The sequence below is a fragment of the Ambystoma mexicanum genome, chromosome 5p, assembly GCF_040938575.1.
Source record: "Ambystoma mexicanum isolate Mex_15411 chromosome 5p, UKY_AmexF1_1, whole genome shotgun sequence".
NCBI lineage: Eukaryota > Metazoa > Chordata > Amphibia > Caudata > Ambystomatidae > Ambystoma > Ambystoma mexicanum.
Genome location: NC_090930.1, coordinates 481,261,771 through 481,405,949, shown reverse-complemented (window position 1 = coordinate 481,405,949; position 144,179 = coordinate 481,261,771).

Here is a 144,179-nt window from a genome sequence, read left to right as displayed (position 1 = left end):
AGTCCCAACGTTGTGAGTCCTGGGACAAACCAGGTGAGGCATGCGGCCTCATGGAGCTCTGACCCAGCCACTGCAAGTTCAATGTCCTGCTGACCAATTTGCTTATCTGATTCTGGATTTATGGATCCAGCATCCAAATGATCCCTTTTTACAAATAAAAGCACTATATCACCCTACTGGGCATATCGCCACCCACCCTGGGCTGGAAGAAGTTCCCACAAGGCAGCTCTACGTCCTCTTCTTGCCTTTTCTCACTGCATGTTGTATGTAGATTGTATTAATATGTAATCAAGTGAAGTAATTGGCCACACACATTAAAAGACTGCGCCAAACTTGATTGGTGAAGAATTATCCTTTTTAGTGTTTAGGGTCATATTCAAGAGAAAATAATGAGTGAAAACTAACAGTGCCCTATCAGATTACACGTGTTTCAACACATCAGTGTCTTTTTCAATTCAGGGCAAATTAAAGCTACATTTCATAAATGAGTTCAAATCCGAAGAGCAAGGCATTTACGGGATAAATCCCTCCTTCAAAAAGTATGTTCTGTCTCCACGGCCAATCAAGTGTGGAACAGTCTTTTTGTGTGTGGCCAATTACTTCACTCTGTTATGTTAAGAGGTTGGGGTCTTTGCCTCTTTCTGATTAACGCATCTGCAACACCATTTTGATAAATTAAGTAAAAATCAGGCGCACGGGTGCACCTGAGTTGGCAACAAAAACCCCACATTTTTTTTTCTAATATGTACTCAACGCTATCATTATTTATCAATAGTTTAGCAAGTACAGTACATAACATTAAGTTTGGTCACACCGTTTGTGTATTTTTCAACTTATGTCTGATAAAGTGTTCATCATGGTGTGGTTTTTTCTCAAAATGTTGACATTTAGATATTAGCTAGATTATTTAGATCAGTATGTTTACATATTTCCATTAAACTTTTTATTTTTGATCTCTTATTTTTTCATTTGTTCCCACCTATTTGTTAATAATTTCACTTAACTTTTTAATTGCTGTAATATTGGTACATAGCATTCGGCAAGCTGGTTTGACAGCATTTTTCACCTTAACTCAGTCAAGTCATGCACAGGGTTGTGCTGATATCACCATGCTGATGACGGAAATGCCCTTCTTTTTGGCTGCAGATGCCATTTTGCTCTTATACACAGTGTGTACGTGTTTGCGATGAAATTTGCCAACTAGGTGTCTGTATTGGGAATTTTCCTGGATATATACAAACTCTAGGTGAGCATTTTGGGAATGAGATATGCATTTTTATGCATCTTAATTTTTTTTATACATGCATTCAAATTGGCATAATTTCAGACCTTGGTGTAAATTACCTCCAGGGAAGTTACGATCGATTTTGGGAATTACAGCACTTATTTCCCTTAGTAATATTGGGGCACATAAAAACAGAAGTTTGATTTATGACTTGTTTGCACAGTGACCCTAGCGGTGGCAGTGAGGTGTCGGCAGCAAGTGTAGTCACACCTTAGTGCTGGTAAATTGCTGTCAAGTCAAGGTCTATGGAGCAAGGTCTGTGAACAAGGAGAATAAAGAAGCAGTTTCATTACGAGGAAAGGCAGTCCCTTTAAGGGGACGGAGGTTCACTTCTTCGAACATGCTGGGTGGTGTGAAGCACCAGCGTGAAGTGTCTGCGGCAAGTGTAGTTACACTGTAGTGCTTTTGAATTGCAGTGAAGTCAAGTTGTAAGTAGCACGTTCTGTGAAGAAGGAGAATGAGGAAGCAGTTTTGTTATGACGAAATGTGGCCTCATTAAGGAGATGGAAGTGCATGCCTTCAAAGTCCAGCGGAAGTCCAGCAGTGTGCAAGTGCATATTTAACTGTTGGAACCCCTCCTTATCTCGCTGGGTGAGCCTTAATAAGAAACAATGATAAATTTAGACTGACAAAGATGTGTGTAGGTGTGACACAGGTCTCAGAGTCTTCACCTAACTCTGCGTTCCAGAGTATCAACTCAAGCTTGGGAGCGGAAAGGCTTCAGCAGCCTAGTACTCCCAAGGTTGCTCTTATGTTGTCACCATCTCCCATCATGGTTCCGACCAACACGCCTATCCATTTGTGGAAAATGGGTTTGTCGGTAACACCTAAAGTAAAAGTTGCTACATTTTTTGCAAAATCAACATCAACTCATTGGGCCTCATTATGACCTTGGCGGTAGAGAGTTAACGGGGCCAGTAGAGCTGCCGGCCCCGTTTACCCTCTACCGCCTCATTACGAGGGCTGCTGGCTGGACCCGCTAAGGACGCCTGGTAAAACCAGGAATCCTTAGCGCGTCTCGCTAGCAGACCAGGATGCAAACAACGGGCCCGTCAGTAACAGGCCTGTTTGCATCCTCACCATTCCGATTGAGCCCTATAGGGGCTCAAATGGGAATGGGGATGTACTGGGTCCGGGTTCCTTGAATGGGGAATACCGGGCCCTTCAAGTTCAGAATGGCACGGTATTTCCCCATTCAAGGAACCCAGACTGGAACCCGGTATGGGGGTAGCCGTGCCGCAAATAGCGGCATGGCTACTTCCATAATTGTAATGAGGCCCATATTAATCCTACTCTTTTGATGGAGGATCCTTCATATTGCATCTATGCAAAAACAGCTACAACAAATGATATACTGGATTATGAGCTTTTGTCATGTGCAGAAGTTCAAGCAGGCACAACTATCAATTCTAACATAAATATAGTCACAATGAATGTTCTAACAGACATTGGGCCTCATTACACGGATTGCGCTAAGGGATTACCGGAACCGGTAAGGGCACTGGTGCCGGTAAGCCCCTAGCGCCATACTACGAGGTCCCTCAGCGGGTCCCGTCCTTAACGTGTGGCCAGAGCACACGTTAAGGAAGGGACCCGCTGAGGAACTTCAGGGCAAATAACTGTACCGCTAATAGCGGTACCCTTATTTGCTCCTTCCCCATTCCCATTGAGCCCCATGGGGGCAAAAATGGGAATGGGGAAGGGCCTTGGTGAATGAGGAATTACCGCCCGCCAACCTTGGAATGGGGCGGTAATTCCCCCATTCTCCAAGGAGGAATTGGTAAAATGCCGGTGGCAACCATGGCGCTAACAGCCCCATGGTTACCGCCGTCCATGTAATGAGGCCCATTGAGTTGATATCATGTGAGCAATAGCAAACAGGTATAGCAACACCACATTCCCCTATGCTAATGAGATGGGAACTTCTACTAATGATGTAACTCAAAGTGTTGCCTCTGTTGAATCCTTTGGCATCTTAGGTGAAGACATATCTGAGAGAGACAACGGAGCATCAAAATTTCAAGAACAGCTGCCAGCATCATTAACTTACTCTCTATCACTTTATAATTCACCATCAGGCAACTTGGACTGTACCTCTTGTTCATCCATCCCCTTTTTGCATTCTCTGCCTCCGATGTAATGAATACGCTGTGTCCTCTTCTTGGTGCAATGACATTGTCAACTCTAAGCTTTGTGCTAAATTTGCTTTTTGGCTTGTATGAGAACATTAACTTGAGTTTGAAAGACCAGGCCTAAGCATTAAACATGCTGTCATCAAAAATGGCAATTTTAGAGGGCTGTATTGCAGTGAAAAGAACTAATATTAATTATTTATCCCATGATCTATTACTAGGAAATACCCAACCTGAAAATCTAACACACACATCATATTTGGCACCATCTCCTTTAAATCTAATGGTCTCAAATCCACCCACAAGGAATGAGGAATCTTCAGGAATACTAGTACAGAGTACAGACACTCAAAAACTGGAAAAATTGATCAAGAAGTTGTGATCGTGGATTCACAGGGAGATTTTATACATATACCTCCTCTGGTAGAGGAAGATTTGGAGTTGGAACCTTTAAATTACTCCATCTTTTATCAAAGGCAGAGGAAAAAGCAAACAGGGAAGAAGGGACTCAACAATAATAAGGCATCTAAGAACTTGAAAGCAAATGGTGCTTCAAACAACTGTAGATCGTTTACATTTTTATGCTCACTAGCTTTGCCTTAAAGAAATCTTGATAACAGTTTGGTGGGAACTTCACGGGGAGGAAACGGAAAAAGACAGTAAAAGATTTAAAATGGTGCCAGAAGGAAGCTTCTAAATTAGTGGTGTAGATCATTGTGAAATTCTGGAAGTGAATGACGACGGAAATATAAGTGAAAGCAATTGTGATGTCTTATTCGGTATCTCATCCTATTTGGTAGATGATACCTCATTAATTGACCTAGAACGTACACAATCAAAAAAGTCACCAACCACAGAAGACAATAGTTTGATACCATATACTGCTGCTGTTCAATTACCTACAATATCTGCCCCCCTATCCTACATTGGTTGATTGATTGATATTTTATTTCTATCGCGCTCGTACACAAGTGTTTCAGAGCACGACAAGGCAAGGGAGGGGAACAGGGGAGAACAAAACAGCGATCTTACTAGGCCCAGTGACATTGAGAACGCGCAAGTGCATGGGAGAGGGGGGAGTGGAAAAGTGCATGGAAGGGGGGAGAAGTGGAAAGTGTGAAGCAGAGGAGAAACAGATAAATAACAATAAATAAATAATACAGGCAACAAACAGTGGTAATGCATCCAGCAATTTGCAAGTGCTAGGTTTAAGGCAGCAGACAGGGTAGGTCTGATAAGTGCAGGAAGAAAAAGGGGGGGCTGCATGGGTACAGATACAGACCCCAGTGCAGGGAGTGGCCCGGAGCCAGTGCGGGAGGGTGGCAGGGTGAGCAGGTACCTGGGCCGAAGGACAGAGGGTGGCCAGGTGCACGGTGCCAAGAGTGAACATATCAGCAGGGGAGAGGAGGAGCGAAGGCAGAAGAAAAGAGGAAGGTCTTGAGGTGCTTTACGGAACCAGTGTACATGGTCTCTGCAAAATCCTCTGTGATGAAAGATTACCTGAATATTCAATTCCTTACATTAGAACAGCAGAGGAACGTGTATGTAATAATGCATCTAACATATGTTTTTTGCCAGATGCAGGGTCACAAATATCAAAATCAGAACCTCCAGCAATTAGATGCTTATTGTCGTTGCATAATTTAAGAACTTCTGAACAAACTAGTCGAATAGATCTAATGTTTTAGCTCTATTCCACTCTATAACTAGTTTACACCCCATTGTCTATAAAGATATTGTTTTGGTAGAGTTTGTAGTTGACTTACTCTGGACGGGATAATGTTACATATTAAGTCCAGACTAGTCTTGCAAGTTCTTTTAGACATAGCCTCGCAATTGCTCCCCTATGGGTATGATTTAACAGAAGTGAATTATTATGATTTACAAAATAAGCAGATGGGTTGATGAGGAGATAACAATAAGGAAGAACTTAATTCAAGTAATCTTCCTCCCCTTTCAATAATTAGCTATAGATGATAATTAAAGAAAGGTTATTTTGAGTACGACAAATATTGTACCTTTTGACACCAAGGAAAACTGGGCTTGGTTGGCGGAAGCTCTTCAGTTTAATAAGCAATAACAAGCAGAAAAATGTGGATTTAGATATATAGTAGTTGGTTCTTGGAACATGTGTGGGTTTACTTACCTTTTTAATGCTGGATCTATGCACTTTAATGTTGATGAATGCTATATATTTATATTCCAAGAAACCTGGCTTTTATCACCTCCCTTACTAGATGGATACCAATTATTTTTAAATCCAGCAGTCAAAGGGCTTAAAGGAAGACCATCAGCAGGGGTCCTTGGAGGTGTGAGTAATTTAGGAATTGAAACCTTCAGGTGGAGACAACCAAACCCCTATATACAAGCTGTCAAATTATTTTGGGAACCAAAGTGTTTTCCTGGTTTAGGTTTGATTTTAGTAATGAATGTCTATTGGAACCCTATGAGTGTGTCCAAGCAAGTTTTCTTGGGTTCCATATAGAATTTAATGGACGACTGGCTGTCTGGAAAACATTCAAGTGCAATTTTGATATATGGGATTTAAACTCCTCATGTTCTGATGAAAATAACAATTTGATAACAAGTAGTGAGTACAAATTACCATCTATGAAGCGAGGAAAAGCCTGGTTAACTTTAATGCACAATTGGGGGATGTGTATTTTAAATGAGAAAATCTGTGGAGATATTCTTGCTCAAGACTCCTCGAGACAAGGCACACAAACTCCACTCATTGATTATATGTTTGTTTCGGAATCTATCTTTAAGAGTTCTGTTTCTTTGCAAATTATTTATTTCCGTTTAGTTTATTTTATTTCGCATTTATTAGGCGCCTATACAATCAAATGGTGTTTCCAAGCGCCACAAGACAAAATGGGGAGGGAGCAAGGGGAGTAGATAACAGGGAAGTACAAAAACACTGCAAGACGAGTGGGTAGGGAGCAATTGGGAAAAATACTGGTAGCTAAAACAGTAAACATACAATCGTGGTCCTACTAGGCCATGTAACATTAGGATGTGCAAGTGCTGTGAAAAGAAGTGCAGGAGATACAGAAGGAAGGGTGGGTGGGGGGGTGCAAGGTATGGACAAGTGCTGGTGGGAGCCCATGAGGGAAGTGCAGAGGAGCCAGGGTGGAGGCCGATGGTAAGTGCTAGGGTGAAAGAGACCCACGGGTGGGATGCACAACTGCCAGGCAGGGGGCCTGCAGGGGCAGTGCTGAGAGGGGGAGGTTTGTGGTGTTGACTGGGTGGAGGGCCTGGTAACCTGTGAGATTCACTGCTGGTCACAGCAGCAGTGGGGTAATTAGCAGGGAAAGGAAAGAGGGAATGAGGTAGAGAAAAGCAGGGCTTGAAGACATTTCCAGAACTTAAGGAGGTCTGGCTCAAGTCCAAAGAGAGGCACCAGCTGAGGAGAGAGACCTGCCCCCTACTCTCTGCTTGGAGAAGCGTTTTCCAAGCAGAGAGTTGGAGTTAGAGGAGCGGAGTGCTCTAGCAGGGAAGTATAGCTAATTATAGCTAATGTACTAAGTGATCATCAAATATAGCAAGTTTAAATGGGAAATGTGTTTCTAATTTGACCATTTATTTATTTAATTTATTTGTATAGCATGAAACAAAAATCCCTGAGGCATAGAGGCACTTGGACAACATAACAAAATACAACAACAGATCTAATGCATCAACGGAAGAAGGTAAAACAGAGAACTGAAAAGTAATACATACAAGTCTAATGAGCAAACAAAGTCACATAAACTCCCCCTAACTTCTTAAAATATATTCCAGGCAGGGACATACATTCACAACTTGCCATAATTAGTCCAATACAATCCTTAAAATTGTCACCAAGGATGTAAAGTTCCAATTTTTACAAAGAATAAAAAACAGGGACTATTGTTCTGGCCGCAGCCAATAATGATGCAGTCTCTGTTAATCCCATGACCCCAGTCCTTAATTCAAACACATGGGAAGAACCTCAGATCTTGAGCTCGAACACAACCTGGGCTCACTCTGCTCCTGAGCCAGAACAAGACCATATTTCTCAATGCTTCTCTGATATAATACCTCTCTGGTCTGTCGATTTCTATGAATACTAACAAACTTCATAAGGTCAGGATCACCAATCTCAGGCATTTTAGATTTTTTGATACAGAAGTCTTTTTCAAGAAAAGTCGGCCATTCCCTCTTCGTCTGCCTTAAAGTGAGCAGAAATATGCTGTGGTGGAGAACCCACTGGCACTATAACTCCAGGAGAAGTCAGAATAACAGTTGCAGCTGGACCACCCAATACAGGTTGCCTTTCAGTGTCTCCAGAACCAACACTCGGCCCCCTTCTTGAACTTAGCATTTTTGTCAAGTGGCCATAAAACAATAAAAATACTTTTGTCATGCAATCTCCATAGTCTGCACCTCTGTCTGACATGCTGCGTCAGCCCTATCAGGCTAAGATATAATATTGTCAAAGTAATCTACCCACAGTTTAAAATCAGTCATGTTCTTGCATTGAATGAGTTCAGAGATAGTTTTCTCTTTGATAAGCTGGCAGAGATTGGGGTCCATTTGATCGATATCAGCTTAAATAGACACCTCATTAAACCCTTTCTCTGTTCACTTCATAGCCTGGGCTCCATTAATGGGCATTTAGAAGGTGCTAGACCCTAGAACACCGAGGGATAAAAAAAGAGTATTCCTGCTAAGTTTAAGCGTACACAAAGATTACCAGAATCCAAAGGCATACGCCTCAAAAAAAGACCCAAGTAACCAGGATGTTCATCAACAAACTAGATTCCCCACCGTACTGCCTGCCCACAAGGGCTAGACACCCCTGACACAGCACTGGCTCAGGAAACAGCCTCGTCCATGCAGGGAAACGTAGGGAAAACGGTACCAGAACACGGCACCAACAAAGCCCCAATAGCCTGGCGCCGCTGGGTCACGACACCGAGCACCACAGCTCACCAGCTCTAGCTGAGCAGCACCACAATGCCTCTCACCGGTGCTTCTGTGTACCAGGGCTCCTGTCCCCTGCTCAAGTTCCTGACAAAGCTCCCCAGGAACAGGCAGCCGATTCCAAAAGCACCCTGCACACCAGGTTTTAATGGGAAATGTGTTTTTAATTTGACCATCAACTCAAGGAAGAATAGATAAGTATGGAATGTCAGTAATGTGACTAGGTTTAATACTTTCTTAAAGATTTCCATTTGGAATAATAATGAATGAAATAACACATTTTCTTACATTTAATATGTAGCCGTTTTAGCGAATACATATTCAGTTGATCAAACCTCAGGAAAACTTTGATATTACAGAAAGATAGCAAAGCCATGTTATTATCTTTATCTTCTAAACATCTGGCAGACTTTTGGAAGCTTATTAAAAGCTATTCATATCCACAACTGGCAATGCAACTAAATACAATCATTCTGACTGGGTAACATATTTTACTCAAAAACTATTGGAAATGGCCGCTTACATTTTAAAAAGTTTATATTGTTCTGATTATTTTCAAAAGTAAACATTCCTGAGCATCGGGCCCGGATGGGTTGTCTAAAATAACTCTCAACAGTTCACCGGAACTATGTGAAGGAATTTGGAATTTAACTTTTAAACTGGCGTTGATAGATAAGCAAGTCGCATCATCTTGGAAATTATCTACAATTGTACCCATCTTCAAAAAAGAAGATAGACTTAAACAAAGAAACTATGGACCTATTGCCTCCTAGATATTCCAGGCAAGATTTTTGCTTCCTTTGTTCGTTCACAATTAAGTAAATGGGCAATATCTATTAATCAAACTGACCCCTTTAAGGCACGTTTTGTTAGGGGCTCTGACACTTCAATGAATGCATTAATAATAAACCTAATTAAATATAGATCCTTCATTAATGAATCAAAAATATACTTAACGTTTAATTGATTTCTCACTAGCATTTGATAGTGTAGATGGAAGGCTATTGTGGACTAAATAACAGAAGTTGTCATGTCCTGCCTATTTATTGGAGATCATTAAAGACCTTCATACAGGTGCTTTTATCTGCCTAAGATTAAATTAGGGGCGCCAACTTTCAAAGCTGATACAAACTCATATAGGTTTAAAAAATTGAAAAATTCTGGCCCCTCTACTATTCAATATTTTCAATTCAGATATAGGAGAGTCATTGAGCAGGGCTTGGTGCTTCCCTCCATATATTGATGTTCAAGCTATTAGTTGGCTTCTTTACGCTGATGATTTACTCTTAATAGGTCAAACAGCAATACGACTTCAAAGGACTTCAAAGACAACTATCAGAACTATCTATGTACGCAGAAGGTAATGCATTATCTATAAATGTAACACAGATTTTGGTTGTGAACCCTCTCACAAAATCAAAGGGCGGAAATGTAAATGGTATTTAAATTTAGATATTTTCGAGAGGGTGAATTTTATTTAGGATTTTGTATAACAGGGAATTCTAATATAAATGTTATGACTGACAATATGAGGCAGAAACCAAAATGCTTGGCTACTCAAGCTTGTGCATTAAATAAGAAATGTGGTCGTTACTCTTTACTTCCTGTAATAAGGTTTTATAAAAAATAATGTAATCCCATCTCTAATATATGGAGCTGAAACTTTGTTTATGACTCTACTGGATTCATGCGGTCAATTGGAGGGAAGACTTTGCTTCCTCCAAAAAGGGGTTCCAATTCAAGCCATTAGATGTGAGTTGGGCTTGGTATCTATGAAAGTCATGGTGAGGTGAAAAATGGTCTCCTTGTTTCGTAAATGTTAACTCGCAACAGAAGAAACATTCTATTTAGATTATATGAGACTATGCTGCAGGAACAAGATAGGTATTTTAGGAAATGGTTGAATATGTGTATGAGTACTATAAATCAGTCTGAAACAACTGTAGATATGTTAGTTATTAATCCACTTCAAGTAAAGTGATTGGATGGAGACAAATAAGGACTGCAATCAATATGTAATTTTAACATTTTCATAAAGAGGAAATTCTTTTAATGTGATACCAAAATATTGTTTCGATTTCCAGATTGCAAAATAGAGGGGGATATTTCTAAGATTTCACCTTAATTTGTACTCTACATATGAAGGCGTTGGCGCTTGTTTAGGAATGGACAGTAAGTTTCATTTTTGTAAACAGGTAAATACTTTTGAAACCCTGGAGCATTTGTTGGTAAATTGCCTGGGACTAATGCATTTAAAACGGCTCCATTTTGGCAGCTTTTTAGCACAGTATGACAGTATTACTCCTGAAGCCTGGTGGTCTACATTGTTAAATATTATGCAATTATCCTTAGTATTAGCTACGCTTACATTTTTAAATATAATTTTTACTGTATGATTATAAAAGACTATTGAATATGATTATGGAAACTCTTATTTCAAAGAAGTTATCTGATTTCTCTTACTATTTATTTACTGAATGTGTTATAGTTTTACAATTACAACTTTACAAATATACAATAAATATTACACAAATCAACAATTTAAACAGTTCATTACAATATCTCATTAAATACACTTATCCAGCTAAAAACATTATACATTCGGTCAGCAATTGATCATAATCCATATCAATATCAACATTCAATTAAAGTTATTTACTCATGGCAAAAAGGTAAAACAGGAATATATACACCAATAATATTAAGAACACATGTTTTAAAACACACAGGCTACACCATTATCACGAGGAACAAAAAAAACAGAAAACATGAAATGCACTAGAATCCAATCAGGTCGAGTCAGACAAATAAAGGTAAATTCAATCAATTGATACGCCAATAAGCAATAGACCAGGCAAGTAAAGGCTAGTAAAGGCAAATATAGCATCCAGATCCTTACACAATATATTAAATTTACCAAAACAATATGTGTTCACCTTCAGTGTCTCTTTACTCCTCCGCATTTAATTATCATTTAGTCACTTAATCAAGGCACACGGCACCAATGCTTTGGCATGTGCTTCTATTCCCTTCTTCTTGTGCCGTAACTAAATATGTTTATACGACCTTCCGTATCCTAAAGAGAGCAATGTGCAAGCTCTTATTTCTAGTGTTTTAACATATCCTCCAGGATGTCAAGTCCTTTATAGCATCTAAATGATGTATACATTTACTCAGATGTTTCACATAAATGGGACCCAATCTTACACATTCTGTGAGTACACGTTTAGCGGACTCAGTCTGCGTTTTAACCATACACATACAACAGTAATGTTCCTGTACAAGCAGGGCCATTGAGGGGCCCAAAACATTCAATACCGGTAATCTATTCATACAGAACAAGAGAATAAATCTCCTCAATGCTAAAGATGGGCATAAGGCTAGGCATGGTTGCATCTTTTTAAAGGTGTATAAAATGTCAAGCACAAAGATATAACTTTTTAAAGAACTCAGATGTTTAAAGTTTTAATTCCAATCCCACAGATATTTGCGTTTTTCAAGTCCTTGCCGGAGATAGAAAAATTCATCACCCCAATTGGGGCTCCAGACAAAATCTTTGTTTAAGGAGATCATACTCTTGCTAAAACTAGATTTCATTTCAAGTTTCCGCTCTGGATTGCTCAGGCTTTTTAAGAGAGGGTTGGAAGGACCATTCATCATTTTTATGTAGATTTATTTATTTATTTTATTTATTTGCATTTGTATAGCACACTTGCAGCCCAAGGGCATCGAGGCGCTGTTACAGGAAGATGTTGGACTTAGGATTCAGAGGATATACAGAAAGTATACAGTTGACCAAAAGGTCTCTTGGTTACAAAGATGCAGGCAAGGATACACACGATGCATGACATGAGTTATACAGATCCATACTGACGTATGGTGCATTTCATACAAACAGCTTAATCTTGATGGCTTTACGTAAGGCTTGGTGGGACTCAATCATTCTTACGTGTGGTGGGAGTGCGTTCCAGTGCGTAGCTGCCTGGGTGGGAAAGCTGGAGTCACCGGCGTGCACCTTGCACGTTTTAGGTGTGATAATCGTGTTGGAGTAGCACATTCTTAAAGGCCTTGTGGCAGTGTGCTTGGCGATTCTTTGGGTCAGCTAGGGAGGAGCAAGAAGACAATTCTTTCTTTGACAGGGAGCCAGTGTGCCTGTCTTCTGATTTCGGATATGTGTTCTCTCCTTGTGGTGCCTGTAGCTGCCCTCAGTGCATTATTTTGGACTAGCTGGAGTTTGGCAATGTTTTAACTGGAGGTCCCAGCGAGGAGGGGATTGCAGTAGTCTAGCCTAGATCCGATTATTGCCCTGGCGATGGTGAGGCAGTTCTGGCACGACAGGAAGGGCCTAGCTGCGTTGAGGACTTTAGAGTACTATGCTGAGGATGTGACGATGGCATTGAACTGTCTATCCATGGACAGATCGGAGTCAAGGTAGATTCCGAATGTCTTCACGTGGTTGGAGACTTTGATGGGAATGTTGTCAATAGTGAAAAAAGCGTACTGATCCCCGAGGTTACCCAAGGTGCAGGGTGACCCTATAAAGAGGAGTTCGGTTTTTTCACTATTGAGACAGAGCCAGTTCTCTGCCATCCACGATTGGATAGTGGAATAGATGGTGGTGAGGGTTTTAGTGTCCAAGGAATCAAGGATGCTGAACAGAGGCCTTGTGAAGAGGTTGTAGAGTGTGGGCGCAATACATGATCCTTGTGGAACACCGCAGGTGATGTGGCTGGGAGTGGCACAAGCTGACTCTGAAAAGACTTTCATGGCCCTTTCTTGGAGAAAGAAGGTGATCCATTTGCAGGCTTTGGGGAGAAGTTGGCTCGGGTGGCTAAGTGGTGGCACAGGGTGTTGTGGTCCACCAAATCAAAGGCAGTGGATAGATCCAGGAGCAATAGGAGCGTAATAGACCTCTTCTTCAAGACCACTGATTTAAGAGAATGAATACCCAATTCAAGTCTCAAGATGGCCATGGGTACACATCTAGGAAATCCCAGTATTTTCCTCCAAAATCTACCCTCTATTAGCTGAAACCACTCTAAATCAGTGTCAATCAAGCTCTCAAGGCCATAGATAACAGCTGCTACTAGACACTGTAGATATAACTGCCTTATGCCAAGCAGTGAATAACCTGCCCATCTTCATGCAAACTGTCCTATTAGTGCTGTCAACTGAGCGGCCTTCCTAATGCGTGCTTCAAGGCATACTTTAAAGCCCTTACCAGACTCAAACTCGACCCCCAAGTATTTATGCTGCAGAGTATAGGCAATCTCCGTCTTCTGGATCAACAATCTAGGTCTAGCAATACGCTTTGAAGTAAATAGTGTAATCTGTGTTTTCTCCTTATTGATAACTAGGCCATTTTCATCCGCATAGGCCCAGAGTGCACTGGCTGTGCGCTGGATGCCACTGAAAGTATGATCCAGTAGCACCAGATCATCTACATATGCCAGGACCATACAATGTGAATCATCAATTTTTGGGGGACAGCCTCTTATCTGTGACAGATATAAAGGTAAATCAGAAACATAAAGATTGTATAAGAGAGGTGCCATAACACAGCCCTGCTTGACTCCACAATTTTGTATAACAGGTACTGTCATTGTCCCAACATTATCCAGCCTAAAAAGCACAGTATTGTTGTTATGTAGTAATTTTAAATAGTAGAGTATTCTTGCTGGGCAGCCTAATAGATCTAATTTGCGCCACAGCAGGTCTCTCCTAACTGTATCGAAGGCTTCTTTAAAATCTATAAAGATGGCATCTAAAGGAGGATTGTTTGGACCTTGTGCCTGCTCAACCAAGAAATCAAGAAGGCGCAAGTTATGTACCGTTGAGTAATTCGGGCAAAATCCACACTGATATCTATCTAAGATATTCTGGACCTTTTTGTAGTTCTTTCAGTAGAAATGATGCAAATAGCTTTCCAGTAGAGACTAACATAGACAATAGTTGATAATTGCCAGGATCCAGAAGGAAGCCTTTCTTAAGGATCGGGACCAAGGTAGCGGTTTGCCAAGAGCTAGGAATTTTACCTTCAATGAGAACCTTATCAAACTGTATTTTAAGTAAGGAGGATCAAAAGTGGGAATTGTGGCACAAAACCACATTGGTCAAGCCATTGGGACCAGGAGCTAGGGAAGATTTCAAACTCTTAAGTTTTTATAAATATCCTCCTCCCTCGAGCTGATATTGGTTCCTGAGAAGAAAAATTGCGCTGAGCAAGAAATTTGATGTTCATTTATGGGTTTAATCATAGCATGTTTAGAACATCCCTTCGCTTTACCTAGGATAGCCCAGATGCTATGTGAATCACCATTACACAGGTTAATCCCCATCTGTTGCCAAGCCGCATCATTATTAGACCAATGCCATCTTTTTAATCAATTGCAGTAGGCATTTTTTAGGATTCTTTTCTTATGCAAATATGCTCTCTGTGTCAGTGAAGCTACTTTCGCCCCGCACAAGTCTCTCCTACATTTGCATTTGGCATCCCGGATTACTTTATCATATACCCTATGGGACTTTTGATCTTTAGTGATAATAGGCACATTCACTGAATAATGTCGTCCCGAAAAAGCCGAAATCCAGCTCTCAATATCATCCATAGACATTTCCTGAAATGCACATGCATCGCTCTGTTTCATAGCAAATGTCGCTGGCTTGGGCTTCACAGTGTTATTATTTGACCACTTAATACTACTAGCTGCATGATTGGTTACCCATTCACCTCTATAACTTACTTTTGCTTGCGCCGGATCAACCCTAATATTAAGAACAATGGCCTCATGATCACTCCAAAAATTAGGAATGACACTTAGATCTTCTGTCCTCAGGGCTAATACACTGTTTACAAAAACATAATCAAATGTGTAACTGCCCGGAGTATCACTTTTGGTACACCTGTTAATCATTTCAAGCTCCCAGCTATGGAGGAACCTCAACCAACACTTGTCTACATGTCTCTGTGTCATCTCACTTCTAGCTGAAAGCTTCCCCTCCACCAATGTGCCTATGGCATCGGCACAGTGACAATTCAAATCTCCTGCTATATCAAAATGCAAGCAGGATCATGGCACCACTCCCAATTCACAAAGATTTCATGAATCTCTTCATGGAGCTGTTAGAAAGAGCTTAGTGTGACTATCCCCAAGCGATATAATAATTTCTACTGCTAGTATGTTTTCAGAAGTGGATATTAGATATGAATTTAAACCATGTCCCACACCAGTAAAGCGACCACCAAAGGGTCTGCCCTTCTTGGCATAAGACTGATGGATGGTATAACCGTCTATCACAATAGTTGTTGTCAACCAAGTCTCTTGTAGTAAAAGGAATGTGTGCTGTGCAATATAAGGAAGCGACCACTTTGGTGATAAAACATGGGTGAAGCCCCAGGGTTCCAGGACATTAATGTCCAGGCTCATTGTTTCTGAATGGCCACCGGTAGTGATTCCGCTAGCCATTTCAGCATGGTCTGTATGTCCTGCAATTGCACCTTATCCTTCTTTGGAAGATGAGCAACAGGGCCCAAATTTCCTAAATTTTCTTTGGCAATAACTGGTAATAAAGAATCTTCCAAATTTGCATCAACAAACAACTCAACCCTCCAGTCAAAAGTTGTTTGTGAAATTTCAAAGGAGTTGTGCCATGGATCTATGTTTACAATGAATAGCTGTAACATTTCGATTAGCTCCCTTGTGGGATTCAAAGAACTCAAAATCGTCCAACACCAAGACACGTAGTTGTGGGATTGAATGTAAACGTCCAAGAAATGCTGTTCTTGACAGCCACTTGTCTCTGCTTTTCTGGTTTAGGTTCTTGATGATACAAACCTTGCTTTCAGAGTTGCTGTCTGTGTCAAATTGCTTGTTAGGTTGCTTTTCCTTCGGTTGAAGCTCAGTCATACGAGGTCTTCTATGGGAAGCATTAGGAGTGGAAGAGTTATCAATAGCTTTAGGGGAAGGCTGCACACTTATAGAGGCGGCACAAATTTCATGGACGCATTGATTGTATCCCCGTCTTGTCAGCTATAACCCAGCTTGTTAGGCTACCCATGCCCTTCTCTTGTCGTTTTCTGCTGCAAACCACGTTCTTACAAGCTTTTTTAGACTTTCTTGCTGGAATATTTGTAGGAGGTAGGGAAGCAGCCACCTCACAAGGAATCTTACAGGCTGCAGCTCTTCTTGCTAGGCGATGTTACTTCCTTGAAAAAAATATGGCAGTGGTGTCCAGCAATTCATCATTATATATCACAGGGAGGAGTATATCTTCATCAATGTGTGCCACTGCATTATCAGCATTAGATGGTACAACTACCTCAATTTTCGATGGCAAATTTATTGTGTTGGGAGCCTGCCGGAGGTTTTCATGTATACTCCCACACAATGTTGAAAGAATTTTCATAGCGAACTGTATTTATGTCAGGAAAGACTGCAGCCCCGCAAAGACAGTTTGGGCATTTTTTTTTTTGAGTATTTAATAAAAAATTAGATTTTTACAACATCGTTATTTTTCTCTTTCTTTTACTCGAGTATAGTCATCATTTGACTCTTTGGTTTGGGATTTGTGTTCGTATTTCTGGTCACTTTAAGAAGAGAGTCTTAGTTTTCATTTCGTTTCACAGTGAGTTTTTCTGTTAAGGCGTGAAGGATTTTAAATTTCGCTAGTTGCCACGATGTGCGATCACCACTTATCATCCTTTTCCACCATGTTTCTTCATCAGTTACCGCAAAATGTTGGCAGATATATTTCATATAGGGGTGACGGATGTCTGTCAAACTTGGGCAAGACAGTATAAGGTTTTGAATGGTCTCTTTCTCGTTGCCACAAAATCTGCAGATGTTAGTCAGCGATTGGTTCCTTATGTGGCGGATTTCATTGGTGTCCACAAGATTCAGTCTTGCTCTCATTATGAGATTACGTGCCGCTCGGCTGGGAAATTTTTTGATGTAGTTCTGTAGATCATCTTGTTTTTTCCATAGCGAGGGTAAGTGAGAGACAAGCTTGTATTCTGAGGCTGCATCTAAAGTGCGGATCCAGTCCATATCTTTTGTTTTTTTTGTTATTCTTGTAGGGTTGTTAATTAGATCCTCCTCTGTGCATTCGATGGTTTTTAGTAGAGCTTGGTTTTCATTTTTCCATTGGATTAGCGTAGTGCAGCTTCCCCCTAAGATTTATTTGGACACCAGGTCGTGGAAGAAGGAGCAATTTGGAAGAATACATTTCCTATATAGCATCAGAGTGTTGCAATCTACAGTGCCTTGGAGGGAAAGCAGACTGAGTTCTCGACGAATCAGTGTAATTGGAGTTGAATCCGGTAGAGCGAGGGTCGTCCTCCAGAAGTAGGCTTCCAGTTTAGGCCAGAGAGTCTTTGGTAAGCACGGCATAGCTTCTGATCCATATGTTACAATGAGAACCACCTTTTGTTTGTAAAAGTTCAGTAGTGGAATGGTGGAGAATTTACCAAATGTTCTATCTATTGCTTTGCCTTTTGTTGCCAGGCTTCGAATTTTGTCGAGTAGGGATTCTTGCATAGATGTTTCTTTTGCTGAATTGTCCAGAATTACGCCAATGTATTTGAAGCTCTTTACTCTTTCAATTTTTGTTTTTTCTAGGAACCAGTTAGATTTGTCCCGTGTTCTGGTTTTGCGCTCCATCACCATGATTTTGGTTTTATCAATGTTGATTTCCAGATTGTTCTCGTTACAGAATAACTGTAGATTGGTGGGTTGGTGTTGGAGGCCTATGGGCGTTAAATCCAGCAAGATGAGGTTGTCCGCGTATAGCAGTCTACTGATGCACGTTTGTGCTATTTTTGGTGGGAAGGATCTGATTAAAGTTGCGGAGTGTTGTTAATCTCCCATGTAAGCAATAAAGAGGGCAGGGCCAAAGGGCAGCCCTGTTTGACTCCCCTTTGTGTGTCGATTCGGATGGATACATTGCTTTGATGGTTTAATCTCACTTTAATGTTGGTATTCGTGTGAAGTGCCTTAATCGGATTTAGGATGTCATTTGGGCAGCCCCAGAGAGATAGTTTCTGCCAGAGTCTGGTGCGAGCGACTCTATCAAAGGCTTTGGAGAAGTCTATGAAGGCTGTGTACACTTTTGGATGGCCGTCTTTTATTTTGCTTTTCAAGATGGTTAGGAGAAAGATGTTGATCGTGGTTCCCAGTGTTTTTTTGAATCTGGCTTGGAAGTTGTCATTGCACGGGGCACATGAGGCCCAAGATTGGAATTTTTTTAGGAGAAGAGACCCGAAAACTTTCCCTATAGGGTCCAGTAGTGCGATAGGATGGTAGTTTGTGGGGTCTTGCTTATCACCTTTCTTATAAATCGGGACAGCCATGTTGGAGGTATTGATTGAGTAGCCACGCATCGTGTGAACACAGTTCTTATAAATTTAGCCCATTCGATAGGATGTGATTTTAGATCGAAATTGGTGATTCCGTCAGGTCCAGGGGCTCGAGATTTATTCAATTTTTTGATGATATCGTAGATGTCGTCTAAGTCATCCAACTTTGTCTAGGTGTTAGTTTGGCTCAGGGGGTTCCTATCAGTCAACAATGGTTTTGGAGGCTCATATTTAGATAGGGTGTTTGGCAGCTCGAAGAGTGATCTAAAATGGGCGGCCCAAGTAGCTTCGTCAATTGAGTTCGTAATTTCTGGGCTGGCAAGTAAAGATGTTTTGTTAAGTTGTGACCAGAATTCTTTCGAGTTGTTGGTGCAGATGGCTTTTAGCATGGTTTCGGCATCTTGTTGGTGTAATGTCCATCTGTGTCTTCCCACCCAGGATTTGTATTCTCCAGTTAGTTCTTTAATTGTTGTTTCTCTTTTGTTCAAGGGGAATACTGCTGCAGATCTTTTTGCTTTCCTGAAGGCACGGCGTCTAAGAACCAGGAGTTTGTCGTACGTATGGATAGGTATTTGAGAGATTTTGTTTGGATTGACTCGCTGTGTCTTGTATGAAATAAGCAGAGGGGCGTAGTCCGTAGTTTCATGTTCTGGTGTATCACTGGATTTTGAGTATCGGTTTGTGAGATCTCTTATGCTTTGGGCTTAGAGGCGCAGTCTATTTCTTTGGTTATTTTGCTCAAGTCCACTCTCCATTTTATCCCGGTTGATGTGTGATGATTTCCATGTAGTTACCAGGATGTTGTGATCACTAGATGTAGTTAGCTAGACATCAAAGGAGGTTGCTAAAGGTAGCATGGGTTCAGATACAAAGGTGTAGTCAATAGTTGATGCAGAATTGTTGTTTGCCCATGTTGGAGGACGGGTGTTGCTTTTGTATACTGTGTCGAAGTTGTGAAGGTGTCTCGAGTTCATCAATTTGGTCCATGCTTCGCCTCGTCGTTCACTCTGCGTATTGGCTTTAGTAGGGTTTTGTTTGCAATGGGTGTTTAGGTCGCCACATATTATAATGTGGTAGGTGTTGTAGGTGGTACGTACTTCGTCCACAGTGGATTCGATTAAGGCCAAAAAGTTCTTTTCATCAATTGCAGCGGGGTTCCAATAGACGTTTAGTATTGCCACCGGAATCGTCTGATGGAGTGCCACATTGTTAGAAGGGAGTTCCCATGTTAGTAGTAGTACCAGAAGTAGTACCAGAAGTGAATAGGTTGAGACAATAATGTCTGTCATTGCCAAGCCACTGTTGATACAGCATACGATTAGGAGGCCTGAGGATGGTCGACCAACTGATCATTTTGACGCTGGTGCTAAACGGAGGTCAAAGTCGTTGAGTGATGGAGTTTTGGTCAGCCAGTTTTCCTGGAAGCACCATAGATCGGCTGATCCTAAATTGACATTGCTGGGTGAGGTGAGGTGCTTGAATCCTCTGGTGTTCCATGATTGTAGTTTCAGATCACAAGGTGGTCTCTTTTGGGTGTTTGTCGAATCTTGTAAGTTGGTCCTGTCCATGAGTTGCTATTTCTATCGATGTGTTGCCAGTGCCTTTGGGAGCCAAGCCCAGAAACTAGATGAGGTCGGATTTTTGGTTTTGGGCGTTGAAGGTAGATTTTGTGGTAAGTGGATGGTTTTGGTAAGATTCTTATGCTGGTCATGTCGTTCCTTTCGGAAGGTTATTTTCGCTTTTTGGTTGTCTTTAATAGCAGCATCTGGTTTGGTTGGAGTTCGAGCGGTTTGAGATGGAACTTGGGGCTGACTTGATGGTAGCATATTTGAGTTTTGTTGAGCGGTCGTTGAGGTATTTCGATATGAAGGTCTACGTTCATATGAGCTACCATTTGTGTTGTATTTGGGTCTTGAAAAATGGGCATTTTCACTGTTGTTTCGCGATTTCTTTAGTGTGAGTACTGTGTTTTTAGAGCTTGAGTTCTCGTAGTTGATTATCTGTTGTGAGAGATGATATCCCAGGTTGTGAAAGTCTCTTTCTCGGTCTAACAGTTTGTTTTTGATTTTTCTCGAGGTGACGTGGAGGTGACACATTGCTCTTCCATGGTAGTGGCTTGGTTCAACAATTCTTAGATTGTCTGATATTATTTGGGTCAGTTTTGGAACAGGATGTATCAGTGTCATGACTCCTCTTCTGTTTAGTGTGACTTCATCTCTGTTGTCTTTCGTTTGTTCTAATTTCAGAATCCATTTCTCCGTCTGACTTTCGGATTTAGTGGAATTATATTGTGTGTTTATTTTGGGGTATTGTTGTTGAGTAGAGTAGACAATATTTTGTCTTTGACTATTTCTTCGTTTACGATTACTTTGCGATGATTTAGGCGAGTATTTTGGAGTAGTCAATCGGTCTGATTCGTTTGGACATATTGGTTGGATGTTGTTGTCTTTTTCAGCACTTGATTTTTGGTTTTTTTTGATCGCCCTTCATGCTAATCTTCTGTCGACGTTCTTCCAGGGTTAAGAAAGTCGGAGGGCTTTCTTGTTCTTCGAGGTTAGTGTTAGTCCTGGGAGTCTTGCTTTTCAAATCTGATTTAGAAGGACTGGTATTTTCTTCTTGTAGGTGAGATATATTTCCCGTATCGGGTATTGGGTCTAAGTGCTCTGAAAGATTCATTAGGTCTGAATTTTGTAGGAAGTCCTCCGATGTTGTCGGTGAGCCCCTGGTGGCTTGGGTAGTAAGTGAAGGTTGATGGCTCGATGAGATGTTTGTCTGTTGGGGTACGTTATTTTGAGAAGTCTGCTGTCTCATGGGTAATCTATCGGGATTAGTTCTTTTGGTGGTAATTTTGTTTGATGGAAGAGGCGTTTTATTGGTAGCGTTTAAGACTGTGGGATTGTTTGAGTTTTTGGGTCTAGTTGAATCAAAGATTGAGTAGGGTTGCTCCATTTGGGCTTTAGCCGCTTTGCTTCTGTTTTCTTCGTCATCGATTACTAGAACGATGTTGGTAATTGATCCATTTGTGGGAGGAGGTAGATGCTGTTGGTTTTTTTTGGAGATCGAGTTCACTTGTTTAGCTGCAATGTTTTTGTGTAAGTTTTCAGCTGTGAGATCAATAGGTGGAGCAGATGTATTGGATTGGATAGTTGGTGAATTTGTTGTTGATCGTTTTTCTAAGAGATTCAGAGTTGATTCTATTGTCTGTAGGCGTGCGTTGATCTCCGCCAAGTTTGTCCAGGGGATATTCTTTATGTCTTTTTGAGCTGTGACATGACCTTCAAGGAAAGTAAGTTTCGTATGGATCATGGCTTGAAGTACTGTATGATCTTTTAGTGTTTAATTTAGCGATTCGTATAGTTTGGTAAAGGGAATCAGGGCAATTGATAGTGCCGACATATATGATAGTAAGTCCGGTTTCTTTGAAGGTGTTTCATTTGCAGCTACAGACGATTTTCTACTTGGCCCATGTGTAGGAGTGGACGGAACGTAGAAACTTGATCTGTCCAGGCGTGGGTCGTAATCACGATGTGATTTGCTTTTGTCTCTGGATTCCTGGGGTGGTCGATTTGTGTGACCAGTTTTGTTATGTTCATTGTGTTGTTCTGGTTCTTGGTGTGTTACATCTTGTTGTTCAATTGGTGGAGTGGATGAGGGAATAGTTGTATCCTGTGAGACTGGGAAGAGTAGTGTTGACATTGGTGGAGAGGGTGGAATAGCTGTTTGTTTCTTGTTTTGAACAGCAATTGGGGCGATCTTAGAATCTATAGCACGTTGTGGTTCACTTGCTAATGGGCTTGGGGGGATAATCACAGGAGAAGATGAACTGGCTGGAATTTGTGGTGAAGGTGGGGCTTGGCCAAAGATAAAATCATCAGGAATCACTATGCTGATCGTTTTGTCTGGTGTGGAAACGCTTTCTAGGTTAGCAAGTTGAGTAGCTTTTTGTTCTGTATAGAGGGGCTTGGCCTTTGAAGAGGTTGGTGTGTCCTTTTCATTTCCTTCAATTTTTCTGTGTTTGCTGAGTGGTTGTAGATCGTATACTGCATCCAGTAGTTCAGCATCTCTAAGCTCATATCGTGCGTCTATGTGGTTTCCCCCTTTTTTTTTTTTTTGAAAGAACTTTGTCAGTGTTGACAATGGCGAAAGCTTTGGTCTTATATTTAAGATTTTGTTTTCGGCTTTGCATGTTTTCATGTTTATGCTGTTTTTTTGTGCTGTTGCATTGTTTTCAGAAGTAGTATTGACTTTGAGTTGTCTTTTTCTTTTTCTTTTCGTCATCATTTGCGCTTGGCGCGGATGTTTTTTTGAGTTGGTTGGGCTTCCATTCTGTCTCTCCGTAGGTTGAGTATCTGGGAGGTGTGGCCCAGGATCTTCAAAGATCTCACAGAGCTCCTGCTCTGATGACGTTGCGGGCAGGGCGTGGAACTGGCGATTTGCGATCGCAGCAAGCTTGGGTCCAACCGCCTCCGTATTTTCACCGCAGCAGTCTCGCGGCTCCAGGCTCCCTCTCTCCGCGTGGACGAGGGCGAGGACCGAATGCAGAGCCGCGGGAGCATCGCCGGCCACAGAGTCTGCAGTGGCCAGGCAGGCATCAGTGTTTCCGACCACATTTCTCACCGGGCCCGATGACGCTTCCACGCCAGGGAAGGTGGAGGAGCCCAGTGAGGCCGGATGGGTCTCCAGACTCTCCACCACTGCCCGCGCGGACCAACACATGAATCCGGACCCACCAGAGGTCTGCTCCTCGACTGCAGACACAGCACCCCCTCCAGGGCGAACCGGTAAGCGAGCAAGGAGAGACGTGGCGGGAGGGGTCATGTTTGGTGATCTTGGAGTGGTGTTTGAATTTGTTTGTTGACAATGAATAGTAGATGTCTCGAGCTCCTCAGGTGGTTTCAAGAGAGGATCAGTTGAGAGCTGAGGGTCATTCGGCACAGGCCACAGGCTTTTACTTAAAGTCCGTGTGGGTAGTTTGAATACTTTCTTTCCCACTTTATTTCCAGCAATTTTGGCGGATTTGATGGTGGGTGCTGAGGTATTTGGTGAATTTTGAGGTTCTTCTAGAGGGAGTTTTTCAAAGTGTGGACGGGGTTGCAGACTTTTTAGGTGCCCATTTTCTTCCTCTAGAGCAGTATGTGGGGGGGCAGTCAGTCCAGTCATGCCAGCCATGACTGCAGGACTGCCACTCTCCGCCACTCCGCGTCCGCTCCACGGTAGCTCTGGGTCTTTATGGTGGGTAGGTTTGACTCCTCCTTCAGGTAAGGGTGGCCAGGGAAAACACACCAACAGAAAGTAGACTACAGGACTGCCACTCTCCGCCACTCCGCTTGGGCATTTAACAATGAGTCCTGTGTAATAGAGTCCTCAACTTGTACTGCCCCTTCAGAATCCATAATTGAATTTGGTGACGCAGAAAGATGAGGAGAGGTCATTACTTGCAACGGGCTTCCTGCGATCTAATGACCTGAGCCCTCATACTCCTTGCCTCTGTCCCCGCTACTGGCAGATTTTCAGTAACAGCAATCATGCTTTGTTGAATGGAAAGTCATAGATCCAATAGTGAATTATTGGAAGAGTCTTGTGGGAGGTGCTCCTGGTTTGGACAATCTGTGCTTTCTTGAGCCACAATAGATCTATTGGCAGGTTGCTCCCCCTGAAAGAAGGGCAGAATGGTTCCTCTGTTTGAAATACTGGGAGCTTTATTGGGAATCGTACAAAAATGTCGACCTGGGAACTGCGACGGCCGAAATGCCGACTTTTTTTCTTCTTTTTAACCCCTCCCTTACACCATATATATATATGTGGGGGGTTTAGAGTATGATATTAATATGGGGGGGGTGTGGGGGTCGGGGGTGTGTGGGGGTCTCCCCCCGCATATATATGTGGTGTAAAGGGTTAAAAAAAGAGAAAGTCGGCATTTTCGGCCGTTGCAGTCATCACATAGATCCCTTTATTGCCATTCTTTCCTTTCCCCACCATGTTATTTGTTAACTGTGAGGGAACATCCAATCTTTTCTCACCTCCCTTCCTTAAAGTGTACCAGAGGTTATGTGGCTAACATGAAGTGGCATATTCACTCAGTTAAACGGATTCACGTGACCAGGTATCCTGATACAACAAAAATGAGTGCAAAGCAGGCTATGGAAGTCACACCAACTGTCACAATCCCGCTGCACCAAAATCTCTTCTCAGACAGCGAGGGGCTATGGAAACCACACTCCCATCACTACCAGACTGTTATTACGTTTAAGAACAAATGGTGTAATTCCTGATCAATTACACAATTGCAAAAAAATCAATGTTCAGATGATCTGTGCCATGGTAATCAGAGAGACGCTTGTTAATCAGAGCGCTGGCTCGTAAGTAGCTGTAGGCTCTTCACCTGACACCGTGGGCACAGCGGGAACATGAGAACACAGGGTACACACCTCACTCTCCGCCTGTCTGGGGCTTTTTAAGCTCTGCTGTGAAGTTGAATGAAAAACGAAATAGCAAGCAGACCCTCCACACTGCTTGAAGCTTCAGTAACAAAGCATAGTCCCAGTAAACAGTATCACATGAACACATGGCGTACACCACACGCTCCGCCTGTCTGGGGCTTTTTAAGCCCTGCCTCTGAAGTTGAAAAACAAAATAGAAAGCAGACTCTCCACACTGCTTGAAGCTTCAGTGACAAAGCATAGTCCCAGTAAACAGTATCACGAGAACACATGGTGCACACCCGTGTGTTCTAACTCTATCTATTGATGGATATTGATGAATAGGTATGTAGCATTTTGCATTTTAAATGTATATTTTAAATTGTTGATGGAATTTTTGATTGAATATTTAATTGTTAAATGTGAAAGATTTGACAGTCAAATCAACCACAATAAATAAAAAATAAAAATAAAAGTGTCCATTCAATTAGACAGAAAACACCATTGTCTTAGTTCAGAAGATATGGGCTTCTTAAAAATAGTTCATCTTGCGTTCTCAAATTGTTTCAAATGGCACTTTTCGTTTTTATCTTGAATGCACGGTATTAACATTCCATGACATTTTTGATAAAACTGCAATTTTAATTAGTACAATTCAAATTAAATTATCTCTTTCGCCTTGATTCTCTTTGATCATGTTTATCTAAATGTGAAATAAAAAGCTGCTAGCAATTCATCTATACATTTCCGTAATTCCCACCTGTTATGTTTTTAGTGCCTGCTATATCTTGCTTCAGCAAATATCTAAGGTCTGTGAGCGTGTTATAGCATGTTCCTCTACTTGATATTTAAAAGCATAGTTGCTAACGATAGTTTTTTTTAATGGGCTCACACAATAGATGAATTTCTGTGTATAAGGCGACTGCTACCACTGAGGTTTGTACGTTTCTCTTTAAGTCTTGACCTATATGTGTGATATATAAAGCTGAATGTATGTATATGTGTATGTTTGTCCGGCATAGAAATCCACAACGTTGAACCCACGTATACCAAATTTTGCATGGATTCCTCTTTGGTCTGGGGCAAGATCGCAGTCTACATTTATATGCAAAAAAATGTTGGATGTGTGTGTTTATGTTTGGCCGGCTATACAAATCCACATCTTTGATCCCACTGCTAACACATTTTCCATGGGTCCCTCATTTGTCTAGGGCAAGATTGATTTTCGCTTTGCATCAGTTGCAGCTTTTCCAAGTGATGTTCGTTTTTTGTGCAGCAGGTTTCAGTCACTCAGTGGCTTCAGCACATTTGAGAAAATGTCCAAGAAATATTGATTGTGCTCTATTCGCGTGAATGAACTTAAGTAAACTGTATTCTTGCCATTTCTCATATTTGGAGTGGCGTGATTAAAAAAAATCATTTTATTCCCTTTAAAAATGCTTTAATAAAATGTTTGGATTCCCTCATTTACTGATGCTCACCTTGATTCACTACAGAAGGTACTAGAAGGAGGCAACATTTGGAAAAGTATCTGAAGCAAAATGTTCAATGTGTTGGTTATCCCTTTGAAATGTATTACTACTGTATACAGTTCAAAAGTGTGGACATTTTCTAAAATTTGCTGAAGCCATTGAGTGACTGAAACATGCTGCACAAAAAACGAACATCACTTGAAAAAGCTGCAACTGATGCAAAGTGAAAATCAATATCAAGAGTTTCTGAAACACAACAACAAACAGCAGCACGACTTGCCGACAGAGGACAACAGCAACTTTCTCCAGGGCACATGGGGCATCATAGAAAACTGAAGCAAGACTTGCCGACAGGAGGACAAGAGAGACATTCTCAGGGCACATGAGACACCACTCGATCAGGACATGGGCAACACCGGTTACCCCAGCTAGCTGAATATATAAATGCACTCTGCAATCATGCCGAGTCTCCACATTGCTGGTGCATGGCCAAGAGCACTGCCTCTGGCACTCCAGATCCACCCAGTGGGCTACTGGGTATGGTATGTGGTCCCTTTGACAGGCAGGAAATAAAGCCCCATCCCAGTCATACACAAGCCACTCAACCAAGACCATTTCCTATCCACCAAAGTTACCTGAACTGGCAAGTGGCCAAGAGCTGTGGCCATGACGCATGGTTACTTTGCCTGGGGCATAGATTGTGACTAGGCACTCACCCTGAAGTGGCCAGTTAGCCTACCTGTGACCAATCTGCTCCCTTGGCACATGTGCTGGGCTCTCGCCATGACTTGCGCCAACAGCCATTTTCTACTTTACCAGGGACCTGGCTTTGGCACTTCCCTGGGTCTGAACAGGCTACTTTGAAGTGGAGAATGGGCCTTGTCTACAGCCACGACCAGAAACTAGCCATGCAATACACCCAAAGGTAATGGCCCAAGGCCATGCCATTGGCTTCTTTGACCAGGACAGGACCTTTGGCCGTCTTCAAAAGACCCCAAGCCATTCAATGGACCAACTACATATGGCCTGGGTACATGCCCAGTGTACAGTTTGCTCCAGACAGGGAACCCAAGCCATCCATAATGGGCACTTTGGCTGTTGCATGGCTTCTCCCATACATCAGACCCTTCCAAGGAACCCACCCTGGCCACTGACTATGATGAGTTTCCTCTTAACCCCCCAAAAGTGGGCATTGGCCGCAACATGCAGCCATGGCCAGTCACGACTTTCCGATCTCCCCAGAGTGAGCAACAGTAGACATGTGTACTCTTATTTATTTATTTATTGTTTGCTTGTTTCAAAGCGCCCACAGGGCAGCAGTAAGGCGACAAGGGGATGTAAAATTAAACAATTAATACAATTTAATACATAAAAAATATTAAATACATCGGGTATGGGGGAAAGAGGGCAAAACTATTATGCCTTGTGAGTGTTCAGAATGTGCAAGTGCAGAAGGGAGAAGGCGTGGGATAGGTGCTGTGTTGCTCATGGGTGAGCAACAGGTGAAATGCAATGTAGGGTAAGTGCGAGCCACCATGGAGGAGGGTTTTCTGTGCCAAGTGCTGAGGAAGACAGGAGCTGAGGGCAATTAGGTGAGGGAGGTCAGGGCTAAGGGAATGCATGAGGGACCTACACACCAAATAAGCAACTGTGTGATTAGCAGATGAGAATGAGGGGGAAGAAAGAAGTAAAGAGGAGAGTATCGAGGAGCTTCCGGAATTTAAGAACATCCTGCTCAAGATGAAGAGGGAGGGGGAGGCTGTTTCAAAGAAGGGAGTCAGCAGAGGAAAGCAATCAACCACCTGCTCTCTGTTTAGCAAAAAGCTTTACACACAAAGAATTGGCACCAGTGGAGCGCAGGGTTCTGGAGGGGGACTATTTAGTAAGAGAAAGTGGCACATAGTGCAGTGCCCGCCCCCAAACAATCTTGTGGATGATACAGAGGGATTTTAATTTAATCCATGAAGCAACTGAGAGCCAGTGAAGACTTTTTAGGGCAGGAGAGATGCGGTCCCTGGGCTTGAGGCCAAGGATAAGTCTTTTTTCCCTATGCTGGATTTGATATAGAGGTCACACAGTTGAAGAGGGGAGATGCAGGAGGAGGCTGTTGCAGTAGTCAAGCCTAGAGAGAATCAGGAGGTAACATTGAGCTTCCGGGGGAAAGTGAAAAAAGGTAGAATTCTTTTTAGAAGAAAGAGCTGAAAGTGGGACTTCTTGGCAATGTCCTGAGTATAGTGGAGATAGGAGAGAGAGGAGTCGAAGATGACTCCAAGGTTTCTGGCTTCCAAAGAGGGAGCAGGGTTAGAGTGCTTGGAGGAAGGCCTGAGTGAAGGGAAGAAGTCAGGAGCAGGGATCCCAATGCAAAGGATCTCCATTTTGCTGGCATTTAGGCAGAGATCATTGGAGGTGGCACAGGACCATGGCCCATACCAATGGCCAATGGCCTCTAAGGCCAGGGCATTGCCCCAAACCTCTCAAGTTGGAAAATGGCCACTGCATACCCTCAAAGGACCACTGACCATGGCCCCAGATAGTGGTCCCAAGGGGTCTGCATGTGTCTCTACAATCCCACGCGCTACAGAGGACTGAGACCCAGATGTATCCCATGAACCCACAACTGTGGCCTACAGACCGCTTGAGCCATACTGATTTTTGGGGGGCTTTTTTTGCATCCTACCGGGCCCCCTCTTCCTTTCCTATGTTCGATTGTTGACAATCGGTTGTTGGCTATGATGTGCCCCTTTTAAAACTTGGATGTCACATGACAACCAAACAGATTTCACTACCCAACGTGGTTGACCCTTTCCAATGTCTAAGACCACACAGAAGAAGGCGTGTAGTCCCGACCCAGGTGCTGCAGACAAAAGGGTTGCTCAAAAAGGATATGTGGTCTGTGAATGGTACAAAACAAACTGTGATATAGCTACATTGTTTTTTGCTATTTTTTGGCACCTTTTAAAAAATTCATGGATCTATTTGCACCACATTTGTTGAAGGAAGCTTTTGCGTCCAGGCTCCTGCTCCTCACAAAATCCATTCAGCAGCTTACCCTGTGGATGAGAACAAACCTTTGCCTTTGGGAAATTAATTTCGAACATTACAATCCCTTGATGAATGCTGCATGCACCTTTTAAAAGATCTTCTCTGAACCCATGACCAATCGGCCTGGAGGTGGAATCGCCCTGATCTTTCCTGAGGAGGTCCCTGTCTCTATCATTCCCAACCAGATTTATTATTCCTTTGAATGCCTGATCTGAAGGCCCTCTATCTCTCCTGGCCTCTCTCTGACTTTGGCCACCATCTACAGGCCACCTGGCCAGGTCGCCCTCTTCCTCTCTGAATGGGCTGATTGATCTTTCATCTTCTCTCTTTGCCTCTACCTCCAAGCTTCTCTTCCTCAGGGATTTCAACATCCCCTTGGATACCTCTGACCACTCTGGGTCTTTCTGCAACCTTTACAACTCTCTCTCCCTCACTAGTCATCCCTCTGGTCTGACACACTCAGCTGGACGCAACTTGGATGCTCTCATCTCCTCAGACATCCCCCTCTCTAACCCTTTCACTACTCCACTCTCTTGGACTGACCACTTTCTGCTTTCCTCTCACCTGAAGCTATCTATCCCCCTGGCAAAACCTACCCCAGCACTGCCACCTTCCTTCATGGCCATTCGACCTATGAAGTGGGTGTCAGTTACTCCTTTTACCTCTTCGTTCTCTCCTCTTACCCATGTACTTGACTCCCACTCTGATGCAGCCCCCTCCAACCTTCATCTCTCTATCGCCAATGCTCTCGATGTCCTTGCCCCTGTCATGAAGATCTGTCTGAAGTCTGCCTCCAAGTGCAATTCTTGGTATCACTCTAACCTTGCCACTCTGAAATGCAAGTGTAGAGCTGCTGAGCCGAAGTGGAGGGCCTCAGGCACAACCTCTGACAAACTGGAGTGCCGCCTGCTCCAAAGGCAATACAGACTCTCCATATTGTCCATTCAAGCCTGCATCTCCGCAGCCTCTAACAGCATGGCCAAACTTATTAAAATCTGCAAGGAGCTGGCCAATCTGACTGCAGTCTCTACCTCTCATGTTACTTCCCAGGTTCTCTGTACAACCCGACCTTCTCACACCACCACTAAAACCCAGGACATCATGTTCACGCTATCCTCCGCTCCTCAGCTCTCTCCCTCTACCTCTCTAAATTCCCCTCCACCCACCTTTTCCTCTTCTCTCCTTCTTTCCTCTATCCCTCATATAACACCTGATGATGTTTCTAGACAGGTTTGGTCTATGAAAGAACCATTAAGGACTACATTGTTTCCCTTGTCAGTCTTGGCCGATTTATGCAATCATTATTTTGCCTCTGGATCTTTCCCCTCTCTTCCAAGCATTCCCTTGTGCACCCCCTCCTGAAAAAGCCTTCTTTTGATCCTTCCTGCCCTGCCAACTATCTCCCGATCTCTATCACTCCTTTCCTAAAATAACTTGTGGATAAACTGGTCATCTCTCAGCAAAATGTCCACGCTGAATCTGCTAGTTCTCTCAATGACCATCAGTCTCAGTCTGGCTTCACATCTGCCTGATACACAGAAACTGATATCCTGAACTCATGCAAATATCTGGTCTCTTACCTTTTCTCTAGCTCTCACTCTGTCCTCATCATCCTTGATCTCTCCTGTGCCTTTAACGTGGTCAATCACGCCACCCTGATCAATTGTCTCAGTGTGAACCATGGCATCACTGGTCAGGGTCTGGCATGACTGACCTCCTTCCACTTGGACCGGCCCTCCCAAGTCCAACTTGGGTCATTTCTCTTCAGGGCCTCTCTTTCCACATGTGGTGTCGCCCAGGGTTCCATCCTCTCACCCTGGCTCTTCAATGTCTATCTGGCCCTCCTGGCCCACCTGATCTCTACTTTCTCTTCTAACCTTCAGTGTTATGCGGATGACATACAGCTCTCTTTCAAGCTACCCTCAGCCTCCTCTCTCTCCTTTCTCATTCCTGACTGTCTATCTGCTATTCAGGGATGATGCACCTCTAGCGACCTTTGCCTTAATGCCAATAAGACAGAGATCCTTCTCATTGAGACCTCTGCTCCCGCCTTTCCTCTCTCCCTCTGGACACCTGCCTTGGGCCCCGTCCCCTCACTCTCCTGTGAGGCAAGAACCCTTGGTGTAATTTTCGATTCCGCTCTCTCCTTCGCTCCACACATCACGGACCTTGCCAAGAAGGGCCACTTCCAGCTGCACCTCCTCAGAGGTATCCTACCTTTTCTCAACCTCCCCCCAGAAGCTCACCATCTCCAGAGCTCTGGTACCCTCCAGGTTGGACTAAAGCAACAGCCTCTTTCTCAATCTTCCTACCTCTACTCTTTGCCCTCTTCAACTAATCCAGAACAGGATTGCAAGACTTATTCTTGGCCTCAAGCCCAGGGACCGCATATCGCCAGCTCTGAAATCTCTTCAATGGCTCCCTGCGGCCGTGAGGATCAAGTTCAAGACCCCCTGCATCATCACAAGGCTTTCTGGGGCTGTGGTCCTCTCTATATCCAACACCCTCTTCCTGAACACCTTCATTCGAGAGCCCTCTGCTCAGCTACCTCAAACTCTCTGCGCGTCAGACGTTTCTCCAAACAACAGAGAGTGGGAGTAGATCTCTCTCCTCTGCAGATGCCTCCCTCTGGAATGGCCTCCCTGCAGGGATGTCATTTCACCAAAATGCCTGGGGTAGTGGAAGTGACATCACATGACCCTTGACCTCTGATGACATCACAGCAGGTGATGTCATTTGACCCCATCCCAAAGTGACATCACGGGAAACGATGGAACATGACCTTTCACCCCTTGACAATACAGGAAGTGGCGTCACATAGCATTGTTCCTAACTACATCATGAAAAATATGGTTACAATATCACTATAATGTGATATGCATTTGATACAAGAATAGATCACCATATGTATCGTTAATATCAGTGTGTGTATGTCCATATGACAAAATTGCTGTCAATACAAGCTGACGTCAAAAGCTAAATGATAACGATGTGTTATTATATAGCACATACGCTTAAGCGCTTTATACAGAACAAATATACCTACAATATCATCCAACCTGTGTTGGTACGCATTTATCAACCTCAGATGGATAAAAGGCTGAGTTGAGGTGTTTAAGAACAGACTAAGTGTGCTTGAAATAAACCTTTAGTGAGTCTAGTAATAATTGTATAGAATTCCAGAAAGAAAAAGTGTTTGCTATTCCTATTCTTTCTCATTTAGGGTCACTGCTGAAAGTGTTACACTTGTGGAACCCCCTGATTTTTTAAGAAGCTGGAACAAGAAAGCCAGCCTCGCCAGAAACTAGCCACCGCTATTAAAAAAAAATATATTTTAAAAAACACTTTTTTATTTACTTTTTTAGGGGTAGCAAGGGAGATCATAGGCGTAGCAAATGCATCTCCCGATGACCCACAAATGACGTCCCTGCCACCCTGCCCCTCTCAGACTTGAGCCGGATCACCCGACATTCCAGAAGATGCTCAAGACCTTCCTCTTTTCTTCTTCCTTCTCTCTCCCTCTCCTCTGCTAATCTACCCATCTGCTCGTCCTGACTGGTGACGTGGCTGCCCTCAGATTCACACAGGGTGCCACCCCTCCTCCTTGATGAGTCAAAACTGCCTGCCTTCTGCCCTACCCTGCATTTCCAGTCTGGGACTGCACCTGTGTAGTCCTCTGTCGTCCTTGCACTTACTCAGAGCCATGCTACCCCTTCCCTGCAATTCTCCCCTCACCCTCTCCCCTGTACTTTCTCCTTGCACTTGCAGGATCTAAATGTCAAAAGGCCTAGTAAAATTGTTTGTCTTGTCATCCCTCTGTCTCCTCTCCGTTGTCTTGTGGAACCTAGAAACACTTTTGTAAGGGCGTGTTATAAATACCAAGTCATATCATATTTATTAGGAGATTTTCATGAAGATAACACCAGTTATTGCAGTGCTTACAACCAGGAAATTTCCAGCATGAAGCAAATTCATATCCCATGAACCAGTCAGACTGAATTGCTTCTGGCTGCACAATGGTGAATCATAATATATTACAAGGGGCAAAATTAGGAAAAAATGTGAGTCCTTAAAGACTTCCAAAAGGAGAGTAAGGAATCATTGCTGCGAAGATGTGGAGGAAGGGCATTTGATTGAGGAGCCCAATCACAGAGAAGTTTCAGTCCCCTCTGAACTTCCTCCCGACTAGTGGACATTATGCTGTGGCATGTCCTTTTCCCATGCCCCTGGCCTCATTAAGTCACATAAAAAGACATTCCCAGGCACAGTAGCCACTTCAAAGCCGTTTCAGGTTTGTGTGCTACTTGCCATGGCATGTAGCGACTGCCAGTAGTTATTCCTTCTGGAACGGACTACAGCCATGCCTCAATTCAAGCCACTCGAAGAAGCCAGAGGGCCAGGCAGCCTCTGTGACAGGGGCGTAGCCCTTGACCATACCCAGTCTTTACAGCCAAACCACCCTAAGTAGCCATTGGGCCTTAGGCAATGACCACTGTGCCTGGCCTTTGGCCAGTCCTCAGGCCCAGCCAAGACACCCAAAGTATTAATTGGACCTGGCCTGCAGACAGGCACATTGGTCAGTTACCCCAATTTTAAGTCAATTGGCCACTGGGCATGGCCCACAAACCAAACTCGGGGACACAGGCTTGGGTCAGAATCCACGAATCCTGCAGTAAATATTGCTTTATTTGAGCATTTTGGGTGAACATTTCACCAATCTGTGTCTCAGCCTTTCATTGATTATGTAGATTGATCATGGGCCTATATTATTTAGATAAGGTTTTTATCGACTACCCAATCCGCTAAAGTTCCACAAATGTGACCATTTGGGAATAGGTCTGTGAACCAAAAACAAACATAGTTAGTTCATGTTGACCTCATTTTGGTCACTATACTTTTTTTTAAATGCTATATGGATTTACACCGAATTTGTTAAAACAGAATATCAAGACCAGATGGCCGTGCCTCGCAGAAGTTTGATGCTAATCCGTCCAGGGGTTCAGGCTGTAGGCATGATAAACATTTTGTTTATGGAGAGTGACTGAAAACGTGCATTTTGGGAACCCCTCTAAAACTTTGAGCAACCCACATGGAAACTGTAACCAACTTCAGACTAATGTCTACAGTGCTCCAGATAAGATTTTGGAGTTGGGAGTATTTTACTCTCTATTTTTAAACTTTGAGAATAAATGTAATTTTAAGAGAGTAAAAATTACTTTTCTCCTTTGCAAGACAGTAAAATGTATGCGATATCCAGCCGACGTGTGCAAAAACTGTATGGAAATCATTACTATGCGGCAGCTTTCTGCATTGTGTCATAATACACCTTTCATTATTTATGGCCATTTGATCTCTCCTGTATATATTTAAATGTTGCAATCAATGGTATGCTAGTGTTATGATACAACAGTGCAGAGAGGCAAGAACTCCATGCTAAATTCTATATCTAATCTAGTGGTCAAAGGTTATTTATGTAGCTCTTTTGGCAGAGCGCTGTGCATACAGCATATTTATCACAATTACCACCAAACCAAAGTCGGTACTCCTTTATCGACCTCGAAAGGATGAAGGGCTGAGTTGGACTTTCTGGGATTTGAACCCACAAACTACAGATCACGCACAGATTGCAGCAAAAAGTGCTCAACGGGCTGAGCTATCTTATTGGCTAACATCTTTCAGTGGTTGGTTAACTGAATATCGACTGAGGTATAAACATCGCAGTACCTAGATGTATGACGAGCCATTCATGAAGCGCTACATAAAGTTAAATACATATCTGGATTGTCACAGGGACAGGTTTTGCTGAGTTTCTATTTCAATTATCAATGTAACTTTCATTTGTTTGTTTTTGAACAGCGCTTGCACTTCCTTGAGAGTCAGGTTTTGGATGTTTTAATTGTAGTCCTGAAGATTTGAGAGGCTAGAACACCTGTGATCAGTGTAATGACAATCACTCACCCTTGAGCAAAGACTCTGCTGCCACTGACCATTTATAGTAATGTACCCATTGACTGCAAGGTTGAATGATGTAAACTAGACTGTGCATAGTCATCATTTCACACACTGTTTGTATAATTAACAGTGTAAATTAAATTATAAGTGTAAAAACCATCTGCCTCTGCATGATTATGCACACAGCACCGGAACTTTGAAAAATTAAATTGTGCAAAACTGCTTTGCTTTCACTAGAAAAAAAGCATACCTTGTTGAAAAATATGAATTCTTAATTGCAACTTAGTTTTCCATCTTATTAGTTTTACAATCCTAAAATTCTAGGAAAACATGCACAGTGCTTCTGAATCTGAATGGAAAGAAACCATGCCTTTTATCACAGTGCAGTTTATTTTTTTGAAAGGCTTCATAGAAATACATTATGTTTCAGAGATGGCTTGCAATTACATCCATGTAGATAAACATCAAAAGAAGCCTTCTGGTTTTTGTCAAGTAACCTGACCTTTGCACTGCCCTCTGCTCTAAACCTATGTGTAAATGTACCCAGGAAAATAATAAAGCGGTCGTATTTACAATATTTTCATGTGTAAAAAGACAATGTACCCACCTTATCTGGAGGCCTGAATGTCTATATTTCTTTCTGGAAATGTTTGTGTGGATTTCTTAAATGGTGCAAAATGTATCATCTGCCCAAAAAGTGCTAATCCAATGGGAATTTAACGGTTCCCTGTAATAATTTCCATGCAAATATGTCTTCTGACAAAAAAGTCACAGTTTTTTGCGAATACATTATAACATTGAACATGTGGGGCAGCCCCTACAGCCTCTGATTTTTTACATTTTTTAAAAGGGGTGCAGGGGACATCCCCGCAACCCATCCCCATACATAATGTCACCATATATAATGTTACCAATGGCTTTTCATGACAATGGGCCTCATTACGACCCTTGCGGAAATGGAAAAATGATGGCGGAAATGCAATACCGCCATCGAACACCGCTCGTTGCGATCATGACCCGTCACCGTAAAGTACGATGCCATTAGCGACACCGCAGTGAACGGCAACGCTAACTGCACCAAGTACGCGCACGCGCGCCTTGCAAAACCGGAATCACCGCCATGGCGCAACGGTACGCGAATTCTGACCCTAGCGGACATGTACTGAACGCCATCAAGCACGTCGTAAAGTACCATTCCGCCATGGCGAGAAATACGGCAACGCGAACCAACCGTAAATGGCCCACTGAGTGCCTGTACTCCACTCCCTGGCCTCATTGCACAACTCCTGGCAGGCGCAATGTACTCACACTATGCAACCAGTGAAATCCACAATTCACCCATGCATGCCAACGTAGAAAAGCATGCAGTGGCTCAAAGCGCCCCGTGAGTGGGCATCCATGTACGGCATGTCACCATAGCCGTACTGACGCAGCACAGGCATGTGAAGGTACAACACATCAAAATGAAAATCAAGAACACATGACACAAAACAACAGTAGTCCCCCATCGCTTGCCACCAGCGCAAGGCAACATCCACAACAGCATCCTGAGGGGGATTGCACCAGCCCTGTACTCATGCCAGTAAACAAACCAACCATCAGCAGAAGCATGTACCACACAAGTCGGCAGAGTGACTGAGCAGCCAGGCTCATCCCAAGAGGGGCCGATGGGAGCTGCAGGGCACAGATGGCATCAATACAGAAGCTATTCCAATGGACATGACCCCAGTCCCCCTCCAACAAACGCACGCAAACACAGCCACCTGTGACCAGCCACATTCTGAACAACCCATCATTCCACCAATCGACCTGGCTGACAGGCACCAGTCGGCCAAAAGCCAATCCCCCGCCCCTGAACAGCACATCATGTAAACAGTCACAATGGCAGCCTCTATCCGTGACCATACTGTGCTACGTAGGCAAACGCGGCCAGTACTGTACCACACAACTCAACTCAGAAGGCGGAACACAAAGCAGATCATCACGCAATACATACCGCCACAAAGCGAAAATCGCCACATCACCTGCAAAGAACAACGCAACACGACAAATATCGGAATACAATTTAAATGCACATCCAAATGACAAAGGCCCCACAGCAATTTGCAAAATACCACCAAAACAACCATCATCACCGAGGGCTGCATCTGCAATAATTGACCGGCTTCCACTTGTGTGACGCCCTGTACCATCATGGCACACAGGGCTTACATCAACGTTCCAAAAGGCAACATGGAAGCGGCAAGAACCGCAGGTCCGTCCCATGAGGCAGGCACTAGTCGAGCTGAAAGGCCGAAATGTTGCACCTAGCCACCAGTACAGCGTAAGGGCATGTGGCCCATTGGCGATCGTCCCATATGATCGAAATGGTGCTCCACTGATTCACCCGAAGCTGCAGGAGTCGAGAGTAAAAACCATCTGGAGGAGTGGCGTAGAGATGGCATCTGCAATAGGGCAGGAGATACCTGTCACCCAAAAGAAACACAAATCAACCGATTGCATTACGGGACTCATGATGCATTACAATCTTCATTCAACACACCAAATCCACACCCATATGCATGCTAGCCCACTCCAAAGGAATATACACACCCCTAATTCAGTATCGAATCACAACGAAACCAATCGAGCTAAATACACCATTGGCAACGTCGGTTACTGTGCATGCGTCCGTCAAGATAGAACCCATGACATGGGATTAGTAACGTGCCTAGACACAAGTGTATGAAGGCGCGTCGAGACAGGGAGGATCCGACAAGGGCAGATAGACGTATGTCCCACTATGGCAGCCTTGCATCACATAACGCAGGGGAAGGGGAGTGAACCAAAAAACCCATGTACATGGCAGACCCTAAACGGATTCATCAGTCCATGCATCCACACATCATTCCCTCATCCCGCAATGAAAACGCATGAATATTCACTCACATAATATGTGAAACTTCCATCGCGTCTGTGCGTAATGCAGTCCGCAAAAACCACTGTGCCCCTGGCCGGATCTGTAGTGTTGTGAAGCAAGATGGATTTGGGAACGTCCTGCCTCATCGTCCACTACGCTATTGCGCATCCCATTCAATTCATATCATTCATTGCCTGCTCGTTATGGGCCATGTCCCAAGGACATTCTACAATAGAACGTTACATTTCCAGCCAGACCTGTGGGCGTATCCTCGCCGCTACTTCAAAACCCAGAATGCTGGCCTTCGAATTCCTCACTTGCAACATTACGTCGAAAAGGCTTCTGTGAACGCTTGCATTCACAATTACATCAATGTAGTGCGGCTGTGTGTCATGATGCTAACTGGCTGCAATCACAAATGGTACGCCACGCCCGTCGGTGAACTACGTTACTGTGCTGCATGAGGGTCGCCCATCGATCGAGCCCTACATACCACTGACTCTTCACAGGTATGTAAGCGGCTGCAATCATAGCATGTGTAACAATGGGAGCATAGCATGAAGATCAGTCAAAGTACATCACACTGCCATCGGGATTAGATACATGATTCAAATCCCAAGATGCCATGCGGCCAAATGCAGCCTTACGTGCGGGCCGTGCTCGACCAGAAGGGATTGCATCTGCCACAGATTCATTCAATCAGCACAGGTGGAGGCCATACAGGCCGACAGCACATATATTGCAGACCCAAACCCCTCCCACAACCACTCCCACTCCAAAATGCTACCGGCAGGACTAGCGATGTTGGGCCTGGGGTACCAGATAGCACTGCAAGTGCTACAACTACAAGAAGACGACGAACAACAACAGGTACAACAACCGGGCGCACAGGGGGGACGGAGGAGAAGGAGGAGGAGGAGGGCAAGGCAGGGTCAGCAAGGCCCACAAGCACTGCCACTACCACCACGCAGGCGGCCCGCAATCCCACGCCTCCGAGCCGATCCGTTCAACCTCACTGCTGAGCAGATCCACACCCTCTACCGTTTGGACCGGGACACCATAATCGCCATTGTGGACATGACACATGCTGACCTCGTGAGCATGATAGATAGCCCAACCGCCATCCCACCCCTACTGAAGGTGGTGTCTGCACTCCACTTCCTGGCCACAGGCACCTACCAGCACACAGTGGGACAGTTGCATGGCATTTCACAGCCACTGTTCTCACGGACACTCTTCCAAGTGCACGATGCCCTCCTGAAGCACGCCGACGACCACATCACACTACCACGCACGTACCAGGAGATTACCAACGCTAAAGTGGGATTCCATGCACTTGGCGGCATCCCGGGTTGCATTGGTGCCATCGACTGCACCCATGTTGAATTGGTTGTCCCACATGCCATGGAGGTCCAGTACCGCAACCGGAAACAATTTCATTCAATCAATGTGCAAATGGTGTGTGACTCCAACAAGATATTTACGCATTGTTGTGCCAGATTTCCAGGATCTACCCATGATTCTATGGTCCTGAGGAACACAAGAATACCACGCTACATGGAGCGACACGCAGGGCACAGATCCTGGCTACTCGGTGAGTCTCATTCCATGCATGACATCGTGGCCCATTTGATGCGTCAATGACCTTGCAGGGGGGGGGGGGCTACTTAGCACTATCATTCCACTGACACCCTTTATTCGTCTCATACAGGTGATGCCGGGTATCCACTGAAGAGATGGCTCCTTACACCAATCCGGAACCCACAGAACGAGCATGAGGAGGACTACAACCATGCCCACTCACGTACCCGTGTGGTCATTGAACAGGCATTCGGCCTACTGAAGGCTCGTTTCCGCAGCCTCAGCAGGTCTGGCGGGGCACTCATATACAGCCATGAGAAGGTTTCTAAGATGGTCATGGCATGTGTCATGCTGCACAACATGTGCATACGTAGGAATGTGCCCATGCCCCCTGACGCTGTACTGCATGCACCTGAAGATGATGATGATGATGAGGGTGGGGATGTGGAGGCACCTCAAGGAGTCCATGAGGCACAGGATGCACGTGCAATCCGACAGAGCATCATAGATGCATGCTTCTAGCAACCACGCATGGTGCCTATTACACGGAAAGGGGACCTGTGGCACTGTGTGTGTGTAGTACAGGCACATTGTGGACTGTACGCCTATGAAGGCCTCGTACGCAAATATCAATGTCCACACATGTCATTGGATGATAATGAGGTGCTGTATTGTTAATGTGATTTGATTTATACACCCTATGGACCCGCCACCCAGTGAAGCCCAACACACCCCCTCCACCCTACTACCTCCCCCCCCAACACCAGTGTCCAAATATGCATGCTGTCCGTGGGTAGACGCTATTGCAGGCCCCCTCTACGGGTATCAGGGGCACCCCTGCCCGTGGAGCGCAGGTTCCTGCCAGATCTGCGTTGGGGGCTGCCCTGGACGGAACTTGCCACGGATGAGGTCTCTGCCTGCTCGCGTCCATGCATGTCTCTGAGGGTTTGTGAGAGCTCCGAGAGCACACGGCGCACAGCAGCAAGTTCAGCACAAACGTCTTTGGACGTCGCATGCAGTTCCCCCCTCAGGCTCTCGGTGCTTTTCTCCATTTGTGCTCTCAGGCTCTCGGTGCTTCTCTCCATTTCTCCCCTGAGGCTCTCACTACTTTTCTCTATTTGTGCCCTGAGTGTCTCGGTGGATGTTTCCATGGCTGCCCTGGAACCCCCGCATTCATTTGCATGGTCCTTGAGTAGCGTGGACGCTTCCTGCTGTTGCTCGATCAGCAGGTCGAGGGACTGTTGCCTCTGCTGGGCCATGGACATTTGCGGTGGTGTGACAGGGGGGCTGCTCAACACATGTTGCCTTGGCACAGGACTTGTGGGGGTTGGCCAGTCGTCGTCTTCAGGGTGCCCCTGCGTGGTTTCGTCATGGTGTAGGGGATGGAACATGCAGGGGGATTGGGAAAGGTCATGGATGGTACCTACGTCGCCAGCACTGTTTTCCGTGTCGGAGCATGCTGGCATGACAGCTGTGTCACCTATGGTGCTGCTACCACCAGAGGCAGTGCCATCAGATACGTTCTTTGGGGGGACCTGTGGTGCTGGGGTTGTGGACTTGCTGGCTGCTGGGGTGCCTGTTGCAGTCCCCTCCAGTGTGCTGCCACTTGATTCCTGCTGCTGCCGTGTCTTGATCCTTGCACCTGAGGTGGAGGCTCTTGGGACGTTGGTCCTGGCCCTCTTTGCAGGCGTGCTGGTAGGGGTGTCCTGCAGCTCGTCGTTGGTATCGGACCCTGTGGTGGAGTAAAGAGGGGCGAGCGTTAGTTATGGGTCTGTCGGATTTGGAATGGCAACGTATCAAATGCATTGGGGTGGTACATGAGGCTGATTTGGGACTGGGCCTTGGAGGTGGTCTCATTTTCGTGTGGATTGAGGATGCATTCATTTGGCTGCCTGCAGTTAGGGGGTGCATGCTGCACATGTAGGGGTTGTTTATGGCTTCTTGATTGATTTGTTTGTTCATTCTGACTTTTAGAGGGCGCTGTCAGGGCTAAGTATGTATTGCACTATGGGGTCACATGGTACTGCACATGTTCGTGGGTTGTGGATTTCGCATTGTTTCTCTTGGCCAACCTACCTGATTCTCCGGATGTCGGCACTCCTTTCTCCATCCCTCCGACTCCCTCTATGCTCTCCATTCCTATGGTGGAGGCGCAGATTTCCTCCCAGGGGGTCAACTTGATGGGCGACTCTGAACCCCCACCGGTAGCTGTGGCGATGTTCCTGTTCGCAGAAAGTATGCTGCGTACGCGGATCCGCAGGTCGTCCCACCGCTTGCGACATTGCTGTGGCGTGCGGGGTGTTGTCCCCACCGCACTTACGCGCTGTGCCACCAGGGCCCATATGGCCTTCTTGTTGGCAAGGGCCGTCCTGGTCATTTGACTGGAGAAGACGACGGCGGAATTTTCCTGTAGGGTCTCGGTGAGCACGGTCAGTTCCTCTCGGGAGAAGTGTACCTGCCGCTTGCGGTCACACGCTTTCTTGGCTACCTTTCCCATATTTATTTTTTTAACTGGGGTTGCTAACGGGTTGGGATGTGTGTCAGGGTCGGATTTTTTATGGTTGTGTTGGGATTCGGATTTTATAGTTGTGCGGCGTGCTGTTTCCCGTTCCGGCCACATGCTTTTACTTCCGTTTCCGTATATTTACGGTGGCCGTAATTTGCGGTGCACGCTCGTTACGGTGACCGCTCATTACGGTGACCGCTAAGATGGGTGGCGGTATTGCACCTGGTGCAGCGTACGGCGGCGGTAAGGGCCGTTTTGGGGTCATTTCCGCCATCGCAGCCTTTCGGATTCCGCCATGGCGTAATGCTCGTGCCCGATGGGTCGTGATTGGCCGCACTTTGCTCCTTCGTGCAATGGCGGAAACGCTATTTACGCTGTTGCGGTCCGGTCAGTCACTTTCCGCCAGGGTCGTAATGAGGGCCAATGTTATGTATGGGGATATTAACTATGGGGACATTATTACCTGATACCAATTTAACCACACCAAGCCATGTGACTTTCCTACTGTTATTTTAGTTCAAATATAGGCTACACCACAGCAGTGGGGGCTAAATTGATACTGACAGCATGGGATGATCCTAGCATCTTGGTGATATCCATATAGTTCAACCATCTTCTGACCCAAACGTTCCAGCAAACTGTCACCTATTTTCTCTCCTTCCCCAATATTCAAAGTTCTTTGAGCTGGTGGTCTTCAACCGGATCACTAAGTACATAGAGGGTAATGTCCTTGGACATCCACTTCAATCTGACTTCTGTAGTAAACACTCCACTGAGACTGTACTCATGCATGTCTCTAACTTTCTCCCTAATACTCACCACTCCAAACTCTCTTCCATATTCATTCTTTTTGACCTTTCTGACGCTTTGGAATTGTTAACCACTCCTCTCTCTTTCTTACTCTCCTGCACCTTGGGGATCACAAATCTGCTGGATCAATTCCTACCTGGAAGGGCGATCCTTTAAAATCTCTTTGAAGTCGCAAACCTATGACCCCACTCCCCTCCCTGAAGGTTTTCCCAAGGATGTGTCCTTGGACCTCTGTACTTCATATTCTATACCTCTGCCCTAGGAAGTCTTATGTCACACTTTGGTTTTCGCTATCATCTTTTTGCTGATGACACTGAAATATAGTTCCCACTTTCCTCCTTCACCCCACCATCTCAGAATTAATTACGAACTGTCTCACTGGAATTCAACACTGGATGTCTCTTTGCTGCCTGATGCTGAACTCGCCTGTCTCCTTCCCCCTGAACTTCTTCCTCCCTCACCCAAGACTCAGAATCTTGGGGTCATCTTTGATAGCGAACAACAATTCCACCACCATGGCCCCTGCTACTCATATTATTCTCCTCAACATTTGGAAAATGATTCCTTTTCTTTCTCAGATCTCTACAAAATATACATTCTCGTGCTCAGCAAACTTAACTACTGCTCAAGCCTACTCCTTGGTCTTCCTATCTACTCTTTTCTCCCTTTATACAAAGTCCTCAACTTTGTTACCCACACTCTACCTGCACGCTCCACAACCTACTAAGATCCTCCCCCACTATACCTAGCAACAACATGCTGGTTGGATATCCATGCACAACAGCTCTCTTTTCAAGTTTCTTCTATAGTCTACAAAGCTAGCAATGGACTCGCTCCTCAGTCCCTGTCTAATTGTTTCTCAGTTTACTCACCATGTTGTTCCCTCCATTTCTCCTGTGTACTCAACCGCACTGTCTCATACCCTCCCTGTGCCTCTTCTCGCTTCTGCTCTTTCTTCCTACTTACCCCACTCATATGGAACCCACCACCCATAACAATCAAAGCCAGCCCAACAGTGGATCTCTTCAAAGCTTGCCTTAAACTTCACATACTCTGTAAAGCGGTAGCTCCCCCTGACATCTCCCCCATCCTCCCTACCTGACCCCCCCCACCAGCCACCACTGTTGCTTAATAATGTGTATATTTAAATAGCACTCCTCTCTAGTTTGAAGCACTTGCTCCCTCCCTTAGGTTAATGTTACATTTGTAACTCACCTGTTTTTTTTTATATATTTCTTTCTGGTTGTTTTGTTTTGTCACGGGTATATGCCTCACTTTTTTACAACCTCAAGAACTGGCTCACCACTTGTTCTCTTCTTTCTGCTGTTGTAGAGACACCCTTTGTGGCAATGCCTCCGCCATGTGTTCAAAATTGACATCACTGCTTTTCAAATAAATACAAATACAAATACAAAAATGCACATTCAAAATTGCATATATTTGCCTAATAGAGAGAGCATATGCACTGGCCTGAAAACTGCTAAAAGTACCCTATTTTGAGATGGTGGGGAGCATAATTTATGTCTGTTGCTCCGACCTTATGGATTTTTTATTCTGTATCTCTTTCTCTCCATTGTGCTCTGTCTTTATGCACCAAGGGATTCGGATAATTGTTTGGGTCTTTTGGAGATTTGGGCCCTCATCCTTGGAATTATTTGCATGTAAAATGGGGATTTGCGTACCATTCTGCCCACAAATCCCTGTTTGATGAATGGGGATTTGTGGTCAGAAAGGCATGCAAATCTCAGTTTTACACCGAAACATTCCATGAATCAGGGCCTTGCAACTTTACAAATGTCTGAGTTCCCTCAAAGATCTCATCTCGTACATGATTCTGACATACAGGAGCAACTTGCATGCTGGTGTCACATTCTGTCTGATGTAAATGTTTAGACTAAGGGAGGGAAGCTAGCACTGAATCAAACGCTCACTCGCACTCAGGTCTTGATCTCCTGGGTGAGTGTGCACAGAAGTTGATTTTATTTCCTTTAATCTTATTATTGTGGCTAAGCCCTGCAAGTTTGTTTTTCCATGGTAGTCTTTGCTGTAGGTTGCAGTTTAGTCTTCAAGTGATCACTGAGACGAGAGACATGGATAGCACTGGAGTCTGTAATTCTCTCTCTTATGACCCTTACAGGTTTTAGGTTTATGACATGGCTGCGTGGTAACGCCAGGTGGAGTCTGCATCCATCAGCCTGCACGATGGGAGATGTATGTGAGTTTGGGGTCTTGCAGCTTCCTTTGTTAGAAAAGGGAGGAGATAGGCCACAGTATATACCTTGGCCACAGATGGCTAAAGATAATTTAAGGTGTAAACTCCTGAGTTTAACTTCTGGTACTGGGAAATGGATACATGAGTTAGAGAAAATGACAGGTGGAAACACATTAGCTATAGGGGACATTAAAGGTCTCCTGATCGCCATCCTTGGGGAAAGGGCTGATGACGTTTGGTCAAGAGCAGAGTATTCTAGTGTTACCACGGTAAACACTGCTCATGATGGGGCACTGTTCAATAACTTTAGAGCAGCGGTCTGGAAAGCGCTTAGAGTACACGTCCGATATGGGAGCTATAATGGCAAAGACGATGCATGAAGGGGATGATCCTCTTGTTTATATTCAGAATTTCTAAGAGCAGTGGGCTTTGGAGACACACGAGGCTTTGGGGAAATCCATACCTGTATTTGATCAAATATTGTGCCAAGGGCTGCCAGAAGCCATACAAAAGCAGCTCAAGAAATTAGTGGGCATGGAAGCAAAGCCATGGTCAGAGATTCAGCTGATCATCGCGCATTATTGCAGGCTGTTGCAAGAGAAGAAACGAAAGAAAGATGATGCTAGAGGAAAGGTAAAGAGGCAAAGTTAGTGCAGAGAAAATTGTCTAAGTACGCCATTGAAGGGGTGATGTTGACTAGTGGAGACAGATGGGGTTCACAGCAAGCAGCAAGCAGCAAGCATCCCACAGGTGAATAACCAAAGGCAGTTTGATCAAGGTAATAATGGATTTGCACCAAGGGGAAGGGGAGGCTTTCGAGGATTCCAGACCCAGTAATGCGGGCTCATTTTCCGTGTGAACAGTCTTTGGCAGCCGCCGCATTCACTATTGACAAGGCTGCTAGCATAGTGATCGGGTGTTCCATGACATTATTTGTTGAACATGAATTGTTTTCTATTTTGTAAAAACCTAAAGGCACGTTGACTTCTTGAAGAGCTTCTACCTACGAGGTAGCCATATAGAATCTGGTGATTAAAATAGTCTGATGCAAAATAGTGAATCCTGACATGTTTGTTGCAGAACAACTGGTAGAGGATGAGCATGCACATGATTGCTCAAACTATGAGGAATTCTATGATGAACTCGAAAGGGAGAAGGAAAATGCGATGGCAGATGGGGAGATTCTCTTTATTTATGGTTCTCCTAGGAAAAATCTAAATGATGGACAAAGATATACAGGTGCCGCTTTAGTGAAGCACATGGCCAATGGAGAGTTTGAAGTATTGATAAGCACACGACTACCATCTCATTTTTTGGCACAGGCTGCAGAATTAGTGGTGCTGATTGTCACGCCCGAGAGACACGCAGACCAGGAAGTAACAGTGTACAGTGACTCTGCCTATGTGACGTCAACAGTGCATGCAGGATTAGCACATTGGAAAAGGAGCGGCTACCTCCGAGCGGATGGCACTCCAGTACAGCACACAACCTTATTGGACAGACTTATTAAGCACTACAACTCCCAGTAGCCATTGCAGTAGTTAAATGCGCAGGACACACTAAAAGAGCAGACTTTATCTCACATGGAAATCAAAAAGCAGACGAGGAAGCAAAACGAGTTGCATGTTCAGATATTATTATGTTGTTTGATATGCCTGATGTGAATGAAAGCATGGTGGTGATGATGAGTGTGTCTGAGTGTTATAATAACTTGTCTAGGACTCAGTTGGTAGAGATTCAAGGGGAAGTGCGTCAAGATGAGAAAGACTTGTGGACGCAGAGAGGGTGTTCTTTAAACCCCTCTGAAGCATTGTGGCGACAAGACAGCACTGTTAAACTGGTGATGCCTGCAGCCTTGTTAACGGTGGCATTGGAGCAGCTACACTACCCTGTGCACATTACTAGAAAGAGCCTCACCGCAACTATTGCGGAGGATTGGTTGGCTCAAAATATAGTAGAACACGTTGCATTTTATGTAGTAAATTGTATTGTATGTCATTCCAAGACCTAATGGTCCTTTTCATCATTTGCATATTGACTATGTCGACATGCTGCAAGTATGTAATGGATACAGATATATGATTGTAGTGGTATATCCCTTTTCGAGGTGGATTGAGGCTGGTCCATGTACGCACCCAGGCTCCACCTGTGCAGCAAAATCTTTAGTACAAGAAGTATTTCCTAGATGGGGAATATGTGAAGTATTGAGATCAGATAATGGCCCTCATTTTGTTAATGAAGTCTTTGAACAAATAAGCGTGTTGCTTAGCATAAAGCACAAGTTTTCGTCGGCGTATCACCCGCAAGTGAATGGAAACTGTGAGAGACTCAACGGCTTGCTTAAAGAGGGAATAGCCACATTGAAGATTACCTTAAAGAAAGGATGGTTGCATTGTCTACCACTGGCATTGTATACGTTGAGAAATCAACAAGGTTCAGACCACCATCTTACACCCCAGGAAATAGTGACAGGGAGGCAAATGAGGACACATCTCACACCTCCATCTAGAACTAGAAGTGATGCCCATACAACAACAGAATTGTTAGGAAAGGAGTTACGTGATTACTTAACATACATAACCTCAAGTATCTCTGTCATTTCAGATCAGCTCAAGCGGGAGGGGTGTGGGGCAGCTCAGAACACAGAAGGATATGCTACAACAACCGTAGTTGAAAAATTATGTCTTCCCGAACTTTTCCCCACTGATTTGATCCTAATTTGTAATTTCACAAGGAAGTGGCACAAGCCGTGTTTTTAATGGCCCCTTCATAGTGGAAGACGTGACACCATCTGCAGTCAAGGTCCAAGGCAGACATGCTTTCTCGGAGACATGAAAATCTATGCTTGGGAACCCCCTTCACCACGACCCCTGTCGGAAGCAAGCATCAGGGAAGAACCACAGCAGGTGCAGACTAGGTCTCTGACGAGGAAGAAGGACGCAGAAGCTTTTTAATAAACAAAGAATATATTGGACTGTGGCTTATTGTCGGGACACTCTTTTCAGTCACTAAAAAAGAAGTTAAGGGAAGCTATTTGTTCTTGAGCCACAGGAGTTTGTTGACATTAGACTGACACAAGTCTTGATCATAAAGGAGAGCATGCCAGATTTGAAGTTCCTTTTTAATGCAGGAAGAGGGAACAGTTCCCCGATTCCTTTCTCACTGAATTTCTTTTTGGAGGTGCCCATGGTGGTGCCCAATGATAACGTTTCACGGATCGTTCTTGTAGTTTTCTTGTTTATTCTGTGCGCATACCCTGCACTTGTGGGGACAACTACTAGCGTTCATCTGTTCCTGCAAGATCCTAAGAATGGTCCAATTGTGAGGAGATTGCTTGCAGCTATTTTTGAGCAAATTCTTCAGCTTCCTGAGTACAGTGGGGAAAACACAAATGCCCCTATCAGCGGATAATGCACATCAACTAGTCAGCTTGGTGTTCTATTATCTGATTGAGGAATGCCTGCATCTAGTTGGGAGACAAACTGATGTCCGAACGTTCCGAGGATTAATACAGCACTTAATGGAATACTAAGAGACATAATTACGCAGGTGAACCTTTACTCTGAGAGAACACTGAGAATTGAATGAGACGTTCGAAAGAGAAGATCCAAAAACCTACTGGTCAAAGTAGTTTGTTTCATGCTGAAGGAGAATCTTCATGTCTTCTGTTAAAAGGCCAATTTGTGGTCTTCACTTGGAACTTTTGTTCATCATCGTATAGTTAGCCATCTGAAGTTGATCGAGGGAACTTGTGGAGCTGACTCAGCAGCTTCCAGTGTATTACATAATGTTGCCTGATTGAAGTTTATTTTTTCCTTCCTTAAAAAAGAGTAAAAATGGGTAGCATAAATAGTAATATCATAATGGCAGATCATGAGAGAAGTCCACAATGTGTAAGAAGCTATTGTTGTAAATGGTCTTACTTATGTGTAATTTACACATGCATTTTGTTCATAGTGATACTGCTCTCACTTTGTAACGCTCACCTGACTCCCACGGAGATGCTGACCTGGTCTGGACTGCTGCGGCCTCTTCTAAGATAATGCGCAGGACTCTGAAGACCGACTGGACTGGACCCCCAAATCTTGCCTGTTTGGCTCGCAGAAGAATCCTTCTATAGATAGAGAAAGGGGATTAACTGCCTGCGGAATTACGCGTTGGCCTCCCACCTTCCCCTTGCACTCTCCTCTGACCACCTTTGGAATTCCCCGTTAAGTCTCACCTTAGGGTCTGAAGGGACGAGCTCTCCATCCTGCTTCTGGTGCAGTGGTGTGTGTTTATCCAGTTGCTTCACTGGTTTTCGGATTGGAGAGAACCAAACTTGCTTGACTTCCAGGTAAGTTGCCGTAGGCTTTCTGTTGTAAAAGTTCAAGAAGTGGCCTCTATTCAAATTGTCTTTATTTACAATAGTCCGTTTTCCTTTTACAGCTACTGAGAGAAGATGTCACGTAGAAGAATGAATTTGCCGCAGGAAAATTCAGGTGAGTTTATAATGGGTGGTCCCTCTGGTGTTCATAATCACCCATTAATGCGTGTGTCTTTTTTCCCCATAGGGGCCGGGGTTCGGTGATGCCGAAGAAGCGGCGCCGACCCGAAGTGAGGAAGATTATGCCAGCAATAAACAGGTAAGTCTTATGGTAGAAATCTGGCTTTCCTCTGTTCGTTCCTTTTGCTCTTCTTCTGTTCTTCTCTTCCTCCCTAGGCGCAGGTATGCGGCGGAAAATGCTGATGGTTGCCACGGAGCATGAAGATGCCACGTGGAGACGGGAGTGGAACGCGGCGCTGCAGCGAGCAACGCGATGTGTCTTCAAAGTAAAAAAATAAATGTCTTCCTTTTTAGGATCGCTGGCGTGATGATTCCGGATTCCAGAGTAAAGCAGGTAATGTTCTTCTAAACTCCTTTTCCCTTCTCTTCTTCCCTTTCAGGTGTTCCAGGATGAAGGCGGGCGTGGCAGGAGCCAGGATGCAGGAACTGACACGGTGAGCGTCCAGCTGCCAGGGGCAGAACAGTGTGGCTGTCCGGGTGTGGTTTAAATAGCCTTGGAAGAAGTTCCAGGTAAGTATTCTTCCACGGTCCCCACCCAAGTAAAATAGTCCCATTAATAAAATAGTCCCTCCTAAGCCTCATTTGGCTTGAGGCTTCATGCAGCATGGTCTGCATCAGGTGAGTATGCAGCATGGTCTGCGGCAGGTAAGTGCACCAAACACCTTCCCTTATGAGCCTGGCTCCTAGGGCGCCAGGACTGATGTCCAACATGAGCCTGGCGCCAGGACAAAGTCCAAAGAGCCCCTATAAGGGGTCGCTGGGTTTTTACCTGAGGGCATGATGCCTGCTTCCGGGGGTGCTGGGCCTGTCCTGGTGCTCCGGGGGCAGACATCATCACACACTTACAGTATGCACTGCTTACTATTTAGATCCAAATGGAGTAATGATTCCTGTGTATCCTTCTATACAGAAAGAGGGTGCAGATGTGGCAACTGCTAAGCAACCAAGACCCTATGTAATCATCCCTATTCCAGTGGACGGTGTAAAATTGCCTGGGTATATGACGAATGTCACCAGACATCTTTCTTTAGAAAGAAGTGTTGTGGAGTTTGTTCTTGAGCACCAGAAACAGGCTCAAAAAGAGAGTCAAAGGAAGAGATTGTCTAGGAGTGAACCTACACAGGTAGCACATGTAAAAACCCCCAGGCACTGAGAAATGTTCCTATGATTGGTCCAGTAAGGAAGAGTTATGCTGACATGTTTCATGAGATAATTATAGAGGTTCATAAGAAAAGAATAAGACCTAAGAGAAAAACTAATAGATGATCATGAGCTAAATGATTACCTAGACAGTACAGCACACTTCGAAAATAACATATGGTATCAGCATATGAAAGAAGTGGGAAAAAGGACCTCAAAGGAGGAATGCTTTTTGTGTGCACTCCTACCTTATAGCATGGGGAAGTGTGAGATCTTCATAGCTACTGAAATAGATGTCCTGACGGCACATTGCATATCACACCTGGCGTTCTGTCGTGCAAGAGGCCAGATCATGGGTCATGCAGCCTATCTCAAATGGGCAACTGAATAGACAGATCCAAATGAAGCTGACTATGTCCAGGATACAAAGACAAGGTTAAGAGATCATACTAAGAATCGTGTGAGCAGATACGAAAAGCCTGGAGTGAAAGGAGCTGGAATCAGAAGGGAAGTAAATAAAAAACTTGAGAGTCCAAGAAAATTGGCAGAAGACATTTGTAAATGGCAAAACAGAGGCCAGATGCGGATTTGGGGAACAGTGTTAGCACCAGATGGTTGGGAAGAAGGTGCAGTGATCTGCAGAGACTGGATAATAATGGGTCACTACCAGCCAACTATTGATAATGCACACATGCTGTGTAAGCCTTTATTGTTGAAACTTGCTAAACTACTGACCTGGGTCAAAGACAGGAAAGGACCTTTGCAGATAGTGCCTTAGGAGAGTGCAAAACTGTGCTTCAGAAATAATGGCACAAGAAAAGTTGGAGAGAATCAGAACTGTGATCAAATCTTTGAGCCACAAGGAATGAACATTGGGACAGCAGTGATCATGGTTCACGATTGGGCTTGTGGATCTACAGCATATATGAAGTTACCCAAGGATTGGGGATTAGCATGGTCACTAGTGAATGTTTATGTTCCAGCGTTGGCGATTCCTAAAAGTGATTTGAACCATGACAGTTTCCCGAAAGCAGATGCTAACCTGAGAAAGAGGAGATCTGTGGAGCTGATTAATCAAGTGAAGAGGGAGAACTATTTCTTTGCCAAGCCAATTGAAGCTTTTGACTCCATTCCATATGAGCACAAACTGTTTAGCCAGACTTTGTTGGTATAAACATTGATGTTCATGCCAAGAATCCAGGTTGGAGCAAATACCAAATGGCTGCAGATTACCAGCTAGAAATTGCTGCAGACAATCAACAATGCCATAAAGGGATTATATGCTATCATAGAAGAGATGAGAACCATATGATTGATGACTCTTCAGAACAGATATATTCTGGACATGAATACAGCTATAGATGGAGGTGCTTGTGCAAACATTGGAGAATCATGTTGCACGTTCATACCTTCTCATGATGACGAGAATGGCACCTTGACAGGGGCCATAGAAATTCTGACGAAATGACACGTCCAGATGATAGACGAAGTAGAAGACATTGCTGATGACAGCTGGTTTGGATCACTCTTTTCTTGGGTTCCACAATGGATGGCAGACATGTTCATGTTCCTTGAAGCCTTGATCATGTTGGTATTTTGCTTGGATTTTGTGTGATCAAGATAATAATCACACAATGCAAGAAGACAGCAAAGGAAGCCAGAGGGATGGAAATCATGATTGATGTTGAATCAGGATGGAAGGCAAGAGATTTGACAGATTAAGAAATCAGAGACTTTGTGAAGGCCAGCATCCATGCACCTGAGGAAACGAAGTTCCTGTATCCAAGGGACCATAAGAAGTATGTGGGAAAGTGGATCTATTGCAGCCCAAGTGGACAGTGCCTGCCTATGAGTTGGAACAAGGATGAGCATGTGAAATCAGCTGGATGCCTGAAGGGAGTCATAAAGTTATGGATCCCAAAGAAGCATTTCTTCAGACAAGGATGTCTAGATATGAAGGATGATGGGAGAGTGATCGATGAATCCCCCAGAGGGGGCAGTGTAGAGAAGGAGCCAGGTACCCCCACCTCAACCACTTTGCCCATATTGCTATATGTTGCGAACCAGAGTGTGAGACACGACGGTACCAGTGAAAATACCGATACCAAGGAGAATCCTGGAAGCAAGGTTCCCATTGAGAAAGATATACCTGCATACACGACAGCATGATGGCCATTTGAATGAAATCCCAGAAAGAGCAGGACCAATGAATGAAAGGTAAGAATGGTGTCGTCACATATGAAGCCAGACTGACATACAGTCTGACATACAGGCACGCCTCTCTCCTGGAGTGATCACTGTCTCCTATCCTCCCACCTCCCTCTCCCTCCCCCTCAGGCTAAGCCACCTCCATCCCTGCCACCTACCTTCTCGGTCATCCGACCCATGAAGCGCATGTCAGCTGAGGCTTTCGCCAGCACCTTCTCACTCCCCTGCCCCTTTGGCTGACTCCCATCCTGACACAGCCCTCTCCATGCTCCACTCTGCCATCTCTGATACTCTTGATATCCTTGCCCCTGTCATGAGAATCCACCTGAAGCCCAAAGCCAAGTGCAACTCCTGGCACGACTCCGACCTTGTCACCCTAAAACGTAACTGTAGGGTGGCAGAGAGGAAATGGTGTGCTTCATGTACATCCTCTGACAAACTGGCCTGCCGCCTGCTGCAAAGGCAATACCGGCTCTCTGTCCAAACCAAGAAAAGAGCACATATCCAAGCCCGCATCTCTGTGGCATCTAATGACTCGGCTGAACTCTTTAAAATCTGCAAGGAACTGGCCAATCCTGCTGCAGTTTCTACCTCCCCTGTCCATTCCCAGGCCCTCTGCACAGCACTGGCCTCTCATTTCATCTATAAAACGCAGGACATCTTGTCCACACTCTCCACCTATTCCCTCCTTTCCCCTACTTCCTGCTCTTCCTCTGGCCCTCCTGCAGCCAGCCCTCCTCCCTCCTTCTCTTCCTTTCCCCTTTTCTCCCCAGACGAGGTGTCTAGACAAGTCCAATCTATGAAAGTCTCATCAAAACAGGTTCACCCCTGTTCCTCCAAAACTATCAAGGACCACATCGACTCCCTGGCTCTTGCCCTGGCTGATTTCAGCAACAACTCGCCCAATTTCCATAACTCCCTTCCTGGGTAAGCTCCTGGAGAAACTGGTCATCTCCCAGCTTAATCTCCACACTGAAGCTGTTGGTTGTCTTCATGACCATCAGGCTGGCTTCAGAGCTTCCAGAAGCATGGAAACTGCTCTCATGCACATCCTTGAAGATCTGCTCTCCAATCTTGACTCTAACTCCCCTTGTGTCCTCATCTTGCTTGATCTCTCTTCTTCCTTTGACACTGCCAACCATGCCATCCTGCTCAACTGTCTGTGTGATAACCTGGTAATCACTGGTCAGGCTCTGGCGTGGCATACTTCTTTCCTCTCTGACCTACCCTCCCAGGTCCAACTTGGGTCCTTCCTCTCTGATACCTTTTTCTCTACCTGGGGTGTCCCCCAGGGATCTAAACTCTTTCCCTGGCTGTTAGACCAATACCTGGCAGTCCATGCCCACCGCATCATCGCTCTCTGCCCACATTTCCAGTGCTAAGCGGATGATACCCAGCTCATTTTCAGGCTTCCTTCAGCCTCCTCCTCTCCTTCCCTCATCTCTGACTGTCTTTCTGCTATCCAGGAATGGTGTGCTGCCAATGACCTCTACCTTAATGCCAGTAAGACTGAGATTCTACTCATCGGCACACCCACTCCCTCCTTCCCTTCAGCTCTCTGGCCGGCCTCTCTTGGCCCTCTTCCTGCTCCCACCCGCAAGGCTAAAAACCTCGGGGTCATATTTGATTCCACTCTCTCCTTCTCTCCTAACATCTCTGACGTCTTTAAGAAGTCACACTACCAGTTGCACCTCCTCAGAGGTATTCTTCCTTTCCTCTCATTCCCCCAGAAGCTCACTGTCTCCAGAGCCCTTGTTCTCTCTAGGCTGGACTATTGTAACAGTCTCTATCTTAATCTGCCTGCCTCTACTCTCCGCCCTCTTCAACTTATCCAGAACAGTACTGCGAGACTTATCCTTGGCCTCAAGCCCAGGGATCGTATCTCTCCAGGACTGGAATCCCTGCACTGGCTCCCTGTAGCTCAGAGGATTAAGTTCAAAACCCTTTGCATTGTCCACAAGGCCTTCTGGGGCCTGGGACCGCATTACCTTCAACTCTCTCTTCCCAAATATCTTCCTTCTCGAGCTCTTCGCTCATCGGCCTCCAACTCCCTCAGGGTCAGTCGCTTCCAAGCAACGAGCTGGTGGTAGATCTCTCTCTTCAGCAGGGGCCTCCCTCTGGAACAGCCTTCCTGCCTCTCTGAAACTTGAGGAGAACCATCTCCGGTTCCGGAAGCACCTCAAAACCCTCCTCTTTGCCTCCGCTTTCTCTCCCTCTCTGCCCTGCTGAATTCCTGGCTGAAACTGCACTGGTTACCTGCCCCCCCCTTCTGATCTTGGGCCCAGGCCCTGCCAGCTGCACACCTGCAGTGCCTCTGTGGCAACCCCATGGACTGTTTTTCCACACCCCTACAGTCCCCCTACCAGCACTTATGTCTGCACTTACCCCACACTGCCACCAGCTGGCCGTTTTATTATCTTATTTATTCTGCTATCCTTGTACTGCACTTTCCCTCTCCCCCTTCCCTGCACTTGCACAAATTGAATGACACTTGGCCTAGTACGATCGTTGTCTGTCCTCCCGTGTTCCCCCTCCCTTGCCTTGTCGTGCCTTGAAACACTTGTGTATAGGCGCGTTATAAATGCCATATCATATCATATCATATCATATCAAGATGAAGAAACTTATGCTACAGAAACGATGAAGATATCTAGTTATTTTACACATGTACAGATGCAAAGAAACACAAGCAGACAAAGTATTCTTGAGGCTTACTTTATAGTGAATAGATTGTGGCATGCACCAACATATACATATACTGAAGTGAGTGAAGAATGGATGTTTCCACTACATATTATAGCAGAGCTGGAATTAAAAAGGAAGGCCCATTTTCCAGCGTGTTGCAGTTGAAAAAGCAATTGAATTGCAGAAGCAGATCTCAGAAAGGCAAGGCTGGACGAGCCCCAAGAAGCCAAGGGCTTATCAGGCTGGGGTGAGCAGACATTGGATACAAATTGTGTGAAAGAACGAAACTCCTGTTTAGAAGACATGGACAAAAACAAGGAAGATTTCAGAGGTCTATTAGAAAATAGTATCTAAAATGCACTGAAGCTCGATTTTGTGGTCTTCAGTCACGTGGAGGGATGAAGTTGGATGAACATTACGACCACACCTACACATGAGGGCAGAGCGTGCCTTCAATCGCCTGAATTCTCCAGAGAAAAAGAACACTCCCAAGGACGAGTTCAAAGCCTTAATTGACAGCAGACCACTGAGGTGATGCTAGATGAATATGCTTATTGGTGGGAAGCTATGGTTAAGACTAGCTCACCAGCACCTGGAAGACCAGCCTCCATGCTGCCAACAAAGTACTGATGGAGGTTAGAGTGCCAACCAATTTTAGGGGGCTGTGTGATTAAGGGTCCTATAGTTTGTGTAACCACTGGGAGGTTGTGTATTTAGTGATGTTCATAGTGACCTGTTTAAGGGCAGGGCTTAGTTGCCCCATCTGATGTTAAGAAACCAATCACTTTCTCTCACTCTCTTAGACTAGTATGGATCGTATGCTTAGATGGTTATCAGGTAATATTATCCCCACCAAAATATCGCTGTATATATGGTTGTTTGGATCGGCCATAGGCGATATGTTTTGGGGGATAATTTTGTTTTTTTTGGGAGCGGTGGTTGCGGGAGTGTCCCCGGCTCCTTTCAAAATAATGCAGGGGTTGTGGGGGTGTCCCCGCATGATCCATGCCTTAATATCGCCACAAAAATATAGTGATATTTTTGTATGGCCATTTTTTTTGGGGATATTAACACATGGAACCCTTAGATGTTTCTTAAGAAGCTATCACAATAGCCACTAGGTTTTTGTAGTTTGCCACGTTGGATGATGATAGTAAATATGTAAGTTTACATCATCAATGATGATTTTTTGCTGTAATAGAATGCTTTTTTTATGATGCATTGAGAAATCATACACTGAGACGTCGGTTGATGTCCGTTGTAATCAATGTTTTAGATAATTGATATTAAAACAGTTATCTTTTTGCCAACCTCCTAAGTAACCTCTGCATCCCCAGCCATGACATTGTTGCTTCTGGTCCATGTCTGCGCTCACCCCTTCATCTGAATGGGTGTCACTATCTATCATGGATCTATGAATTTAGGCACAACAGTAGAACAATGTTTATAGGCACTGACCTGTTCCAGATGCAACTGTCAGGCGACTGTGAGAATCACCCTGAAAATCCTGCCCATCCTTCCCAGGAGACGCGATTAGGAAGGACAAGATTCACAGGGAAACCCTCTGGGGAATAAAACCCTGATGACTGGATGACTTCTGTCTGATCAACGAGCTCTCCAACTGGATCTGGAATGGAGGCTTTCTCATGCTGTGTCCAACGAGGTGAATGTGAAAGGATGGCAGTGCTGCAGGGGTAGTGAAAAACCAGGTAAGTATAGGGTGGATGTACTGGGGTAATATACTCAGCACGAGAATGCACAATACGGAAAGTGCCTTCAGGTGGGTTCCCAGCATGCTGAGCCGTGAGGTCTGGTGAAAGGGCTCCCTGCGCTGCAGGAAAGGAGATGCTAAGTAAATATGGGTTACCAGAAAGAAAGGTTTTGACAGGGGTAGGAGTGAAGAGAATGCGCCTGAGCGGGAAGTTGCGGATTCTTGGTGAATGTATTTGCAGGTGGGTGTGACATACAGAAGTCCGGTGATTGAGAGCAGGAGTTCCCACACTGCCGGAGAGAAAAGGAATATGTAAGCAGGGATATGCGAGTGAAATTACTGAATGAGGGAGGTAAGATACTTATGCACCCATTTCTGCTGGAGTGTGATTGCGGCTGAGGAGAATATGAGGAGGGAGTTCAGGAGAACGAGAGCGGTTGACTCCTAAAGGGAGAGGGAAAAGGTAGTGTGTTTCCTAATGTGGCAAGGTCATGACAAGAAATAGGAAAGACAAACAAACTCACGAAGCATCTGCTTTGGAGAGTAGGGACACTTAGCATACCGGCTCGTAGCTGAAGATATTGACAGTCAGGGACTGCCAGGGGTGAAGACCGGAAGAGAGTACGCAAGTGCAAAACGACTGAAAAATTACATGGAACTTTAGGCTCCATCTTGGGTGAGGAGCACATAATTGCACTGACTCTTATCCATCTGCTCCATTAAGATCACCGCTGTGCATGGGATGTGACACCTGCTTTGCAAGGTTACATGTGCTACTATGCCCCCCAACCTTTTCAGCAAAATTACACCTCTGGTACCACGATCTAGCAACAAGATGGGAATCTCTACGCCTTGATTTGGGATTAAGCAGAAAGCACAATGGTCTGTAATGGCCAGATACATTTTTCATTTTGAATTCACATCTGATTTGTTTTGGGGCTCCTTTTATATGCAGCCCTTTAACCCCTGTATGAACTCAAACCTCTTTACTGCCTTGTTCTTTTAGTATGCTACCGTTCTACACTTCATCAGACTTCTTTGTGTGCCAGCTATTTACACCTGCCATCTTGATACAGAGTTCCAGCATCAGAAGCTGTTAAAAAACACCTGCTACTTCTGACACCTGTAGTCCGGTCATGCAGTCGTGGGACAAGAGGTCAGATAGAGATTGTTGAATTAATGGCAGGCATATGAACACCTTTTCGAACATAAGCATCATCAGTAGCAGAGGTAGCTTTTAGTAACCGGGATGGGGGGATTCATAATATGGAGCCAAAGGGAGGCTTGGGGGCGCACTGGGCACCAGTCACCCTCCCCCTTCCCCTGGCTCTGCTACTGCATCACATCAGGAAGGATATAAAAGTCACAGCAGCTAGCAGAAAAACAATCTCGAAAACTCATCCGAAACCACAGTAGAGAGGCCAGTAGAGGTAGCCAAAATGGCAGAAAGCGTTTCCAGTGCCACAGTGGATATTTGTGGGAAAACTGAGCAAAGAGCAGTACCGAAGGTACTGACGAACAAAAGAGGGGATGGGGGTATGGAGAAATCTTGTCATGAAAACTCCACATTTCCTTTCCTTGATATTTGAGCGAGGTCCATGAAGAATTATAACTCTTTTAGACAGCAACAGTAGGGAGGAATTAAAGTAAAAGAGAGCTACAAAAATATGAGAACCTGTCATATTTGAAGAGAGGGAGGATAGCTCAGGGGCAACGTGCTCGCTTTGGAAGCAAGACGATGTGGAGCAAAACAGGTTTGATCCCAGGGTCCGCTCTTAGAAACCTCTGGGTATTAAGCACGTTATAAATAGCCTATCATATCATAAATATTTGCACAGAGCCAACCCAGCCTCAGGGGCAAAGTGCAGCACACACTATTTTTGAAAGGGCCATAGGAAACCTTGATAAATATGTTGTGCAAATTGTGAGTGCAACCTTGACCAAAATAAGTCAAGTTTCATCTCTTTTTCATCTCTACTGTTCACGGCTCTTTTGGCCTCCCTCACTCTTCTGCCTGCAATTGCCTGCCACAAGGAATCGTTGGACCCATCACCCGATCTACTTCAGGTAATCGCGTAGGATATGGGCTAATTGTGGTGCTTTGTTCTATCTAAACATGGCAGCCACCATTTGCTTTAGTTCAGAAGCCTGCTTTGCACAAATCGGATTGGATGCCTTTTTCCTTCTAAGGCCAGTCACGGGAGCCAGCAGGCTGTGCCAGCCCCCTGCTTCAAGGCCCATGCTCTACGGCCACCCTCAAGACCTGTCTAGCCTGTCCAGCCAGGACTGGCAGGCCGCTTCGCTTCGCCTGGATACTCCAATGGATTTCAAATTCCTTCTGTTGGTTCACAAGGTAAGAGCATTGTTGTGCACTCAATTCACAGGCTCTCTCTTGGCCTGCACACATGCTCAAACCCAATGATTGGGTCTGGACTCACCCCTCCTCTTGCTGCTGCATACTCACTGCCACTGTGCTCCCACTGCATTGCCTTGAGGCACACTGTTGATCGAACATCCTCCTTCCCCCTTTACGACCCTGGGGTGCACATTCCATCTGGCCCGCAGTGTGAGTTACACATGCACTTTATCTCTCTAATCTGACTAATCTGCTACTGGTCTGGCCTTTTCTGCTATGAACCCCTGCGGGCCCCTCCTCATCATGTCCTACTGCCAGAAATTTGACTGCCTTGTTTGCTCCCCCCTCCGAGCATCCATGGCCTGACTGGATGCCTCTCTCCCTACCTACCTTCCTATGATGTCCTGTGCCTCCCTCTGCCTGCTGAGTAACGTTGTATCTGTAGTCTCTACTTAATCTGCTATTTTTACTGTTGCTGGATAACTGAATCTAGATGTAATGTTTACTCTGCCTTTTAACTACAATCTTGGCCTTGCATTCTAGTTTGCTGTGAGAAATTCGTACCTTGATATAGTTTACTCTGTTCTTCTAACTGCATCCTGTGGCATTTTAGTGTACTGTGAGAAATTCAAATCTAGTTGTATTTTACTCTGCTCTTCTAACTGCATTGTAATGTGCTATAAGAAAATCGAATCCGGATGTTATTTCTCTGTATTTCCACTGTAATTTAGGCCTTGCACTCTAGCTGGTGTGTGAAAATGTATCCAGTTGTAATTTACTCTGTTCTCTTAACTGCAATCTGTTGCACCCCTAGTGTGCTGCCCCCCATGTGTTTCTGTCTTGCCCTTCTAACTGTGGCCCTGTGTATACTGCTGGCATTTCGCATGTATGCCTAAGCCTCATTTCTGGGTATTTAAGATTTGGCTATCCTTGTACAATATCTTGTTAAAGCACCTCCTTCATCAGTGCTTGCTTGGCTGCTAGGCCACCTGGCGTGTTCCTTGTGCACTGTGCAGCTCTCCTCTAACTCCTCTCGGGCATCTTCTGCCCCCCAACCGTCTCTATTGTGTTCTCCATCTCCCCTATCCATCGTAACTGCTACTCTACTACCTATCCCCAGTCTCTTTCAAATCCTGGAAGGGAGAAGTTTAAGAAAGGTCTCCTGGTCTCAAATCCAGGTCTGCCCATCGCCCACACCTATGTCAATGTGCTGTCCAGGCAGACTATTACTGACATTCTCTTTGTCATTCCCTCTTCAGACCTACAGACTCGCCATAGGTTTTCCATCCTCTCTCCTTTCTCTTCCTCACCCATTAATGGTGGAACCAGATAGGAAATGCTCTTGGCATACTTCCCATCATCCAGGTGCATCATCAATGTCTACTTGAATGACACTATCATGACCCAGGCTCTCAGCCCAACCTTTTCCTTCTTGACAAACATCTACCATCTCTCATTAACTTCCTTCCTTCTCCTGATACCCCCTCCTTCTCCCTTCTCCCCTGCATTCCACTTGCCCGCATTGGTTGTACCTCGTCCCTGTACCCCTCCTCAGAAAACCTTTAAAGGTGGCAACCAGCTTCACTTAGCTACCCTTAATTCTCACTCCACTGTCAAGCATTCCTCTGACATCTGTCACCTCCTCAAAGACTTTGACCTCAACATCCTTGTGCTCCCTGAGACGTGGTTCAATGCCAGCCCTGTCACTGCTTTTGATACTCTTCTTCCTGAGGGCTAAAGGATCCTATCCAAGTCCAGGTCTTACAGGCCAGGAGGCAGAGTTGCCCATGTCTTCCTGAATGGATCCCTGCCTCTATCTCATCTGTCTCATCTGCAACTGTGTATCTCTCCTACCATTTCTGTCACTCTTGCTACTATCTACATGACCCCTGGGCCGGTCTACCTCTTCCTATCTGAATGGATCGACCATCTGACTTCTACCTCTAAGCTTCTTCTCCTCTGAGAGTTCAATATCCATTTTGACTCTCCTGATGTGGCTTTACCATTCCGCAACCTATGCGACTCTTTCGCCCACACCATTCTTCCCTCTGGCCCCACTCACTCAGCTGGGCACACTCTGGATGAGCTCATCCCTGCTGACCTCTCTCTCTCTAACCCTCTTAGTACACCTGTCTCCTGGTCCGATCATTCTCTCCTCTCCTCTAATCTTGAGCTCCCCGGCTAAGTCTCTGCTCGCACTGCCAGCCTCCTTCTTTGTCATCCGACCGATGAAGCGAGTGTCAGTAGCCACCTTTGCTGCCTCTTTTATTCCCCCTCCACCTCTGCTATGGATTCTTACTCAGTCCTTGCCAACCTGCACCTCTCCATCTCCAACATCTTTGACATCCTTGCCCCTGCAATGAGGATCCACATGAAGCCTGCCTCAAAGTATAACAGTTGGTACAATTCCGACCTAGCCTCAGTGAAAAGCAAGTGCAGAGTTGCAGAACAGAAATGGCTGGCTTCACGCACATCCTCTGACAAACTGGCCTGCCGCCTTCTCCGAAGGCATTATAGATTTTCCATCCGGTCCAAAAAGCAGGCCCATGTCCAAGCCCATATCTCTGGTGCTACCAACAACACGGCTGAACTTCTCAAAATCTGTAAGGAACTTGCCAATCCCACTCCCAATCTACTTCTCATCTTCCTTCCCAGGCCCTCTGCTTGGCTTTGGTCACCCACTTCTCAACAAAAACCCAGGACATCCTATCCTCACGCTCCTCCACTCACCTCCATCCTCCACCTGCACCTAGGCCTTCCTTGGCCCTTCTCTATCCATACCTCCCACTCTACTCCTTCTCTCCCAATGCACTGGATGAGGTTACCAAGATAGTCTGCTCTATGAAGGTCTCCTCCAAACGGGTGCTTCCCTGCTCCTCTCCCTCTCTAGCATAGTTCTGCAATCACTCCCTTGTGCACCCCCTCCTAAAGAAGCCATCTACCGACCCTTCCTGCCCGGTAAACTACCACCCTATCTCTACTACCCCCTTCTGGGGCAAACTGTTGAAGAAGTTGGTCATCTCCCAACTATTCCATCAGACTGAATCTGTTGGCTGTCTTCACAACCACCAATCTGGCTTCAGAGCAGCCAAAGGCATGGAAACTGCTCTCCTGAACACCCGTGAAGACCTGTTCTCAAACCTTGATTCCAACTCTCTGTCTGCTCTCATCCTCCTTCATCTGTCCTATGCCTTCGATATGGTCATTCATGCCATGCTCCTTAACTGACTCTGTGATACCCTGGCCATCAGAGACTGCGTGCATGCTTGGCTGACCTCTTTCCTTTCTAATTGACCCTGCTGGATTCAAATGGGCCCTTTTCTCTCCTCTACCTCACTCTCCAACTGTGGCGTCCCTCAGGGTTCTATCCTATTGCTGTCGCTTTTTAGCATTTACCTTTGCCCAACTGATCTCCACCTTCTCTCCTCACTTCCAGTGTTATGCGGATGATAATCAGCTCTCCTTCAAGCTTCCCTCCTCTACCTCCTCTCCTTCCTCTTTCATTCCCAATTGTCCGCTATTCAGGCTTGGTGTTCTGCTAATGCTCTTTGTCTCAATGCCAATAAGACTGAGATTCTTCTCATTGGTTCTCCTCCCTTCTTTCCCCCCTACTCTCTGGCTCCCCTCTTTGGGCACCCTCCCATGACCCGCTTGTGAGGCAAAAACCCTGGGGGTCATCTTCGACTCCTCCCTCTCCTTCTCAACTCATATTGCTGACCTTGCCAAGAAGGCTTACTTTCAGCTTTACCTCCTCAGAGGCATTCTCCCTTTCCCCACCTTTCCCCAGAAACTCAATGGGGGTCATTCCGAGGTTGGAGGTAAGGGATTACCGGTGCCTGTAAGGGCACCGATGGCGGTAATCCCTTACCTCTGTATTCCGAGTTCCCTTTGCGGGTCCCTCTTTACCTCCTGCTTTTAGCAGGAGTAAATTACGGGACCCGCAAAGTGACCTTGGAGTAAATTACGGCACCGTAATTTACGGTGCCGTAATTACCTCCTTCCCCATTCCCATTGAGCCCTATGGGGGCAGAAATGGGGATGGGGAAGGGCTATGGTGAATGGGGAATTACCGGTCCATCCAACCTTAGAATGGACCGGAAATTACTCCATTCACCATGCCGGTATTCCATGGAGTAAATAGCTCCATGGTTGCCAACCATGGAGCTATTTACTCCATGGTGTAGTCCTAACTCGGAATGTCTCTAGAGCTCTGGTCCTCTCTAGGCTGGATTACTGCAACAGCCTCTTCCTTAATATGCCTCTTTCCTCCCTTCACCCTCTTCAACTAATGCAGAATTGGACTGCAAGACTTATCCTTGGCCTCAAGCCCAGGACCGCATCTCTCCAGCCCTAAAAGGTGCTCCCGGTGAATGCAAGGATCAAAGACCCTCTGCATCATCCACAAGGCTTTTCAGGTCCTGGGAAAACCCTACATCCAACTTTCTCTCACTAAATACCATCCTTCTAGAGTCCTTCGGTCCTCCAACTCTAACCCTCTGCAGGTTAGTCGCTTCTCCAAGCAGAGAATGCGGGCAGATCTCTTTCTTTGGCAGGAGCCTCCCTCTGTAACGCCCTCCCTGCCGCGCTCCCTCCCTGCCCCTCTCAGGCTTCTGCCAGATCTCCTTAAGTTCCGGACGCTTCTCAGGACCTTCATCTTCTACTTCCCTGCTAATGTCCTCCCATCACTGTTATGACTAGCAGTCTGGTCCCTTCTGAGTCATACAGGGGCCAGGCCCCCCCGACCAGTCGGCCTCAACCCTGCACTTGCCTTTGGCCCCTCGCACTACCAGACCCTTAGCCATAGCACTTGCACTCCAGGCCTCAGCCAGCTCTTGCGCCTCTGACCCCCCTAGCACTTACCTAACCTTCCTGCACCCCTTCACTCCTGCATCCCCTTGCCCCCCCTTACCTTCCCTGTGCCCTTCCCCTCCACCCCCCCAGGCACTTTCTGATTGCTGCACTTGCACGATCTGAAGGTCACAAGGCCTACTGTGACCGTTTACCGCTGTTTTTATGCTCCTCTGTTCCCTCTCGCCTAGTCCTGTGGCACCTGGAACACTTTCTGCTGTATAGGTGCCATATAAATGTTCAATAAATGAAAAAGATTTGAAAATTCAGAGCACAGATCATTGATTGTGCAGGACTACACAAGTAACTGTTATATCTTTACACTCGCAATGCCGGACTCACGTCTCTTCAACTTGGAAAGTGTCACACACAATCCATACTTCAAGGCTACACTTTCCTGATCACTAGGCCAGTGATTATTTACATATTTGTATAGCGCATCCGCTGACCCGGAGGCTTAAGGGCGCTAGAAACAAAGACGATGACTCATAAACACAAAAACATTCCAGAACGGGGTTAAACTGTTACAAAATTCCTGATATCGGGCAGGTCATGTTATTTGAATAAAATGATCTCTTCCTAAAGGTCGTGATTGACATAAAATGTGACCTCTGAGATCCTCAAACCTTGATGGTGTCATTTGTCTCATATGGCCAGGGTGTGGCGGGTCTCTTGCTTTGATTCGTGCTCCAGTCAGGAGCCTTGGAACTCCAGCTGAATCTTGGGCTTATTCACCAGGTTCCATAAAAGGCGCAGCGCACAGTGTTATTTTCTGGGTTTTGCTAGGCCGTGATGGACACTAGACGGTGCTATGGAGGACAGGCTCTCAATTGGAGGGAGAGATTGTATGGTATATTTGTGTACCCCTTTGTCTGCTTAGTGTTTGTTCAGTGGTTTGCTAGTTACCACCTGACAGCAAAACATGTTCTATCCTTTTCTCTTTTCCCTTTTTCTCCTTTTGTTTTCCTTGTTAAAACTTAAAAAGTAAAGTAAAAAAAGTATTTCTGATCAATGCCTTGGCATACGAAATATTCAAAAGAACCAAAACGTTGTTTTCCTGTTCTTGTTAAATGAGGGAGGTTGCCGTTTTGGGAGGTGGAGCAACTCAGGAGACCAATCTCCACCAGATGCCCTGCCTCCCATATCTCCATTGGGCCTTCCACTGGCGCCCCTGCCGCCTCTTCTACTCCACCTTCTCCTGAAGTCTCCTGAGCCCTTCTGCCACCAAATACGTCAGCCTCCCCCACTAACTCAGAAGTCGAGTGATGCAGCATGGCCAGTGCCTGTAAACCAGATCCAAAAAATGATATGAGGGTCACACTTTCTTATCAATCATGGTGAATCATCCTTCAACTGCGGAGACATGCTGCTCCTACTCCTTTGCACCCAGTTCTTGCGCTTCTCAGTTCCATGAGCTCAGCATTTCCTCTTAAGAGAATCAGAACTTTCAGGAACAAGAGAACCACAGAGATAAAAAAATGACACAGAGAACTTCGCCCAATAAAAGGATACAACAACCCTACAGTACACTACAGATAGATACAAAAGGAAATACAAAAATAATGACAAGCTAGCACAGAAAACATGCATAGAGAAGGTGACACTGAGGACAGAAAAATAACTTCTTTTGAGTTCTTTTGGATAATGCTTCTTACAAGGAATTGAACAGAAAGCCTTTTTTCTTTGAAAAGTGTTTGATTTATTTTAAGTCATACAACGAAGCAGGCAATTCTATCTCATGAAGGGTAACCTGCCAACCAGGTACCCCTTTCCTAAGCTCCATGCTACATGTATAGTCTGCACCTGCTCTGCTGTATGGTACCTTCATTTGCAGTGCCTGCTCTGCAGTGGCACAGAGCAGGACAGGTTGATGGGTCAAAGTTGGCTTCTTGGCAGTTGCAGTGAAAGCCAAATGTCTGCAGCGCAGTGGCTGCCTCTAAGACCTGCACCCCTGGACCCAACATAACTATGAGAGTTACTATCCTGGTGGCAGTTGTAAACTTAAACATAAGCCATACCCGAGTTTAAGGCATGGTGGTTAGAATCTCTTATAACTTCTACGGGAATATCAATTTGATATCATACATGTATCAGCACTTTGAGCCCAGGTCATCTGTAGAAGGGCTGTGTGTATTCTGATCAGACAGCCTAGCCCTGAGAAATGACAGGTCAGGAGAATGATTGGCAATGCCTTTCATTTTGGAATTTGTGAGTTTAGGTTACACCTCTCTCCAGTGAGTCAGCCCAAATGCAGGAGCTGGCCTGGGGGGGAAAGAAATCAAAGGGTACACCCAACCCAAACGGACTAGCCTCACAACAGGGTGCAGCACACCAAAAGGGCACTTGATGCTATTGACAAAGGAAGGAAAGGAGTTAGTGTAAAAAGACAAAGGTCCATGCAGCTGGGGAAAGATTCCACCATCTTGTTTCTCTCTATATTCTCTCTTCCTTTGTGTCCCCTCCACTTCTTTCAACACAAAGCACTTTGGGTATGATGTTAGTGGGCAAAGTCCACTTGTTTCAAGAACAGGGATTGGACCCCTTAAAGAAGGCTTGCTATAGTCCAATCACCTGTGAACTTTTGCCTTTAAAGAAGGGACCTTCCAGTGCTTCTTTGATTTATCTCTGGACATCATCTCTTGAAAAAGAATTTGTTTGGACCCTGTTGTAAGAGCAGTACTTTCCAATGCCCTACAGTTGTGATACAGGTAGTTCAAGGCATAGCCAAGCTCTGTCCCCTAACCATCCCCGGGGCCCATTGGTGGTGACCTGCTGCTGAGCAAGACCTGCCTTTCTGCCAGCCACACTGGTACCCAAGACTTTACCATGCTGAAGGACCCCTGTAGGTGTGTTGCTGCCCCCCCCATCTCTGTGATCCCGAGAACAAGGACTACTCTTGCCTCTGAGACCCTGGAGTGGGACTCACACTGAAAGACCAAAGAAATATTGAGGCTCAGTACCACAATTGAAATACGGCAGTCACGGGTTAAAAAGATACAAGTATCTTTTATCACTGTACAGTCAAAGCAAAACAGATAGCTTTCTGTAACGCTCACCTGGCTCCCACAGAGGCGCGGGCGTGGCTGGGACTGCTGTGACCTCTTCTGCAGAGATGCGTAAGACCCGGAAGATGGACTGGACTGGATTCCCCAACCTGGCTTTTATGGCTCGGAGGAATATTCCACTGTGTGTGAAAAGGAAGGGTTAATAGTCTGCGGGTGATGTTCCGACCTCCCACTTCCCTTCTCTCCCTCCGTGAAACCCTTTTGGGATTCCCTGCGAAGACTCACCTTAGGGACCAAAATGACAAGCTCTCCATCCTGCTTCTGATGCAGGGGCGCGTTGTGATTCCAGTTACTTCACTGAATTGATGAGTTTAAACTAGTTTGTCCATTCCCGTTGTACCGCAAATGTTTATGGCAAGTTTGGGTTTATATTCACTCATCTGTTCTTTTCTTTCGCAGGTGCTGGAGAAGATTCCGGGCTGCAGGCGATTTGGATGAAGCCAAATTCTGGTAAGAATTCCGATGAGAGATTCCTTTGCAGTTTTAAGTATCTCCTTTAATGTCCAATGTCTTTTTCCTCTTAGGGGCCGGGGTACGGCAATGCCGGAGGTAAGGTGCCGACCCAAAAAGAGCTGCTGTGTCTCTCTTGCAAATGGGTAAGTCTTGAGTGAGTGTATTGCTAATGTTCTCACATGCTCTCACTAATACAATGTCTGTTTTTTTTCCCCTTAGGGGCCGGGGTGCTGAGATGCCGAAGGTATGGCACAAACCCGAAGGCGGAGAGGGAATTGAACCACAGGTAAGTTCTACTTAGATTCGTGTTTCCCTTCTCACCTCTCTTTCTCCTTCCTTCCAATAGGTGCTGGATGGCGGTGGAAGCTCCGGATGGAAGTCGCAGGACTCGAAAACGCCACGTGCAGTGAGTGAAATGCAGCATGCTGCGCGCGACGCGATGCGCTTTTAAAATGTTTGCCTTCTTTGCAGGATCGTCGGCGTGCAGAATCCGGAGTGCAGATGTATCAGGTAAGGTTCTTGTTTTCACCTGTTCTCTTCCCTTTTCTTCTTTAGGTGTTTCCAGGATGCTGGCAGGCGTGATGGAGGACCAAGGCAGGAGCAGGCACGGTGAGCGTCCAGCTGCTAAGTGCAGAACAACGCAAAGCGTGGTCTGCTGCTTGGGTGTGGCTTAAATAGCCTTTCAAGCAGTTCCAGGTATGTATTCTTCCCCCAGAAATATGTATTCCTCCACCGGTCACACCCTAGAGATCAAGTAGTCCCTAGAAAAATAGTTCCTTCCAGTCTTGGAAGTTGCAGCATGATCTGCACAGGTAAGTTTACACCAAGCACTACTCCCAACCTACTTCTGTATGAGCCTGGCGCCGATGGCGCCAGGACTGATTTCCCCTATGAGCCTGACGCCAACGGCGCCAGGACTGAGTCCAAAGGGCCCCCATCTGGGGCTGCTGGGACTTCCCTTGAATGCATGGTGTCTGTCTCTGAGGGTGCCGGGCCTGGTTTGGCTCCTTGGAGGCAGGCATCATGACAGTACCTCCCCCCAAGGCCCCTCCGAAGGGTGTCCAACCTGGAGGTCTCGGTTTATTTGGGAACTTCCGGTGAAAATTCAGTATTAGTCCAGGTGCATGTACATTCTCACTTGGTTCCCAAGATCTTTCCTGAGGTCCATATCCTTTCCAATCAATCAGATAAAAGAGTTTTGACTTGGACATCTTAGAATCCAATATGTCCTTAACTTCGAATTCCAATTCCCCATCTATTGGAATTGGTTCTGGTGGTTTGCATAACCTGGTTCCGGGTGGTACTGGTTTCAACAGTGATACGTGAAAAACGGGATGGATTCACATATTAGGTGGCAAATCGAGTTTGAAGGCTACCGGGTTAATGGTAGCTTTGATTGGATAAGGCCCTATATATCTTGGGTTAAAGGTTTGTGGACCTTTAAGCGGTAAATGTCTAGTTGCAAGCCACACTTGGTCTCCTACTTTGTAAGGAGGTACTTTACTTCGATGTAAATCAGCATTTTGCTTGTACCTTTCTTTGGCTTGTTGTTAATGAGTCTTTGCTTCCTTGAAGGCTTGGGTTATTGTGGCATGTAAATGATCCACGGTGGGCATTTCAAGGCTTTGAGGGGATTCAAGGTCCGAAGTCCTGGGATGATGGCCGAATAGGGTATAGAAAGGAGTCTGACCCGTTCCAGAATGCACAGAATTGTTGTACGTGTACTCGGCAATCCATAGAATGTCCTTCCAATTACCCTCAGATTGAGGTAACATACACCGCAGATTCTGTTCCAGGGTCTGGTTTGTTCTTTCGGTTTGACCATCGGTTTGAGGATGGTGGCTGGTGGATAATCGCACATCAACTTGGGCCATTTGGCAACACCTTTTCCAGAAATGAGAAATAAATTGACTTCCCCGATCAGAAACCAAATGGATGGGAAGCCATGTAAACGAACAACATTTTCAAGAAATTCCTTTGCTAAGATGGGGGCTGAAGGCAACCCCTTCAATGGGATAAAATGAGCCATCTTGGAGAAGAGGTCTACAATCACCAGGATAGTATTATACCCATGACTAGGAGGCAGGTCAGTTATAAAGTCCATCGATAAGGTGTGCCACGGTGCCGGAGGGATGTCCAGGGGCCGTAAAGGACCGGCTGGTTTTTGCTTCTGACTTTTATTTTGGGCGCACACTCCGCAGGTCATCACAAAGGATTTAATATCCTTTCGCCAGGATGGCCACCAGAAATGCCGTTTGATCTTTTCCTCTGTTTTAGCGATGCCCGGGTGTCCTTCCATTAGTGTATCATGATAATGTGCTATAACGAGTTCTTGAAATTCCTTGTGAGGCAGAAATAACCGCCCTTGGAAATAGGGTAAATCATTATTAATGGAATAGTTTGAGCCTTTCTGGCTCCATTCTTGTAAAGCTGTAGCGTCGAAAAGCAATTTAACTCTACCTTGAACATCCTCAATAGTTTGAGAAGAGATTACACCCAAAATCCTCTGTTCGGGAATAAACGGAACTGGCTCTAGACTTGAGGCAATGTCACCCATTCCAATTCAAGATAGAGCGTCTGCCTTGCCATTCTTGCAACCCGGGCGATATGTGATTATAAAGTCAAATTCTGCAAAGAACAGAGCCCAACGGAGTTGACGAGAAGATTGAGCTTTGGCCGTTTTCAAGTATTGCAAGTTCCTGTGATCTGTAATCACTGTAACGGTGTGTCTTGCGCCGAGCAGGTAGTGACGCCAAGCTTCGAAAGCTGACTTAATACCCAACAGTTCCTTGTCTGTGATTCCGTAGTTCACTTCAGGAGCCGAGAATTTCCTGGACCAAAAGGCTACGGGATGTAGTTGATTTGAAACTGGATCCCTTTGAGAAAGGACAGCCCCCATGGCTAAACTAGAAGCGTCGGTTTCCACAACGTAAGGGAGGTCCGGACGAGGATGTCTTAACACAGGTGCGGAGGTGAATTTGGTTTTTAGTTCCTGAAAGGCTTGTTCTGCCTCCTTAGACCACTCGAAGCGTCTGTTTTTTCGTAGGAGCGCCGGGATGGGTTGAACCACTCGAGAAAATTCCGGGATAAACCTCCTGTAAAAATTGGCAAAACCTAGCATACTTTGAACTCCTTTCACAGAACTAGGAGACGGCCATTTGAGGATCGCATCCACTTTCCGTGAGTCCATTTGGACTCCTTTAGGTGTTAGGACGAATCCGAGAAACTCAACTTCCGTAACATGAAAAAGGCATTTTTCAGGTTTTGCTAACAGTTTGTGCTGGCGCAGTTTCTCCAAGACAGTTCTAACATGTTTTCGGTGATCGGATTCCGAGGAGGAGTACACCAGGATGTCGTCAATATATACAATGACACAAACATCGATGAGTTCTCGAAAAACGTCATTCATAAAATATTGAAAGGCAGCAGGTGCGTTGCACAACCCGAAAGGCATTACCTGGTACTCAAAGAGTCCATATTTGGTGCGGAAGGCAGTTTTCCATTTGTTGCCTTCTCTGACGCGCACCAGGTGGTAAGCTCCCCTTAAATCTAACTTAGTATAGATACAAGCATCTTTTACCTGGTCAAGGAGCTCAGGGATCAAGGGCAGAGGATAACGATTCTTGACCGTTATCTGATTTAAGGCGTGGTAGTCAATGCAAGTTCTAAGGTCACCTTCTTTTTTCGGTACGAAGAATAGAGCTGAGGAAGCAGGTGACTTTGACGGGCGAATAAAACCATTGGCAAAGTACTGATCCAAATACTGTCGCAAATGAAGGTTCTCCGGTTCAGTAAGGGCATAGATTCTACTACAAGGCGGTTGAGCATTGGGTACCAGGTCAATCTGACAATCATATGGCCGGTGAGGAGGTAAGGTGTTGGCCTGTTCCTTTTGGAAGACGTCTTGAAAGTCTTGATACTCAAAAGGTAATAGTACTGTTGTGGAGGTTACTGAGGCTAGACCCATCTGTGGATTTCCTGGATAACACTTTTGTGCACAATCAGGGAAGGTTATGCTCTTTGCTCGCCAGTCAATTCGAGGATTATGTGTTTCTAACCAAGGGATCCCTAAGATTACCTGAAATTGTGGAGCCTTGATTACGTCAAACACTATGGTTTCCCGGTGGCCATCTTGGCCAACCAGTGTCATTTCCGTGGTAGAGTGTGTTACCGGCCCGGAGGCAATTTCGGTTCCATCAACCGTGGTAATGACATCCTTGGTGGTTTTTGGACGGAGAGGGAGACCAATCCTGGAAGCCAATTCAAGGTCAACATAATTTCCAATAGCCCCACTGTCGAGGTAGGCTTTTATTCCGTGCAACCGTTGACGCTGTTTTGGATCTGTGAGGACCATAGGCATGATGAAATGCGAGGTCAAAGAGTCTGTCTTCACGCTCGGCAAGCGGACCTCTACGCTTGTCGGGCTTGGTCGTTTCCCGAATCAGGTTCTGGAAGATTACTGTCTGTGGCTCCAACCACCTTCTTAGGTGGTTTTACCGGGCAATCCCGCAGGAAGTGTCCAGAAGCTCCACAGTAAAGACATAATTGTTTTTGTCTTCTTCTTTCTCGTTCTTTCTGAGTTAGTGGTCATTTAACACCCCCAATTTGCATTGGCTCTGAAGCGTTGGTACCCTTGGGGCTTGTGTGGGTTTTGATCAGAACTCGGGTTTCAAATCTGGACCGATCCGCTTTTCTATTCTGGAGTCTATGATCAAGTTGGACCACTAAGTCAATGTATTCTGCGCAGAGTTGAGGCGGGTTCACTATTTGAGCAAGAACGTCTTTTAGTTCTCCACGCATACCTCGGTGGAATAATGTAATTCTTTTATTCTCAGGCCACCCAGTCTCTACGACCAATCTGTTAAATGTGGCTATATAAGATAGGAGATCTTGGTTTCCTTGCCGCAAGGACAGAAGTTCGTTATCCAAGGCCTCACCCTGAGCGTGTCGAGCGAATAATCTTTCCATGCTTGCCTGGAAGCCTTGAAAGTCTTGAAGGATTGGGTCGTCTTGATTTACCAACGGAATCGACCAATCGGCAGCACTGCCGCTGAGATAAGATAGCACAAAAGCCACCTTGGTTTGGTCATTAGGGAAGGCCCCAGGTCTGCATATGAAATGTAAACGACATTGATTCATGAAAACGGCGTATTTCTTGGGATCCCCAGTAAAACGCTCAGGGGGGGCCAGAGGCATATTTCCTGGCAGGTTAATTTGCACCGGCTTGGTTGAAACCATCGGAGTGGAATTCATCCCGGAGCCGGGTAAAGGCGTTTGTCCTGCCTGACTCTGCAAAAGCTGTTTAGCCAAATCATCAGTTAGTTCTTTGGATAAGATTAGTTCCCTTCTAAGGGCGTTAGTTTCCTGGCGGGCGGCATGCACTTCTGCCCGTAATTCCCCCAATAATTGGGCCAGTTGATCTGTCTCGGAAGTCTCCATGGCGCCTGGGTGGGAAATTATGGGTAGGCTTCGCGTTCTGTAACGCTCACCTGGCTCCCACGGAGGCGCGGGCGTGGCTTTTCTGGCTCGGAGGAATATCTCACTGTGTGTGAAAAGGAAGGGTTAATAGTCTGCGGGTGATGTTCCGACGTCCCACTTCCCTTCTCTCCCTCCGTGAAACCCTTTTGGGATTCCCTGCGAAGACTCATCTTAGGGACCAAAATGACAAGCTCTCCATCCTGCTTCTGATGCAGGGGCGCGTTGTGATTCCAGTTACTTCACTGGATTGATGAGTTTAAACTAGTTTGTCCATTCCCGTCGTACCGCAAATGTTTATGGCAAGTTTGGGTTTATATTCACTCATCTGTTCTTTTCTTTCGCAGGTGCTGGAGAAGATTCCAGGCTGCAGGCGATTTGGATGAAGCCAAATTCTGGTAAGAATTCCGATGAGAGATTCCTTTGCAGTTTTAAGTATCTCCTTTAATGTCCAATGTCTTTTTCCCCATAGGGGCCGGGGTCCGGCAATGCCGGAGGTAAGGCGCCGACCCAAAAAGAGCTGCTGTGTCTCTCTTGCAAATGGGTAAGTCTTGAGTGTGCTAATGTTCTCACATGCTCTCACTAATACAATGTCTGTTTTTTTTCCCCTTAGGGGCCGGGGTGCTGAGATGCCGAAGGTATGGCACAAACCCGAAGGCGGAGAGGGAATTGAACCACAGGTAAGTTCTACTTAGATTCGTGTTTCCCTTCTCACCTCTCTTTCTCCTTCCTTCCAATAGGTGCTGGATGGCGGTGGAAGCTCCGGATGGATGTCGCAGGACTCGAAAACGCCACGTGCAGGTGAGTGAAATGCAGCGTGCTGCGCGCGACGCGATGCGCTTTTAAAATGTTTGCCTTCTTTGCAGGATCGTCGGCGTGCAGAATCCGGAGTTTAGATGTATTAGGTAAGGTTCTTGTTTTTACCTGTTCTCTTCCCTTTTCTTCTTTAGGTGTTTCCAGGATGCTGGCAGGCGTGATGGAGAACCAAGGCAGGAGCAGGCACGGTGAGCGTCCAGCTGCTAAGTGCAGAACAACGTGAAGTGTGGTCTGCTGCTTGGGTGTGGCTTAAATAGCCTTTCAAGTAGTTCCAGGTATGTATTCTTCCCCCAGAAATATGTATTCCTCCACCGGTCACACCCTAGAGATCAAGTAGTCCCTGGAAAAATAGCTCCTTCCTGTCTTGGAAGTTGCAGCATGGTCTGCACAGGTAAGTTTACACCAAGCACTACTCCCAACCTACTTCTGTATGAGCCTGGTGCCGATGGTGCCAGGACTGATGTCCCCTTTGAGCCTGATGCCAACGGCGCCAGGACTGAGTCCAAAGGGCCCCCATCTGGGGCTGCTGGGACTTCCCTTGAATGCATGGTGTCTGTCTCTGAGGGTGCCGGCCTGGTTTGGCTACTTGGAGGCAGGCATCATGACACTATCTGGCTCCCAACACCTCACAGTGTGTACCAGCAGACACAGTGAGGGGTGAGAGTGCTGGACATCTAAACACAGGCACATTTATACAGTTCTCAAAACATTGTCCAGCCCCTCTGCAAACTAATAAGTTACATGCTAGAGTTCATGCCTAGTTCACATGTCAAATATTACAATATTGTGTAAAGGATTAAACAAGTTTACATGTCCATGAAGTTACAATGATGCTGTTATTTCTCTGATCCACAGTAAGCCTTGTTTCAAGAATTTCTACAATGCAGTCCAGCAAAAGCACACGATGTGAGTTTGTTCGACATTGTCTCAATGTCTCATCGCGTGCAAGTTGAACACACAGTACAACATTTTAGAACACAAAGCAGAGTCGAAATCAAAATGGCGGATGATTCCTAAAATGATGGCGAAATTGATCGAAAAGCGAAACATTTCAGATGCGGTTTTCTGTGCAATGCAAATGGGTTTAGGCCAATATTCATAAGAAGGTGGTATTATACGAATATGGTTTAACAACACCACCTGAGAGCCAAAACAGCCAGGATTCCTGCACTTTCACCATCAAACTGCCGCAAGCCATAATTCCAGCATGGTTGTCCCCATTCAAACTAACAGGACCCTCCAGAGATGACATTGTCACTTGCTGAGCTACGAACTGCCGTAGTCCCTGTTTAGTGCCATTGGCACGGCTTGAACAACAAATCATCACTTTGCCTGCATTGCTCGAATCACCATTCAGACCACCAGACGCTTCATCTCTGATAAAGTCATTGGTCCAACTGACCCATGTGTGCTCCATGCCCTATACTCATCTTGCACATCCTGACATCAATCCACCTTCCATTTAACTTTAATTGTTGGACCGAACTGGATGATATCCCGAAACTGCATTGCTTTAGTATTGCTTCAACTCCCAATAACCTTCAATTCTGCTTGCCATCTGGACTATGGCAACTGCCACATACAAACCCAAATCAATCCATTTCCATAGCACTAATTAACCAGGTTCACTGTTGTCAAACTGACAAGAACATGCTGAACCCAGAGGAACACCGCAACCCACAGCATATGGTTGTGATGCAAATTTTCCCCAACTGACTTGTTTCAATCTGTTCTTCAAGAAAGAACCTAACCAAAAGTTTACTGTTCCTTGGATACAGAGCTCTTCCGAACTTCCAAGTAGGGTTTCATGTTCTACTACATGGTCGAAAAGTCTAGAAGATTTGGAGCTCCTGCACTTTTCTGGTCCATTCTTAGTCTTAGATCATCAAGGATTGTAGTGGTAATCATTTTTGTGTTGGGAGTAGGTCCGAACCTATGTTGAGCTGAATTCAGTATTTTAGTTTTTCCCGCAAATTATTGTAATTGTAGAACTACCACTCTCCATTTGTTTGCAGAGGAAAGGAAGTTGGGCAAGTGATCAAAAAGTGTAGGTATCTTTATGTTCCATAGTCTTTTTTTAAGAGAGGCTTGATTGTGGAATGTTTAAATTTCTCTAGGAAAATTCTATTCTTTAATAAGGAATTAAAGAGGCAAATAATTTCATCCAAGAAATGTGGAAACATTATTTTGCTGAATTTAGAAGTGTTTTATCAAGAGGGGTGCTTGTGGCTTTGGCTCTCTTTAACAGTGAGCATCATGATTTTACACAATCTAACCCTGATGTCAGATGTTAATGAATCATCCAACATATCTCAATAGGTATTAATACAAACTAAACATTTTATGAATTGCATTAAAAAGGAATCAAAATAATTTAAAAGACAATGGAGCAACAACAGAGCAGTCAATAACTAATGTGCATTCAATCTAATAAAAAGCAGTATTTGATTTTACAAAATGTCATTGTTACAGGTTCAAGACGTCTGTGATCAGTACTTTACCGTGTGCAGTCTTGCCATATTGCCCCCTTATGTATTAGTTCCTCATGAGAATACAAAGAGGACTGATTCCCAGGAACAGCAGTTTGCCAGAGTTAGTATGGGTCGATTAGTAGTGCACCAGCCTTGTCTGTCCCTCCCAGCTAAAGGTTGATGCAATCTAACCCTGATGTCTGAAGTTTATGAATCACACAAGATGTCTCAATAGGAATGAATACACATTGAACATTTGATAAATTGCATTACAAATTTAACATTTTTAAAGAATTGCAATAAAGCAGATCCAAAACGGGTACAAAATGAGTAGAGCAACAGCAGAGCAGTCAATAAGTACCATGCATTCTGTGTAATAAAGTGCAGCATCTGATTTTAAAAGTGCTCGATACCAGTTTAAGAAGTGTCCCTGGGCTCTGCGGACTGTGATCAGTACTTTACTGTGACAATAAGACCCGAGGCGGCGGGCCAATACCGCCCCAGGTAATGTCACCATGGCTGTAGTTACAGGTCCAAGCGTAGCGGGTGCCTTAACGAAGCCCCGGGGACATTACCGTGGGCGGTATTGGCCCGCGGCCGAGAGCCTTATAGCCATTAGTACCCCGGCCCGTTAGACCTAGGTTACTAATGGAATTTTTTAAAATGGCAGCCGGGAAAGGGAAACCTCAGTCCGTTTTCCTTATCCAAGTGGTCATCGGGGGCAGACGCGCTGGGAACAGAAGTGTTCCCAGCGTGTTTGCTCCCGAACAAAAGAAAAAGAAACTTAAGTGGGGTTGGGAGGGCAGGAAGGGGCTAGTTTGCAGGGGAGGGGGGAGGAGAAAAAAAAATGTACCTGAGTCCCCGGCAGGGGACGAAGGCAGCCTCCAGCGGGGATTGCCGCATTTCAAGCCTCCTCATTGGCTAAGGGGCTGTCACGCCCCCCCGCTGAGAACAAACGCTGGCATGCTCGTACGTCCACGGGAATACGGTTAGGGAGAATATTCCAGAATGGCTAATTTCCGTTGCCTACTGTGTCACTCGGCAGCTTTGCTGGATTTGTAGGATTTATTTTTTTCACCTGGTAAGAGTGTGATCCTTTTTTCCCACTCTTACATGTGTTTTGCTGTGTATTTTATATTTTTGTGTTCATAGACTTTGGAGCCTCACCTACTCCATAGGCATCATCTTTTTACTGTGTGTCACACAGCACCTTTAGTGCAGTGACACAGGGTTGTCTTTTTCAGACTTCCCACTTTAAACTCCATTTTCCGGGACTGACTACTGTCACCCAGAACACATAAAGTTGCCATTGACTTTATTAGTCTTTTTAAATTCACAGACCCAGTACAAATTATCTGCGATAGAGTACTGGAAAGGGTTAGTAGTTATCCCTTTTTGTCTGTTGTTCGCCGTCTTTTGCCGGGCTTCTGCACAGAAGCCCTCCTTAAGGTGCCTGAGCGTCTGGGTGGGCTGAATGTGAGGGAGGGGTTTTAGGCCCACCTGCACAGGGTCTCCAAGTCACACTATGATCTGATTGGCTAGGTGACTGTCCGACCAGGACAGCCACCCTGCTGTGTGATTGACAGCCAGGCTGTGTGAATGGGGGAAACACGGCATAAAAAACAGGTCTCTGGGACTTGGAAGGCAGAGTCACCACTGGATCCAAAGAACCGAAGAGAAGCTGAAGGAAGAGGACTGCTGCAACTACGGAACCTCCTGGTGAAGCCCTGCTGTGGGTCCGAATCGCCTAAACTTTGACGACAGAGAAGATCTGCAAGTAATCTTCTTCCCTTGAGCTGGTGGGACCAACTAGTTCACCAAACACCAAGCAAGGCCTCCCTCCCCTGGTTGAATTTGCTGTGCATCGCTGCAGTGAACCGGATAGGCAGGAGGACCGGACACTGTTTGGGTTTTAAGGAGCACACCTTTTATTTGTTGCTTTGCTCTGCTGCTGGTTTCTTCCCTGGGCAGTGCAGGACCCTCAAGTCTTCCTCCTTCTATTCAGTCCGACAGTCGCTTCAGGAACCGTGAGCCTGCAGGACCTACCAGGAACTTCTGCTTCAGCTACAGCATTCTTCTTCAACTAAGGTACTGTTCAAATCCAGTCGTTCATTCCGTCCGACCGCAGTGAAAGTGTTTGAAATCTGTCGCTAAATAACTTTTCTTCCGACCAACTTCGTTTTGAACTCTTGGCAAAGACTTAACCGCAAACTACTCTGAACTGTGTGATCCTCTGCAAAGACTCTGAACCATTAACATTGGCCCAGGCCTATCAATCTGAATCCTAGTTGTAGTAAGCCTTTTCTAGATTGCCCTGCCTGCTTACTTGTTGGTGCTGCTTGATTTTGAATAACCTTGTCTTCCCCTCCCTTTTTAAATTGCTGGACTGCCATTTTGCTCACACTTCATTTTGAGCTTAAATTCTCCAGAATTCATAGGGTGGCGAGTAGCGTTGTAAGATTGTGATTTTCTGCTGCTTTATATTAGTGAGCTCTTTTACAACTGATGGTGCAAATAAATGTATATTCTTTTACTCAGAAACCTTGAGTCAGTGTTTGTTTGAACCATAGCAATTGCTGTCCTTTGTGTAACTACTGATACTGCTCACTTTACTCTTGAGATAAGTCTGGCTGATCAGCCATCGCTACCACTTTACTGTGCAGTACAGGCTTGTACCAAAGGTGATTTTTTTTTTTTTTTTAAACTTTGTTATTGGCAGAAAGTTAAGACAGGCACAGTACAGGTTACACAGCAGTAATCAAACAAGATCGCATGACAACCAGTAATACATCTTAGCTGGGTGCCGCCTCATTGGAAATGTACAATTAGCGTCTTGGAGCGGCCCAGCCGGGGCGAGAGGGGAAAAACAAAACAATACAGTATCACAGCGTAGCGGGGCGTGTTTGGGGAGGGGAAGCCACCCACTCCACTTCGTCTCTATTGTTCAGGTAGCTGCAGAATTCTGACCACACATTTTTGGGTCGTGATGAGGGAGGCAAGGACCCAATTTATTCCTTTTCGCACATTTGTGTCCAGGTAAGGGCTTTGAGCGACATTGTGAAGGTGGGGGGGCTGTGACGCTTCCAGTTTTGCAATATACACCTTTTAGCAACAATGGCGCTAACATTTAAAAATTTAGACACTTTCTTTGCATTTTTCCCTTCCCAGACACCAAACAGTAGGGCAAGTGGGTCCACATCCACCGGGGACTCTATTATTTCGGAGAGCACCTCCGCCACAGCCACCCAGAAAACATTGATTCCAGGGCATGTCCAGAACATGTGAATATGGTCAGCTTCAGAAGATTTACACTTTGGGCATGCACAAGACAGGGCACCTGCGAATTTCGCCACCCTAGATGGTGTGTAGTAGAGCCTGTTGAGGAACTTAAATTGTATGCAGCGGAATCTGGTGCTTAGGGAGACCGTGCGTGTATGTGCACACATCCTACTCCACTGACCTTCGGATATTTCCATTTCGAGCTCCCTAGCCCACGCCGCACATGGTTTGAGGGACCCAAACACCTTCTTCCCCAGTTGCATTTTATACAAATTGGATAACACCCCCTTGGAGCCCGCAGAGTTTGCTATGTACCGGAGTGCGGGTGATTCTGGGGTTTCGTCTGGATATGAGGGCCACATAGCACAAACTGCAGCTTGGAGCCTGTAATACTGTAGCATCTCAAGGAGGGAGTTAGTGTGTTCTGGGCACCATGTTTGAGGGGTGATAAACTTACCCTCTGGGAAGAGGTCTGTCAGGCATCGATAGCCAAGATGTTCCCAGTGTCGTGAGAGGTTCTGGTCGTGTGTGGGGGAGAGTCCAGGAAATTGCCACAAGGGGAGCCACTTATAGTACGGGTGACACTCCTGTTCGGAATATAGAATAGCATTCCAAGCCCTTATCGTGGTGGTCACCGGGTCTGCATGGGCGTCTGTTTGGAGCAAGCGGTGCAACAGTAGGGTCATTATATTCGTCCCACCCCCGGCCATTTTCTCGAGTTTTACATGCAGAGGCGGATTCTGAAATTCATTCCAATGGGAGGCATGCTGGCTGGGCCTGCGCCGCGTACCAGTACAGTCATAGGTCTGGCGCCACAAACCCCCCTTTATCATATGGTGCTGTCATGTGTTGCCTCTTCATGCGGATTGACCCCGAGTGCCAGAGAAATTGGGCGCATTCCGAGTGGAGCCCCTTAAAATATTGCTTCCCGGGCCAGACTGGGACATTAGTAAAAACATAAAGGAGCTTGGGAACCACTATCATCTTTATCAAGGATAGTCTGGCTGCCAAGGATAGCGGCAAATGCCACCACTACCAAAGGTTAATTTCTACTTGCACTTGTAGTCTTAATTGTGTGTGGTGTTCCCAAAGGGTACTGCATATTATTCTGCCTAACACTGGTGGCAGCATTGGGATCAACCAGTTCCCCAAACACCAAGCAAGGCCTCCCTCCTCTGGTCGAATTTGCTGTGCTTCGCTGTAGTGAACCGGATAGGCAGGAGGACCGGACCCTGTTTGGATTTTAAGTAGCGCACCTTTTATTCTTCGCTTTGCTCTGCTGCTGGTTTCTTCCCTGGGCAGTACAGGAACTGTGTGATCATCTGCAAAGACTCTGAACCATTAACATTGGCCCAGGCCTATCAATCTGAATCCTAGTTGTAGTAAGCCTTTTCTAGATTGCCCTGCCTGCTTACTTGTTGGTGCTGCTTGATTTTGAATAACTGTGTCTTTTCCTCCCTTTTTAAATTGCTGGAGTGCCCTTTTGCTCACAGTTCATTTGAGCTTAACTTGTCCAGAATTCTTTGGGTGGTGTGTAGTGCATTAAGATTGTGATTGTCTACTGCTTTATATTAGTGAACTGTTTTACAACTGATTGTGTAAATAATTGTATATTCTTTTACTCAGAAACCTTGAGTCAGTGGTTTTGTGAACCATAGCAATTGCTGTCCTTTGTGTAACTTCTGATACTGCTCACTTTACTCTTGAGATAAGTCTGGCTGCTCAGCCATCGCCACCACTTTACTGTTGTATCAAAGGTGAATTTGTACTTGCACTTGTAGTCTTAATTGTGTGTGGTGTTCCCAAAGGCAACTGCATATGATTCTGCCTAACAATGCAGAACTTGTTATAATCAGACGCAGACGCATGCCACTTGGCTGATCCAATTCATTGCTGTTTGCCTAAGTAAACTGGAGTCTATTTGAACTGAATTTTTAAACTGTTGGCTAGAAGAAGTGGTTGCCTTATCACTTGTGAAGGTCAAGATATAGTCTACTGTTGGCAAAACCATAGATGTTGTCCTGAGGAATTCAAGAAATAATATATTTCCAGAAACCATTCGAAATGCTGAGGGGAATAAGTCATTTACGCAATTTGACTATCACTATCATAGAAGTCTTAGAAATAAAGGTTTCAACCTATGCACACTCTTGTGTTGCAGGATCAAATCAAACTGGTATACGACAGACTGCATAGAATCCTGATGAGAAGTTCCTGTGCCCTGGAGGAAGGTGCTGGATTTCCTATGGGGAAGCATCCTGGCCATCGTGCCACATGTCAGCAGTGGAGACAGACCAGATGCTAATACTTCTACCTAGGATTGACACAGAACATGAACATGACAAGGAATATGAAAGGGGCACAACGGCATCCTATTTGGGCACTTTTGGTGAAAAGGCGGACTGTTTGCTCAGGCAGGGGTTATACTGGTCATTCCAAAGACTGTTTTAAGAAAGGAATTTCGTCACAGAGATTTGCCTTATTTTTAACCAGGCGTGTTGCAAGTTTTGTTGGATGGCCCTTTGACGTTTTTTGCCATCTTTCATGGTCTGGTCTCCTCAATTTTCTCAGGGTTTCCGTGGGCAATCTCACTCTTATACTTTATTCAGATCCCGGGATCTGGCAAGCGTTTTCATTTCTTAAATAATACATCCACTAAATGTTCTTTGTTAAATTAAAGTTTAAACAGTTCTTAGCTGTGCAATGGGTTTGCCATGAATGAAGCACAAAGCATACCATAGTGAAAAGGATTTGCCGGACACCGCAGGTAAGTGTAGTAACTTAAGTTTATTTCCAAATGAGCCCAACCGGAGGCAGCGCACTGTCGCTCCGACCTCTAACAACCGTCTCTCTGCTGTCACGCCACTCTCAGCATGAAAAGCAACAGTGAGTCACATGACAGCACGAGACGTCAACATAATGCAATTCTCTACACATCTCCCCCCTCAAGAAATAAAAAAAATTTGAAAACCAACCCACAACAAAACCAAGAATACAACAAAATGTGAAATATAGACATAACAGTTTTCCACCCCAAAAAGTAACTTATGTGTCGAAAAACTGAACCATTGACATAAAGTCACAGATGCAACGGTTGAGAAAACAGATACACTTGTAGAGTAGTAAACCCTAAGAAGAATAAAAAATGCTATGTACGCAACCTTTCCCAGAATGTGCACACTTCCTAATATACATAATCACTCAACCAAACAGGCGTTGATCTTGTCCTACGAACACCCACATCATTTCTATGCTGCAATACGACATTGTCTCCCGTCCCTGTGTTGTTACTAGTCTTTGTGTCTGCACTTAACCTCCCATCATCACATTTTATATCAACCGCCTTAGCAAGTCTCCCTTTAGACCACACTTCTCCTCCTTCCAAAATAACCACGCTTTTCCTCACCGCACATAGTTTCCTCTGAAATGTACTCTCCACACATTTGTTTACTGATCTTGGATTTTTCACATAAACCAAATCTGCAATCAACCATTCACGATCCTTCACTCTATTCCTCGTGTCAAACTGTTCCTTATTCTTCAACTGACTGGCACCAATAATCCTCATGATCCGATCCCTATCTACCTGAACAACCTTCACCATTGCCAGCCAGCCTGGGCAAAGTCTTGTCCCAGGTTCTCTCCCCTTAATAGATACAAAAGGTGAGATAAATGTTACAGAATGCATGGTGGTTACATAATTCCATGTCAACAGGTTCAACACTTCTCTCAATTGCTTTTTAGACTAATTGCCATTTGCAAACCCCCTTCAAAAACCTGTTCACTCTCTCCACAAGGCCGTTAGCCCTCGGATGGTATAACGCCGTCCTAATATGTTTTATACCATAACTGCTCAAAAATGTCTTCATTGCTTCTGACACAAATTGCACCCCATTATCTGACACTAGCTCAGTGGGCACACCTTCCTTGAGGAAAACCTTCTCCAGGAACAATATTAAATCCTTAGCAGTGACCTCCTTGACAGCATCCCACTCTATCCATTTAGAATGGAAATCCACCACTACAAACAAAAATCTTAATCCTTCACCCAAACCCGAAATCAGGCCCATGATGTCTACTGCTAACTTGGTCCATGGCTGATCAGGAATAGTGTTAGGAACCAAAGGAGTTTCTCTTGTAATCTTACTTTTATCACTAGTTTGGAATGCAATACAGTTCTTTACCTATCTTTCTGCCATTTTGTCAATACCTGACCATAAATAACTTTTCCTTAACTGTCTTTTCATGGCCCCTTCCCGTGGGTGCCCTTGTTGTGCAAGTTCAACTAAGATGGACCTGATTTTCTCCAGAGGTACCAAACAACGTCCCCTTCTTAACCTGTTCACACAGATATTTAAGTCTTCTTTGATATCCCACCACACATCAAACTTCCTATCCAACATTTTCCTGTCTGGCCACCCTTTCACTGTCCATTCTTTGACCAATTTGAGTTCATCATCCAAACTTTCCTCATCTAACCACTTTTCCTGATTCACCGCATCTTCCACCTCTGCCACAACCACCTCATCCTCTTCCACACTTTTCACCTCCACCTTCTCTCCTCTTGGAAGTCTGGAAAGGCAATCAGCCACCACATTTATTTTTCCAGGTAGATAACTCACCTCAAATTTATAATTCTGGAGACCTAAACCCCACCTACTAATTCTGGGGGTTCCCAAAGCCAACCTTCCGCTTTCAAACAATTGCACCATGGGTTTGTAGTCAGCTCTAACTACGAGCTTCCTACCCCACAAATAATACTTAAAGCGGTTAATTGCACAGAAAATTGCTAACGTTTCTCGCTTGATCAGAGAATACTTACACTCTGAGTCCCTTAACGCCCTTGAAGCAAATGCTATGACCCTTTCTGTGTTGCCTTTATCATATTGTACCAAAGTTACACCTAGACCTAGGGCACTAGCATCCACCACTAAAACACTATTATCCTTAGGATCAAACCTTCCAATAGAGGGTACATTACTAACCCCTTCTCTGATGCTACAAAATGCCTTACCACACTCAGGAGACCACACAAATGTTGACCCCTTCTTAAGAAGCATTCTTAAGGGTCTGGACACTGTTGCAAAATCCTTGACAAATTTATGATAGTATTCGGTCAATCCTAAAAAGGATCTCACCTGATCTTTGTCAGTTGGTACTGGTGCACGCCTTACAGCTTCCACCAAACACCTCTTAGGTCGCACGCCATTCCTATCAATTTCATGCCCAAGATACTCCACACTATCGACAGCAATTCTACATTTACTCCTTTTCACAGTCAACCTAGCTTCTGCCAACCTGGACTAAACTCGACTCAAGATCCTATCATGTTCACTTTTGGAATCAGCATAGATTAACACATCATCTTGAAACACTATGATATTTTCCACCCCCTCCATTATAGTCTCCATAATCTTTTGGAACACTGCTGCTGCCGAGGCCAGGCCAAACGGCATCCTACAATACTTGAATGTTCCAAATGTTGTTATAAATGCTGTCAGATGTTGAGAATCCTCCTTTAAGGGAATCTGGTTATACTCCTGGGAAAGGTCTATTACCGAAAATATATTGTCATTGTTCAGTGTGGACAACCTTTCCCCAATTATAGGTAGCGGATGTCTGTCTACAAGGATATTCCTATTGAGGTCTCTTAAATCTACGCATAGTCTTATCTCCCCATTGGGTTTCTCGGCAACCACCACCGGAGACAACCACTCTGAACTCTCGGACCTTTCTATGATCCCTTTTTGCAACAATGAATCAATCTCTTTTTTTAGTTTCTCACTGAGGTCGTGGGGCACTGTCCTTACTTTATGTACCTTTGGAATAGCTCCAACTTTTAAACAAATCTCATGCTCAAAACCTTTTAACATCCCCAATTCTTTTTGAAACACCATCAGAAACTCCTTATCCCATTTATCTTTGATTTTTACAACCGTTACTGGTTCCTCTGAATTCTCCTGGATTCTTATCCCCAATTTGCATTGTTTGCCCCATCCTAAAAGGGATGAGCCTTCTTGTGTGACGTACACTTCAGATTCACAACTCCCGCCTTTGTATTTTACAGATTCTTGACATTTCCCCAAAAGCTCTATCTTCACATTCCCGTAGGCATAAGATTCAATCTTGTGCTCCATCAATTATCTAATATCTCCCTGTAGACATCCTTCAAAGGTCCTGCTCGACATCAGAGTCCAAGGTGAGCAGCTGTCCACCTTCATGGTGACAACCCTACCGTTGATTAGAAAAACATCCGTTGGAGCACTGCCTTTCTGCGAGAGTTCGGACACTTCTAGCCCATGCTTGGCTTGGCTACTTTGTGGAACCACAGAGCTCTCTTCTTGTTCTGGAACCCTTCCGCTGCCCTCAATGTTCTGTACATGTCCTGAATCATGGCATACTCTTGCAAAATGTCCCCCTTTTTTGCACTTTAAGCACGAGACATTCCTCATGGGACAAAACATGCTCGTAGATATGTGACGGATGCTGCCACATTTGTAACATTTGACCTCCTTGCTGACGTTTAACTTCTTCATTCCACTAATTGCTGCAACTTCTCCCTCTTGTTTGTCACTCCTCATTGTTGATATATATTTATGCGTCTGTTCCATGCCCCTAGCTGTCTCCACTGCTATCTCCAGCGACATATCTTTAGACAATAGCCTTTCCTGTATTTTCAAGTTGTTCCTGCAGCGAGCTAGCTGGTCACATATAAGTGAGTCTGTGAGTGGCCCGGAACTAGCATGTATGGCTGAGTGACCTCAATGCTGCAATGAAGTTTTCTACTGGCTCCTGTGGATCTTGTGACCTTTGGGAAAATGTATGTCTTTCAAAAGTGATGTTTTTTCTTCGTTTCAAAGTCAATCTTCTAATTTTCTAATTTTCTTTCTGCCACACTGTCCATATCCCCATGACCCTCCTGTGGAGGTTCTGATAATCCATCATAAACACTACGACCCTCAGTGCCCAAATTGTGAAGTAATATGGCTTCCTTTTTCGCAGGTTTAAATTTTTCCCCACCTATAGCAACTAAATAGGTATCAAATAAACTTTTCCATCTGTCCCATCTTATTGCAGGTGTCCCTGGATCTGACAGGAAAGGTGGAGGTGAAGACATGCTTGCTGCAGCCATTTCTGCTAGAAATGTGTCTTTAGTGGTACTGAGGTATCACTGGCACTGTTGTTGCTGATATGCGCTGTCATCCAAAGCTTATAGACTATTCACCAGTTCTGTGTAAACTCCAAATGAATATTACATTGAAATTTTTCGAGCTGAGCTGTTCCTTTAAGTTCAATGCAGGTTTGCAGGACCTTCCCTGAAACTAGTTAGCCTGCTCTCCCATACTGTTTCTGGTAGATTGAGCTTGTTTTTCTCAATTGGTGCTTGAATATGACCAACAGCCTGGCAGCCAATGAGAATTCCAGGGCCAGTTCTCCTTCCTTCTTAAGATCGTGTGTGGACCTTTAACTGGCTAGTGTCCTTGGTTGTTCCCACCCCCTTCTCCTCATCTTAGAGCAATGCAGTGGGGCGGGGTCTGCACACTGCCCCAAGATTCGTATTACGCGACCATCTGTGAGAGCCCGGCACAGGGCTGGGAGACCGTGATGCGCACCCGGTACACTTCACCCACAACAGCTGCGGGTGAAAAGGGGCTTGTCGGGATGCAGCTGGCATCTTATTGGTAGGGGGGGCTCCCCCTGGGCAGCCTCCACTAGGCAGCTCTTCTTGTCAGGCCGCCGACACTCCGGTAGACTTCCCTCCGCGCCGGGCTCACTTGGAGGATCCTCGTCGCCACTGAAAAGGATTTGCCGGACACCGCAGGTAAGTGTAGTAACTTAAGTTTATTTCCAAACGAGCCCAACCCGGAGGCAGCGCACTGTCGCTCCGACCTCTAGCAACCGTCTCTCTGCTGTCACGCGACTCTCAGAATGAAAAGCAACAGTGAGTCGCATGACAGCACGAGACGTCAACATAATGCAATTCTCTACACATAGCCCCAATAGCAGCAGGAGAAGGAAGAGCAACGTGCATGGGAATGCCTGATTTGAAATGGTGATCTTCATTGCCCGCTACAGTTCTTCATCCTTGCACCCTCGTCCCACCGATTTCTTCCTTTGCTTTGACCTTCTTATGCCCCTGGGTCAGGGTGAGGTTTTAGCCTTCTGTGCGCAGATGCACCTCATTAGCAAGCACTGTGACAATAACGCGTTGACTCGGACTATTCAGTTTCCATTTCACTTCGCTTATTTAACTAACATATCATGCTTCTCTTTCCCTTAGCATGGCATCATGTGTGAGGTTAATAGCATCGTCATCTCATATTGCTTGCCATGAATACATATATGCAACTGTGTGTTGCACCTTCTGGGACGGAAGCACCATTGCCACTTATGGCTAATTATACTAGTTGGCATAACAAGAGATCATTGTCATTTAGCCGTTTCTTTCAGGTGTTCTTTTATTATAGAATAATTAGTACAGGCATTAGTACATTAAAACGTATAGGTATTCCTTTCTTTTGAAAGGTTTTGTAGCCACTAGGCATTACTCACATGTGGAACTGTGCAGTGTCTCTTGATGGACTGGTTGCCATTTAATGTGGTTGTCTCTTCTGCCTGCAGGACTTAGTGGTGATTCAGGAAGATGCTGCTTCTAACCAGAGTCCCCTGCTTCATCGTCTCAAGGAAGCATTTTGCAGACAGGTGAAGAATAATGAGTCCCTATGGATATCTGCCAACCTAACAAGAGGAGAAGATCTTACCAACAATCATCCGAAATCCCTTTAAACATTCATACTGACCTTGTGTGACGCTGGCGCCGGCGACAGGATATGATGCATAGAGATGTTACGGAATAGGAACTTGGCCTCCAACACACATGGTGTTAAGGGGTCAGCATCTTCCCTGCACCAGTGGCAGACACACTGAAACAGCATCACTGATTTCATCTCCATTTCCTTTCGTTAGACTCCTTCAAACGCTGCTGTGAACATTTTCATCAAAGCGTTTATATATTAGTAGGCTAATTGAGGTCATAAAACAAGTTTCACGGAGCTTAATCAGACAAACCTGCAGGACATAATTACTTTAATACAAGTGAGGCAATATGCATAATTGCAATGTGAAACCGGCCCCGGAAACCACACTGGCTTTTTTTTTTAAATTTCATTCCTTTGTTTTGTTTTTTTGTACTGCACTACCAAGATGTTATATACACAGGCATTTGCAAAATGGATTTAATGTATATTTTAGATTTCAAGTTCCTTTGTAAACTCAACATTGGCTTTAAATCCTATGTTCCCTTATTTTGTAGATGTACTTGTTACGTGCACGTTTTAGATTTGGCTATGAGCAACTTAATTGTTGACCTGTTATATCTATCTTGCACGGACTCCACCGTCATTCAGCTGCACCCCAAAGCATAGAGTTTTTAATCTGTCTACTGCTTCTTAACTTTTTACTTTACTTTACTTTACTTTACTTTAAGAAATGTATTATGCGCATCCATGGACCCTGGGGCTTGAGGGTACAACAAGGCATACACAACAGATAACAAATATGCCCTAAAGACATATGTCAGGATAGGAATCTAGCTACTTAAGTGAACAGATGGGTCTTAAATTTCTTTTTAAATGTCTCTGTGCATTCCAGAGCTCTCTGATCTGGTGGGAGGTCATTCCAGACCTTGGGGGCAATTGCAAAGAAGGCTGTATTGGACACTTTCATGGTTCTGCATTTGGGAATAGCTAAGAGGTTCTGATTATTAGTTCTAAGTGATCTACCATAAGATATCACAACCAGAAGCTGCTGTAGGTATGCAGGCATCTTTCCCGATCTACACTTTTGTATGATGTACTTTGCTATTGGATCGGTGCATTGCAACTTGCCAGTCTAATTGGTGTGAAGGCAGCTGAAGCACGGCGTGTGGTAAGGAATTCACATGTGAAGTGTGCAGTGGATGTGTCTATGGATGTGGTGGCAGGATGTGTATGCATGGGCACATGCATATGTTTGGATATGTGCTTGTATGTACAGTCTGTGCGCTTTCTTGCATGCAGGTTGCTTTTTTAATTAAAGGTCAAGTTTAAGTAATACATTCGTTCATGAACAGTACTCGTTTGATTAATATAGCGAGCGTTTGATTAATTCTGAGATGCCTGAAAGAGGTAACACACTCGAGCAACCAATTAATGAACTCAGAAGAAAGCTATTAAAGTGTTACATTATACGTACACAAGTGTACTGAGAAAACAGCTCTGAAAGAAGAGAAAGACAAGAATTGTCAAACCCAACAATTTTGGGCATTTGCTTAGACACGGGATAGGCAATTGATAGGCACTTGCCATAATGGTACTGTCTGATCATAAGATAGAAACAGGTGGAACATGGTATGATTACCTGGACATATGAACGCAGTGTCTGGCAAATGCCTATCTAATACATTTACACAAGAAAAAATGACCTATGTCAATTTATGTTTTTTTTTATGAGGGCTTCAGTTTAAGAAACCCATATAAATGAAGTGGCTGAAGGCTCACTTCGATACTATACAGTTATTACACCAGTTGTACGTTGCAATTAAACCATTATCTAAGAGATTTCAGGAGTAAGTGTTTTGGGCAGAGGGTGGCATGTGGTGGATGGCAATGGCGATGGGGATTAGCATAGCCTTGGGCAGTCAGGGAGGGTAAATAACCAAAGAACACCCACCAACTGTGCATTCCTCCTTACTTGTCATCACCCTCCTAGCTGTAGTGCATTGCAATAGTTTCAGCGTATAGGTGGCTCCTAAGCACCACCCAATAGCCAGAACTAAAACTTAATAACTTTCCAACGCACTGTGCATAGTAGGGAATAAAGAAAATGCAGGCATCATACTTGGAGAGTGTTTACTCGTTGGTGGAACTCCTCACACGATGAATGACACAATCTTCAATCTCATGATCATTTCACAATCATTTTCATAGCACTTGTGCTCCAGAGAAATGAGATCCACTGAAAGTGAGACAATGATTACAGACCTCAGTCATTGAATAGAATAAAGCCTTGAAAAGTATGGGATTATTTGTGAAGTAATCTGATTTTAAGAGATCTGACATTGAGAAGCACCCAACAAAGTCCCTTGTGTCGGGCCCTCCCCATAGGATGCTTTTCCATCCGGGCCTTACAGGTTTTCCATGCAAGGAACTGCCCGCACCTCTGGGTGTGCCGTGTTGTAAGTTGCCTAGGAGATTCGAATGCAGCAGAGATTTCTGCACTTGAGGCCTGTGCCTGTGCAGGCCCTTGGCAGTATCACAGCCCGCATTTTGTTGCATAGAAAAGCCCCAAACTGCATCCTTAACACCTTATAAGACAAAATACATATGGATATTTAGAAGAGAGGGTTACAGTGGGCACGAGGTTGTCACAGTGTGTTGGCAAGGGCAGATGGAACAGTTGGTGGTCAGTTAGTTCCCATGTAAAATGGGAGGTCTGGTAATACTGCCTGGAATTTCCCATAGAAGTACTTCTTTTCTCCACACATGACCACCTCTCAGAAGCTGACTTTGTGTCCTCACAGGCTCAGCTGTCCACCATCATACCTCAATAACAATAAGAGGGTCTCCCATGGAAACCTCTATTGATGCAATTCAACAACCAGATACTCAATTTACGCCCATGTGCAGAGCAGAATGAGTGGTTTAAAGTTTCATTGGTGGTGTAAGATTAATTAGCGTGTTTTGGGAACACAGAGCACAGCACCACTGCACAGGATCAATGTATAGCATGTTTTTGAAGTGCAGCGCCATTGTATGGGTTTGGTGCATTGCTATGATGCAATTGTTTCAAGATATGTGTTGCCAGTGCAACCTATGGACATGTAAATGAAGACAGGCTACACAGGTAAAAAACAAACCATGTTCTCATTTTAAAAGCACACATTTTTCACATTCAAAATGCACACCATTTTATCACCTGAAATTCCTCTGTTGCAAGAGACACATTTGAGAATTAATAAACTAACCTCATTAACAAAACTAACCTGATCTTAACTTCTTAATAATATAATGTGTTCTCCACTGCAAAATGAGGCAGACTCTGAAAGTCATTTTAAACGCGCATCCAGTTTCTTTTTTTTCTCTGTGCTGCTTTGTCCACAGTATTTGCAGGAAGCAAAGATTCGAATAAGCAGGAAATCAGTTTTGTTACAGTTGCTTACTCTAAAAGATTTCTATTGTGTGCAGGAGGAGGATAGGACATAGGGGATTCCTATTGGACAAGCATCATATTAGAGGCTGTAACCAAGTTTTCCTGTAGAATCTGGGGGAAGGAGAGAGGCAGAATACATTTTACACAGCTCGGAGAAAGACCTGACTGGTGGCTGTGGAGTTCCTGATTGAAAAAGCAGATCTCAGCTGCACTGCTGCAGAGACTGGGAATCCCAGACAATAATCCCCGGTTTGAGTAATGGCAGATGCCTGTTCTCACTGGGGTTGCTTGAAGAGGGAATTGCCACATCCAGAAGGTGACCAGCCGAAGAATTTCACATGCTGAACAGATTAGGTAATTATACATTGCAAAGTATGGGGGCAGTGTGCATGAGTGTGAAACTATTCAGTCAGTGTAGAAGAAAGAATTCCAGTATTTTATCAACAAGTTTAATGTTGCGAATGTTCTCGTCGCTCTTTTCTCATTTTGTTACAGATAATGTTGACTGTGCTATTTCATTTATTTCTGTAAAAAGAGTAAGATCGTGTTGAAATGCAATTTTTATAATACACAAAAGTATCTGAAAGCAGACCGGTAGTGTGTTTTATTTTCTCTTTCCTTTGTGCATTTACCATTACAGTGCTGATGATGTGGGTAGATGTTTAGACAGTGCAATTGTCATTTTTAAGGTAGCTAAAAATAATACTTGGCTGCATCTGTGTGCACGATTTCATTCAGTTTGAGCAATTATAAATAACTGTGTGTGTTATAACCTGCTGAAGGTAAATGAGTCAGCAGAAATAGAGACCCGGGACATAGTTCACTGTTGTATATAAAATAGTGAGTGTTGTTCCACATGTTAGCTCGCTGTTGTAAATAATTCAGAGAGAATTGCCCATGGTGGCACACTAAAAATGAAAATGTGGTATTTCTGAAATGTAGGCTTGGGGTCTCTCTAGTGATCACACAAACAATCTAAACAAAAATAAGGGGTTCTGGATATTGGGGCCACAAATAAAACAAAGGAATTATGCTCACCAAAAATACCACCAACCACACATACCAACCACGCATACCAACCACGCATGTCTGTGTACTGAAATAATACATATCTACCGTGTTATTATTATACCTAACCTAATCTGAGTACAAGTAGTGATTGTTGCTAAAGTATTTTGGCGGTAAGAAAATACCTCCAGGCCCCAAATCTACACAAAATACCCAACAGTGGTTAGTCTGATGCAGATGCAATCCTACTTTGTAGTGAGGATGGCTCTCCTTCATGCCTGTGGTAATGGTCAACCATTGATTAGGATGTGGAGCAGCATCTCAATGGTGTAGAAGGATCTTGCAGTAGAGATATCCAAGACACACATCATACCCACTTAATCATCTAATACATTGATCAGGACTCCTGGTAGGAAATTCATTAGTACATACTTGTTTACATAGCCAATTAGCCAATTAACATGCAATATGTTCAAGTTATTAATACAGTTTTACGTGGATATCAACACTAATTAAACAGCATGCATACCACCAGCAAAATAATGTATTTGTATATTAATGATTTTAAAAAAGGAAAAAAGGAATGCATTTTCTCTCCGTCAATTGGATGCTTCCCGGCATCCCTTTCAGAGAGAGAAAATACTATATCAACATGGCCGCCATGGATTTTGAAGGTGGAGCTCTGTATGGAGACCCTCATCCATTTTTATGGTGGCCACACTGGTCCGGGAGCTCACTGGAGCTGCGGCGGTACCACAATCAGATAATTGAGATGGGGGAGGGAGAGGGAAAAAACCCAACAAACCCAGGGTCGGCAGGGGGAATATGGCAGGTGGGTTAACCAGTCATCGGGTGGCTTGGAACGCGGGCTGACACTCACAGTGTCAATGCACTTTCCAAGCTCCCTAATTGGCTGGCACCCCTGCTGAGGGTGCTAATGTCAGATAATCTACAATTAACAAATATCTAAGGCATCCCGTTCAGGGAGAGAAAATACTACACCAACATGGCTGTCATGGAATTGGAAGGCGGGGCTCTGTATGGACCCCCTCTTCCATTTCCATGCTGGCCACACTGGTCCGGGAGCTGACAGGAGCTGCGGTGGTGCCGCAATCAGGTAAGTGGGATGGGGAGGGAGAGGGAAAAAAAACACAAAAAGCCCAGAGTCGGCAGGGTGAATATGGCAGGTGGGGGAACCAGCCATTAGGTGGCTTGAACACGGGCTGATACTTGTAGTGTCAACCCGCATTCTGAGGCCCCTGATTGGCTGGCACCCCCGCCCAGGGAGCTAATGTTAGATAATCTACAATGAACAAATAGCTAAACGACCAAATACATATGATACCGCTTGTTAACAGGAAAGACCTCTCATCATATCAAAGTTTCACATTGGGACCAAGATCTCTACTACTATGACATGTTTCCGTGTTCAGATTTTGTCATCCTTTTCTTAGGGTGGAAACATTATTTGAATAATATAGCTATCACCTCCATGTCGGGGTTGCACCAGGGACGGTAACGCCCCACCAGCCTAAGCACATACCTCTCAACTCACATCCTTTTGGGGGGTGTGACCCACCATGGAAATAGTTCACTCACCCACCAAGCCCCTAACCCACCCATACAGTTCAATGGGGACTCACCCGCCAAAATGCGAATGTCCCATTTCCACTTGTGTTGTGGACAGAAAGGGTTGAGAGGTATACAAGCCAAGAGGGCCATGTGATGGTTCACGGCCATTTCTGGCCCAGCTACACCCTTTAACAAGGGGTTGATGGCTATTCGCACCGCTGTCCCATGGGAATGATCAGCATAGCTAGGAGACCCGACATGTAATTGAGGTGATGAGTGGGGTGGGATGGGGTTTGAGGGATAACATCGGGGACGGGGTAGGGAGCTGCTTGAGGTGCAGGGATGCAGAGGAACCTCTCAATAAAAGTGGCACCCAAGGAAGGGGTTTGCATGGCTGGTGGAACACGGGTGGGACACGGGTTGTACACCGACAGTTCTTGCTCGCGTTTAGAGCCACTTCATTTGCTGAGTGACCTTCCCAGGGTGCGAATAGCCCCACAAACAATTGCACTAGAAAACTATGGGTTCAACATCAGTGGCTTGGGGCATCACACTTGATGCTGTGATATAAAATACTGAAGTGTACTCAGAATATAACAACATATCTTGCTATGTGCCCATTAAATCCACGAAAAACACTCCTAATTTTTTAGCTGGTCACAGAACAAACTCTAGCGAGACATGAGTAAGAATTGGTCTTTCTCACTAACATACATATTCATGATCACACTGCTTTTCTCCATCCCTACTTAAAATATCGTAAATGTACTCATACTCAATTCTGTGAATGAAAAGTCTTACCAATAAAAGTGTTGAAATAAACCTGAAACTTATTCCAATGATATATCAGGAAATTCTTCCTAGTTTGGAGCGTTGCTGGACATAAATGGTGTCAACCACGGGTACACAATTTCATCACCTCATACTGTCTGCAGTACCCTGGCACCTCTTTCTACTATGCCTGCGAAATAAGTTTCTGATCGAAGACACAATAGAGAAGGTTGGTACGATGGGGAGTGTAGAAAGGCCAAGGCTATATTATTGACATCCATGAAATCCAAATATGGCAATATGAAGGAGGTGAGAAGAAACAGGCATAACTATAATTAAATCTAATTACGTGAATCTTTTGTTCTAGTTTGGTTCACCGTTTACCTCTATCCCTCCCCTTCTTTAATTTCCTTTGCATTATTTTTCTCCTGATTGTTTATAACTCCTGTTTCTGCTATAGGTGTGCTGTTCTTCATTAGCTTTCTTATGTTTATATGTCTATCTATTGCATCTCTACATATATAATAGAGTTTAAAAAACAACAAAAAAGATCATAATTAAGGCAAAAACAACATCAAAGACACTCGAAAATTGGGAAGTACTCATGAAGGCTATCAATGATAAGGATGCAAAGGCCTTTTGGAAAATTGTCAGTCTTGGTCTCCAAGGTAACACTAATTCCTTTCATGCAGTGTATGCGTTACTCACTTTTCTGCCCTATATAAAGGCAATAGGTCAGATTTCCAGGCCCAACAACCTCATCAGTTTGCCTTGCCTATTATTGGTGCAGATATTGTCCCCTTAGAAATCACACTGGTAGGGGTCTTTGCAGCTATTACTAACCAAGCCAAGGGGAACACTCCGGGCCCAGATGGCATAACAGGGGACTTGTATAGCAGTGCACCCAGAGTATGGGCACCTTATTTATACTCCCTATTTATTGCGATATTGCAAACAGGTAAAATGTCAACATATTGCCATGCGGCAGAGATTGTGCCCATATTTAAAAAAGGGGAGTAATGCATGCCCAATAACTACCATCCAATTTCACTTTTGGATGCAGACAGTTAAATGTATGGGAAAGTATTACAATCCAGACTGTTAGACTGTGCAACTGACTTCAATGCAGAATGCCAACTGCAAGCAGGGTTTAGAAAAGGGGTTACCCTCATTCTTGATAAATATGTCATAATCATAGGGGGTAGATTCACATGGCCTTAATAGACCTCAAGGCCACCTTTGACAGTATACCAAGGCCAGTATTATGGCAAGCTCTTCTGAATAAATAAATCCCACTATCCATCTTAAAAGCCATAAAGGACCTTTACAACAATACAAGCGCAAAGGTAAGGTGTGGACTATGTGGGGAAACTCCAGAGACATTCCCTATGGAGAAGGGTGTGAGGCTAGGTTGCATACTAGCCCTCACCCTTTTTAACATACTCTTTGATGAGGTTCTTGCTGACTTTCCTACAAGCTCTTTGAATACTCCAGTATTGGGAAGAGAGAAGATTGGCACCCTCTTCTTTGCCGATGATGTGGTCGTTGTTTAACAAACTCCTTCTGGCCCCTCGAGATTGGCCGATCATTTTAGAAACATTTGTGATGCCCATGGCCTAGAAATTAATAAGGAGAAAACAAAGTTGATGAGTTGTGCCAAAACGCTTGGTTCACGCTAAAGAGCCAAGCTTAAGCTAGGTAATGCTGTATTGGAAGAAGTGCCCCATTTTGAATATCTAGGGGTCAGGTTCTCGCAGGGCAGGGATGTGGTTAAGCACATTGGAAGAGCTAATCTATCTTTGCAAAGGAAGTGCCATGGTATTCTGAGCTTCTCTAAATCATTTGGGAAGCACATACTCACGCCAGCCATTGAATCTGTATGCATGCTACTGCAGCCACTCTATATGGAGCAGACGTTTGGAACCATAGTAAGATCTCATCCTTGGCTGTTACCAAATCTAAGTTTTTAAAGATATTATTATGGATACCGAATAATATTCCACATATTCACTTGTATATGCAAATGGGCCTAACAAGTATTAGTGAACAGGCAGTACTCAGCACCTGGCTTTACTGGGTACAAATCTGGCCAGGCGTTACCCTTGACAAATACAGAGCATCCCAAAAAGATGCATGAAGAAATCATAGTGCCCTTTCCCTGCCATGGTTTAAACATATAAAAACGTAGTTGATGTTGTTAAATCTTGAAGATTTCTGGCAAAATCCTGAGAACATCATCATGGCCCGCAAACAAGTACTCATTCATGCCCATGCAGATTTCAAAATGGGCCAATATGTCTCTAAGAGCCTTTCTATTACAGTGGGATATAACTATCTGCATATAAATAACAGCCATTGCATGGAAACACTAACTACTAATGATGGGCCTGTACCTAGAATGTTATATTTGCAAACGCACACAGGTATTTTACCCTTAGCCACTGTCACTGGTGAGTGGAAAAATGGTGACACAGAGTCTTGCCTGTTTTGCCAGGGCACGGCGGAGACCTTATAACACTTTTTGTTCTGGGGCCGATGTATGCTGATATTCGCAGGAGAAACGTATCATTATTATGTGTGAAAAATAGAGGCAATTTCTTAATGGTCCTTGCTGAAGGGGTTTACAAGAAAGGAAACTCAGCTGATGTAATTTAAGCTGTGAAGGAGAGGCGCTTAAGTAATGCCTTTTAGCTGGTGTAAAGAATGTTTAAATTGTATTGCTGAAAATCGTGGAAACTGAGTCACGTGACGTCAATATTAGGCGATGCTGATTTTAACATTTTGTAATTTTTTAACTAGATGGATTGACTAGTCTTAATTGGTTGCATGCATTTTGTTTACTTGATGTTTTGTACTTTTATGGTCGAGTACCAAAAGAAAGTTTCAATGAAGATGATGATGAAACTTATTTTGTATATTAGGAGAAGGCAATAGCAGGTATTATGTGGTAACACTTTCATACATCTTCCACAAACACCTCATTAGACATTTAACTTGTAAACCTTTTGATGGAGGTCAACAGATTATGTTAAAAAACATAGTGGAACAAGTTTTGACTCCCTAGTCTAGAGATGTGTGCTTAATGCTTCCACAAACCTTTACCAGATTGTGTTGTCCAAACATTTGCCAATCTCATGAAAGCAAAATCATTTGTTTAAAAATTAGAGAAATTAGTTTTTTCTGCAATCAGCTAAAAATGGATCCACAGCTTATGTAGAGACAGAGGGGAAGATATGTCGGCCATTTGATGGGACAATGTTTTCTGATGATATCTGTATTTCTCAAAAGTACAACCGGCCATGCCATTAAAAAGAGGAATTATTTCAATTGGGAATATCAAGGACATTTCTAATTCTGCAAATATAACAACTGGGCCAATAGAAGATTTTTCAGCCAACTTTGATTTCTGTGTTTCACCTACGTCTCAGCAAACAGGAAGCATTCCATTGCCAGCTTCCCGGAAATCGTCAACCCACATGCCCATGCATGATATAAAGGCAGTCTTTTTGTCATTTTGTTTCGGGTGCTATCATGTTTTGGAATGCCAGATGTGAGGTTTGAGAGGTAGTTACTTTGCTTTGACCCAATCCAATCAGCTTCTTCTTTGTATCTCCATTGTTTTAGGCAGAGGAAGCAAGCTGATACTTTTGCTGGACACATTGCTCCAAGAATAGTTGATGGCTGCATTGTGCATAAGGCCATTGTTTATGCTTTTTGTCCCCTAAAAAAGGATCTGTGCATTGATTTCCTGAAACCGAAACCCTAATGACCACTTAAAACAAGCTATTAAGTCACAGGGGCCCTGCAATATCCAGTAACCCATTTCATATGAAAAATATGGAGGCAACGCTTGAACCAGTTTGTGGAAAACTCACTGGAACACGTACTCGAATTTCGGATGACTTGAACTCTCGTGAACTGACCAGAGATCAGAGTAAGCAAGTTTAAAAGGTTGAAGCACACACAGTCCTGCGGGCAAGGGTGTGTCCTTACAACAGGTTGCATTCCTCTACAGTGGTCTTCTATACCTCTGCACGGCAGAGTGGTGTGCATTCTGATGCATTGATTATTCACATACTAGAAATATAAAAATGCTTAATATATTATCAGAGTAGTCGTGATCCTGCTATACAATTTATAGAAAACATTCTATTTCCAACATGGGTAGCACGGATCTCACTAGATTTTTCTATTTCTTTTCTATTTGTAATGGAGTCACCCAATCTTAGCAGATACAACAACATATCTTTGATTTTATAAAATATAAGAGGAGTGAAGTTCCATAAACTGGTGAATCATTATTTGAAGGGGGTTGTTTAGAGGTGGCATTGGGTTGCTCTCGGAGTGGTGAGGGAAAGAGGTCCATGCACGTTTGTTTATCCACCGAGGGATCTGTGAATTCTTACAGGTTCTGGAATTTCTTTTTCATTGAAAACTTTGTTGAGTTTTGAAATGTTAAAATAAGACATAATGGTTTGGGATCTGCAGGTGTTTGCAGAAGACATATCCGTTTGTGGAACATCATCACCTCAAGATTACCTCAATCTTCCAACCATACGTTGATGCAGCTTGCCTGCCTGTTTAACACGTCTTAAAGAAGAAAAACAAGTGGAACTAAAAAAATTGCAAACCCAAGGTTTACAGGTTCCAATAGTATCCCCATGATAAATGTAAAGGGTCACAGGTCGATGGGTCTATGGTGTATGGCTAGATAATCATTTGTCTGAACAGATTGGATAAAGAGTCTCCAGGTATCAAGATACTTCTGCATCTCGTTCCTCATTGTGGTTGTCATTTTATCCATTGCCACCCTATGCCAGATTCTTGTCCACCATGCTAAGGCATCTGGTGCTCCTTGTGTCTTCCAATGATCATTTCAGGTGAAATACAGATGTGTGCTGCAGCTGTGTTATCATAAGCATTAAATTAGAATATGAGGCAGAGTATAGTTTTAAAAAAATATCAATTGGTCTTTTATATCAGGCTTCAGGCCGGAGACCAGCCTCTAAGGGAGGGACCGGGTATAAACCCATGCTGCTAAGCGTTGTCTTGCCTCCAAGCCAAGTGCATTGTCCGTGAGCTATCCACGCAGCTGGTGCCATGCATAGCAGAGTTACATTCACGTAGACCATACAAGTATTAACATGGATGCTGAAGCAATAGGTATATTAACATAATAGGGGTTGCACACATGTATGTGGCAATTCAATGTGAGCAGAAATAACAGTTGAACTAGGAAAGCAAAATTATCGGATTTTGTGAAGGAAATGTACATGGCGTGTTAGGGGATGTATAAAAAAGGTTCTGCGCAAAGCAACTCTGGAAAAGAACAAGCTGCTTGCGCACCAAGAGAGAACTCAATTGTTCATATGAATAGAGAGTAGCAGGGGAACAGGAGGAATGTATTAAAGATTTCCGCTGGCATGGCTAGAGAGGTTGTTGCAGAATGGAATTCGAAATTCAGCATGGCGTGGAGAAGAGAGCTAGAGTTTTGATGTTTGGGAAGACTGAGTTTTACCTCTTTGATGGGCATTTCTAGGATTGTGGAGGCTGGTTTTGGTGATTGGGTATTTGTGGACCGTCTCTGATTGAATATTAAAAAGACGGCTTGTGCTCTATCCTGAGGGAAGATGATTTGCCAACCCCGCTGTTAGTGAGAGAGATGGGTATGCAAATCCAGTATTGGGAGGGAGGAGGAATCCGGTGACAAATACCATGGAGATTGGGGAAAAGCTGACGTAGGCCTGCCCAGGACAGAGAGCATGAAGAGCATCCATCCACATTGCAAATGGTAAGTTATATTATAAGGCTATAAATAGTCTTGCAGAGCTGACTGTCAAAGCTTCATCTGCAGGTTAGATGTGACGCGCAGGGTAATTTGGTCTGCGTTTACTTTGAGTGCATCTCGGTACCCCTTACCGGCAGAGACATGGTAGCTTGGTGAGGTCAGCAGTTTTATGTGTCCGCGTATATGTGTTTGGTCAGTCCCCCTGTGCCCTGATCTTTGAACTGTTACGCTTGCTGTTAAGGTTTACTTCTTCTAGGGCTTCTGCATGATTTTACCTGCTGCCCCCAGCGATGCGGCTTGGGACATTTGAGATTTCTCGCCTTTGCAAGCTTCCCACACAAGTGGGAGGTTTGTATCTTTACATGTGTTCCTCCCGTTTGTTCGTGCTTCTCAGAGGTGCATTTTTTATTAATTGGCTACTTCTAGCCTACATGTCCAGTAATTGATACCCCATGGCTCTCTATTTTTAGTCCACGTCCCCCCGATGTGCAACTTCCTCTCTGGTGTTTTCAGTGCATCGAATTTAAACTGATGACAATACTGCCTGAATCCTAATAGTAGGTACGTGTACACAGCGGGGTGAACGCAGTTGGGGAGATGTGGCGATGCCTCTGTGAGTAATTATGCTCTCCCTTCAATCTAGCTGAATACAGCTTCACCCTCCCCATGGAGCTCACTGTGCATTTTATTACACATTTCCTCATTGAGTATATTAGCATTGAAATACATCTGGGAGAATGTGTTGTATTTTCCTGGCGAGTTCCCACTATGCCTTTTCACTAGTGTAGCTGCCTAGGTGGTGGTATCTTTTGACACTGGGTACAGTCTCAGTATCTGCAGCAGCTTTACCATCTTGAGTTGATATTGACACTCCCGGTGATGTTAGGTTTTCTGGGAGAATGGGTTCTGCACACCGTTTTGATTCGGTGAATACACTTTTAGGCTAACGTGTTTGGTGATGGTATTTTCCCATATTTTTCAACCTGCTGCCAAGCTCTTTTGATTCAGTGAATACACGTTTAGGTTAATGTGTTTGGTGATGGCATATGCCAGCATTTTTTACTAAGACTGCCACAACATTTGGAATGTGTCCCATGTATGACTACTGTCAATGTGCACAACCATAATTGCATTAGTTGCGGATGAAGACTGATAAATCTGCATCACAGTAGCTGAACATCTTAGACATGGGCACTTTGTTCAATGCGGTCCCTTGGTATGTTCCTCTCCCGCCCCTAGAATAATTATAACCTAGGGGGTCATAGCCCTTTTATTAATTTTAAGGGTCAGAATTGGTGACAAAGGGGAACAATCGAAGCCGGGTGTGGTGCAGACCTGATACTGGTTGATTTCTACTAAAATGAATTAATGATCTGTGTTCCAATTCTATGCAAGGTGCTGTTAATAATGCTGTTTTCTGTTCTGGAGTAATCCCTAAGACTTGGAGAAAGGCGATCATGGTCCCCATTTATAGGAAAGAGGGGATGGGTCTTCCAGAGAAATATCGTCCAATCTCATTATTAGATTGTGTCGGGAAGATATTTGGTAAAATCATCCTGTCTAGACTGCAAAATTGGACAGATGAAGCTGGGATTATCACTGAAGCACAAGCTGGATTCTGTGCCGGTTGCAAGCAAGCAAGCCCCGCCTGTAATTCTATATTGGTCGGAATTGTGGGGTTACACCAAATTGTCTGCATCGTAATGTGCTGAGAACATGTTTTAAAAAAAAACTTATTTTTATGCCTACAAGTGTTTAAACTTCTTTGGTGTTAACGTATTTTTACGTTTTCCCCATAGCCGACCAGATTGCCCTGACAGTATTGGGTGAGATTGTGGACTTCTCCAGGGTTATCAACATACCAGGAGGCTCTAATGAATTTCTTTCTTGGAGGGAGCAAGGGGCTGTGGCTGGCTGGCCTATGTAAAAAAAAAGTACTGTACATGTGTGACATGAGAGCTCTTTGGGATAAACCCTTGAATTGCTGGAAGTCTTCAAAAGCAGATCTTAAAATCCCTGAAAATGTTCGAAATGAAGTAAGCCTCTTTGAAGAACGCCACAGAGTGCGTTCCTAGTGCAGAGATAGGGAACTTAATGAGCCTCTTGGATGAAATTCATCCGTTTTTACCAGCGCTCTCTTTCTGTACGCATGAGACTGGGGATTCTGCACACGGCTTGGCATACTCGATCATGGTCTACCACAGGATCTGGACTATGCCCACTCTGCGGCTCTGCCGATGAAACATGAATACATTTTATGTTCATTTGTCCTACTACTTTTAACTTAAGGCGGTGATTCTTGAAACCATTATTTATCAAACAAAGTGTCCGTACTACTAATGCATTCATACAACTGTTACTGTGCTCTATATAAAGTAAAGCTGTTTTTGCATCTGCAAGGTATGTGCATCTGGCCTGGTTCCTGAGGCGAAGATTGGTGGGAATTGTTTTTAATGAAGAGGCTGCGAGCGTGCTCTCCTCAAAAATGTGATATCTGATGATGGTGTCATAATTTCCTATATGGTGGTTATTAACTTGTTTCTTATCATGTATTTTATTTAACCTATTGTGCAACATGTATAATTGTAAATCTGTTTTCATTAGTGTTAAAGGTTTTGATGCCGAATAAAGCTTTGATGATAAAAAGAAGCCCCGTGGGTCTTCTCGACATCCCTAATCAACTGCATGGATGCTTGGTAATGTTATTATTTTTTTTTTTCGATTTGGATTTCTTTACCTAATGTATGTGTTATTTACATTTTTTGTGTTCTAAATGTTCTTATGTACAGTGCTGCCTGATTTTTTGGTTGCAGGCAACGCATTTTTTTACTAAATCTGAGTATTAGTATAAAAACATTTCATACTAAATATTTTTCCAAAGTTGCTATATTACTATCTTTATGCACATGAAGATTTATTAAGTATTTCTTCCAAGCAGAGTTGCTCAAAATAGGAAGTCTGAGGGGTTAGCCACATTGGCAGTAAATAATACCTGCTGGGAACAATTTCTATTTGAGTCTTCAAAAATTGTCCATTTTGGCATAAACCTGTGTTTGATTGACTTTCTGCTACCACGGATGGTGAATACTGTTCGTATTCAAGTGAAATGTTTTTTGTCGAAAGCAGAGGCTCTAAAGATATTGCTAGCCATGCATCATGGGCGTGGTGTAGTTAGCGCAGACAAAAGGCGATATAGCATTAAAAACAGAATGGGATTGTATTCACGTGGTGACTAACGTGGCATACTACCTAAATAACTAAATAACATTATTGTATTGTTCATGTTGGGATTGAAATGCTGTATGAAATGCTATTCATATATGTATGTGATAAAAATAAAGATATCCAGGCCCTGATTCACAGAGAATTTTCCAAAGGGGTTTTGTCATTATAAAACGCTTTTGTGAATTAGCCCCTTAACGTGTTTAATCTAACAAGTAAACGTATAACAAAAAACAACAGCATCAGGGCATCAAGCAAAGCTATACATACACATTGGTCATTGGGAACTGACCTTGTTGGATATACAGAGTCAATAGGGGGATTAGGAAGCCATAGACGTGTCATGAGCTGGCACAGTATACATCACATAATACACAAACATAAGGCCCACCGAAATGTCATGCGAAGTATCACAGGCAAATGCAAATGTATAATTCATGCCACCAATTCAAGAGTATCTGTCATCGGAATGGAAGAACATTGTCCGCAGGAGAGTCTTCCATGCATCCAAATTAGTCTCGGGATCTCTAACACCTCTCTTCAAGGCCCTATACCACTCTGCTGTTTCGGCAGTGGACCATTTCAACATGTAGTCGCACCGTAGTTTATAGACTGGGCCTATTTGTAATTTCCATCAATATATCAATCAGATATTTGTATTGCGCTCTATCACCAAAGACATTATGGTGCAATTTGCTACAAGTGAGAAAGAAACATCCATCACACAAACAGGTAGGTTTTAAGTTCAGGTCTGAACTGCTCAAATGCTAGGTCGATAAGTTTAACTGTGTCTAGCCTTGACGGTGCATGGATATAGATCAAGTAAGCTGTCAGCGGGGGTCCATTCGTATCTAGGTACACTAGCTTTTTCCAAGGTCTGCTTGATATGGAGCCAACAGGTGGATACCTTCGGCCATTGCCAGAACATATGCATAAAAACTGCACGTTCAGTACTATACTATGGACAATGAGGGGATGCCTGCTTATTAAATTGCACACGTTTGTGGCGGGGTCATACATGTTCTGTACAATACATTCAATTGTAACAGCCGCCACCGTGCATTTTTCTAGAGACCTGTTTAATGGTCATCAATGCAGTGCCCCATTGCGTGTCATTCAATTCACAACCTAAATACATTTCCCATGCACATTTGATTCTCAATGCTCTAGCGCTCGCCCCAGCTAATAAGCATTGATATATGTGTGACACGGGTTTCCAGCCATTTTCTAACTCATACAACATGGACAAGATAGCATCGCACTTGGGTTCCACAGGCCACTTTTCCCTTGCAGATTTGGTAAGCCTCGTGTATCTCGGGAATTGCCCTTTAAGTAGTCCATACTCGTCGACTACGTCCAAAAGAATCCCTGTGAAAGAGGTATTATCATATACTTGATTAATGTTGGTGAGAATTTTCACCAATTATACCATAAACGTGCTTTCAATTATGCTAATGCGTGAGAGTTCTATTTGTGTCATACATTGATTAGCAAAATGATGGTGGATAATCCCAAGAGAACATAGAGTGTGAGAGACAAGCTGACACTCCTACATGCCACAAGCATTTATTGGTCACTCCGCATTAGCTGAGAAGCTGCAGACTAGTCACTGCCCTTCAATATTTCAAAAAGGTAAACGATTAAATTAATGTTTGGGGATGTGTAGTGCTTAAATGGTAGAAAGAAACATGTCTAAACATTGTAGAGTATGTCATGATGCCACTGACAACATGTTGCAAGGAGGGTCTCCGAAGAATGTGTTCAGTAGCTGGGACATTCTGTTGCCAAGCTACGTGGGCTTTGGTCTAATTTAAGTACTGCCTGCTCACATAGCCCAACAGCAGTTGAGCAGCCAAGGCACAACTCTTAGGAGAGTGTGTGGGCCGTCAGACTATAGCATACTATTTTGAAAAAAGATGGTCCACACTGTGTTTGCAAATAATTCAGATTTTTTGGACAGTTCAGTAAGCATGATGGGTATCTACAAGAAAGAGTACGTCATGTTCATATTACAATTTAAAACAATAGGCAGGAAGAATCTTTACGTCAAGGTCACAGCAATACAGAAACATGAGATATGTACTGACATATTCTCCTTATCGCGCTTGACTTGAAAACCTGAGCGTGTTTGGATCAAAGCAAACCTTGCATTAGCTTTGCATTCAATTGCTCAAGTTGTACAAACAATCTCTAGATTTGATCTGTGTCTCATATCACATCTCTAACCCTAGCTCATATTGTTCTTTGTATGTGCCTTCTGCTTATCATTTCTTATTTTCATCACCCTTACTGCATCCCGATCATACTCTCCCTCGTCTCATCCCTTCCACCTCTTTTGTCTTTCACAGAGATATTCATTACTTGCCCACTGAAATTTTGAATTACTTTATTTGATCTGATCTTTCATTTGTCTCCTCTTGTCGTTGATGTGGCTGTTTTGAGATTGAATTGCTCTTTTCAATCTTCTCTTGACTGCTTATGTCCATTTTCTCCTTTCGTCTCCAAGGGTAATGATCCTCGACCATGGTTCGCTGCATCAGTGTGACATCATCTCTGAGGCTTTCTTCGAAGGGCCGAGTGATGTTGGAAAAATAATGTATCCTTCTTTTTGTCCTTGTATCAATCTGATACTTCCACACTCCATGGACAGACAATCTTAGAGGGCCTGGAAACCAGGCATATTTCCAAGCAGTGATTCTTTTGCACTTAGTATTTAATTTTGGAGGACCATCCCACAATTTCACACCCTCTATCTATACTGTCACTGATCCCTTGATTCAAAGCATCTGCAACTGCTGCAAAGACAGCAACACCACACCACTCTGACAAATTAGCCACAGAGGGTTTTTAATGGCTTTTCTGTATGATAAACCATATCACTGCTTACTGCCGTACCTACTCAATCCTTAATAAAACATGCCAAATTATTTCACAATTTTCTGTCTTCCTCTTGTCCCCCAATGTCCCTTCTGTAAGTACCTGTGCATGGGGCTCCTTTGCTACTTTCCTGGATTTGTCGTCATGCTACCTAAACCTGCATGCAAAGCCTTCACCTTGTCTGCAACACAATCAGACTGGAAGCATAGGTTCCTTTTCTCTAATCCCTATGCATCAATGTCATGTCCTGGCCTACCACCAAATGAATGTTGCTCATAGTCTAGCAAGGAAAGACAGCCTTTGAACCAAGTCCTAACAATCCTGTCCCCAAATCTCAGACTCTCTTGCTTGCCACAGGGTTCAGTTACGTTCCGCGGAGCGCATGCACAGCATTGACGCCGCTTACAGCAATCAAAGTGCCATATGCATGTGCCTACCAATGTCAGTCTTATACCGTATGTATTTTATCTTTGTCATTTAGTCATTGTAAAACAAATGACAGCTCTCTACATTTTAGCAAACTGAAAGAAGTAATAATCCTTTGCGTGGTAACACTTATCTTAGGATGCGGGAACGGCATGAAAAGAGGCTCTATTGCTCTTAGGGAGTGACCGATATATGAAACAAATAGAGGTGATTGGACAAGGGGAATTAAGGAGTGGACTAGCTCTAGGGTTTGTAGGAGTGGTAGCTTTTTCCTAAAAATATGATAATATAATAAAATAGTTAATACTCACCTCCATGGAATTAATAGAATCACAAATGCGTGCCCTAACTTACTCAGACTAACCAGTATTCTCCTGAAACGGCCCAATACTTCACTTCTGAAGCTTGTGGCTGCATTTTCCTTAGAATTTCAATCAGGTTCCGACTTTCAAAGTCTCTTTATCAGTGTGATGGCAACTCAAAACTGTACCAGCAAAGACATTAAAGCAGTCAAAATGTTTAGACATAATTAAAAAAGATTAGGTAAGGAAAGTAGGTATGCAAAGGAATAAGAAGTTGCTCCTCTCATCTTGCACTCTCTTCCCCCCAAGCTAAGCCTACCCCTACACTGCCAACTACCTTCACGGACATCCGGCCAATGAAGCGCGTGTCAGTTGAGGCTTTCGCAGCCTCCTTCTCTCCCCCACCCCCCTCTGGATGATTCACACCCTGACACAGCCCTTGCCCTTCTCTACTCCTCTATTTCTGATACTCTCAACGCTCTTGCCCCTGTCATGAGGATCCGTTTGAAGCCCAAAGCCAAGTGCAACTCTTGGTTTGCCTTCGACCTAGCCACACTTGAAAGTAAGTGTAGGGTGGCTGAGAGGAAATGAAGAAATTCTTGCTCATCCTCTGACAAACTGGCCTGTTGCCTGCTCCAAAGGCAATACCGACTCTCTGTTCACACTAAGAAGAGAACACCCATTCAAGCCCGTGTCTCTGCGGCATCTAACAACTCAGCCAAACTCTTTAAAATCTGCAAGGAGCTGGCCAACCCTGCTGCAGTCTCTACCCCCCTATTGCCTCTCAGGCTCTCTGCAATGCCCTTGCCTCTCATTTTATCTCAAAAACTGAAGACACCCTATCCACTCTCTCCTCCCTATCTCCTCTGCCCCCTCTACATCTGTACTTTCTGACCCTCCTTCAGACACCCCCCACGCACCTTCTCGTTCTTTCCCCTTTTCACACCTGATGAGGTCTCTAGACAAGTCCGATCTATGGAAGCCTCATCAAAACAGGTTCATCCCTGTTCCTCCAAAACCATCAAGGACCATATTGACACCCTCGCTCTGGCCCTTGCCAACTTCTGCAACCTCTCCTTTGCCTCCGGATCCTTTCCCTCCTCACTGAAGCACTCCCTTGTGCATCCTCTTCTCAAGAAACCCACAGCGGATCCTTCCGATCCCGTTAACTATCGCTCAATTTCCGTCACTCCCTTTCTGGGCAAACTCCTGGAAAAGCTGGCCATCTTCCAGGTTAACTTTCACTCCGATTCTGTTGGCTGTCCCCACGACCACCAGTCTGGCTTCAGAGCAGCCAGAGTCACGGAAACTGCTCTCCTGAACATCCGTGAACATCTGCTCTCCATCCTTGACTCTAACATTCCCTCTGTCCTCATCCTCCTTGATCTCTCTTCTGCCTTCGACACAGTCAAACATACCATCTTGCTCAACCGTCTCCATGATAACCTGGGTATCACTGATCAGGCTCTGGCTTGGCTGACCTCTTTCCTCTCTGACCGACCCTCCCAGGTCCAACTTTGGTCCTTCCTATCATCTATCTTCCTCTCTACCTGTGGTGTCCCTCAGGGGTCTAACCTCTCACCCTGGCTTTTCCACCAATACCTGGTAACTCTCGCCCACTGCCTTGCCATCTTCTGCTCAAATTTCCAGTGTTATGCTCACGACACTCAGCTAATTTCCAGGCTGCCCGCGGCTACCTCTTCTCCCTCTCTTATCTCTGAATGCCTAACTGCCTTTCAAGATTGGTGTGCCGCCAATGATCTTCATCTGAATTCCAGCAAGACGGAGATCCTCCTCATTGGCACACCTTCACCATTCTTTCCCCTCACTCCCTGGCCTGTTTCCCTGGGCCCTCCACCCACCCCCACCTATGTGGCTAAGAACCTCGGGGTCATCTTTGACTCCACCCTTTCCTTCTCTGCCCACATCCCTGAGGTCTCTAAAAAGTCAAACTTCCTACTGCACCGCCTCAGAGGTACTCTACCTTTCCTCTCCTTTCCCCAGAAGCTCATGGTATCCCAAGCTCTGGTTCTCTCTAGGTTGGACTACGGCAACAGCCTCTTTCTAAATCTACCTTCCTCTACTCTCCGCCCTCTGCAACTAATTCAGAACAGGACTGCAAGACTTGTCCTTGGCCTTAAGCCCTGGGATCGTATCTCTCCAGCCTTGAAATCTCTTCATTGGCTCCCAGTGGATTCAAGGATTAAATTCAAAACTCTCTGCATTATCCACAAGGCTTACTGGGGCCTGGGTCCAAAATACCTTCAGCTATCCCTCTGCAAATACCTCCCCTCTCGAGCTCTCTGCTCCTCTACCTCTAATTCCCTCAGGGTCAGTCGTTTTTCTAAGAAACGAGCTGGGGGCCGATCTCTTTCTTCGGCTGGGGCCTCCCTCTGGAACAGCCTCCCTACAACCCTAAAACTTGAGGAGAACCACCTCCGGTTCCGGAAGCACCTTCAGACCATCCTCTTTGCTTCTGCTTTCACCCCCACTCTCCTCTGTTGCTTCTGGTCTCTCTTGGTACTGTGCACCTGGCCACCCTCTGTCCACCGGGCCCAGGTTCCTGCTTATCTTTTCCACCCTGCTGCACTGCCTCCCGGCCACCCTTTGCACTGGGGTCTGTATCTGTACCGACACAGTCCCCCCTCTTCGTCCCTTGTACTTACCAGACCTACCCTGTCTGCTTCCCTCAACTTAGCACTTGCTGGATGCACTACTATTTTCTGTGTTTGCTGTTTTTATCATGTATTTATCAGTATTTATTTCTGCTCTCCCCTTGCTCTGCACTTTCCACTTCTCCCCCTCCCTTGCACTTTTCCCCCGCACCCTCTCCCAAGCACTTGCGCGTTCTCAATGTCACTGGGCCTAGTAAGATCGTTGTTTTGTTTTCTCCCCTGTTCCCCTCCCTTGCCTTGTCGCGCTCTGATACACATGTGTATGAGCGTGATATAGATAAAATATCAATTCAATATCAATTCAATTAGAGGAGCCACTACATAAAGGAGAGAAATGTTTTCAAAAGTGGCCTTGCAAAATCAACCTTGTTATTAAAGAGGTTTTTCAATGTGCAGATTCCACATCGAACCATCAATGTTAAAGTATTAATCCACCTTTGGGCTCAACGACTCAGTAAGAATATGGCTTTTCACCACCTCAGGCCACATGTAATGAGAGCCAGACCATCTTGTAACACAATACAGTGCAGATTGTAAAAATAGATTTTAACAATGGGACTCTGCACACAAAGAACACATTCACATCCACGAAGGCCCAATTTCAAAGTTTGAACTTGCATCTAACATTTCCTTCTCCCTTCTGCTATGCCCCAAAATATTCATCTTTGATGCACACCACAGTTTTTAAGGGTTCCCAACCCAATATATAATCCGACATTTGCATAGCCGATGGCAAGCAGGGAAACTCAATAGTTGTATAACTGTTAGTAGGCATTCTGTGCAATGTTATCTAAAGGCGATTGCTTTACTTAGGAGTCCACAAAGGATTGGAGAGGATGGTGCCATAGAAAATCGCACTTAAACCCTGAGTCAACAACTGCTTGTGAATCCAGTTGTGCAGAGTGCATTTGTGAACGGATCCCTGGTCTTCTCCACCACATGCTTAATATTTTCTGCCCTGGGTAGAAAAAGACATAAAAACCTTGGCAGTTCCATTGCCTTTTACTTCCCAACAAAGACAATAATACACCTGTCTCATAGCCTTGCACGGGAGTAATGGCAGCCACCACGTGCAAACATGGTGGCTGTCATTGACATTAATCTCTATGGATTCTTCCTGCTTTCTGTAACTTTACAAACACAGTCAGTAATTCATAGAGATTCAAGCCCCGCCATCCACATCAAAATCAGAAGTGGACGGAAACGAAAGTAAACACACAGAGCATATTTCCATCTGTATGGTCTTTCTTCTTCAGTGAAAACCGGACAAAAAACATTGGTTGTTGAAATCATGTTGAAAACGTGTATCTGTGTGCTTGTTCCCCATCTGTGTCATTTTACGCCAACACCAGAAAGAGTCTGCTAATGAAAAGCTGCAGATTGTGGATGTCCCACCACAAACACATAGCCAACCAATGCAGCCTTACTTCTTAAAGGGGCCCTTCCCCAGGGACAGATGCATGGACAGCATGTGCTCTAGTTTCTATCCTCCTCCTACCATAAAGCCCTCCCCCTCATTTTGCACTTCCGGCATATATTAGCTTGAGCAACGCCACTACACACATCCGGGGTGGAGGCAGGCTATCATAAAGACTGTGGTGAGTTGCAATTATTAAGGAGTAATGCCGGTTACCATACAGCATTAAACATTACTTCCCATCCTTCCTCCCCACCACAATTGTTACTTTTTGAAGAAGAACCAGGAAATACCACGAGCTTTTCTCAAGAAAACTATAATCACCACATGATGTTAGTAAATTGGATTTATAAACAATAATTCACTGAAGGGAGTAAGCACTCGGGATTCAAACTCTCTAGAAAGGGATCATGGTAACTGAAGGATGTAACACAGCAGACATGCTGTGACATTACTGATATCCATCATCGATGTGTCCTGCGTTTTAGCCCATGACATTGCAAAATCCCTGTTAAACTTACACCATACCACTCCTTTAGAAGGGGTTCCTTCTTGGGCGTAGCGCTCTTTGATTGCAGTTTTGATCTGACTACTTATTGTGGCTTCTGTCTGCTCCTTCTCTTAAGCATGACCCCTAAGAACACAAGAAGGCTTTCTACTGATCAGAAACTTTGCTGTATACTCCATATAGATTGTTAAGAAGCACTGAGGGCATGCACACGTTCTTTTTGAGGAGTGACTGTGTTCCTGTGGAATGAAGACAAGTCAACATCCTGGCCCATGAGGAAGGTAAAGTGTATTTTAGGTGTCACGCAAAGGGTTATTCTGTTTGGAAACAATTTAAGATATAACCCAGTCACTTGCAGGGACTTCAATTCACCCAAACAACTGGCAAATGTAATTGCAATCAAGAAGGAGAGCTTGCAAGGTAAACCACTTTAGATCCTCTTTGATCAAGAACTCACAACATTGTTTTGCAACTGCTGAGGGGTTCGGTGGGGTAATGGCAAATGTAATAATTGGACTATTGTGCCTTTAAAGGGCCACTGCAGCTTGGAGCCTTTGAGTGGGGGGCAGGGTGGGGGTTCGAGGAGACGAGTCATAAAACACTGTCGTTACCGGGGATTCTGAAGATTGTCGAAAGGTTCTTATGGACAACCATTGAGAGTTTTACATAGATTAATTCAAACCGAGCTTGCACCCTTCATCCAAGAAATCAGGGATTCACAACTGGAGTTCTGTTTCCGAATCCAGACCTTTTGAGGCACACCAACACACCAATAACAATGCCCAAAGTTGAAAGTAGGGACTCAAGTGTGCCGACCGTCAAGAACTCTGGACTGAATTTGCCGTTGTTGATGATAAACCCAGGATGTGTAGGCCTTGCTCTTTCGTCTGCCTACCTCTAACCAATGTCTCTTTCAGAGTGTCCTGTGGGCGAATTGGAGACACAATTGGAGGGGTATCCAGAGAAAACAGCAATGGGGATTACCACACCGAGTGCTACAGCTAGGGGAACTACAGAATGTGAGTCTAAAAAGTAGTTACTAGAAGTATCCATGATGCTTCCTGTAGAATCCTCCACTGCCAGGAATGGTGAAAATGCATGCAAAAGACCAGTAGACCAAGGGGTTGATAGTACCTCCTGGATCCAAACCTTGGTCTGTGGAGTTATAGTGCAACATCATGAAAGCAGAGAGGTCTGCTCTATCACAAAGAAGTCCAGCCATGTTACTCCCCATTTCAGAGGTATTATCTCTAAGGCATACACTTGGAGGCAATAACTAGCAGAGGATGGAAAACTGTCACTCTTTTTGTCTGGTGCAATATTTGTTCCCTGCCCAAGAAGTATGCCGCCGTCAGGGTACACAGATGTTTCTCTGCCTTTTCACCTATTTCTTCTGTATTCTTCTCCAAGGGGTGAAATCTAATGCCTCGCTTGCTTGTTGAAATATGCCCTTGGGAACTGGGTGTCAGTGTGAACTAGGACCCTCTCCTGCAGGATCCAAGGTGTCTAGGGCTGCAGGGATAGCTTGACCATATGCAAAAGAGGCTAGTCATCTAAATTGGGCTACAAAAATGGGAAACAGGGCCACTCTGCGAAGATGGTCTTAGACTAAAGTGAAAGCATCTTCCAATTGGGGAGAGCTATTGACCATCAATACCTGACCATCAATAGCTGCCTCCCATTGGAATAGTATCTCCCCTCAGTCCAGGGCCATCTTCCATGAGTGGTCCTGTCTCCCAATGTTGCAAATCAATTTAGGTGACTGCCATCTGTTGTGACTGGGGAAGGAACGCATAGCTCTACTCTCCTCAGAGGGCAGCGGTTGTTGAACTGTACCACTACTGTAATTGTGTGGTTAGTTTCATTGATCCAAAGATATGATGATTATGGTGTCCTGTCGTCAGAGACCTGCGGGTGCTGAGATGGTGCAACAAAGAGTGCATATGCAGTCTGGTCCAAGGAACCGTACCGGTGCAGGCTGCCATATCTGCCTAGGAGTACAGCAATAGACATGTCGCAATTGTTCCCTGGAAAGTAACTCCTTCAGGTGGGCTTGGAGAGCCACTACAGTGGCCACATGTAGGCGCACCTGTTCATAGCCATCAGGACGGGGACATCAAGTGAGATGTTTTAAAATTGGATTTCCATGAGTCTGCAGGGTCTTGCACCCTTGAGAAGACTACACCAGATAGTAATTGCAGTAGGAGTCCTGGACCAGGACGTCATCCTAATAAGCGCTATGATCCCATCTTCATGTAAGAAGCCAACAACTTGCTGAGCATTCTTGGTGCCTCACCTAACATACCAAAGGTGAGCATGGGTATGCCATTCTCGCTATCCTATCTTGCAGAAATGATTTATGCTTCTCTAAAATTGGAATATGCAGTTAAGCGCACTCTAAGTCTACTGAGACCAGACAGTAGTTGGATTGAATCAGAGAGATTGCGCATAGTGTTGATTCCATCTTGAATGGCCTGTAGTGGATGTACCTTCATAGGCTTTTGAGATACATCACTGATCTATACGACCCTGTGTGCTTCTTGTCTAGAAACAAAAAAGATTAATAAAAACCTGTATTCATTAAAGGGAGTTCAGGAATAGCATTTATCACATGCAATGTTTGGATGCCATCCAGATGCCCTTGCCTCTTTACCCCCTCCTGCAGAAGATGAGTGACAAGAGCATAATTCTACAGTGGTAGGTGGCAGAATTCAATAGTGTAAGTGGAAGAAAGGATACCCATCACCCACTTGTCCTGTGCATCTACCCATACCACCTTAAACCTGCTTACCCTTTCCCCCACATCCATGCTTTTGAGGATGGATAGTCATACCTGAGACTGGGGGATGTTCTGTGGGTGCTCTCCTAACGGCAGATGGATGTGTGCATGTGCTCAGGAGAGATGAGCTTTGCACTCTACCCTTTGTTACTGTCCCCTATTGTCTCCACCTATACAAGATGGCATGCTTCCTATCATTGAATAACCTACCGAGAAAAGAGTCTTTGGAGACCAAAGAGAGAAGGCCCTAGGAATGGATGCATGGAGAAAACAGTTTCCCAGAAATACTCAGCCTTCCATGAGCACAGCCACAGCTTTCTCCCAACACCTCACAACTCGAAAGTTCCAAAATTGATGTCTGACGGACCAAGGGCTTGCTTTTCAATTATCTCTAGCATCTCAGATATATCCTCACTCTCCTGATAAACTGCCTGGAAATTCCAGAAGGCCATGATCAACGATCAGGCTGCGTAAGCTGTCCAGGAACTAGTCCTAACTATCAGATTGATATCGGAGTAAGGAGCTTCTGCACATTCTCAATCTTACTTTAAAGCACGTCAGATGGTATCAGCACCACAGGTGAGACATTTGCCTGATTGATGAAGAACTCCAGCTGTGCATCCCCTTTCACATTGCTGGGGTATTTCTCTTCAAAGCCCTTTTAAGGTTTTAACTCGCTGAGGTGCAGTCAGAAGGAGCGTTTCTCAGTATCTCTTATCATTCCATTGGTAATAAATGATGAACATCCTTGTAAAAGGGAAATGGTGTGCTTGCAACCCCTTTAAATTGCTTAAACAGATTATTTTCAATGGCCGGAGATAGGGCTGGAAAATCCGGGTTTGGAATCACGTGGTGCAGGACAGCCTTGTGTTCCTCCCTTATATCCTCATCGCCCTCCCCAAGTGGTGGTCGATCCCCCTCTACAAGCTGGCATTCCTCTGTTTCAGGTGAATCTAGTGGTCTCTGATAGGTGCTTTCTAAAGAGACCCCTGTTTTTGTGGTGCATCTTTCCATCAATGGAGCTAGAATATGAGGAGCAGTGAGAGGAAGCCACCAACAGTTCAGCTGGTCATCTACATATGTCCAAAGGCTGAGCCACAATGCCATTGCGAAGACCCGCAGGCATGGGACTAGATTTGCAGCAGTTCTCAACAGTTCCACTTTACATGGGCTTCTGGTTCATGTAAAGATGTAGTAGTGTCCCCAGTAGCATCTATTCGTCTGGCATTTTAGTGTAACCGGCAAAAGCTGCAAAACGTGCAGCATCACATGCTTTCCTAGTGACAGAGAACCTAAAAGGAAGTAAACAGTGCGCTATTGGGAGGAGGAAAGAAATACAAAAGAGAGCAGACGCAGTGCAGCCTATCAGAGAGGAGGGATCGCAATCAGAATTAAGGCCTATGGTGGGGAAGGTAGATGTGAGGCAATGGTTTTTGCAATTGTGCACTGGTTGCAATTGATCCTTGTTGCACAGACGTGAGATATGCACAGTTCATGCAATAGTGCCCTTTCGTGTTATGATTGCTTCTAACATAATGCGCCTGTGTAGCTTTGTGTTGTGTGCATACTTGAACGCTTACTACATTTTCATTGCTGAGATTTCTGTCGATTTTTTCATGTTCAAATTAAACAGCTTGTTTACATCTGGCACAGCAGTTGTGTTGCCCCCATAACTGGTAATTAATGCGCACAAGGCAGAGCACACTCTCTTTGTTCCTCTTGTTCTGCTTCGCAGGATAGTTATACCAGCGCATACTGCTCATGTTGTCATAATGCTCTTGAAATATTTAATTTAAACATATGTGCAACATTTACTTTGTTTTTATGTTTGATTGGTCCGTCGGCGTCGGCTGTTATGTTGATGGAGCGTGGGGGTGCCATATGTCAAGATATTTCCTTCAGGATGAACAACACAAAGATTACTTAAGCTTTGAGCTCTTTGAAGTTTAGAGCTCTCTGGAGGTTCCACCATGTGTGTGCTAGTCATTTTGCAATTCTTTGGGCAAGGTTTCAATGTGTACATATTGAACTGTGCTGCCAAGTAAATAACCTTGAACTTGTGTCAAAGCAGTGAGAACCTCAATTTGTAGGCACAGGAGAATTCTAAGGCAGTGCTGGACAAAAGTGCATTTTGTACGCAGAGAGACCGTGCCAAGGCACATGCCAAAGCACAGGGAACACAACATGCACTTTATAGGCCGATGACAAAGCCAAATCAGTGAGAACCCCACATGCATTTTGAAGGTGGAGGATACCATCAAATCAGTGAGAACCCCACATGCATTTTGAAGGTGGAGGATACCATCAAATCAGTGAGAACCCCACATGCATTTCGAAGGTGGAGGACACCACCAAAGCAGTGAGAACCTCACATGCATTTTAAAGGTGGAGGATACCATCAAATCAGTGAGAACCCCACATGCATTTCGAAGGTGGAGGACACCACCAAATCAGTGAGAACCCCACATGCATTTTAAAGGTGGAGGATACCATCAAATCAGTGAGAACCCCACATGCATTTCGAAGGTGGAGGATACCACCAAAGCAGTGAGAACCTCACATGCATATTGAAAGTGGAGGATACCGCCAAAGCAGTGAGAGCCACACCTGCATTATTTTTGGAGATCAAGAATGCAATAGCTAAAATACATGCATTTTGTAGACAGAACATGCATAAGCACTGTTAAGCACATGCACATTTTGTAGATTGAGGAAAACACAAAGACAGTGTTAGGGAGATGTGGATTATGTGCACAGAGGAAAACAGTAATACGCTGTTAGGCACACACACATTGTTTAAGTGGATGGGAGTCCACGCCCTATGCACACTTTACATGTGGGTAGAACACCAAATTAGTATTAGGCACATGCACATTTTGTAGGTGGAGGAGAATGCTATGGCAGCATTAGGGACATGTCTATTATTTTGTAGGCAGAAAGGAATACCAAAGCATGAGGATCACACTTACATTTCGTAGGCTCAGAGGAAAGGCAAGGTAGTGTGAGTTCCACATTTGTGTTGTCACAAAGGAGAATGCTAACATAGTGTTGGGACCACATGCAATTTGTATGCAGGGCGAATGACAAGCTAGTGTTGTTAAACAGACATGCATTGTGTAAGTGAAGGAGAACACCAAGTCAGTGTTAGTAACATATTAATTTTTTTACAGGAGAACACCAAACTAGTGTTGAGCACACATGCATTGTGTAGGTGGAGGACACCCAGGAAGTGTTAGTCATGTGTATTGTGACGGGATAGAATGCCAAAGAAGAGGGAACCACAAATGTGTTTTGTAGAAACAGGAAAATACAAAGGCACATGTGCATTTTGTAGATGGAGGAGAATGCTAAGATGGTTTTAGGCACACCTATAATGTTGGAAGAACAGGGAGAACATCAAAAGCACTGAGACACACACATGTATTTTGAAGGAGAATGCAAGGCAGCATCATGAACATGAGCATTTTATAGATGGAAGAGAGCATCGATGTAGTGTTATGCACATATGAATTTTGTAGATGGAGGAGAATGCCAAGTCATTGTTAGGCACATATGCATTTTGTTATCTGGGAGATCATCAAGGCCAGTAGAAACACACATATGTTTTTAAGCCAAAGAGAACACCCAAGCAGTGAGGGCCCCACATTTGGTTTGTAGGTAGAGGAGATTCCAAACCACATGTGCATTTTGTAGGCCAAGGAGAACACAAAGACAGTGTTTACGCATACAGACATTTTGTAGGCAATGTTAGGCATACATGTCATTTGTAGAAGGAGGACAGCACGCATGCAGTGTAAACCATGTGTGCTTGCTTTATGAAGAATGAAAAACAAGACAGCGTTAGACACACCTAGTAGGCCGATGAGAATTCCAAATCTTTGTTTGATATGCATGGATTTTGTAGGTGGAAGACAAGACCAATGCAGCAAGAGCACCAAAATCATTTTGAAATTGTAGGAGAACACCAAAGTGATAGGAACCCCACATACATTTCATAAGTGGGGGGGAATGCCAAAGCCTTGCTGGGCACACCTGAAATGTTCAGGTTGGCAAAATATAAAAGCAGTGTTAGGCATAAGTGCATTTTGTCGACAGAGGAAACGCCAATTATGTGGGAAGAACACGATAACAGCGTAAAATACATGAGTTTTTTGTATTAGGAGTAGAAGGGCAAGGCAGTGTTAGGCAGAAGAGTCAGGCACATATGGATTTTATAGACATGGAAGAAGGACCAAGCAGTGAAAACCCCCCATGCATGTGGGAGGAGAATGTCAAAGGAGTGAGAACCCAATGTGCATGCTGTAGGAAGAAGACAATGCCAAGGCAGTGTTAAGAATATGAGCATTTTGAAGGCAGAGAAGAAGGTCAAGACAGTGTGAGGCACATGTTTATCTTTTAGGAAGAGTGAAAACCAAGGCTGTGTTAGAGCCACCTACGTACTGTAGAAAGAGTAGAATGCCAAAGCAGGTTTTGACCCATGTGCATTTTGGGAGCATGGAAGAACACAAACCCAATTAGAACCACATATGTGTTTCATAGGTGGAGGAGAACGTCAAGGCAGTGTTAGACATATATGCATTTTGTAGGCTGAGGAGAAAACCAAAGCATTGTTATGCACAAATGCCTTTTGCAGGCACATGTGGCTGTGGTTGCTTGTGGTCTTGTGAAGTAGGGATCTGACCAAGCAGTTCGGTCTGCACTGCCCCGCTTGGAGTGGGACCAAGTCTGATTTCAATACAGTCTTTCCTCTTTCTCTAATGGATTGGCAGGATGCATACTGACGGTCTAGAGGCTTGCCCAGAACTGTGCTAGACGTTAAGATTAATGTTACACTTTCCAGCCTTCACCTCTTTTGTTTTACTTTAGAGGATAATGCCAAGGCAGTGTTAGGAAAGGAGGGTGAATATGCAGTGCAAACCACCCGTGTGTTTGTATGCCAGTGTTGATTTACTTATATGTGCATTTTATAGGTAAAGGAACATTCCAATGTAGTGCTAGGTACACATTTGTTTTGTAGGTGGAGGAAAATGCCATTGCAATATTAGGCACATATGCATATTTTAGATTGGAAGAATGCCAAAACAGTTAAAAACCCATATGCAATTTGTAGCCATGAACAATGCAAAAGCAGTGAAAACCTCAAATGCATTTTGAAGGTGAAAGCGAATCACATGCATTTTCTAGGCAGAAAAGAACTCCAAGGCAATGTTAGGCACATTTGCATTTTGTACACAGGGACAAGACCAATGCAGTCTTAGTCACATGTGTTTTGTAGGCAGAGGAGAATGCTAAGGCAATGATAATGACACCTGTATGTTTTAGGCTGAGAATGGCAAAGCATCATTAGGCACAAATTCAATTTCTAGGAAGAGGAAAAGTCAAAGCAGTGAAACATCCCATTGGCTTTTGTAGGCAGAGGGGAATACCAAAGCAGTGAGAACTCTATGTGCATTTTACAGGTGGAGGATAATGCCAAGGCAGAGTTAAGGAAAATGTGAATTTTATAGAAAGAGAGCGATAGCATGGCAGTGTTAGGCACACATATGTTTTGTAGGTGGAGGCAAACACCATTACTTTGTTTGGCATACATACATTTTGTCGGTGTGCAAAATGTTCAGGAAGTAAGAACTCCACATGCAATTTGTAGGTGGAGAATACCAAAGTAGTCAGGACAGTATGTGTGTTTTGTAGGGAGAGGAGAATGTCAAGACAGCATTACAAGTATGTGTGTTTTGTAGGCAGAGGAGAATTTCAGGGCATTGTTAGGGACACATGCATTTTGTAGGTGTAGAGAACACCAAAGCTGTATTAGGCATGTGCATTTTGGAGGTGGAGGAGAAAAGTTTAAGTAGTACTAGGCACATCTGCATTTTCTAGGCAGAGGAGAAGGGCAAATTAGGGAGAGCCCACAAGTGTTTTGTATTTGGAGGCGAATGCTAAAGCAGTGAGAACCCTATGTGCCTTTGTGGATGGAGGGATATGCCAGGGCAGTGTTAGGCACACATGCATTTTGTAGGTGGAGTAGAATGCTCAGCAGCATTTGGCACACATGCATTTTGTTTGAAAACATAGGAACACACAGTGAAATCCCCATGATCATTTTTAGGTGGAGGAGAATTCAAAAGCAGTTTTAGATTCATAGGCATTTTGTGGATAATGATAGCACCAAGGCAGTGTTCAACCATAAACTTATAGTAGGTTGGAAATAGGTAAAAGTAATATGCATGAAAATGTCTGAGGCCCAAACATGGTATTGACTGGGTTAGGGCTATGGGATCATGTGTCTCTTCGGTATTTTTTGCATACTAGAGAATTGGCTGTATGCATTGAAGAATCTGGAGAGTGCACAGGTCTGCTCACTAGTCACACTGATCAATCAGTAACCACATATCGTATCCTCTGCAAAGATTTGGGTATTCATATTAAGTGAATCTGTTGCATTGGGAAGCAATGTAATTGTGCATGCACCACTGTTGCATTTGAAACAGATTTCAGAGGATAGAGTTTGTGAGGGAGAGGAGAAGGAGCAGGTTGATGAGGAGAAGTAGGGGGAGAACGTTGAGTCCCAACCATAGGATGGACACAAATGACAACAGATGACAGCACCTCACCAAAGAAGAGAGCAATCCACAGACAATGAACAATAAGTGATAAATGAAAACTTCCAATCTATGTTTTCCTTGCAAACAGAAATTCACAACCTGAACAAGATTATGTTCTGTCCCCTAAATTGAGTTTGAAACTCATAGACATCTTCTTTGAGTATACCACAGCTAGGGATAAGATGTAGCATTCACTGCAGAGTACATTCAGGAAACCCCAAGAGGAAGGAGAGGTTAAAGCCTGTGTCAGTCCTCAAAACAAATCAGGTAAGTGGAGTTATTTCACATCAGAAAATTGGCAAACACATCTTGAATTCTTCAAAAAAAGCATTTTGCAAGGAACCTGGTTACCAATGTGGGCACCTTTTCCCTGTGGCTCCATATGAGATGCCACCCTCTAACTGTTTGGCAAAATAAAAAAGCAACATATCAGCCTTCTATTCCTTGGCAGCAGGCAATGGACACATTTGAAAAAATAATCCTACACCATTACACCATAAATCCTTGCTCAATCACAGATTTGAACAAGACCTGTTGGGAACACCAAATTTGTCTGCTGATCCAGTGCGACACAAACACTGTATTTCCCACTTAATGCCCCAGTTCAATTTTGCTGAGGCTTTTTGAGCATTTTGGAAAATATCACAAAATACATAAAGAGCTTTGTCAGTTCAATTACAACCTTTATGTACTATTGGCAATAGATGTACTGCCCTACTTTATTGTGGCCTCAGGTGGCTTCTTGGTCAGTGTGAACCGTGATAAGAAATTCCAAGTCAGCTCTATTTCATGGAAACCTCAGCAACAAATACCTACTACTGAGAGAGTAGGAAAGTCCATCTGACAATGAACGTATGCATCAGATGTCAAGACACAGCTTCATGCCCATCCCTGGTAACTGGGCCATCTTTCCCCAGACCTGTTGTCAGCAAAGTTATGGACAGCATTGTCCATTGAAGAGTTTGATGGCAATGTACACAGGCAAGGTTTTCTCTGGAAGGGGGTATAGGAGGTGTGGTACATTGGCTCATGTCCTGTGGTTTACAAGTGGCTTTGTGACAGGTGACACTATTTCTAATGTTTCAGCTGCTCTGTCTATAGATGAAACCATGCAAATTCCCTGTTTTGCCCGTGCCCCCCAACTTCATATGTCAGTACCTACCACTTGATAAGAGGGTAAGTGTGGTCCAGAAGATCTGCACCCAGGTCACCCACTCATACAGTGCCAAAAGTATGTTAGGAATTCTGAAGTCATTCTATAACCTTAGTTACAGCCAGCAGAAAATTTCAATGAAAAGTATAATGCAGTGACTGACTACTGCAAAAGCCAGATCTGTCAACCGGAGGGTGCTTATCTAACAAATAAACAGTTGGACAATGTTTGTTCTTTACTGCAGCCTTTCAAAGACTCCACACACACAGGGTTAACATCCATGCTACATCACTCAGTGTGGTGCTGTCACTGATGTATCTTTTGGAATTGGAGATATCTAACATGATAAATGAACAGGACATGCTTGGCAATGCAGAAGCAGAGCAACTGGCCATGAATCTGCTTTCTACCTTCCACCATGTTCCACACATTGATACCACGTCACCCTTATCATATAGGGTCTCATACAATTCTACAAAATGATGGAGAATCAAATCAGGAGACCCACATACCCGCGATTCCCCATCAATGATTTTATATACCCACCTATCATTCCTCACCATTCATACTCTGTCAGTCAACCACTGTATCCCCCCTTTCGTAGTATCTCCGCTTGGTGAATTTTGTTCTCCTATGTGTCTGCTTCAGTGGCAGGGAGTTTTTTTCCTGCCTCTTCTCTTTTATGGATAGCAAGATCTTGCTGACATCCATCCCCCCCTGGGGCAGTCTGTATCTAAGACTTTTAATATCCTCCTTCAGTTTACTTTCCATCACATACCGCATCCCTGAAGGGAGAGTCATTATATCATCATCTGAAACACGCCTTATGCCTTTCACCTAAAGCAATCATCACAAGTTCCATATCGTGGTCTGACCATGCAATGGTTTCCACCTGAATAGGGAACCAATACAATATGTGATTAGGAGCATATCCATCCTGGAATAGGAATCATGTGGGGGCGAATAGAAGCTATATCCTCTCAGACAAACATGTTTAATCCTCCACATTTCCACCCAAAAAACCGTCCACAATAAGGTTAGCGAGGGCCGCACTATGCCTAGTCCCCAATTCTCCCAGTCCTCCAGTCCAGGGCAGGATCTTGCATCATATGAAAATCCCCCCCAGTATCGTACGGCCTTCCAACCACTGCTCTCCCATCATTGTCCCTGATTCAAGAAAGGGCAGCTGACCCTGATTTGGGGCATAGAGAGTGACCATGGTGATGCAACATGACATTATCACACCCTTAATCAACAAGAGCCTACCCTCTAGCTCCACCCGACTTGTACTTCATGAAGCTGAAAGGATTTGGCAAGGAGGATGCCCAAACCCTCCATTCTTCCTGATCCCCTCCAAGGCCCAGAAGGCCTGTCTGACAGTTTTACCAATATATTGAGATACCTCCCCACTTCTAAAGTGCATCTCCTGTATAAACAACCCAGAAAGCCACTAATTCTCTTAGTATACGTGAGTGCTTATGTGGTGAATTCAATCCCTTATCATTCAACGTAGTGATACGCATCTCAGCCATGAACTAAAATATTGAAACCATACAAACTGTGCCTTGCACATATCTGCATTTGACTACCAACCAGCCAAGAGCTTTCAAACCTAAAGAAAGTCCCACCCCGCACATCCGAGCCCCTTACCATCATTGAGGTACCCATCCTGTATATCCCAAAACCATAAAACATAAAACTGCAAGACAGTGGGACCCGAGAACCCCAACCAATGAGACACCCAGTCATGACTGGGCCACTAGGAGTTGCGCTACACCCCCAATATACACTTCTTACTATAAAACTCCCAAAAGATCCATCATAACACCATAAATAAATAAATACATCCCTCACATGGATCAGTGTCACAGTAGTCCCAGAAGCGAACCTTCTTCATCTGCTCCCAGGCAGTCACCCTACTTTTGTTGGTGAAGGGAGGTTATATTTCTGGAATTTCCTGGCCCCAGTGACTTTTTTCAACCAACCTGCTGCGCAAAGGCCTGTTTGAATGTTTCCCTCATCTGCAACTGCCCTTCAGAGTTGGGCCCCTGCTGCTGGGATTCCCACAACTCCTGCAATAGCTGATCCGCTAGCTCTCCATCTATTGTCCCCTTTCACATTCAAATGATAATACAAAAGGATTTCTCCATCGATATCTAATCCCCTCAGACTGCAACTAAGATGTCATTGACCTACATTTATGTCTTTGATCCCACGTATGTAGATACATTCTGGTATAAATGAATGGAGGCTCCGTCCCACTAAAAGGAGTTCAGTTCTCTCACATTCCGCAGCACGTTCTCCTTATCCTTGAAGTAATGGCATTTTGATTATAAGCGATTGAGGCCCTTCTGCAGCACCAGCATCTCAATGTATTCTGTCAAACACAAAAGTCCTTGGCTGTCATTACAATTCCGGTGGTAGCTGTGCCGATAAAACCAGCAGGCTGCCGCGGGACTCGTGGGGATTTACCGGCTCTGGACTTGCTGGAATTACCGGGGCATTCCATCCCCAGTGATCGAGTAATTCCGGAGCCGGCCTTCTGTAAATCCCCATTCCCGTTGGACTCGATGGGAATGGGAAAGTGGAAACACAGGCACCATGTGGAAATGGTGCCGGTGTTTCCGTGTCCGTCTGCGGCCGTTGGCGTTACGCCCGCCAGGTCAGACCTGGCGGGTGTAACATCACACGGCCGCAGAGCTCGTAGTTAGCCGGTCCGGAAAACGGTGCTGGTACGGTTTTACTGGCACCGTTAAATCCGGACTGGCTAACTTGTAATGAGGCCCCTTGTCTCCTCTACACTCAGCAATAGCTGAAACATGGCGCTCACCCTGTTTTCCAATTCTCCTGACATTTTGCCAGCTGCTTGAAGAAAGCCCCAGATTCTTATATTATTTCTTCACTCTCTGTTCTCAATATTGTCCAACTTATGGGGAACCTCTCTCTCTCGCTCTGAGCTCCAACTCCTTTATCTGAGCTCCCATCTCGATCTCCAGGATTTTCATGAAGAGCTGGTTCCTTTCCAGGGCCTAGACATGATCTTCTCCAGCCTTTCCCTGAGTGCTGCCATGGATGACTGTACCTATGCCTTTAATATCAGAGAGAATGCTAAAATGTCATACTGGAGGTCCTTCATACCCCCACCTTACTTTACTTCTACCATGACAAAAGACTCTGCGCCACTGCAATGTGATTAAATGGGAGTCTACAACACAAACCCCCAACCCTTGGTCGGCAACTTGCAAAAACAAGGGCCTTTTTCGGTAGCTGACACAGCTCTGTAGATGAGCAGCTGAATGCCTCTGCAGGAAGTCCCTCCCCCATCCTGCCTATATGTTGGAAGCCGGAAATTGTGACATATATAACACCATTAATGATGCCTATTCCACAAAGAATCTTTGAGACAAGGTATCCGTTGAGAAGACCATACATGATGTATCCCTGTAGAGATGATAATCTCTTGCAGGAGATTCCTGAAGGAATATGAAAATGAGAGGAAGAGAGGATGGTGACGTCACAAGAAGCAAGCGTGATGCACTGAGAAGAGAGGGTGAAGAATGCATAGACCTTATAGAACCTGATGACGAAGTAAAGAATTGATTAAACTTTCATATGTAGAATAAAGATTGCATGTGTGAAGAGCAGTGCAGAAAATAGAAGACATTGTATAGCTGTACAGATGCAGCAACACAAGTGGACTAGGTAATCTTAAAGTCTAGCTATACTTAGCGAATAAACTGCAGGCGGTGCCACCATTATATAGATTCTGGACATCGGTGTCACATATTTAGTAAGCTCCGACCTGTGAAGATAGAAGGATTGGAGGGCTGTGTGTTGCAGCAAGAAAACAGAACTGAAAGATCGAGGAAAGGCCTGGAATAGCTGTCTGGCCTGGAGTCAAAGGATGGAGCAGCCAAGTACTGGTTATCTATCCTTGAAGAAAAGTGGACGTGAGAAGCTGAATTAGCCCTTGTTAAGGTGCAAGAAAGAACACCATGAGTGCCAAGTTTATTAATTCAGGACAATTAAATGCAACAACACAGGCCAAAATACATTCTCCTGTCACATCAGTCAAGGATGGAAATAGGAGTTGGGCGTGAAGAACTGAGCTGCAATAAGAATGTGCGTATACTCCCTTTTATTCTCAGGAGCAATGATACTTTGCAAGGACAAGTTCAAAGACAGTCTGAATGCAGACGGCATGAGCAATGAGAGATGTTGGGCTAATTGGGTAGGGAGACACGGTCAAGTCCACCCATTGACACCCGGGGTACCAGCTTACATGCTGATAGTGAGCTGAATGTTCCAGAAGGGTACAAGAGTGCCAACCAATTGTAGAAGGCCATACAACAAAGGGCCTTATAGTGTGAGAACCAATAATATGCTGTGTACTAAATAACTGATGGAGATGAAATATTCCTTATATAGAAAGTATACTTAGATGTTTCACTTAAGCCAACCACAATCTCCTGAAGGTTTTCTTAGTTTGCCATGTAGTATGACGTCATGAATGATGAGTTTTTGCTATAAAATCATTTTTTTGAAATGCTTTGAGACTTATGGTGTGTGACGTCCGTTGCAACTCACTGGTTTAGACAATTGAAAATAAATCAGTCAGATGAGACATTTTTCCAACTTCCTGAGTCGGTCTTATTATTTGGTGCAAGAGTTATTCTGCATCCCCATCCTTGTATTACGTGTTACTGATTTAAGGGCCCCTCGTGGGTTCAGCACAATACCAAGGCTGACTGCCCAGCACTCCCCTTCAAAGGATGCTTGCACCATGCCGACTCCAACACAGCCCAACCAGGTTCCAGGTTATATAATCTGGGGGCGCACCACCCTCAAGGTCACATAAGGCATGTTGTACCCCTCCCGTACCAAGAAACCGCTCTTCAAACACGACGACAGAGGATCGGATCCTTGGACATGTCACTCCAGGCTCTTCTCCAGCATCCTCTCCATATGCCACTTGGGCACAGCCTCTGGATGACTGGGAGGAGGACGCCCTGATACACAGCATTGCCCGTCCATCCAGGAATCACTATTTGCATACCTCTGTGAGTTTGTATCCCGTTCCACATTTCTGGGGCTCATCCTACTCCTCGATCCCTCTCACCCCGGTCAATCCCAAGGCTGGCACTGAAGGTCAATGTCTGGATAGCAGGCCTTCATGTGCCGCACACCTCAAGCCTTCTGCCAAAGCTGTTCCAACCCTGCCACATGTGCCATATCAATCTATCGTCCTCGTTTCAGCACTCCTGTAAATATGATCCAAAAACAAACACCCTCGGTGGCAACCAGGGCAACTGGGAGTCTGCCAATTACAGTGTTCACGGGTGAGACAGAGTACAAATAACAGCATTGTTGTGGGGAGCCCATCTTTCATGCAGCCATTTTCTCCGTGCCCCCAAGTGGTCTCTCCTGGAGGCAACTTTTAAAGAGTATGTGTGGAGGATGGGGTAAATCAGGGGAGGTTTCATTTGCAAGAGGGCACGCTATCCATGTGCAGGGAAGCACTATAGACATTTAAGAGTCTGGATGGAACAAAAGGAGAGAGAAAAAGGTCAGGTTTCAACAAAACAATGTGGGACTTGGTTACAGCACAGATGATTATCGGAAAATCCGCAGTCACTCCCCATCAAATTCTGACACTAGATGAGGGGGCACCATGATAAAGCTTTCAAACAGTGGGAACATTTAAGAGGCTGTGGGTGTGACCCCATCCACTGTCTGGCTTACTGTATTCACAGGGATATGCATGAGAAATCAACAGGGCCGCTGAAGACCAAATGGTTCATCCCTATCTTCTCTAACACTTGCTACCTATGAACATGTAAATATGGCACCTGGTGCTATTGTCTTACATCACAGAAGATGCCTCAATCGCGCACATGTGAGACATCTTACTTTCATGAAAAAAGCATCTTATTGCTGAAGACCATGGTGGGAGTAAATACCAGGTCCATCACTTGGAAGACCACTTGACAGATTTTTTAGACAATGAAAATGTTTGAGCAAGCCAACTATATTCATGCATAGAGATGCTAAAGCACGGATGAGGGCTTTGATTCTGAAAGCAGTGCTTGAGTAAATTGTAAAAGTAAAAGCAAAAGTTTAGTTTTTCCTTCATCCTCAGCCTATCTGACACTTTCCACCAGCGGACCCACTCGCTAACTCTGGAGGTTCTGCCTTAATTTACTTAACTGTCCAAACCTGGTGAGCCACTCTCTAAATCCCAAAACTGCCCTTCCAAACTGGAATCTCTGCCTCAATTTAATTTGCTCTACCAACCAGCAGTGCCATTCTGTAGCTCCCATTATCACATTTGCAAACTGCACGTTCTGACTCAATGGGGCTCATTACGAGTTTGGAGGCAGCCATGGCGCTATTAGCCTCCAAACTCGTGTCCGGGTTCTCGGAATGGGGACTTACTGGGTCATTCCACCCTTGTAGGACCCGGTAAGTCCCCATTCTGAAAACCATTCCCCATTCCCATTCGAGACCCCATAGGGCTCAATGGGAATGCGGAAGGAGCTAATAACGGACCTGCAAATAGCGGGCCCGTTATTAGCTCCCTGGTCCCTTAGCGGCTTCCGCTAAGGGCGGCTGGTTAAACCAGCCGGCCTTAGTGGGACCCGCTAAGGGACCTCGGAATGCAGCAGTAGGGGATTAACGTCACCGGCATCCTTACCAGTGCTGTTAACCCCCTACCACCGTACTCATAAAGACCCCCAATGTCTTTGTCTCTACCTAACAGCAGAGCCACTCCAGATTGTTTCTGTACTCTTCCCAGTTGCCATTGTTTCTTCTTTTCCACCCGCTTGCTCAGTCACCTTCATGATGGGTAGGGGTGCTAGGGAATGTGCTTCTCCATGGCATTCGCTACTTCTACAGAATCCAGCTCCCATTAATGTCAGATGTGAGGTTATTAAGGCAGTATCTGCATGACTCGTCACACTTTCATTTATTTATTTATTTATTTATTTATTTATTTATTTAAATGTATATAGCGCGCAAGCAGCCCAGGGGCATTGAGGCGCTGTTACTTGCAATAACTTAGTTACATGGTACATATGATAGCGATTGTTGACACATTATGAATAGTACAAGAAATCATACTGTTGTTACAAATATTGCATTTGGTCGTATATTACAAACATAAAATGATGAGTATTCGTGCTGATGTGTCGGTCCTTATGTGAAGAGGGTAGTTTTCAGTGTTTTGCGGAAGGTGGTGAGGGAGTCCTCGCCACGGATGGTGGGAGGTAGGGCATTCCAGTGGGTGGGCGCGAGGTAGGGGAAGCTGGATCCACCCGCTTTTACTCTTTTTACTAGTGGCACAGAGAGCATGTTGGTGTACGGGGATCTGGTTGGCCTGGTGGTGGAGACAGGGTGGATTCTTTGAGAAAGGTAAGCAGGAGCAGTGAAGTGAATGCACTTGTGGGTTAGTGTCAGGGCTTTGAATACGATCCTTTCTCTCCTCTCTGGCCAAAATTGTGGGAAACAAAAAGAAATCTACCATCACCAACAAGATGCGACCCTGCTAGTGGATAGCGCATGTGCGTCAGGATGTGATGGGACAGAAATGGGCAGTCAAGAAATATGTGCTAGCTAGATTGACGGTGGATGAGGGCCACTTGCTACAGTGGGACCATTGATGAACATCAGTGTTATCCTACACTTGTGAGATCATTAAAAATAATAGCCCACTTACTGGTATTTGGAGCTTCGTGAAGCAGTAGAAGCAAATAGAAACAGCACTTGACCCTTGAATATGGAGTCTGAGTTTAAACAATCTCCACATCAAAGGTTTGGTGCTGTGCCCAGAGGGAAAAAGGCAAGCCAGAAAAACCTCCTGGAGGCTGAGACAGCAATATTGTAGACAAGTTGTGGTCTTCAGCACGCTGAAGAAAGGAGGCTTGAAGGATGTCGTTCTGATGCTGAGTGGTCTCTGGAAGGAAGACCAAGGAAGAAGCTAGAGTAAGGTGAGGATAGAACAAGATAGCAGGAGCCAGTTGCGAGAGCAAACTGAAGATTGGACACACGGACGTCAAGGAGGAGAGGAAGGAACTAGAAGACATGAACAAGGAAGACAGCATCAGTACTCACGGGATTTGAGACACACTGTGCCCGTGGTCCAAGCTAGATTTGAACTGCCATGAGCAGTGACGTGTGCCATCTTGGTAGAGGACTAGACTGCTACCAAGATGATGTGATGGAACAGCAGGTCGCGGTAGGCATCAACGTCTCCATAGCGACCAATGTCACTGTGATCTTACAACAATCCTTTGTTCTTGCACAAGAGAGAGTGCTAAAGTAGTGTGGTCTGGCGCACGTGGTGTACACTCTTTGTACACATCCTCATGCCACATATTAGATCACTTGCAAATTGAAGTGATGGCCTAGAATTGAGTTTCTTAGTTACGCCACTTAACTGCTTTTTGGAAGAGATTGCATAAAACTTTGCATCCCATTGGATCTGGCTGAAGGTCTCCCCAACATTGCCCTCATTAATGAACCATCTTCTTCCATATATTCCCATGCACTGACTGCAACTCCTCCCCAGTCTCTCCTGCACCAGCAGGTTTGGGCCGATGTCTTGACAAAACAAAGGTTTACACCGTCTATCCCACCTTAAGTGCTGCCTCCCACTTGTCTTGGTCCATATCTCCTACTTGTGGCATCATCTGGCTATGCGCAAACTATCTTTCTTTCCTGGCTAACTAAATAGACCAGTAAAATGGAGGTTGAAGAGAGGTCCATCTCCTCCTCTCTCCCAGCACATGAACCAGATATAATATTGCAAAAGCACAAAAGATGATACAAAAAACAAATATGGATTCATGTAAGACTCAAAAAAATGGTAAATGTTTCTTGGAACCACATACACAGTAGAGAAGTTGTCACAGGGAGCTCAGGGAGACTTCTTGGAGTCTCATAAGCTGTCCACAAACACAGGTAAGTTTAAAAAGAAAAGCTGTTCAGAAACTCTTCTTTCTGTTTTTATTTTTGCAGCATAAAGGGAAATAGAGGAGGGGAAAATACAAGAGCAATGTTTTTGTTTTGTGTCATGTTTTGGGTGACAAAGGGAACACAGAGCAAGGGAAGCACATCACCCACAATGAAGAAAAAGTTAACTGTGTCTTTAAATGGCCCTCAAACCTTCTTTAGATGGTTTGAGCAAACCTGCCCACCTTGTCAGGGCCATTTCACTGCATTTGGTAATACTGCTCTTTCATTTTATTTTGGATAGCATGTTTTAAGATGGGGCAGGTTGTAGTGACGTGATTCTTGTCACCTCTATATCAAGAGCCTTTTCTCAACCCTCATGGGAGAGTCCTAGATCCCCCCTTGGCTGTGGTAGGGGCAGAGATAGAGAAAATATTGTGTATTATAATTATTATACATCATTTATTGGTTTAAAGATATACACATTACTATGACAATTTCGTTTGAAGTGACGGATGTCAAAGACGGTTTTATTTGTAAAGGTATATAAATAACATGTTAAAAACAACTGTATGCCATTGGCCACGGATTTCAATGGGCAAAAGAGGGTGGCCATTGTTCTAATCTTCATCAAGATGAGTCTGATAAATGTCAGGAAGGAGACATTGTGCATTGTATTGTTGAATGTGTTCACAACTGAAAATCCAAACTAAACTGTATGGTTAACTACAGCTATATAGCATGAGTGTGGCTTTGCCACAGTCAAAAATTAGAGTGAACAATATCTCCCATGATAATATCAATTTGCCTAGTTAAATGAGAAATTATTATGAAAGCAGTGGCATTATTTTGATGTAAGCGAACATTAAGTTTAATTGTCGGAGCAGAATTGTAAAAGTGAGTTCATGGTCCTAAAATATTAACAAACCTGTCTCACTTCACATCAAGTTATAAACTCACAGTTTGATGCAGCACCTATCAAAATAAGTTCCTTTGAAAACATTCAAAGGTGTTAGGGAGAATTCTCCAGAATGTCTAATTTCCCTTACCTACTGAGTCCCTCAGCAGCTTTGCTGGATTTCTAGGATTTATTTTTCTCACCTGGCAAGAGTGTGAGCCTTTTTTCCCACTCTTACATGTGTTTTGCTGTGTGTGTGTGTCTAACCTTTTCTTGTGTTCATAGGTTGTGGAGCCCAACCTACTCCACAGGCATCATCTTATTACTGTGTGTTACACAGCACCTTCAGTGCAGTGACACAGGGTTGTCTTTTAGACTTCCCAACTGACTACTGTCTCCCAGAACATGTAAAGTTGCCATTTTACTTTATTAGTCTCTTTAAAATCCACAGACCCAGTACAAACGTTCTTACATAGAGTCCTGGAAAGGGTTAATAATTATCAGTTGTTGTCTGTTTCTCTTGGAGCATTGTTTCGCTCCAGGTCCAAATCTTCATACTTTTGGTTGTCTTCATGACCATCAGTCTGGCTTCAGAGCTGCCAGAAGCACGGAAACTGCTCTCCTGAACATCTGTGAAGACCTGCTCTCCAACCTTGACTCCAACACACTGTGTGTCCTCATGTTGCTTGATCTCTCTTCTGCCTTTGATACCGTTAACCATGCCATCCTGCACAACCGTCTCCGTGACAAACTGGGTATCACTGGTCAGGCTTTGGCGTGGCTGACATCTTTCCTCTCCGACCGACCCTCCCAGGTCCTTCCTCTCTGATATCTTTCTCTCTACCTGTGGTGTCCCCCAGGGATCTAACCTCTCTCCCTGGCTTTTCAACCAATACCTAGCACTCCTTGCCCACTGCATCGCCTCTCTCTGCCCCAATTTTCAGTGCTATGCGGATGATACCCAGCTCATTTTCAGGCTACCCTCGGCCTCCTCCACACCTTCCCTCATCTCCGACTGTCTTTCTGCTATCCAGGAGTGGTGTGCCGCCAATGACCTCTGCCTTAATGCCAGTAAGACCGAGGTTTTACTTATTGGCACACCCACTCCCTCCTTTCCTGCAGCTCTCTGGCCAGCCTCTCTTGGCCCTCTTCCTGCTCCCACCTGCAAGGCCAAAAACCACGGGGTCATCTTCGACTCCACACTCTCCTTCTCTCCTCACATCTCTGATGTCTCTAAGAAGTCACACTACCAGCTACACCTCCTCAGAGGTATTCTTCCTTTCCTCTCCTTCCCCCAGAAGCTCACTGTCTCCAGAGCCCTGGTTCTCTCTAAACTGGACTATTATAACAGCCTCTATCTAAATCTGCCTGCCTCTACTCTCCGCCCTCTTCAACTTATCCAGAACAGGACTGCGAGACTTTTCCTTGGCCTCAAGCCCAGGGATCGTATCTCTCCAGGACTGAAATCTCTGCGCTGGCTCCCAGTGGCTGCGAGGATTAAGTTCAAAACCCTCTGCATTGTCCACAAGGCCTCTGGGGCTTGGAGCTGCAATACCTTCAACTCTCTCTTGCCAAATATCTTCCTTCTCAAGCTCTTCACTCATCCTCCTGCAACTCCCTCAGGGTCAGTTGCTTCTCCAAGCAATGAGTTGGTGGGAGATCTCTCTCTTCGGCAGGGACCTCTCTCTGGAACAGCCTTCCCGCCTCCCTGAAACTTGAGGAGAACCATCTCCGGTTCCGGAAGCACCTCAAAACCCTCCTCTTTACTTCTGCCTTCTCTCCCCCTCTCCCCTGTTGACTTCTTGGCTGAAACTGCACTGGCTACCTGGCCACCCTCCTTGGCAACCCCTGCACCTGGAGACTGTTGTTCTGTATCCCTACCGTCCCCTTACCAGCACTTATGCTTGTTCTTACCTGCACTTGCCACCATCTGGCCGTTTATTTATCTTATTATTCTACTATCCCATGTACTGCACTTTCCCACCTCCCTTCCCCCTCGCACTTTTCCCTTTCCCCCTGACCATGCACCTGCGTGATCCGAATGACACCTGGCCTAGTAAGATCGCTGTCTGTCTTCCCACTGTTCCCCCCCCCTTTGCCTCGTCGTGCCTCGAAACACTTGTGTATAGGCGCGTTATAAATGTCATATCATTTCATATCATACTCCAATCACAGGGAAGATCTACAAGGAATCTTCTCCCCTTGAGTTGGTGGGACCAACCAGTTCACCCAAACTCCAAGCCAGGCCTCCCTCCTCTGGTCGAATTTGCTGTGCAGAGCTACAGTGAACTGGATAGCCAGGAAGGTCGGACCCTGCTTGGGTTTTAAGGAGCACACCTTTTTCTTTGTTGCTTTGCTCTGCTGCTGGTTTCTTCCCTGGGCAGTGCAGGACCATCCAGTCTTCCTACTTCGTGTCAGTCCGACAGCCACTTCAGGAACCGCGAGCCTGCAGGATCTTCCAGAAACGTCTGCCTCAGCTACAGCTGCTTCTCAATTTTAAGGTACTGTTCAAAGTCGGTTGTTCGTTTCGTCCAGCTGCGGTGAAGGTGTGTGAAACCTTTCGCCAATCCGAGGGCTTGTCCTTCTCTACTCTTTAAACAAACTTTTCTGCCAACCAACCTCATCCAGAACTCTTGGCAAAGACTTAACCGCAAACTACCTCGAACTGTGTGATCTTGAGCAAAAGACTTTTGTCGTATTGACTTTGGCCCTGAGCCTTTTTGATTTGATTCCATCACTGTAGTTCATCTTTCTAGATTGCCTTGCTTACTTACCTGTTGGTGCTGCTCAATTTTCATCTAACTTTGTCTTTCCCTCCCTTTTCAATTATTGGAGTGCCATTTTGCTCACACTTTGTTTTTTAGCTTAACTTGTCCATAATCTATTGGGAATGGTGTGGGGTATTAAGAGTGTGATTTCTAAACTGCTTTACTTTAGTGAAATGTTTTACAACTGATGTGTACATAGATGTATGTTCTTTTACTCAGAAACCTTGAGTCAGTGTTTGTTTGAATCATAGTAATTGATGTCCTTTGTATAACTATTGATACTGCTCACTTGCTTTTGAGATAAGTCTGGCTGCTCTGCCATAGCTACCACTTTACTGTGTAGTACAGGCTTGTACCAAAGGTGAATTTGTACTGTCACTTGTAGTCTTAATTGTGTGTGGTGTTCCCAAAGGGTACTGCATATAATTCTGCCTAACAAAAGCTGACCATTGTTTTTATAATAATTAGTTGTTGGTTCAGTAACAATTCCTAGAAAGCATGAAGATAAATACCAAATAGGTTATATCTGTAAATGTAGTAAAATTCACCACTGAAATGAATATTTTCAACCAACAGTTTCCTCATAGGTGGGGGAGCAGTGTAAGGACTCTCAATAATTAAAGACATACTGCCAGATTCAAAGCACAACTACTGCCATGATGCTGCAATTTGAAAAACTCAGCTCTGGACTTTATTTATTTAATTTAATTCATTTTTAAAGCGCAGACCTAGCTCATGAGCAGCAGAGCACTGTACAGGGTGTGGGTAGCCAGCGTTTGGGCTGGTGTTTTCTGGTGTTTTCTAACACTAGCACATTACTGTGAGTTACGGTCCGTGCATCCGTAGGGATTAGTCCTTGGTCATGTGCTGTTGAAAAAGCCACGTTTTGAGAGATTTGCAAAATTGGAGAATTGTGGGGGCATTACAAGCCGATACCGGGATTGAGTTCAGAGGGTGGGTGCATAACAAGAGGATTGTTTGTGGGTCCTCCCTTTCCGGACAAGTTGATATTTGAACTGGTTTGTCGATTTGCAGTGCGAGGATGGTGTGCGAACTGATATGTGGAGCATACCTGCCAGGTACACTGGTGTGCTACTTGTGACTATCTTCTAGATGATACATGGAGTCTCAAACAGTATCCTGGCTTGGAGAGAAAGTCAATTTAGTCCAAGTAGGAAGAGGGTGATTCGGTCAAATTTCTGCATACTCATAATAAGAAATGTTGCAGCATGGTGGACTATTTTAGAAAGCCAAGTGAGCAGCTGGTAGCTCTAACAGAAGAGCCTTTACCCCATCAATGTCCAAGACCACACACATGTTCACTACTGTCCGGAAAGGTGTGTGGAGCGATGAAGGGTTTGATTTTGCAAAAGATGGACATTTGGAGCCAGGTCATTTGGGACTTCTTGGCTATGTGTTTCTGGAAGGATAGGCTGCTGTCAATGTAGAAGCCTAAGGATTAGCTGAATCCGAGAGTTGCAGATGAAATCCTTCTAGGTGAATTTTATTGAACCATTGTTGAACAAGGTGTTGTTTAGCTGGAGGAGTTATAAGGATAAATTCACTCTTGGATGGGTTAAGTTTGATGTAGGCAGTCAACATCCAGGACTAAATGATGCTTAGGTAATCATAGAGATGACTTTTGTTCTGTGGAATTGTAACTCTCAGGTACAACTGAGTATCATATGCATCTTGGTGGATGGCTATATTGGGATCTTTGAGGAGTGTGCCTAAAAAAAGGATGTAAAGGATAAAAGAAAACAATTAGGGGATGGAGCTTTGGGGGACTTTGCAGGAGACTGGGAATCAGTTAGAATGCAAATGGTTCATCTGGATGGCCTGGTATCTGCTCGAGAGATATGAGGTCAACCAATTCAGGACAGTACCAGACACTCCCATCCTGCCAGCGAGGAGGGAGAGGAGGATGTGGTGGTTGACGGTGTGTGTGTGTGTGTGTTGAATGCAGCCAAGAGGTCAAGGATGACAAGGAGGCATGATTTGGAGGGCATCATCCACCACCTGGATGGTGGCTGTCCCTATTCTCCACTTGGGGTGGAATGCCATTTGATAGTCGTTTTGGAGGTGTCGTGTACTCTGGTATTTGTGTAGCAACTACTTTTTCCAAAACTTTGCTAATAAACAGGAGATTCGTAAGTGGCCTGTAGTTGACCAGTTTGTCTGGTTGTATGGTCTGAGACCATTCAAGAGGGTGTTCAGGAATGAGCCTTTTGTGAGGTAGACATTAATCAGATGCTGAGGAGTGCATTGGGAGCTGGGTCCATCAGCTGTTTAATGATTGAGACTCAGATGATAGCGTCGGAGTAGGAAGTTGGTTTGAGGGAAGTGATTGATTATAAGAGGTTTGAGGGAGTGAGGCATAAGGGAGGACTAATGCTGTGGAAGGTTGATTAGTTGATTTGTCAGATTTCACTTTTTTGAGGCATTTGTGTCCCCAAAGAACTCTGGCTACTGGCTTTTGAGCAGAACTATTCCTTTTTGACTGAGCTGCATGGTGAATACTTTTACATTTCCACCCAAGGCAAAACAACTCACCACCTCCGAACATCTATTATTTGTAATTGACTGATGCTGGCACCATGCTGGATCCCAATTGACTTTGACTTTTTTTGAAGCATTTTTTCCTATTTTCCTGCTTTTTGATAAAAAGACCATGGCGATTTGATAAGTGGTTTTCAAAATGTGGATTGTGCAGACCACTCCAGGCCTCCAGTCTTCTCCAGCCATCATCTCCATACCTTCTATAGATATTGATAATGATAGGTTTTATACATTGTTTATATTACATGGAGAAAGGTATTGCGGTATTAATAGGGCAGGTGCTTCTATGAAGGTTGCCTAGCAAGATTTGTGAGGTTGCCTAGCAAGACCTGGTGAGGCAGGTAGCTGTTTCTAAGGTGGCTATGACATCGTAGAAGGTTGATTACTCTGCATCTTGAGTATACATAGAGGCAAGGAATATGATTTATGCTTATTCATTCAATACTTTTCACGTTTTAAGTGTGTTGTGTGTATTGATCATAATCATAGCAATGTTTCTTTATTACTTATTTCTCATAATTAAAAGGTTTAGGTTATACAGGAGAGTGTAAGAACATGAGCTTTAAGAGAGGGGCATCTATTTGAAGTATGGTTTATTGATATGTTACAAATGGTCCATGTCTCTAATACCGACATAAATAAATAAACAAATATACAAAGGGTTAATCGAAGGTTTGCGCAGTGGACCATCAATACAAATATATGTGACATTAGTGAGCCACCCCTGTGCAGACAAATGAGAAGCAGACACCCACTGCAGGGGGTTGATTTCCTGGTCTCTTTACTGATGCACTGTGACAGGTATATGCTTATCTAATTAAAATAGACAATTTGGGTGCAATCCCCAAACACCATCGCCTATGTCTTATTTTGTTTTGCAAATTATGTTTGGACAATGGGATTCATGATGTGTTCAATATAGCAATAACACAAGAGAAGCCCTGAGCAAAAACTCTGATGTCATATTGAGTTAACTTAATAAAGACATCGATACCCTATGGTGCATATCGTGTTCTCTATCAGAAAGAATAAGTCCTATGATGAGCACCTGTCTGCTCCATAGACCTGTGCACAATAATGGAGTGACTGTCACTCAACCATCTTTCACTGACAAGAGGGACCCAAGCCACCATTTAAAAGCTGGAAGCAGGGTTGTGCTTGCACATATCTGGCCAATGCTACATGGATCCCTTGGCTGGAGCTGCATAATGGCAGAGATTATTGTTTCATTTTTGTTTTTTAAATGACTCAAAGTCCATGATAAACTCCTTACTTCACCGAGGGGGTCTACGAACTGCTTGCCACCTAAGAGGGACACTTCCAAACAGTTCCAAGTTCTTTGATGGGACATGCTCCAGGCAAAGTGAGATAGAATGACCTCAATGGGGAACACCAATCTATAAAGTGGTCACATTATTTGATATTTGATAATACCGTCAAGTTAAGTATTATTTCAGAATGCAAATATACATTTATCTAAAAGCAAAAAGGAAAACACATAAATACAAGTACACTTTAATAAAAACATAATGTAAAACATTCAAAACACAGAATAAAACCACAGTATGCAACATACAAAAATGCAAAAAAAGTTTATCTTAGCCATTTTCGCATGGTGATAGCCTGAGGATTACAACACGACCAACATATCAAAACTAAAAATTGCTCAGCAGTGTAAAACTGGCCATATAAATCTAACTATTATTCAATGAAGTGGAGTGCAAAATATAATACAAATGCAATGGCGTTTCAACAGTGACGTTATCGCATGCGCACAGGGTCACATATAGCCATTATCCAGTCAATGTTTTTAAAAATAATTTATTAAAGCAATCATTTTGACAAGTTGTTCCCACAGAGTAAGTATCTCACAGAACTAGTTCTGACTGGAATATTACCATTTTAAATGAGCTTATGCATTAGGCAGGGATGGACTGTGAACTGTAAAATAAACAGTGCACTAATTTTAAGGTGCCACTGATTTCAACAGAGACAGTGTGCACCAGTTACAAATGATGCTAACATTGTAACACATGTCATGTATTGTGTGTGCTGTGGGCTTTAACAACAATACTAATGCTTGGCAAGCTAACATTGCAGAGCATGCTGTGAGTAATGGAATGAATGTAGCATTAGGAACTGAAAGAAGCTAATATGGGAATCATTGTGGGGGCTAGATTTGCAGGCCATAGGCTCTATGTGCACTAGGATCATGGCAGGTGCATGAACAAAAATGCTAGCTGTGGGCTGCCAGTGTTCAGAAAATAAAACACAACTACATTTGCAAGTGAATTTCAGAACCCGTGCTGGGTGTAGCTGGTGAAAGGGCCTTGAGTATAAGCATTAATTGTTCTGAAAAGGAAAAGGGGAAGGAAGAATAAGTTATAATATCGGGTGATATGCTGAATGCCATCCAAACACCAGAGGGCTGAACGGGAATATTCTAGAAGGCACTGGAAGTTTCTTGAAGGTTTTAGTGATACAAGGATGGGTTGGAAATGAAAGGAAGTGGCATCGGGAAATAGGTGGGTACGAATGTGCAGCTTCCATATGATCAATAGGTCCTGGGCTGGGTTCTGAGGAAGGCTGTATAAGGAACTGCAAGTTGGGAGTCTGTTTTTTTTGCTGTTTGCTGGTTCCATGAGGGTGATTTGCCTAGTCCGTGCCTGGGTTTTGCTGTCTGGTGTGTAGCTGAAACTAGGTTGAGATTTAACAATCCTTAGACTTTTAGCAAATCCTGGGTCTGATTTCCGAATTTGAAATAGACTTGGGGCTTATCAGGAAGCGTTTGTGAGCTTCTGTGACATTGAGTGAGAAAGCTAGGCTGCTGTGCTCTCCGAGAACAAGGGCATCAGGTCAAATCTCGCTGGGGAATTCAAAGACTACTGTGAGCGGAGGTTATCTGAGTAGCTGACGACGCAACAGGCTTTCGAACCTGAAGAATTTTGGGCTGGAAGGTGGGAGCAGCTGACAAGGGGTGCCCAAAATGCAGGCAGGCCTGGAGGGCTGGTTGTGTGTCAGTCGCAAGTGAGTATTAGCAAGGTCCAAGGAAAATGGAATTTCTTGCAAGGGGTGATTTGGCCAGGTCAGACTGACCTAAAAAAGTAAGTTCCTTGTTTTTCAAGGTACCTGATTAACACAGAAATGTCATGGATCTGAATTTATTATGGGAATAGTTATGTTATGCAAGAGATTCCATTATTGCTAGCATCAGACGAACCTGATAAATGACTAAAAGATCAAGAAGTATACAGTAGGTGGGCCTTATTCCTAAATGGCAACTGCTTCTATAGCCACTGAGCTGCATGCCAATGTGTGTCCCAGTGCCAATCTCATCCTCAATCTATTTATAGGATACATGGGAGAAGTGGTAAGGGATGGCAATCTATGGTGCATGCATGATCAGAATCACACTAAATAGTTCTTAGAAGCTAAAGAAAACTGTCATGGGCAATTGCATTTTCTGATTTATTTTCTCTGGTTGAATCTATTGATTTGTTTTGATCTTATCTGAGGACGGGGGTAAAGGGCACTTGAGGTCAGATCTCTTACATGGCCAAGGTATTAGATGGGGATTTGAGGTTGTGCTGATTGACAAACAGTATTTGTTTTTTTCCCCAATGCAAAGTGTTTTTTCCTGTTTATTGCATATGTTCAATGAACAAGTAACATCAATGTTTCTCTGCTGCATGGTTTTTCCTTTCAATTGAATGAGTATAAAGGTGCCTGAGCTTATAATTATGAAAGCCTATGTGGTGGTCTGTTATTGTGTGGCTTATTCAGTTTCCAATAAATAGTGTTGTGTGTGCCCACTGCGGTACAAAACTTACTAGAACATAGTCAAGGATACCGGTATAAACATGTAGATGATGAACACATTATTACAGAACCAAAATTAGACCTGGACATGTTTTTAGCAGGGGCCCCATATCACATAGTACAAGCAAGTTTAGTGAGCAAGCCAAACTCCTCAAAGTAGGTTTGGGGCATGGAGGGGGCGGAAATTCTTCACCCAAAAGCCTTTGTAAAAATTAGCACTAATAGTGATTTTTAAAGAAAATATCTTTAGACTAACCCTGACATGAGAATTGGGGATGTTCATGGATTTGGACCTCCTGGGCTAGGAAAGGTATTCAATTTATTGAGGACATATACTCAGATGGGTGAACCTTGTCACTTTTCCTGAAGAAGTTGAAGTTTGCCATGCAACAGAGTATTTGTGTAAATACCAACTAAAATCTAGCATCGTGAGAATGTTGTGTAATGCAGGGGAACCGCTACTGGCCTAGATGTGTCAAAGAACCACAAGGGTGAACCAACAACTTGAGAAAAAGGTTTCTGATGAATCCCAGACAAGCTTCTCAACAAAACCAGCAAAAGAAGTGTTACGGCAGGGACCATGAGGGGGGATAATACTTACCTCCATTCTATCAATAGAATCACACAACTGTTGGTTGTATTCTACTAGGACTAAGGCATGCACATAGGCTCCTATCATGCACACATCAAAGTATTGGAAGCACCACTGCTGAAGTATGGACAAAAGGCTTACAATAACGTGTATAAAAGCTTGAGACATTAACTCAATCAGCCACCTTGAGAATCTATTCCAATCAAGCTCCTGCCCATTAGACCCCTGACAAAATGGACCCCAAACATATCCATGTCCTCTCCAGCCTCAGTCATAGCCCATTTCACCTACCTATCTAATATTGGGGATGACATTAGGGAAAAGGGTTTACAAAAGGATATAGGCAAATCCCCAGAAGCTGCTTTTAAGTTAGCTGTCAAATGTTCATACTGTTGCAAACACTGAAATACAGAAACATGTGCATTATTCAGACAAGAAGGAACATCCATGGGCCTCATTATGATTTTGGTGGTAAGGCCAGAAATGGTGGTAATGCAGTGGTACCACTCCATTACTGCCACATTTCCACACCACAAAACTATGGGTTTGGAGGTAGGGTGGAGGAAATTCCACCACCTTACCACCAAAGAATGCCCATTTCAGCAGAATGTCTGCCAGCGGAATTACCACCAGTGGTA